At 46.5% G+C, this 137,565-nt stretch overlaps 5 protein-coding genes across 5 annotated transcripts; 3 read left to right on the forward strand and 2 right to left on the reverse strand.

Annotated features, from left to right (window-relative positions):
• Positions 1 to 7,915: 7,915 nt before the first annotated feature.
• On the forward strand, positions 7,916 to 16,634 carry FCAR (Fc alpha receptor; the record flags this gene model as incomplete). The annotated part of the gene is made up of 5 exons (XM_080703734.1): positions 7,916 to 7,949; positions 8,318 to 8,353; positions 12,175 to 12,459; positions 14,453 to 14,737; positions 16,420 to 16,634. 5 exons carry the CDS (start codon positions 7,916 to 7,918, stop codon positions 16,632 to 16,634), a joined length of 855 nt encoding a protein of 284 aa, XP_080559860.1.
• An 11,652-nt stretch (positions 16,635 to 28,286) lies between these two features.
• NCR1 (natural cytotoxicity triggering receptor 1) lies at positions 28,287 to 34,156 on the forward strand (the record flags this gene model as incomplete). The annotated part of the gene is made up of 6 exons (XM_080703735.1): positions 28,287 to 28,320; positions 28,630 to 28,914; positions 31,086 to 31,361; positions 31,631 to 31,684; positions 33,654 to 33,701; positions 33,840 to 34,156. 6 exons carry the CDS (start codon positions 28,287 to 28,289, stop codon positions 34,154 to 34,156), a joined length of 1,014 nt encoding a protein of 337 aa, XP_080559861.1.
• A 7,339-nt stretch (positions 34,157 to 41,495) lies between these two features.
• NLRP7 (NLR family pyrin domain containing 7) lies at positions 41,496 to 55,472 on the reverse strand (the record flags this gene model as incomplete). Its single annotated transcript, XM_080703736.1, has 9 exons — positions 41,496 to 41,631; positions 42,989 to 43,159; positions 45,451 to 45,618; positions 46,830 to 47,000; positions 47,291 to 47,461; positions 47,811 to 47,984; positions 50,730 to 50,897; positions 51,842 to 53,369; positions 55,442 to 55,472. 9 exons carry the CDS (start codon positions 55,470 to 55,472, stop codon positions 41,496 to 41,498), a joined length of 2,718 nt encoding a protein of 905 aa, XP_080559862.1.
• Positions 55,473 to 63,938: 8,466 nt separating this feature from the next.
• Positions 63,939 to 92,772, forward strand: NLRP2 (NLR family pyrin domain containing 2; the record flags this gene model as incomplete). Its single annotated transcript, XM_080703737.1, has 7 exons — positions 63,939 to 64,218; positions 73,215 to 74,904; positions 81,671 to 81,841; positions 82,147 to 82,317; positions 84,320 to 84,490; positions 89,976 to 90,146; positions 92,634 to 92,772. The coding sequence occupies 7 exons, from the start codon at positions 63,939 to 63,941 to the stop codon at positions 92,770 to 92,772; spliced, it is 2,793 nt and encodes a 930-aa protein (XP_080559863.1).
• Positions 92,773 to 94,433: 1,661 nt separating this feature from the next.
• Positions 94,434 to 116,789, reverse strand: GP6 (glycoprotein VI platelet; the record flags this gene model as incomplete). The annotated part of the gene is made up of 8 exons (XM_080703738.1): positions 94,434 to 94,669; positions 95,807 to 95,857; positions 100,152 to 100,202; positions 105,540 to 105,593; positions 111,008 to 111,292; positions 114,082 to 114,339; positions 114,438 to 114,476; positions 116,756 to 116,789. 8 exons carry the CDS (start codon positions 116,787 to 116,789, stop codon positions 94,434 to 94,436), a joined length of 1,008 nt encoding a protein of 335 aa, XP_080559864.1.
• Positions 116,790 to 137,565: the final 20,776 nt, after the last annotated feature.

Below are 137,565 nucleotides of genomic sequence, written 5' to 3' on the forward strand. Positions count from 1 at the left end.
AGGGACAGAGGCCAGGGTGTGTACGGAAAGGATTGCCCATCCTGAGTCTTTCTTTCCCGGGTTCTTCTTGGTCCAGAGGGTCTGGGCAGAAGGGGGTGAGTCTGTTCCCAAACCTGAGTCACCTTCTACCCTAAAAAAAGGTTTTCCTGTAACAGGGCATGGGCTGGCAGGGTGATGGTGGGAAGCCTTCAGGAGGGATCGCTCATGAATGGGAAAGAAGGGCCTGGAAACTGGCCATGATCCTGTCACCCTCTGCACTCTGCTGAGCCCAGCTCCAGGGCACTGAAGGACAGGGTGGCTCCCGGCTGGGTGGTCCAGGGAAGTGGTGTCAGCTGTGGAGTAAGGAAGGATGCAGAGCTGGGAACAGCAGCCCCTTCTGAGGCACGAGCTCTCCAGCGTTTCCACCATGGTGCAATCTGCAGGGCAGCTGCTGCGGGGCCAGCAAAGCGGTGGGAGAACCATACACCACAGACCCAGCAATCCCAGAATATTCTGATGCTGAATAAGTTGCTGAGTCTGTTTTTCAAGTTAGCTTTTATTTCACTTGTTTAAAAAACTTTTATTTTGCCTTTAATTTCTTCATTAACCCATGGTCGTTTAGGGGGTGTGTGTGTGTGTGTGTGTGTGTGTGTGTGTGTGTGTGTGTTACTAGGGATAGAATGTAGGGGCATTCTACCTCCAAGCTACACCCCCAGCCCTATTTAATTTTTCATTTTGTTTTTGTTTGGTCGGTTTTGCACAACTGGGGGTTGAACCCAGGGACATTCTACTTCTGAGCTACAACCACAGCCATATTTTATTTTTTATTTTGTTTTTGTTTGTTTGGTATTGCATAACTAGGGATTGAACCCAGGGGCATTCTACCTCTGAGCTACACCCCCAGCCCTATTTTATAGTCTTTATTTTGAAATAGGGTCTCAGCAAGTCGCAAAGGGCCTCACTAAGTAGCTGAGGCTGGCTGCAAACCTGTGATCCTCCTGTCTCAGCCTCCCCAACTCTGACATTGTAGGTGTGCAGCACCAGGCCCGACTAGCCCACACGTTTTCCTGAGCAAGGTGTGCCAAGTCTCTGTGGTGAGGGTGTCTTCCAGTCGCCCTGGAGGGCTGATCTGAAAAGGAGGCTTAAGCCGGGCGTGGTGGCGCACACTTGGTGGCGCACGCTTGTAATCCCTGCCCTTGGGAGGCAGAGACAGGAGGATCGCACAGGTTCGAAGCCAGCCGCACGCGCTGGCTTAGGAGACCCTGTTTCCAAATAAAAATGTAAAAACAGGTCTGGGAGTGTAGCCCGGAGGTAGAAGGGCTTCCAGGAACCCCAGTACCACCCAAAAAAATAAATAAAAAGAGGCTTAAGATGCCTTACCTTTTCTCCCTAAGACTGTGCTTCCTTTTCTCCCAGGAAATCAGGACAAGCCCGCCCTGTTGTTCCTCCAGGAAGGCATGTGTCTCTTCAATGTGGCTTTCATCTTGGGTCTGACACATTTCAGCTGTACAAGGAAGATGGGGCTCCTGTCCCTGAGCTCCAGGACAGAATATTCTGGAAGCACGTCCTCTTGAGCCCTGTCACCCCAGAACATGCGGGAACCTATAGATGTTCCAGTTCTTCTCTTCACCTCCCCACGGACGTCAAGCCTTCAGTGACCCTCTGCCCATCGTAATCTCGGGTCCGAGAAGCCATGTCACAGTGGCAATTCGTCCCAACCTTCTGGATGCCAGGGTTGTCTAGAAGGAGTGTGGACCAGGGTCCAGTTAGCTCTCTGGGAACAAGTCCAGGTGTTTTAGACAAAGGAGGATTCGATCCTGGGGCAGGCAGAGCAGTGGTCCCCAGAGACATGCTACCTCTCAGCTACACCCCCAGCCCTTTTCATTATTATTTTTTTAATTTTGAATCAGGGTCTCACTAAGTTGCTAAGGGCCTTGCTAAATTGCTGCGGCTGAGCTGGGCTTGGTTGCACACGCTTGTAATCCCAGCATTTGGGAGGCTGAGACTGAAGGATCATGGTTCGAGGACAGCCTCAGCTACTTAGTGAGGCCCTTTGCAACTCGGTGAGACTGGGTTTCAAAAAAAAGAACATAAAATAGGGCTGAGGGTGTAGCTCAGAGGTAGAATGCCCCTGAGTTCTATCCCCAGTACTGAAAAAAATAAATTGCTGAGGCTGGCCTCCCACCTGTGATCCTCCTTGTCCTCCTATCTCAGCCTCCCAAGTGCTATGATTGCAGGCGTGCGCCACCACAGCAGTCCCTGTGTTCATCTCAACCACCTTCTAACCCCTGGCCCTTGAGGGTGCTTACATAATATGGTCAGAGAAGTGAAGGTTGAATATAGAGTTCAGGATGTTCTCCAGTTGACCTCGAGATGGGGATGTCTGGGATGATGTAGGTGGGCGAAGCAGGTGAGGTCAGAGACTTAGAGAGACAAAGAGAAAGGGAGAAATGGGTCATGGGAGGAACTCTAGATGTTAAAGGAAATCCCATAGAGGAGCAAACAAGACAACCTAAAGGAGGAGAAAGGAGGGGGGAAGAAGGAAATTCTCTGAAACACACAATGTGCTTAAACTTATCGAAGTCAACCACTAAGCCAAACAAGGGAAAAGGGGATGGGGAGGGAATGGGGTGGGAATTGGGTAGGGGTTAAATCAGTGATGTGTGCATGTCTGTACACACAAGTTTTTTACCCCAATATGATGTATGAATATAATGCACCAATAAAAAATTTAAAAAAAAGAGACAGAAAAGGTAGAAGTAAAAAAAGAGAGACATGCAGATAGAAAGGGAGAGATGGAGAGGGAGGTACATCCCTGAAGCAGGGAAGCTCATTTCTCCGTGAAGAAGCAATGGACACGGTGACAAGCGACAGTCTTCTCTCATAAAACTCTTTCCTCCTTCCAGGTCTATACAAGATATACTCCCAGACCTATTTTTTGTATTTTATTTGGAAACAGGGTCTCACTAAGTTGCTGAGAGCCTCACTAAGTAGCTGAGGCTGGCCTCGAACCTGTGCGATCCTCCTGTCTCAGCCTCCCAAGTGCTGGGATTACAAGCGTGTGCCACCATGCCCGGCTGGATTATATTTTCTAAACCTTGTGGGGCTAATCAAGGGAGTCACCCCCTGTGCCTATATGTTGGTGAGTTGTTTTATTCTAGTAATTACAAAGTCTCTGGCCTAATTTATAGGTCTTTGATTCATTTTGTGTTGACTTTTGTGCAAGGGAGGGATGGGGATCTAATTTCATTCTTCTACATATAGATATCTAGTTTTCCCAATATCATTTGTTGAAAAGACTCTATTTTCTCCAAAGTATTTCTTGGTGTCTTCGTCAAGGATCAACTGACTGTGTAACTGTGGCTTTTTCTTTGTATCTTTTATTTGATTCTACTGATCTATGTGTTTTTATGCCAATACCATGCCGTTCTGTTGCTATAGTTCTGCAATGTAATTTGAAATCAGCTACTGTGATGCCACCAGCATGGTTCTTACTGCTCAGAATTGCTTTGGCTCTTCTGGGTCTTTCATTCTTCCATAGGAATTTTGGGGCTTTCTTTTTCTAGTTCTATAAAGAATGTTGTGAAGGATTGCGGGTTCGAGGCCAGCCTCAGTAACTTCGTGATCCTGTTTCCAAAAATATATATATTAAAAGGTCTGGGAGTGTAGCTCAGAAGTATAATACCCCTGAGTTCAATCCCCAGTACAAAAAACAATATATGAGCCGGGCGTTGTGGCGCACTCTTGTAATCCCCATGCTTGGGAGGCTGAGACAGGAGGATCGCGCAGGTTTGAAGCCAGCCTCAGCTACTTAGTGAGGCTCTCAGCAACTTAATGAGACCCTGTTTTCAAATAAAATATAAAATAGGTCTGGGAGTATAGCCCAGAGGTAGACAGCCCCTGGGTTCTACCCCAGTACCACCAAAAAATATAAATAAATAAATAAATAAATAAATAAACAAACAAACAAACAAACAATATATGTCACTGGTATTTTGATAAGGGTCACACTGGATCTGTAGATCACTTTTGATAATACAACCATTTTTGACAATATTAACTCTGCCTACCCAAGAATATGAGAAGTCTTTTCCTCTCCTCATGTCTTCTTCAACTTCTTTCTTCAGTGGTCTACAATTTTCATCGTACATGTCTTTTAGCTCCTTGGGTAGATTAGGACCTTGTTTTGTTGTTAAGATATTGTGATGAGGATTGCTTCCCTGCATGAGGGACCAAGCCTTCAGGACATGAGCCTCTGGGAGACATTCCAAATCGAAACCCAACACCCACCCTCGGGCTTGTCCTAAGTGATATCATAATAATGATCTGTCAGTCAGTGGGAAGCCGTCCATAAAGAGGGGCTGCCCTGATTTGCTCAATACTGGGCTCCCATCTTCCTCCAGGTAACCATGGACACCTGCATGTTATGGTCGGACCGTCGGTGGCCATTATCCTCCTCGCTTCCTTTCTTTAATCCTCGTTCATCGTTGGTCCTCTGCCAAAAAGAGTAAGTCTCTGCAAGAAAAACAGCGGTACCATCTTGGCAGTGTAGGGACCCAGGATGGACACATGCTGATATGTGCTCCTTGGCAGGGCTGGAAGATGGGTTCTTGAGCATGGGGGGAGAGCATCTGATGGTGCCTTTGGACAGATGAACAACCTCAGGCACCTGCTGCATACCTCCATGCATTTAGATCTACGTATAAAAGGAGGGTCCAGAAGTTCCCTCCTGAGTAGTGTTTTTGTTTTTATTTTTGTGTGTAGTACTAAGGATTGAGCCCAAGGGCATTCTACCTTCAAACTACACCTCCCCCCATCATTTTTATTCATCGTTATGAAACAAGATCTCACTAGGTTGCTGAGGTCTCACTGAGCGGATGAGGCTGGTCTTGAACCTGTGATCCTCCTGCCCCGGCCTCCCAAGTACTGGAATTACAGGTGTGTGCCACCACACTCTGCTAACTCATGGGTGTTTTTTGTTGTTGTTGTTGTTGTTGTTGTTGTTGTTGTTGTTGTTGTTGTTTTGGTGGTACTGGGGGTGGAACCCAGGGGCTTTCTGCCTCCGGGTTATACTCCCAGACCTATTTTATATTTTATTTGGAAACAGGGTCTCACTAAGTTGCTGAGAGCCTCACTAACTAGCTGAGGCTGGCTTCGAACCTGTGCGATCCTCCTGTCTCAGCCTCCCAAGTGCAGGGATTATAAGCGTGAGCCACCACGCCCGGCTAACTGATGGGTGTTTGATTGACCCTGTCTCCTACAGATGTGACAATAATGGACCTAGAGCCCCGGACAGATAGGATGGGGCACAGGGAGGTGAGTCCTCTTTGATAAAGTCTTATCCCTTCCTACCCTCCAGGATTTGTGCACACACCCTCACCCAACGTTTACCTCTTTCCAGGACACTAAAAGAGAAGAGCCATGGAAGGTGACATACACACAGCTGTATCACAGAGTCTTGACACTGAAAAAAAGCCACTTCCTCTTCCCAGAAGCAAGAACAACCCTCCACAGGCACCAGCGTGTACATGGAGCTTGTGGACGCCACAGCCAGGTCGAGCTGTCCCCATGAACCCACACGGAAGGGCCTTAAGAAGATGTTCCGGGGTGGCCACAGCTCTTCCTCAAACACAGAAAGACAAGCTCCAGAGGAACAACAGCTGGAACCCGAAGACTGACATCTTCATCTTTGGAGCCAGCCCACCTCGTCCCAGCATGACTTCTCATAACTGAAGACAGACAGAGACCTTTAGCATAGAGGGAAGTGGGGAGGGGAACAAGGAGAACTGATGAAGGAAGTATTTCAAATAATTCTATGTCCATATGTGAAGGTATCACCACCAATGTCACTAATGCGGATGGGGAGAAAGGAGGGGGCAGCGGGGTGGGATGCGCAGGGAAACCCACCGAGTGCTGTACGCGTCTGTTTCTACCACTCTGAACCTTGTTATAAAGTATAATAACAATGCACCAATAAAAGTATATTAAAAACAAAATAAAAATAAGCTATCCTTCTTTTGATGTCTTTTCATTTTACATTATATTGGGGTATAGAGTGTCAGAAGATGCGGCCCTTGTGCCCTCCTCCCCCGGCCCCTTCCCCTCCCTCCCCCCAAGATGGTCTTTATTTGAAGATGATGAATAGTTCCAGAGAAAATTCCTCTACATGCTGGCATCGTGACAACCCTCCATGTGAGTGTACCGAGTGCCGGATGGTGCCCAAGTGAACTCAGTCCATGAATCCCAGCGGGGACACATAGGTCCAGCACAGGAAAGCCATGCGGCTCTTGAATGATGGTCCGGCCAATGAAGAAAACCTCTCTATCTATGGTACCTACTTTTAATCTATCTCCAAACACTTCCATTTGGATGTGGGATCTGATTTGAAGTTCTTCTTCAGAGTTGAGTAAACCTCCTTTGTGCATATGTGCCATGTTTTCTTTCTTTCTTTCTTTTTTTTTTTTTTTTTTTTTGTGGTACTGGGGGTGGGACCCAGTGGCTTTTCTACTCCCGGACTATACTCCCAGACCTATTTTCTACTTTGTTTGGAAACAGGGTCTCACTAAGTAGCTGAGACTGGCTTTGAGCCTGTGCGATCCTCCTGTCTCAGCCTCCCAAGCGCTGGGATATCGCCCAGCTGCCATATTTTCTTAATCCACTTATCTATTTATGGATGCCTATGTTGATTCCAAGTCAGGCTCAGAAAATCAAGGGCTGCAAGTTTTTCTCTCATATGTGGAAACTTGAGAGAAAAAAGGAAAGAAAAGCAACCTCCTGAAAATCAGGAGAGAGACCCAGAGGAGTAGAGGATAGGGATGAGGACGTAGAGGAGGGAAAGGGGAGGACCGGGGAAGGAAACAGACCAAGGACTGTTACGTGCATATATAACGTGTCACTATGAATCTCCTTTTCGTGTACAATTACGATGCACTGATAAGTGTTTTAAAACATAGAATTTTAATATACTTTTATTGGTATGTTAATATATTTTTGTATATCGGTATGTAAATATTTTACATTAAACTTTTATTGGTTTAATATACTTTTATTGGTGCACTGTGATTATATATCATAATGAGTTTCAGAATGATGAAATCATACATGCACACAGCACTTGGTGAGTCTCTCTCTGGATCCCACCCCACTTCCTTTCCCTCCTCGTCCACGTTATTGAGGTTGGTGGCGATAAATTTGAACTGTTTCCTTCATTACAGATTTCTTTTCTGGTTTCTGTTTATTTTTTTCTTGTTGTTTATTTGGTTTTCTCTTTTACTTTTCTTTCTTTTTTTTTTTTTTTTCTGGTACCAGGGATTGAACCTAGGCACATTTTTTCTTTTTTGGTGGTACTGGAGGGGTGGAACCCAGAGGCTTTCTACCTCCAGGCTATACTCTCAGACCTTTTTTGTATTTTATTTGGAAACAGGGTCTCACTTAGTTGCTGGAAGCCTCACTGAGTAGCTGAGGCTGGCTTCCAACCTGTGCGATCCTCCTGTCTCAGCCTCTCAAGCGCAGGGATTACAAGCGTGCGCCACCACGCCCGGCTCCCTAGGGGCATTTTGAAACAGGGTCTCACTAAGTTGCAGAGGACCTCACTAAGTAGCTGAGGCTGGCTGTAAACCTGCAATCCTCCAGTCTCAGCCTCCCAGGTACTGGGATTACAAACATGCACCACCACACCCGGCTCTTCCTCATAGATTTCAACACACCACTTGACACTCATCTGAAACATGAACAAGAATCTAGATGGCCTCTGGAACTCCACCCAAGAGCAGCCAGAACTGAGTTCTTTAGGAAGAGGCAGTTCCTCTTTGCTGTGAAGCAACAGAGACAGAAATTCTGTGATGACAGAATCTGACCTCACGGTTCCGGTCTTGTGTCTCTCATCCGCTCACATACTCCATCAGGAGGCCAGCAGGGCCGCGGCTGGGCCAGGAGCATGGCCCCCCTAAAGGCCACCCTTCTCTGTCTCGGTGAGTTCTGAAACAAAAATGGGCTCGGGGGGAATGGGGCCTCCCACCATAGCCACGCTTCCTCCGAACTTGAAGCCTGGATGAATCTGATCTCCTTAGTGGAAAGATGGCCTTTGCCTGGATGGCTTTAACTGTGTCTAAGTCCAGATTCGTTCACGGGGCTCAGGTCCCTCTATCCAAACCATGGCATTACTGTCTGGGACCCGCAATGGGCTGAAACTGAGAATGGGCCTCAGGACTGCTTGCTGGGAAAGAAAGAGGATGCGTGTACACACTGTATGTGTATGTCCTCTGCGGCCATTACCATGCGATCTGTTCTAGAGGCTGCAAACTGGAAGGTTGGTTCTTCACCGGTCTCTCTTTTCCAGTGCTCTGCCTGGGACAGAGAATTCAGGCACAGCAAGGTAAGAGCCTCCTAAGTCTCGCCCAGCCCTGCTAGACCCTCCCGGCAGCGTTTGGATAGAAGGAGCTGGAAGAGTTCTGAAACCCAGAGAGATTCCAGTTTTATTCCCCCTACTAGTTGCTTCTTCTGGGTTTCACTTGCATAATGTCTGCCTTTCTTTCTTTCTTTTTGCTTTTTGTTTTTATTCTTTTGTGTGTGCGTATGGTACTGGGGCATTCTACCTCCAAGATACACCCTCAGCCCTATTTTTTATTCTTTATTTTGTTTTGTTTTGGTTTGGTTTTTATGGTGGTACTGGGGTTCCTGGAAGCCCTTCTACCTCCAGGCTATACTCCCAGACCTATTTTATACTTTTTTTTTTAAATTTGGAAACAGGGTCTCTTAAACCAGCGTGGCTGGCTTCGAACCTGTGCGATCCTCCTGTCTCCGCCTCCCAAGCGTTGGGATTACAAGCGTGTGCCACCACACTCGGTTTATTCTTTATTTTGAAACAGGGTCTCACTGAGTTGCAAAGGGTCTCGCTAAGTAGCTGCGGTTGTCCACGAATCATGATAATCTCAGCCTCCCAAATGCTGGGATTACAAGCGTGCACCACCACACTCAGCTCCTGTTTTTTATTGTTGTTTTTGGTGCTAGGGATTAAACCCAGGCCATTCTACCTCTGAGCTATGCCTCCAGTCCTATTTTTTTTTTTTTTGAAACAGGGTCTGTGTAGGTTGCTGAGGGTCTAGCTAAATTGCAGAGGCTGGCCTTGAACCTGTAATCCTCCTGTCTCAGCCTCCCAAGTACTGGGATTACAGGAATGAGCCACCAAACTCAGCTTTCCTTGCAAGATTTCTATCTCGCTTGGGCAACTCCGGACCCATGTAGAGTTAAAGTCAGCCTCGTCAGCAGTGTGTCCATCAATGTCTGGATGTTACTGGATGTTCACAGGTAACAGTAATGAGGAAGTCAGGCATTGTCTTTGCCCAATATCCTTCTCTATGTCGATTCCCTCTATTTTTACAACCTAATTATCCAGAGTCTGCTCACTCTACTTACTTAAAAGGAGGCTGCAAAAGCCAGGTGTGATGGCGTATGCTTGTAATCCCAGCATTAAGGATGCTGAGACAGAAGGATTGCAATTCACAGACAGCCTCAGCTTTTCTTTCTTTTTTTTTTTTTTTTTTTTTTTTGCGGGTCTGAGGATGGAACCCAGAGGCATTTGACCTCTGAGCTACATCCCCTGCCCTATTTTTTATTCTTTATTTTGAAGCAGGGTCTCACTGAGTTGTGAAGGCCCTCGCTAAGTAGCTGAGGCTGTCCGCGAACCACGATCCTCCGGTCTCAGCCTCCCAAATTACAAGTGTGCTGGGATTACAAGTGTGCGCCACCACGCCCAGCTTAGCCTCAGCTATTTAGTGAGGCCCTCTGCAGCTTAGTGAGACCCTGTTTCAAAATAAAGAATACAAAATAGGGCAGGGGGTGTAGCTCGGAGGTCAAATGCCCCTGGGTTCCATCCCCAGACCTACCAAAAAAAAAAAAAAAGGAGGCTGCCTGAGTCTAATCCTGTGGTCTACTTTCTATTTCTATACTCTGCTCCAGTGCTGAATCCTAAAGTAAGCACCAAATAGCCCTAAAGACTAATCAATCCTAAAGTAAGCACCAAGTAGTACTAAGGTAAGCACTAAGAAGTACTAAGGTACCACCCTACATTCTGTCGCCCCATCTGCTGCCTTGGCCTCCCCACTCCCCCACAGATGTGAACCTCATGTCCATCTATGTCTTCTCTCCTCCACATCCCTCTAAAGACTGTAACTTGGAGTGTTTCTGTGTTTCAGATACAACTGTGTTTATCTCCGTCCTGCAACTACTCTTAGTCAGGCCCACCAGCTTCTCCAGGACCACCCAGCACTGCCCACCCTGGCCGTGTCTATCCTCCCCTAGTGCAACTTCCACCTCCCTCTGGGGCTCCAATCCTCTCTCGTGCTGACCTTAATTTCTTTTTCTTTTTCTTTTTTGGCGGTACTGGGGTTCCTGGAAGCCCTTATACCTCCAGGCTACACTCCCAGACCTATTTTTACATTTTTATTTGGAAACAGGGTCTCCTAAGCCAGCCCGCGTGGCTGGCTTCGAACCTGCGCGATCCTCCTGTCTCTGCCTCCCAAGCGCGGGGATTACAAGCGTGCGCCACCACGCCCGGCTGACCTTAATTTCTTTCTTCTTCACTTGCTGCAGTTTATCAGCTCTGGGCCTTTCCCTGTGGCCCCTTCTGTCTGCAGCACTCCAACCCTGCTGCATGCCCAGAAACCACACACACCACGTCTTAGCCTCCATTCTGTTGCCAGTATCCAGTTCTACAGCGCTGTGCTACAACTTTAGGGAGTCGGGAGGCTGAGGCAGGAGGATTGCAGGTTCAAGGCAGCCTGGGCAACTTAGCCAGACCTGCCTCGAGTGTGTGTGTGTGTGTGTGTGTGTGTGTGTGTGTGTGTGTGTGTGCACGCACTTGTGATGGGAACGAAACCAAGAGGCATTCTATCTGAGCTACACTCCAAGCTCTATTTTATTTTTTATTTGGAAACAGGGTCTCACTGAATTACCTAGAGCCTTGCTAAGTTGCCAAGGCTGGCCTCAAACCTGCGATCCTTGTGTCAAAATAAAACATAAAAAGCCCAGTGGCAGAGTTCTTGCCTAGCATGCATGAGTCCCTAGATTCAATCCCTAGTAGGAGAAAGAAAGAAAGAAAAGGAAGGAAGGGAGGGAGGGAAGGAAGGAGGAAGGGAAGGAAGAAGAAAGGAAGGAAGGTAGGAAAGAGAAAGAAAGAAAGAAAGAAAGAAGGAAGGAAGGAAGGAAGGAAGGAAGGAAGGAAGGAAGAAAGAAAGAAAGAAAGGAGAGAGAGAGAAAATAATATTATAGGGTTTCTATATGGAGAGCTTAAAATGTTGTAAAGAAGCCAGTGTGGTGGTACACACCTGTAATCTTAGTACTTGGGAGGCTGAGACAGGAAGATCACAGATTCAAGGACAACCTTAAGAAGCAGTGAGGCCCTCATCTAGTGAGACCCTGTTTCAAAATAAAAATAAAATAGGACTGAGGGTGTCGCTCAGGAGATTGAACTCCTGGGTTCAATCTCCAGGACCACAAAAAAAATGTTGTAAATAGATTTTAATTATGGTTATACAACATAATGAATGTAATTAATGCCAATAAAATAATGGTCGATGAATTAAGGTTAAATATATTTAAAGCCGGGCATGGTGGCACATGCTTGGCTAAGACAGGAGGATCACAGGTTCTAGGACAGCCTCAGCAAGTAATATAACTCTTATCAACCTGTGAGACCCTATTTCAAAGTAAAAATTTTACAAACAGGGCTGGGGATATAGCTCGGCGGTAGAATGCCCCTGAGTTCATTCCCTAGTACCACAAAAAATTAAGTGGCAAGTTTTATTTATGCATAAAACACAAAAAATAAGGAAATAATTACAGTTCCTTCCCACTTGAATTCTCTTATTACACACACACACACACACACACACACACACACACACACACCAAAAAAAAAAGGAAAACTTGAAGCTGGGTGTGGTGGCGCAGGCTTATAATCCCAGCATTTGGGAGGCTGAGACAGGAGGACCCGGGTTCAAAGACAGCCTCAGCTACTTAGTGAGGCCCTTTGCAAGTCATTTAGACCCTGTTTCAAAATAAAGAATAAAAAGTAGTGCGGGGGGTGTAACTCGGAGGTAGACTGTTCCTGGGTTCCATCCCCAGTACCGCCAAAAAAAAAAAAAAAAAACTTGGTCGCACCATGGAGGCCCCCTGAATCCAGCTCTTTCCTTCCAGGGGACTTCCCCATTCCCATCATCTCTGCAGTTCCAGGCTCTGTGGTTCCCTGGAATGAGCCTGTGAAGATCCTGTGCCATGGAACAAACCAGTCCTTCCTGTACCATCTGCTGGTGCTGGAGAATGCCACACACAGGGTGGTAGAAGAGAAACTGGGGTTTCAGAAGGAGGCTGAATTTGTCATCAACCACATGAACACAAGCTCTGCTGGGTGTTATCGGTGCCAATATAGGAAAGAGTACAACTGGTCAGAGCTAAGTGGACCCCTGGAGCTGGTGGTGACCGGTAAGGAGATACTGGGGGCTCCAGCCCTTTGTTTGATTTATTTACTTATTTTTAAATAAATTTTTGTGGTACTGGGGATGGAATCCAGGGGCATTCTACCTTCGAGCTACATCCCCAGCCCTATTTTTAATTCTTTGAAACCAGCCCCACTGAGTTGCAGAGGGCCTCACTAAGTAGTCGAGGCTGGCTGCAAACTGCGATCCTCCTGTCTCAGCCTCCCGAATGCTGGGATTACGAGCGTGTGCCACCGTACACGGCCTCAAATAATTTTTATTGGTGCAATATAATAGTACATGGTAGTGAGGTTCCTAGTGATGTATTCATGTATGCACATAACATTAGTTGATGTTTTCTTCCCTGTGACTCCTTTTTCCTCCCCTCCTTCATCCCTGCCCATGATAGTGAGGTTTTTGGCGATACATTCATATAGGCACGTAATAGCCATGGTGTTTTACTCAACTATAATAAAGAACAAAAGTGAATCATTTGCATAAAAATGATGGAACTGGAGAGCATCATCCTATGTGAGATCCGCCAGTCTCAGAAAATCAATTTTTAAAAATTTAGCTGGGTATGGTGGTGCACATCTGTAATCCGAGTACTTGAAAGGTTGAGAACAGGAGGTTTGCAGATTTGAAACCAGCCTCAGTAATGGAACAAGACTCTCAGCAACTTAGCAAGACCCTGTTTCAAAATAAAGAATTAAAAAATAGGGCTGGGGTGCAGCTCGGAGGTAGAATGCCCCTGGGTTCCATCCCAGTAGTACAAAAAAATTAAAAAATAAAAATGGCTGGGAGTGTAGCTCAGAAGTAAAATGCCTCTAGTTTAATCCCCAGTACCAAAAAAATTAATTAATTTTAAAAAATTTTAAAGGCCTGGGGGTAGCCAGGTGTGGTGGCACATACCTGTAATCTCAGTACTTGGGAGGCTGAGATAGGAGGATCACAGGTTTCAGGACAGCATCAGCAACTTAGCAAAACTCTCAGCAACTTAATGAGACCCTGTTTCAAAAAACAACAACAAAAAATAATAAAACAGCTAGGGGTATAGCTTGGAAGTAGAACACCCCTGTTCAATCCTTAGTACCACAAAGGGGGACCAAGGGTATATCTCAATAGTAGAACACCTCTGGGTTCAGTCCCTGGTATGAAAAATAGAAAAATAAAAAATAGTAAAAATAATTGAGAGGTCTAAGAAAATTTAAAGTAACTTTCGTGGAACTTATCAAATTTTTAACTCATGCAAATTTTTTTGGTGTGGTACTGGGATTCCTGGAAGCCCTTCTACCTCCGGGCTACACTCTCAGACCTATTTTATACTTTTTTAAATTTGGTCTCTTAAACCAGCGCAGCAGGCCTCGAACCTGCGCGATCCTCCTGTCTCCGCCTCCCAAGCCTGGGGATTACAAGCGTGCGCCACCATGCCCGGCTCATGCAAATTTTAATAGAAGGGACATGGCAAAGGCCTTCTAGAATTCACACTGAAGTCGGGCGTGGTGGTGCACGCTTGTGATCCGGTACTTGGGAGGCTGAGACAGGAGGATCGCAGGTTCCATGGTATCCTTGACAATTAGGGAGACTCGAGACCCTGCTTCAAACTAAAAAATAGAATAGGGCTGGGGATGCGGTTTAGAGGTAGAACTGACCTGGGTTCAATCCCCAGTACCCCCCCCCACACACACACACACTCAAATTCACATTCAGATACATTTGATTTTAAGTAATTCACTGCACCATTGAAGCAGAAAACAGCTGGGTTTCTAAATGTTAGGAATACTGTCTGATTGCATTGTACCACATGCATTAGGTTTGACTTCTACCATATTGTGCAGCCTGACAAAAATAAAACAAATAGAAATCTGCTATAAAATAGCTGGCCATCTTGCGGAAATTTTATAAAATGAAGGACTGCTTTTTGTTTGATGAGTGTGTGAGTAAATAACTTTTAAAGAAGGGAAAAGCTCTTACCAACGGGCAACTGTCTTCTGTGTCAGGCTTGTACGACAAGCCCTTCCTCTCCTCAGACCAGCACCTCGTGGTACTGCCGGGAGACAAGGTTTCCTTCCAGTGCAATTCAATACACATCCCATTCGACAGATTTTCTCTGGTTAAGGAAGGAGAAGCTTCTCTGCCACAGCACCAATGGAGGCACCCGGGCAACTTCATCCTGGGTCCTGTGAACCACAGCTTTGCAGGGAGCTACAGGTGCTACGGCTGGCACAGCAACCGGCCCTATGTGTGGTCGGCCCCCAGTGACGCTCTGAAGCTCGTTGTCGCAGGTAGGTACATCCAACCCAGCAGCCCAGCATCCTCCAGGGCCATCCCCAGGCAGGAATGTGAGGAGGTGCCCTGAGAAAGAAAAGCAGGGTGGCAAAGACTCATGTACCCTAGCTGTGAAGATGAGGCACACCTGTCTCTTTTTCACAAGCTTAAGTGTAGCTGGAAATCCTTACACTAACCTTCAGTTCTAGAATCCACCGTGAGCAACGGGAAACCCATGGCTCATAGAAAGACTCTAAAGATGCCGGGCATGGTGGGGCATGCTTGTAATCCCAGCATTAGGGAGGCTGAGACAGGAGGGTCGCAATTCACGGACAGCCTCGGCTACTTAGTGAGGCCCTGTTTCAAAATAAAGAATAAAAAATAGGGCTGGATGCCGGGCGTGGTGGCCCACGCTTGTAATCCCAGCATTCGGAAGGCTGAGACCAGAGAATCGCTGTTTGCGGACAGCCTCAACTACTTAGGGAGGCCCTCTGCGACTTAGTGAGACCCTGTTTCAAAATAAATAATTTTTAAAAATAGGGCAGGGGGTGTGGCTTGGAGGTCAAATGTCCCTGGGTTCCATCCCCAATAAAAAAAAAAAAAAAAAAGGACTGGAGGTATAGCTCAAAGGTAGAATGCCCCTGGGTTCCATCCCCAATACTGCAAAAAAAAAAAAAAAATTTTTTTTTAATTTAAAAAAGAAAAGCCGGGCATGGTGGCGCACGCTTGTAATCCCCACGCTCGGGAGGCTGAGACAGGAGGATCGCACGGGTTCAAAGCCAGCCTCAGCTACTTAGTGAGGCTCTCAGCAACTTAGTGAGACCCTGTTTCCAAATAAAATATATATTTTTTAAAAAAAGGTCTGGGAGTATAGCCCAGAAGTAGAAAGCCTCTGGGTTCCACCCCCAGTACTACCAAAAAAAAAAAAAAGACTCTAAAGAACTGTATCATGAGCCTTGCTTTTATGTCATGTGCATACCTCCCTCTATTTGGAGGGAGAAGATGAGACTTGTGGCAGAAGAAAGCAATTGCTGCCCGTTGTACAAGGTGAAGTCCTTCATCTCTTCCATCGACCTCTCCAAGAAGCTAGCAGAGAAATGGCAAAAGAAAATGTGGGCGTTCTACCTCTGAGCTACATCCCCAGCTCTTTTGATTCCGAAACAGCGTCTAGCTATGTTGCCGGAGGAGTCTCACTAAGTTGACCCCTCAAACCCTCGATCCTCCTGTCTAAGCCTCCCAAGTATGGGGAGCACAGGTGTGAGCTACCACACCTAGCAAACTTTCTTAAATTTACCGAAAATTTTCCCCTACTTACTTATTTCCCAGGTACCAACAGGTATCTAACTTCTGTCATCTGTGAGAAGAACACACATCGTTGTGTGAAGTTAGGACGGTTTGGAGGAGAAAATTTAGAGTCCCGGACATAGAGAGGTGTCACAGAAACACGCGTAGGCAGTCAGTGAGACCAGCAAGTGAAGCGAGAAGGGAGAGAGAACACACCTCCCCGTGGCCACCTCTTCCTCACGGCTTGCACACCAGGGAGCTGGTGCTAGTGAGCCAGTGGGCTCCTGCGGAGGGGTCTCAGGGGGCCACATTTTGGCAAGCAGACAGGGATAGGGGCCTCTATTTCAGGGTTCTGGCGTTGGGATGGAATGGAACGCGACCAACAGTCATCCATCTCTTTCATTTATGTCTCTAGACTCCGGGCATGGGGATTACACCGTGGGGAACTCCATCCGGATGGGTGTGGCTGGACTGGTCCTCGTGGCCCTCCTGGCGGTACTAGCTGAAAATTGGCACAGCCGCAGGGCACCGCACGAGGAGGGCTGGCAGGACCTGGCTGGACCTAGCTGGAGCTCACACAAGTGCCACATGGAGGACACCTTCGGGCTAACCCCTAGGGGTGGCAGGTGAATACCCAGAGCTGCGGGGGATGTGTGGGACCTGCACAGAGACTCAGCAAGAAAGAGGCGCCGAGAGTTTGTGTCCTTCTCACAACAAGACAGAGCGCTTTCTTAGGCAGATGCACTACTATTTGCACTCTGTCTTTCTGAACATTAGCTGCAATTTCTTCTCTTCATCTGTCTTCTGGTTTCGTAGAGATTTAGTTTATTTACCGTGTGTGTGTGTGTGTGTGTGTGTGTGTGTGTGTGTGTGTGTGTGTTACTAGGGATTAAACCCAGGGGCATATTTATTTATTTATTTATTTATTTATTTATTTTTATTTTTGGTGGTACTGGGAGTGGAACCCAGGGGCTTTCTACCTCCGAGCTCTATCTCCAGTCCTATTTTTTATTCTTTATTTTGAAACAGGGTCTCACTAAATTGCAGAAGGTCTCACTAAGCAGCCGAGGCTGTCCGCGAACCGCAATCCACCTGTCTAAGCCTCCTAAGTACTGGGATTACAAGCATGCGCCACTACACCCAGTTTGTTTTTGGTTTTTGATTGAACCCAGGGGCTCTACCTCCAAGCCACACTCTCAGTCCTATTTTATTTTTATTTTGAAAAAAGTTCTTGCTAAGTTGCCGAGAGTCTTGCTGAGTAGCAGAGGCTGAGCTCAAACCTGAGATCCTCCTGTCGGAGCCTCCCAAGTACTGGGATTGTAGGCATAGCTACCATGTCCAGCTTGCTCTCTTAATTTCTCTTATTTTAATGTTCTTTAAATATGCCTCCACTAGCCGGGCGTGGTGGTGCACGCTTGTAATCCCAGCACTGGGAGGCTGAGACAGGAGGATCACACAGGTTCAAAGCCAGCGTCAGCTACTTAGTGAGGCTCTCAGCAACTTAGTGAGACCCTGTTTCCAAATAAAGTATAAAATAGGTCTGGGAGTATAGCCCGGAGGTAGAAAGCCCCTGGGTTCCACTCCCAGTACCACCAAAAATAAATAAAAATAAATAAATAAATGAATAAATAAATAAATAAATAAATATGCCTCCACTAAATATATGTAATTAATAAGCCGGCTGAAAACAGTCACCCCCACCCCCACACACACACACTTGGTCTTTAAGGTATCTCTTTTATCTATCTATCACTTCAATAAATAACTGCAAAAAATGGAAGTTATACTTTTTTATTTTTTGCGGGTCTGGGGATGGAACCCAGGGTCATTTGACCTCCGAACTACACCCCCTGCCCATTTTTTATTCTTTATTTTGAAACCGGGTCTCACTGAGTTGCAGAGGGCCTCCCTAAGTAGCTGAGGCTGTCCGCGAACCGCAATCCTCCAGGTCTCAGCCCCCCTGAATGCTGGTATTACAAGTGTGCGTCACCATGCCCGGCGGAAGTTATACTTTTCTGTGGGTGTTATTCACATTAAACAACCTTTTTCTGGGTGCAGAGTTTCATTTTGCAAGAGGAAAAGTCTGGGAGATCTGTTTTATAACAAGGTGAGCACACATAACACTACTCAACTGTGCACTTGACTGTAATGTCCTGTGTATTTCAAAGACCTACAGGAAAAATTCTGAACGTTTTCATGTCACAGGAGTGATAAATATTTGAGGAGATATATTTAACCTGACTTAAACATTCCACAGTAAATGTGTATCAAAATATCATCATACTGGCCGGGCGTGGTGGCACACGCTTGTCATCCCCGTGCTTGGGAGGCAGAGACAGGTGGATCACACAGGTTCGTAGTCAGCCGCGCTGGCTTAAGAGACCCTGTTTCCAAATAAATAAAAATATCATCATACTGTATCCAAAAAATATGAACAATTTTTATACATCAGTTTTGGTTTTTTGTTGTTGTTGTTCTATGGAGGTGGGGTGTACTGAGGATTGAAGCCCGGGGCATTCTACCTGTAAGCTACACTCTCAGCCCTTTTGGGGTTTTTTTTAATTTTAAAACAAGGTCTTGCTAAATTGTTAAAGGTCTCTCTAAGTTGCTGAGACTGACCTCAAACCTGCCATTCTGCTGTTTAAGCCTCCCAAGTACTGAAATTATAGGCATGCCGGGCGTGGTGGCGCACGCTTGTAATCCCCGCGCTTGGGAGGCAGAGACAGGAGGATCATGCAGGTTCGAAGCCAGCCGCGTGCGCTGGCTTAGGAGACCCTGTTTCCAAATAAAAATGTAAAAAAATAGGTCTGGGAGTGTAGCCCGGAGGTAGAAGGGCTTCCAGGAACCCCAGTACCACCAGAAAGAAAGGAAGGAAGGAAGGAAGGAAGGAAGGAAGGAAGGAAGGAAAGAAATTATAGGCATGCACCACCATGCCTGGCTTTTATGTATCCATTTTAAAATGAAATTAATTTAAATTTTAAAAGCGGTTAAGGTGGTAAATTTTATGTTTTCTTTATCACAACTGCTAAAAGTACTTTGTGGTTTATATAGAGAAAATAGACTAGCGGTTGCCCAAAGCCGAGAGTAGTTGTATAGACTGCCTGTGACAAAAACATTCTAAAATTAGATTGTGGTAATGGCTTCACCAACTCTGAATATGCAGCTTAAACCATTGCGTTATGAACTTTAAATGGGTATATTGTATATATGTATTTATATATACACACATACATATGTGTAGCTGAGAGTATAGCTCAGAGGTAGAATGTCCTTGGGCTCAATCTCCAGTACCACCCCCCATTATAGAACAAAAATCCAAAACTGATACATAAAAATTGTCTACATTTATGGGATACAGGATGATAATGTTTGATACATATTTACATTGAGCAATGTTTAAATCATGCTAAATATATCTCCTCATATATATATATACACAAATATATCCATATACATATATACAAATATATCCATATATAATATATATACATATATATGTGTATATGTATATGTGTGTATATATATACATATATATAATATATATTTGTGTCTATGTGTGGTAATATGGATTGAACCCAGAGGCATTCTACCTCTTAGCTATACCCCCAGCCCAATTTTTTTTTTTAATTTGGAAAAAGGGTCTTGCTAAGTTGCGCTATCTATTTTAAAGTATAGAGCCTGGTGTAGTGATCACACTTGGAGTCCCAGCTACTCAGGAGGCTGAGGCAGGAGGATTTAACATTCTAGGCTAGCCTGGGAAACAAGATAAAAAATAAATAAATAAAAGGAGCTGTGTATATAGCTCAGTGGTAGAGTGCTTCCTAGCATGTCTGAGACCCTGGTTCAATTCCCAGGACTGGGAAGTGGGGCTGTAATGAGTAAAGACAGAAGGAAGGAGATAGAAGTTAGAAAAATTACCAGTAAATATCACTGTAATAACTGCTACAGTCAAGAGTCCCCAATATAGGCTAAAATGAATGAATGAAAATTTAAGGAAGGTGAGCCAGGCGTGGTGGCACACACTTGTAATCCCAGCATTTGGGAGGCTGAGACCGGAGGATCACAGTTCGAAGACAGCCTCAGCTACTTAGTGAGGCCCTCTGCAACTCAGTGATACCCCTTTTTTTTTTTAAAATAAAGAATAAAAAATAAGGCTGAAGGGGTAGAATACCCCTTGTTCCATCCCCGGTACCTTAAAAAATTAAGGAAGAAAACAATATTTACATAGTTTCAAAGTATCTCCCTCAAATATGTATGAACTACAAGAAGAAAAATTAGTAACTTTTACAATGAAGAAACCTGGCATATACCTCCTTAACTACGAGATCAAGGTTATCAAGAGTGATAAGACAAACTGGCCCCTTGTCATCTCTGTCGCAATGCCCTGAGAAGACATACGACCTCTTCCAAACACCCACAGTCCAGTGTCATCATGAGAGCTACCAGACAGACCTACTTTGAGGGCATCTCTTTTTGTGTGTGGCACTGGGGATTGAATCCCAGGGCATTCTACCTCGAAGCTACACCCCAAGCCCTATTTTATTTTTATTTGGAAACAGGGACTCACTAGGTTGATGAGTCTCGCTACTTGTTGAGGCTGTCCTTGAACCTGTCATCCTCCTGTCTCAGCCACCCATGTACTAGAATGACAAGTGTGTGCCACCACGCCCAGAGAGGGCATTTTATAAATACCCATCCTGTTCTCTTCAAAAGCTTTCAGTTCGTGAAATACTGAAGAACTGCTACAGACTGGAGGAGATGAAAGAGAAATAAAATTAAATGTAATATGAGCCGGACATGATGGAACATGCCTATAATCCCATTACTTGGGAGGCTGAGATAGGGGGATCATAGGTTTGAGGATGGCCTCAGCAAGTAGTGAGACTCTCATCAGCTTAGCGAGATCCTATTTCAAAAAATAAACATAGTTGGGGGGGGTGGCGCACACTTGTAATCGCAGCATTTGGGAGGCTGAGACAGGAGGATGGCGGTTTGCGGCCAGCCTCAGCTACTTAGTGAGGCCCTTTGCAACTCGGTGAAATCCTGTTTCAAAATAAAGGATAAAAAAGAGGGCAAGGGGTGTGGCTAAAAGGTAGAATGCCCCCTGGGTTCCATCCCCAGCACCACAAAAAAGTAAATAAAATAAAATAAAATAAATATAAAATTGGGTTGAGAATTGGGCGTGGTGGCACATGCTTGTAATCCCAGTACTTGAGAGGTTGAGACAGGAGGATTGCTATTTGCGGAGAGCCTCAGCTATTTAGTAAGGCCCTCTGCAACTTCGTGAGACCTTGTTTCAAAATAAAGAATAATAATAAAAAAAAAAATAGGGCTGGAGGTGTAGTTCAGAGATAGAATGCCCCTGGTTTCAATCCCCAGTACCAAAAAAAAAAAAAAAAAAAATCAGGCTGGGGGTGTAGCTTGAAGTGCTGATGAGGTAGATTAGAAGTAAAATTTTAGGTAGAAACGAGACCCATTGGGAAGAAAAGAAAAAATATGATTTTAAAATCTGCAATCTTCAGATTTAGATTAGTAACAGAGCTTGGTTATTCTTAAAAAGCTAGGCCTATACCTTTAAATCATAATGGGCTGGCTCAGGAAATTCCTGAGGTGATTAAACCTGAGAGACTTTCAACTTTTGTCTGCCTTCAGGAAGATCCCCCCAAAAAAACTTTTATTAAACAGCCCTGCACCCAGGCTTCATGTCTCTGCTCCCTGGGATTCTTATCTAAAAGGAATTCCCATCTTTTGTGAACCAGAAAGCTTCAAAGAAGGAGCCCACCATCTCATGTGCTCTGACCACCCTCTTTCTAGTAAGCCCTATTAATAAAAAATAAAAAAAGTCTAGCCGGGCGTGGTGGCACACGCTTGTAATCCCAGCATTTGGGAGCCTGAGACAGGAGGATCGTAGTTCGAGGACAGCCTCAGCTACTTAGTGAGGCCCTTTGCAACTCAGTGAGACCCTGTTTCAAAATAAAGATTAAAAAACAGGGTTGGGAGTGTGACTCGAAGGTAGAGTGCCCCTGGGTTCCATCCCCAGTACCACAAAGAAAAAAAAAGTCTAGATTTGAGGTGCTCTTGGCCATTTTGGGGCCATAGGGCCACTTTGGGGGCCATAGGGCCATTTTGGGGCAGCTCATGGACACTCTGAGCAGCATTTTGCAGCTGTCTCTCTCCTTGCAGTCACTCTCATGCTCTGGGATTGGCCCACGTTTCCCTTGAACATGTATCTTTACTTGAATTAAAACCCTTGCCTTTATCTCTGACTGGCACGTATTGAAATTCTCTTCACCGCGAACCCACAGAAGTTATCCTGCTGTCCCATGACACTACCATAAATTAATAAATAAATACCCATCCTGTTTTCTTCAAAAATTTTCTGTTCATGAAAGAACTACCGCAGACTGGAGACTTAAAGAGAAATAAAATTAAATGTAATATGAGCCGGATGTGGTGGCGCACACTTGTAATCCCAGTACTTGGGAAGCTGAGACAGGAGGATCACAAGTTTGAGGCCAGCCTCAGCAACTTAGGGAGACTCTCAGCAACTTAGTGAGACCCTGATTCAAAACAAAACTAAGCCAGGTATGGTGGAGCACACCTGTAACCCCAGTGCTTGGGAGACTGAGACAGGAGAATCACAGGTTCAAAGCAAGCCTCGGCAACTTAGTGAGACCTTGTTTCAAAAATAAAATAGAGCTGGAGGCATATAGCTCAGAGGTACAATGACCCTGGGTTTAATCCCTAGCACCACACACACACACACACACACACACACACACACACACACACACATAAAAAAATGGGCTGGGGGTAAAAATGGGCTGGAGGTGTAGCTGGAAGGCAGAAAACCCCTGGGTTCAATCCTCAATACAAGAAGGTGGAGGAGGAGGAGGAGGAGGAGGAGGAGGAGGAGGAGGAGGAGGAGGAGGAGGCGGCTGCTGCGGCAATGAGGAGCTCAGAACTCCATTAGCCTACATGTTGGGGAAACCAGTAGCGGCACTGGAACGGAAAAGTGAACAGCGGCGTGTGTTCGTGGGGGATTTTTATACTCATCATCATTTCAAGTCTCACCTTTTAAGTGAAGGGTATGTGCTATTTGTACACTTAGAGAGAGTTTTCTTTTTTCTTTTTTTCTTTTTTTTTTTCAGTACTGGGAATGGAACCCACAAGCCTTCAACCTCTGAGCTACTGCACCCCCAGCCGATTTTTTATTTTTATTTTTATTTTTATTTTTTTTTTTGCGGTACTAGTGATTGAACCCAGGGGCATTCTACCGCCAAGCTACATCCCCAGCCCTATTTTTTATTCTTTATTTTGTTTTTGTTTTTGTTTTGGTGGTGGTACTGGGGTTCCTGGAAGCCCTTCTACCTCCGAGCTACACTCCCAGACCTATTTTATACTTTTTATTTGTAAACAGGGTCTCTTAAACCAGCGCGGCTGGCTTTGAACCTGCGGGATCCTCCTGTCTCCGCCTCCCAAGCGCGGGGATTACAAGCGTGCGCCACCACACCCGGCTTTATTCTTTATTTTGAAACAGGGTCTCACTGAGTTGCAAGGGGACTCACTAAGTAACTGAGGCTGTCCGTGAAACACGATCCTCCTGTCTCAGCCTCCCGAATGCTGGGATTACAAGCGTGCGCCACCACGCCCAGCTACACTTTGAGAGGATTGATCCTACAAAAGGTATGAGGGGTGTTCGGATGCCATGTTTGTCTTGCTGACCATGAGCAGGTGTCCACGGCGACCGCATGCATGTCCACCAGGACATGGTATGAGGGAGCAGTTAGTAACTAATTTCTCCTCAGGGACAAATAGGGAAATCACCCCATCCTAGGAACAAAAGCTAAACTTAAAACATTTTTTATTAAATTGAGAGCAGGAGTGCTGGCTACCGGATGGGCACCGGACAGCATGTTATCTCTAAAGGCCTACGGATGTGGTTTTAGCACCATCAGAGAAAACAGACCTGGTCTACAGCCCACATGATGCAGGCATTTTGAACTAAGACCTTTGCAGAGCTCCCATGGTGGAGAAAAAAAAAACATGGGAGGGGGGCAAAAGTCAGTCATTCCCAGGTGAGAAGCCCCGCCCTGAGGTTACAGTGGACTCTGTGTCTCTGGACCCTGTGTCTCTGAAGCCTACTGTTTTTTTTTTGGGGGGGGGGTAATGTAGATTAAACCTGGGGGCATTCTACATCCAAGCGACACCTGCAGCCCTTTTTATTTTTAAATTTTTAATTTTTTAATATTTTTTGTGGTACTGGGGATGGAACCCAAGGGCAATCTACATTCAAGCTACACTTCCAGTCCTGTTGTTTTGTTTTGTTTTGTTTCTTATTGTTTTTTTGTTTCTTGGTGGTACTGGGGTTCCTGGAAACCCTTCTACCTCTGGGCTACACTCCCAGATCTATTTTTATATGTTTTTTTATTTGGAAACAGGGTCTCTTAAGCCAGCGTGGCTGGCTTCGAACCTGCGTGATCCTCCTGTCTCCGCCTCTCAAACGCGGGGATTACAAGCGTGCGCCACCACGCCTGGCCCCAGTCTTATTTTTTATTCTTTATTTTGAAATAGGGTCTCACTGTGTTGCAGAGGGCCTCACTAAGTAGCTGAGGCTGTCTGAGAACCACGTGTTCTTCCCGCCTCAGCCTCCCAAATGCTGGGATTACAAGCGTGCACCACCACGCCCAGCTCCTTTTTATTTTTCTTTAATATACTTCTGTTGGTACATTGAAGTCTCACATCATAATGTATTTCAGAGTGGTAGGAACGTACATGCACACAGCATTTGATGAGGCCACACACACACCCCTGCTAAATTGCTGAGGCTGGCCTCAAACCTGCAATCCTCCTGTCCCAGCTCTGTTCTCATCTTTGAGAGCCTTTCAGGCTCTCAGACGTGCCCCACCTGGTCTTGCCTCTTCTGCCTCAGAGAGGGGTTCCTCTCTCCCACTGGGACTTCGTCATCACCATCCCCAGTGATTTGTCTGCCAGGGTACCCACCGACCTCTCAGCCTAGTCCATCTTCTCATGCCCACAGAGGCGCCCTCCGTAGCTGTTCCCATTTCAAACTAGCTCATTAGTCTGCCCAAAGAAAATAGCTCCAAATTGGCCAGCCGAGATGGCGTATGCCTGTAATTCCAGTACTTGGTGATGGGGAATGTGTTGGCAGTGGAAAATTGCTTTGGTATTCATTCTAAAATGTAAAAAATAGTCGGGGCCTGGGTGCTGCGCAGACAGACAGGGAAGGGAGGCAGCTGTTACTAAAAATGATTAGCAAGTACACAAAAGAGTTGTAGCCCAGGGCCTTCATATTCTAAACACGGTTACCTAATAAATAGCTTCTAGCAGATAAGCTAAAACTCCCCGAGGATGCAGGAGGATGGTACAGGCCTTCCTCAAAGAGGGAAGATACCATGGGACCCCTGACTTTCTGGTCAAGTAACACATCTTGGTCTTAACAAAGACTTGCACCGGAGAGGAAGGGCGGGCCCACACCTGCATCAGCACAGGAAGAAGGCTTTTGGTCCAGCAGGATGGGAGATGGTGACTCCTCGTAATCATATCAAAAGACTTGCACCAGAGATAATGGGCGGGGCCACACCTAATGGGTCAGGAGCAGATAGAAAGACTATTGGTTAAGCAAGATGGGAGATAATGAATCTATAAAAACTGTTATGTGTTCAAAAACTTCACTCAACTACGTGTCTCTCTCTCTCTCCTCTCTCTCTCTCTCTCTCTCTCTCTCTCTCTCTCTCTCTCTCTCTCTCTGATGTAATGCTTTAATAATTCTGTCCCTTCTTTCTGCCTTTGTAATAATAAAAATTGCTTAAGCTTACAGCAGTATAGTTCTCACTAATTTTTTCTAAACTAGCTAAGAACAAAAACCCGCGCTCGCCATCTCACACCGTTACATTTGGGAGGCTGAAACAGAAGGATCGCAGGTTCGAGTCCAACCTCAGGCACTTAGCAAGACCTTGTTTTTTGTTGTTGTTGTTGTTTTGTTTTGTGGTTTTGGGGATTGAACCCAGCAGCATTCTGTCTCTTAGCTACACCTCCAGCCCTATTTTTTATTCTTCATTTTGAAACAGGGTCTCACTAAGTTGCGGAGGGTCTCACTAAGTAGTTGAGGCTGGCCACAAGCCTGTGATCCTCCTGTCTCAACCTTCCAAGTTCTGGGATTACAAGCGTGCGTCACCAGGCCCAGCAAGACCCTGATTTTTTTTGTTTGTTCGTTTATTTTGTAGGACTGGGGGTGGAACCCAGGGGCATTTTACCTCCAAGCTACATCCCCAGCACTATTTTTTTTTTTTTTTTTTTTTTTTTAGGTCTGGGGATGAAACCCAGAGGCATTTGACCTCCAAGCCACACCCCTGCCCTATTTTTATTCTTTATTTTGAAACAGGGTCTCACTAAGTTGCAGAGGGCCTCACTAAGTAGCTGAGGCTGTCTGTGAACCGCGATCCTGCGGTTTCAGCCTCCCAAATGCTGGGATTACAAGCGTGGGCCACCACACCTGGCTTCCCAGCACTCTTTTTTTATTCTTTATTTTTGAAACAAGGTCTCGCTAAGTTTTGCAGGGGGCCTCACTAAGTAGCTGGCTGACCGTGAACCTGTGATTCTCCTGTCTCAGCCTCCCAAGTACTGGAATTACAAGGATGAATCACCACAACTGGCAAGACCCTGTTTTTTAAATAAAGAGCAGGGTGTGGTATGGCATGCTTGTAATCTCAGCACTTGGGAGGCTGAGACAGGAGGATCACAGGTTTGTGGACCACCTCGGCTACTTATTGAGGTCCTTTGCAACTCAGTGAGACATAAAGAATAAAAATAGGTGTTCAAAATAAAAGAATAAAAAATAGGGCTGGAGGTGTAACTCGAAGGTAGAATGCCCCTGAGTTCCATTCCCAGTACCACAAAAATAAATAAATAAAATTAAATTAAAAATATGGCTGCGAGTGTAACTCAGGGTTATAATATTCCTGGATTCAACCACCAGTACCCCAGAAAAATTGTTTAGACCTTCTGAAAACAGAGCAGAAACACTCAACCTTTTGAGTGAAAAAATATACTAAAATATTTAAGATTTTAAGATTTCATTTCTATTTTAGACTAGAGAAATATATTTATATAAGAAATGCATATTTATTTATTTATTTATTTATTTATTTATTTGGTGGTACTGGGGATGGAACCCAGGGGCCTTCTATTTCTGGCTACATTCCCAGACCTATTTTATATATTTTTTTAAATTTGGAAACAGGGTCTCTTAAGTCAGTGCTGCTGGCTTCGAACCTGTGCGATCCTCCTGCCTCAGCCTCCCAAGTGCAGGGATTACAAGCGTGCGCCACCATGCCCGGAACCACCATATTTTATTTAAAAAAGAGCATTTTTACTGCAACACGGTAAGTCTTAGAAGAACATCCTGTTAACATTCCATTCTCATGAAACCAATTTCCCTGAGCCAAGCTGCTGTCCATGGGGTGGCCAAGGCCCAAAGCCCTACTTTTATAGGATTTTCAGGTCTTTTGTTCTCCTTCACACTGTCCTATGCCTTCCCTGGGCATAATTCTCACATTACAGAAATTCAGAGGTTAGCCCAGAAATGAGTTTGGGGCTGGGCAGATGATGGTCAGAGGAGCTGGCTAGATAGTTATGGATTCACCGTCCTTTCCTCCAACCCAAGATCAGAGGTGGAGGGAGAACTGTGAGCCTTCTTGTAAAAAATATTCAACCACCAGGCATGGTGGTACACACTTGTAACCCCAGAATTTGGGAGGCTGAGACAGGAGGATCCAGGTTCGAAGACAGCCTCCGCTACTTACTGAAGCCCTTTGCAACTCAGTGAGGCCCTGTTTCAAAATAAGAAATAAAGCCGGGCATGGTGGCGCATGCTTGTAATCCCCGCGCTTGGGAGGCAGAGACAGGAGGATCATGCAGGTTTGAAGCCAGCCGCGCGCACTGGCTTAGGAGACCCTGTTTCCAAATAAAAATGTAAAAATAGGTCTGGGAGTGTAGCCTGGAGGTAGAAGGGCTTCCAGGAACCCCAGTACCACCAAAAATAATAATAATAATAATTAATAATAATAATAATAATAATAATAATAATAAATAAAAAAACAGGGCTGGGGTATAATAGCTCAGAAGTAGAATGCCCCTAGGCCCCATCCCCAGTACCACAAAAACAAAAATAATTTCAACCCACCACATCCTGTGCCTGTCCCTGGTCTGTTGGCTCAGTCCCCACCAAGCTGCTTAGAGCACGCCTGCAGGATGTGCGCTATGCGGTCAATATCCACTGCCCTGCTCTGCCTCGGTGAGTCCTTCGTGGCGGTATCGGGAGCTGGGGTGCCATGGGGCAATATGTCTCATTATCTCTGCTTTCCAGGGCTGTGTCTGAGCCAGACTATCCACACCCAGAAGCGTGAGTCCTTCCTTCAAAGCCCCAGCATTGTTCTTTTGAGTTCAAACTAAATGCCCAGCCATCTGAGTGCACCTGGGGAGCGAAGGGAGGGTGTCTGTCTTCCTAGGGAGAAGGGGGATGCAGGAGCCGGGGCCAGCAGCCGGGTGAAGAGTGGGTGGGGATGGGGCCCATCTGGAACCCCAGTCTCTGATTCCCTCCCAGAGACTTTCCCAAAGCCCATCATCTGGGCCAAGCCTCCTTTCATGGTTCAGAAGGGAAGCTCCGTGACCATCTGGTGCCAGGGAACTCAAAAAGCTGTTGAGTATCAGCTGTATTGTGGAGAGAGGCTCTCTGCCACAAAGAGACCGAAGCTACCTGGATGCAGAGGCAAAGTCGAGTTCCATGTGACAGCCATGACCTCACACACCGCGGGGATATACCGATGCTTCTATAAGATTGGGGAGCTCTGGTCAGAGCCCAGCGCACCCCTGGAACTGGTGATGACAGGTAACTATTCTCTAGCGGCAGGGTCATCTCCTTGGCTTGAATCCTGGGGCAGACCATCAACCATTAATGCTCCAAGCTCCTCCAAGCCCCATTCAGACACCGCCAGTCCAGGCAGGCGATTGGGTATTCAGTCCATCTCTGTATCCTAAGAGCAAATTTATCTCAGGTCAAATTCTCCAGGGGAAGCCGGGCGTGATGGCGTAGGCCTGTCATCCCAGTACCTGTGAGGCTGAGACGGGAGGATTGCAGGTTCTAAACCAGCCTTGGCAACCTAGTGAGGCCGTGTTACCATATAAGAAATAAAATCAGAGCCAGGTGTGGTGGTGCATGTTTGTAATCCCAGTACTCGCGATGCTGAGACAGGAGGATGGCGGGTTCCTGGGAAGCCTCAGCTACTTCGTGAGGCCCTCTGCAACTTAGTGAGACCTTGTTTAAAAACCAAAAAGTAAGCCGGGCGTGGTGGCGCACGCTTGTAATCCCCGCGCTTGGGAGGCAGAGACAGGAGGATCATGCAGGTTCGAAGCCAGCCGCGCGCTGGCTTAGGAGACCCTGTTTCCAAATAAAAATGTAAAAATAGGTCTGGGAGTGTAGCCCGGAGGTAGAAGGGCTTCCAGGAACCCCAGTACCACCAAAAGAAAAAACAAAAAAACAAAAAATAGGGCTGGAGGTATAGCTCAGAGGTAGAATGCCCCTGGGTTCAATCCCCAGTACAAGAAAGAAAGAAAGAAAGAAAGAAAGAAAGAAAGAAAGAAAGAAAGAAAGAAAGAAAGAAAGAGGGAGGAAGAATGAAAGAAAGAAAGAAAGAAAGAAAGAAAGAAAGAAAGAAAGAAAGAAAGAGAAGAGAGGGAAGGAAGGAAGGAAGGAAGGAAGGAAGGAAGGAAGGAAGGGAGGGAGGGAGGGAGGGGAAGGAAGCTGCTGGGGATACATCTTGAAGATAATGCTTCTGGGTTCAGTCCCCAGTAGCCCCCAAAAAAAATTCTCCAGGGAACAGTCTCTGTCATGAATAATTATGTTCAGGGGCATCACTAAAGGGTGTCCTCGAAAATACCTATAATGAGCATGTGTAGCGGCATAGGCCTATAATCTCAATACTTGGGAGGCTGAGACAGGAGGATCACTGGCTCAAGGCCAGCCTCAGCATCCTAGCAAGATCCTGTTTCAAAATAAGAAATAAAAAGGGCTGGAGGTATAACTCAAAGGTAGAATTTCCCTGGGTCAATTCCCTGTACAAACAAAACATCAAGTAAACAGAAGATGGGCTCATTCCCAGGCTTTTGATGGTGGAGCCGGGGTATCTGGATTTCTAACTGGCTCCCAGGTGACAGTGATGAGGAGGCTGGCCCTCAGGAGCAGACTCTGAAGCGCACTGGTGCACAATAGTTCCCAGAGAGAGTTTATGGAAGCTGGAACAGCAAGCATCATCCTTGGAGGAGAGAACAGCAACCGTGCTTCCGTGACCAGGACAAACCTAGGAAACAGAGAAAGAGGTGTCTGGTCTTAAGGGCAAGAAAAAGAGAGCTAGGGAAGGCAGAGGCAAGCTAACTTTGTCTTTTTTCGGGGGGGGGGGTGGTATTAGGGATTGAACCCAAGGGCATTCTACCTCCAAGCTACACCTCCAGCCTCTTTTCTTTCTTTTCTTTTTTTTTTTTTTTTTTTTTTGCAGTAGTGGGGATGGAACTCAGTGACATTCTACCTCTGAGCTACACCCCAAGCCCTATTCTATTTATTTATTTATTTATTTTGGTGGTACTGAGGTTCCTGGAAGCCCTTCTACCTCCGGGCTACACTCCCAGGCCTATTTTATACTTTTTTATTTTTGGAAACAGGGTCTCTTAAGCCAGCGCGGCTGGCTTCAAACCTGCGCCATCCTCCTGTCTCCGCCTCCCAAGTGCGGGGATTACAAGCGTGTGCCACCACACCCGGCTTTATTCTTTTATTTTAAAACAGGGTCTCACTGAGTTGCAAAGGACCTCCCTAAATAGTGAACCGCGATCCTCCCGTCTCACCAAATGCTGGGATTACAAGCGTGCACCACCACGGCAGCTCAGCCTATTATTTTTGGCTGGCCTAGAGCCTGTGATCCTCCTGTCTCACCCTTCCGAGTACCGGGATGACAGGCGCACGTATCCCTCTAACCAGGCTCTTTACCTATCAGCCACCTTCTCTCGCAGGAATGTATGACACCCCCACCCTCTCAGTTCATCCCGGGCCTGAGGTGGCCTTGAGGGAGAGCCTGACCTTCTATTGCCGTCTAGAGACTACCACCGGCAAGTTCTTTCTGCTCAAGGAAGACCGTCCCATCAGCCAGCATAAACTTGGGAACATCCAGGGGGAGTTCCCCCTGGGCCCCACAACTGCAGCCCACAAAGGAACATACAGATGTTTTGGCTCCTACAACAATCATATTTGGTCTTTCCCCAGCGAGCCCGTGACACTCGAGGTCACAGGTGAGGACGCTCGTTTTTTATGGGGAGGGGGTTGTATTGGGGATTGAACCCAGTGGTATTCTACCTCCAAGCAACACCTCCACCTCCTCCCCCAGTGTCTTACCCAGAGCCTTGGGAGAACCCCAGACAGTAATGGGGAAGATGGCATGCAATCACCGTTTCTTAGAAACCCAGCCCCATCCTTTCTGAATGACAACACCAGAGGGACAGAGGCAAGGACACAGAGGAGAGACACCAAGACCCAAATCGCTTTTGATTTTTGTTTCCAGGAGATGCTGGGAATACCAGCCATGTACCCACAGACCCCACCTCTTCTTCTACTGGTGAGTAACTAGCCCTTCTAAGCAAAGAGGAAGAATGAAAACTTCCCAGGGATGCTATAAATATGAAATTTGTTCAAAATACCTGTGGAGTGCCTGGCATCAACTAAAGCCACATTGGTCACCCAAATTACTTGGTCTTTGGGCCATTGATATTCCAGCAACAGGAGACAGACCATGAGTCACGAGGAGACAGATGAGTTCTGCCGGGCGTGGTGGTGCACACCTGTAATCCCAGTGCTTGGGAGGCTGAGACAGAATTGTGGGTTCAAGCCTCAGCAACTTAGCAGGATCCTCAGCAACTCAGTGAAACCCTGTTTAAAAAGGGGGAGGCTGAGCCGGGCGTGGTGGCGTACGCTTGTAATCCCCGTGCTTGGGAGGCGGAGACAGGAGGATTGCACAGGTTCAAAGCCAGCCGCACAAGAGACACTGTTTCAAAAATATAAAATGGGTCTGGGAGTGTAGCCCAGAGTAGAAGGGCTTCCAGGAACCCCAGTACCACCAAAAAAAAGGGGGGGAGGCTGGGGGTGTAACTCAGAGGTAGAATGCCTTTGGGCTCAACCCCCAGTACCACACACACATATACACAAAAACAATGTTCTGTGGCAATACTGGGGGCTGGGTGGGGCTAGGGCAGCTCCTTTAGGGTACAGAAGAAAATGGTATAAGTTTGCTGGGAGCCATCTGTGGTGGCACACACTTGTAATCCCAGTACTTGGGAGGCTGAGACAGGAGGATCTCAGGTTTACAGGCAGCCTCGGCAACTTGTGAGGCCCTCCACAACTTAGTGAGACCGTGTTTCAAAATAAAAAGGACTGGAGGTGTAGCTTGGAGGTAGAATGTCTCTGGGTTCAACCCCCCAGTACTGCAAAAAAAAATTTTTTTGCTGGGCGTGGTGGCAGACACCTATAATCCCAGGACTTGGGAAGCTTAGACCAGAGGATTGAAGGTTTTAGGTCAGCCTCAGCAATTTAGCAAGACTCTATTTTAAAATAACTAAATAAAGGAGGGCTGGGGGTGTAGCTCAGAAATAGAATGTCCCTGGTTTAAATCCCAGTCAGAGAGACAGAGAGACAGAGAGAGAGAGAGAGAGAGAGAGAGAGAGAGAGAGAGAGAGAGAGAATCCAGAGGCTGAGTTTAGTTCTAGGACTAACACGTGCATATCTTCATGCCAGAGAGATCCCCTCTGGGAGTCCCATTTTCCTCAGCACTGAGCTACAACCCCAGCCCTTTTTATTTTTTTCTTTGATACAGGGTATAAATTGCCAGGAAGAACTTGAAATTGCCATCCTCATGCCTCAGCCTCACAGATAGCTGGGATTACAGGTGCATGTACCACACGTGGCTGAAACCAATTAAATATTTTTTTAAACGTTACTGTGGGTATTGGAGAGTTCTACCTCCGGGCTACCCCATCCCACCCCTCCTTTTTTTTTTGAAACGGTCTCGCTAAATTGCCTAGGGTCAGCCAGGCGTGGTGGCGCACGCTTGTAATCCCAGCATTTGGGAGGCTGAGACCTGAGGATAGCGGTTCGCGGACAGCCTCAGCTACTTAGTGAGGCCCTCTACAACTCAGTGAGACCCGGTTTCAAAATAAAGAATAAAAAATAGGGCTGGGGCTGTAGCTCAGAGGTCAAATGCCCTGGGTTCCCTCCCAAGACCCGCAAAAAATAAATAAATAAATAAATAAATAAATAAATAAATAAAATAAAAAATAAATTGCCTAGGGTCTTGCTAACTTGCTGAGGCTAGCCTCCAACCTGCGATCCTCCTGTGTCAGCCTTCCAAGTCCTGGGATTACAGACCTGCATCTCCACCAGCAGATGAAGCCCCTGGGACTCAAAATTGGGTGGAAACCTTGGGAAGAAAGCTGTAAAAGTGATGGCACAGGCTTGGGGTAGAGGATGGAGGCTGAGATGGCTAGAAGGAGCCATCTTCCGCTCCTCACTCCTCTTTTCCTCATCGTGGGCAGATTCCCAGGACACCTGCCTCGGGATCACAGAGTCAGGATTCACCAGAGGTAACTGGGCAGCTGGGGGTGCAGGCGCTAAGGCAAGAGCGAGCGAGCGGGTGGTGACCTGCGGGGCGAGGGAATTGGGGCGGGCGGGGAGCCCCCAGCGCCGTCTGGCCAGCGGTCCCTCCCTTGTTCCGATCACAGAAGCTACGGGCAACCTCTTCCGGATTGGGATGGCGTGCCTGGTCCTGGTGGCTCTCCTGGGGCTCTTGGTGGAAGAACGGTTCTGCAGGAAGAGGGCTCACCTGGGGGCTAACAGAGCTGCCAGATGGGAATGCAAAAGGTTGCGAGTGCCAAGCCCCCTCGAAGCGGAACCCGGAGCCGCGGGTGGCTCTGCAGGCAGCTCCCGGTGCCCACACGCTGGACCCGCCGAGAAGGGAGCCGCGGGGACCCGGGGGCGGCCGCGCGGAGTGAGACCCAGCATCCCGGGGACGGATGAAGATGCTACCTTTCTTCTATAGACAAATCCTCCTGTTCTTTTTAAGTTTTTCGAGCCCACTTATTACAAATCATACATTTTTAAAAAAAAAATATATATATATATATATGCTTTTATTGGTGCATCATTATTCATAATGAGGTTCGGAGTGATAAAAGCACACGTGTAGCCAGCCGGGCGTGGTGACACACGCTTGTAATCCCAGCATTCGGGAGGCTGAGACCTGGAGGATCGCGGTTCGCGGACAGCCTCAGCTACTAGTGAGGCCCTTTGCAACTCAGTGAGACCCGGTTTCAAAATAAAGAATAAGAAAAAATAGGGCTGGGAGTGTAGCTCAGAGGTAGAATGCCCCTGGGTTCCATCCCCAGTACTGGACACACACACACACACACACACACACACACACACACAGTGTTTCCCTCCAGCTCCTTGGCTCCCTTCCCTTCCCCTGTTCCTGGTACTGAGATTGGCATTGCTAGCTTATCTATGTCTACAGCATTTTTTAACTGCTCCCTTCCTCAAGCCTCCTTGCCCCAGCCCACCCCTCTCCCCTCCGTCACTCCTCTGGAGTGTCTCCTTTGCACAAAGCCCTTGTTTTGCAATTTCTCTCTAGCTTCCACATATAAAACATACATATATACCCTCGGCTTTCTGAGACTAATCTCACTTAACATAATATTATCTAGTTCTATCCATTTTCCTGCAAATGATTTAATTTTGCTTTTCTTTATGGCCGAGGAACTATTTCCTTCCCTCTCTGGCCTTTGTCTCGTTTTTCTTCTTTCTCTCCTCTGCAGAACGCCATTTGAAATAACAACTTTGGGGTGGGGAGCATGCCTATAATCTCCCAATTTAGGACATAGAAACAGGAGTATCACAGGTTCAAGGCCAGCCTCAGCAACTTGATGAGACCCTCAATAACTTAGCAACACCCTGAGTCAAAAATTAAACAGGAGCTGGGCGTGGTGGCACAGGCTTGTAATCCCAGCGTTTGGGAGGCTAAGACTGGAGGATCTCGGTTCGTGGGCAGCCCCAGCTACTTAGTGAGGCCCTTTGCAACTCAGTGAGACCCTATTTCAAAATATAAAGAATAAAATATAGGGCTGGGGGTGTAGTTCGGAGGTAGAATGCCCCTGGGTTCCATCCCCAGTACCGCTTCCCAAAATTAAAAAGGGCTGGGGGCATAGCTTGGAGGTAGAGTGTGCCTGGGGTCTATCCCCAGTACCAAAATTAAATAAATAGTCTTTTGTCTTTGCAAATTGTATTGAGGAAGAGGGTACTGGGGATTGAACCTTAGGGCTTTCTGCCTCTGAGCCAAATCCCTGGCCCGTATATATATGTGGTACTAGGGATTCGATTCAGGGACATTCTACCTCTGAGCTACACCCCCAACCCTATTTTTTATTTATTTATTTGGAAACAAGGTCTTACTAGGTTCTTGAGCATCTCACTGCTTGCTGAGGCTGGCTTCGAACCTGTGCGATCCTCCCGTCTCAGCCTCCCAAGTACTAGGATTATAAGCATGTGCCACCACACCTGGCTCTCATTTTTATTTTTTATTTTAAAACAGAGCCTCACTCAGTTGCTAAGGCTGGCTGACTGCAAACCTGGAATCCTCTTTTCTCAGCCTCCTAAGTACTGAGATTATAGGTATGTGCCACCATACCCCACTTTCTGTGCAAATTTCTAAGAACTACAGTCACCATAATGTTATTTATTTATTTATTTATTTATTTATTTATTTATTTATTTTGGTGGTACTAGGGTGGAACTCACAGGCTTTCTACCTCCGGGCTATACTCCCAGACCTATTTTATACTTTATTTGGAAACAGGGTCTCGCTAAGTTGCTGAGAGCCTCACTAAGTAGCTGAGGCTGGCTTCAAACCTGTGCGATCCTCCTGTCTCAGCCTCCCAAGCGCGGGGATTATAAGCGTGCGCCACCACGCCCGGCTCATAATATATGTTAGATCCTCAGGATTCATTCATCTTACGCCCTAGGACTAACATCTCTCCACTCCCCCATCCCAGCAACCACCATCCTACACTCTGTATCTATGAATCCAACATTTTTTTTTTTTTGCAGTACTAGAGATGGAACCCAGGTGCATTCTACCTCCGAGCTACACCTCCAGCCCTGTTTTTTATTCTTTATTTTGAAACAGGGTCTCACTGAGTTACAAAGGGCCTCAATAAGTAGTAGCTGAGACTGTCCAGGAACTGTGATCCTCCTGTCTCAGCCTCCCAAATTCTGGGATTACAAGGGTGCACCACCACGCCTGGCTCGAATCCAACTTTTTAAAGATTCCTCAGGTGAGATAAGTATTTGTCTTCCTGGTATTTCATTTAGCATAGTATTTCCAGGTCCAACTAAGTTACTGCAAGTGACAGGAATACCCCCTTTTTTATTTATTTTTATTTTGTGTGTGGGGGGGGGTCTGGGGATGGAACCCAGAGGCATTTGACCTCCGAGCTATACCCCCTGCCCAACTTTTTATTCTTTATTTTGAGACCTCACTGAGTTGCAGAGGGCCTCACTAAGTAGCTGAGGCTGTCTGCAAACCACGATCCTCTGGTCTCAGCCTCCCAAATGCTGGGATTGATTGCAAGCGTGCACCACCACACCCGGCCATTTTTTTTATTTATCCATCAATAAACTCAGGCTGCTTCCATGCTTTGGTTATTATGAATTTTAATGCATTGAATATGGGAATGAAATGATCACTCCATTGAAGCAACAAATCCACCAGGGTCGGGCATGGTGGCACACACCTGTAATTCCAGAACTTGGGAAACTGAGACAGGAGAATTCCAGGTTTGAGATCACCTTGAGCCTCTTAGCAAGACCCTGTGCAACTTAGATTTTATCCAAAATTTAAAAATTTTACTATCAAAATCTTTACAGTGGTGCATGCTTATAATCCCAGTACTTTGGAGGCTGAGACAGCAGGATCGGGCAGGTTTGAAGTCAGCCTCATCTATTTAGTGAGGCTCTCAACAACTTAGTGGGACCCTGTTTCCAAATAAAATATAAAATAGATCTGGGGGCATAGCCTCAAAGTAGAAGGCCTCTGAGTTCCATCCACAGTACTGGAAAAAAAATCTTTACAGAAGCCAGACATAAGGGCACATGCCTGCAACCTTAGTACTTAGGAGCCCGAGACAGGTTTTACAGATTTGAGAAGAGCCTTTGCAAATAGTGAGATTCTCATAACCTAGCAAGACCCTGTTTCAAAATAAAAATTAAAAATAAAGCTAGGAGCTGGGCGTGGTGGCACATGTTTCTAATCCTAGCATTTGGGAGGCTGAGACCAGAGGATCGTGGTTCGTGGACAGCCTCAGCTACTTAGTGAAGCCCTTTGCAACTCAGTGAGACCTGGTTTCAAAATAAAGAATAAAAAATAGGGCAGGGGGGCCAGGAGTGGTGGCGCACGCTTGTAATAGCCGTGCTTGGGAGGTGGAGACAAGAGGATCACGCAGGTTCAAGCCAGCGGCGCTGACTAAGGAGACCCTGTTTCCAAATTAAAAAGTATAAAAATAGGTCTGGGAGTGTAGCCCGGAGGTAGAAGGGTTTCCAGGAACCCCAGTACCACCAAAAAAAATAAAATTATATATATATATATATATATATATATATATATATATATATATATAATCGGGCAAGGGGTGTAACTTGGAGGTAGAATGCGCCTGGGTTCCATCCCCAGACCTGGAAAAAAAAAAAATAGAGCTAGATGTGGTGGCACACGTTTGTAATCCCAGCATTTGGAGGCTGATAGAGGAGGATCACAGGTGTGCTGTCAGCCTCAGCTACTTAGTGAGGCCCTCTGCAACTTATTTAGACTGTGTCAAAATAAAGGATAAAAATAGGGCAAAAAAAAAATCTCAGAAGTAGGAGGTAGTAACAATAGAACAAACCCAGCTTTCTGTTAACAGCTATGTTCCTGGGGCAAGATATCTCTCCTCTACTTCCACCTTTCCAGAAAGAACAGTATCTCCTTTTTTCTTTTTTGTAGTGGGGAATGAACCCAGCTCATTCTATCTCCAAACTATACCTTAGCTTTTTATTTTTTTGAAACAAGGTTCCAAAAGATTGCTGAGTCTCCCTAAATTGCTGAGGTTGGCCTCAAACCTGCAATCTTTCTGTCTCAGCCTCCCCAAGTACTTGAATTATAAGCATGTGCCACTAAACCAGTCATTTATAGCATAATGAGAAATATCATCCTGAGGTGGTATCAATGATCTATTATTGTAATTATCAAGACTCTGTTTTTTTTTTTTTTTTTTTTTTTGTGGTTCTACCTCTGGGCTACACTCCCAGACCTATTTTATATATTTTTTTGAAACAGGGTCTCTTAAGCTAGCGCGGCTGGCTTCGAACCAGCGCCTTCCTCCTGTCTCCACCTCCCAAGCGCAGGGATTACAAGTGTGTACCGCCACACCCGGCAAGACCCTGTTTCTAAATAAGAAATAAAATCAGGCTGGGGGTATAGCTCAAAAGTAGAATGCCTGAGTTCAATCCCCACTACCACACACACAAAAATAAATAAATTAAATAAATAAATAAATAAATAAATAAAAATAAATTAACCTAAAAGGGCTGGGATATAGCTCAGAGGTAAAATGCTCCTGGGTTCAATCCCCAGTTGTCAAAACAAAACTCAGGAGCCAGAACACAAAGACGCTTGGTGGAAGAATGTCCCCCTCTGTACTCAGACATCACCCACACTGACCCCTCATCGCACTCCCCAACCCACTGGAAACTGGGTTTTTCCCACAATTATTTCCCCCAACGCCATTTCTGTGATAAACACTCATGAGTTTCCTGGAACCTGCGGTTATATTTGACACTCTGACCACTTCCTCTTTAAAACACAGGCCCGGCTGGCTTTCTGACCTACTTCACTAGAGGTTTTCTCAGAGATGAGCACCACCAGGCCTCCGGCTTCACCAACGCAGGTCCTCTCTGGGCTCCTGGGGTCTCCCCTCCATGGAGGGGAGCCTGGGTTGATCTCCAACTCTTCTTAGATGGACACCCAGATCTGATCCTCTGAGCCCCATTTCTTTCTTCCAGAACGTCAGTTTATTTTATCAGTCTCTTTTCAGCCGGGCTTTGCCACCTTCCTGTCACCAAAACAGTTCTCTAACTTGGACAAATCCCAGTCCTACCCGTGGTCCCTCCCTCTCCCTTCTCCTCCACATCTGCACGCTACTCACATCACTGCTGGACTGGCCTCATGAGCTACTGCAAGCCGGGTACCACCACCACCCCGCCCCACCTGCATGTGGTTGGTAGACAAACATTTTTATTATTTCTCCTGATAAGTGTTATATCTACTAGGCTCTGGAAATTCCAATCTGGGTACAGGTCTTATGTCAACATTTTATGTTTTTGGCACTGCGGATTAAACCTGGGGGTATTCTGCCTCTGAGCTACACCCCCCCCCGCCCCGCCCTACTTTATTTTCTGGAAACAGGGTCTCACTAGGTTGATGGATCTCATTACTTGCTGAGACTGTCCTCAAACCTGTGAGCCTCCTGTCTCAGCCTTCTAAGTACTAAGGTTGCAAACATATGCCACCACACCTGGATTTTTGTGTGTGTATGTGGTCCTGGGGATAGAACTCAGGGGCCTTCCGCCTCTAGGTTATACCCCCAGACCTATTTTATTTGGAAACAGTGTCTCCCTAAGTTGCTGAGGCAGGCTTTGAACTTGTGATCTTCCCGTGTTAGCTTCCCAAGTACTGGGATTACAAGGATTATTGTGATTCTTCTAACCCCTAGGCAATAGACATAGACACAGATAAGTCGTGTGTGCGTGCGTGTGTGTGTGTGTGTGTGTGTGTGTGTGTGTTACTAGAAATTGAAGCCTGTGTATTCTACCTCTGAGCTACATCCCCAGCCCTTTTTTAAAAAATTTTTTGAAACAGGGTCTCACGAAATTGCTGAGGATGATGGCCTCAGACCTGTGATCCTCCTCTCAGCCCCCCAAGTTCGGTAATTAGAGGTGAGCACCACCACGCCCAACTCAATGTTGACATTCCTAAAGTAGTCACATCACCTGCCTCTTAAATTTAGTGGGAAAATAAGTGAGGATATCACTTTGTTAGTGCCTGGGAACAAATGTAGGGACTTTGAACTTTCAAATTCTGAAATGACTTTGATGTGTTCCCTATGAATTACCAGAATAGGTGTGGAACAGGGAAAGGCTGAATTTTCCACAAGTGATGAGGGATGGAGGGAAAGAGACAGTCGCAGAGACACAGGGAGAGACACATCTCTGAAGGGTTAAAGCAAGCAATACCATGGTCAAATTCATGCTTCCTAAGTAACAGGACAGACCAAGTTTGGCAAAACATAGCCCATGAGCCATATGGGTCCAGTTGCCCGCTTTTGTAAATAAAGTTTTATCAGCACACAGCCATGTCTGTGTATTTATCATGGCTACTTTCATGTTAGGAGGGCAGGGTGGTAGTGAGGCAGTGATGTGTGGTCTGCCATGCTTAAGAAGTAACAATCTGGCTGGACACAGTGGTCTATGCCTGTCATCCCAGTATTTGGGAGAATCACAGGTTCAAGGCCAGCCTCAGCAACTCAATGAGACCCTGTTTCAAAAAAATAAAAAGATGCTGGGCGTGGTGGCGCACGCTTGTAATCCTTGCGCTTGGGAGGTGGAGACAGGAAGATCACACAGGTTCGAAGCCAGCCATGCTGGCTTAAGAGACCCTGTTTCCAAATAAAAATACAAAAATAGGTCTGTGAGTGTAGCCTGGAGGTAGAAGGGTTTCCAGGAACCCCAGTACCACCAAATAAATAAGTAAATAAATAAGTAAATAAATAAATAAATAAGAAATAACGCTCTATGTTCAACCCACAGTACTACTACTAATACTAATACTACTAATAATAATATACTAATACTAATAATAATAAATTATCTGATTGTTTATGGAAAATTTTTGCCAAACCCTATGTAGAATGCCATTTAAATTGGTAATAAAAATACACTGATCATATAGAACTTATGATGAACTATAAATCAAAAGAAGGAATACCTGGCAAGGGAAAAAAGATAATATAGGGAATTGACATCCTCATGTACAGACTTCCTAGTGATCTTTTTTCCTAGGCTAAGGACACCGAGCATCAAGTTTAAGCTCTTGACAGTATTAATAAGTAGGACTCCAAGCAGAGAACTTTTATTATCCTTGTGAGGACACTGTGATCAGAAGTGGGGATGTGACTTGCATAAAATTTACTACAAAGTGGTGCTCAGTCCTATACTGTTAGCTCCCAGCCTAGTGATGACCATGGGACCCTTTGACCTTTGTCATGAGCTATCTTAGATTGGAAAGAATGCTCTCAGGGTGCTGAGAAGAAATCAAAGTAGGAAGGCGCATTGGCCCTGATGACATTTTCAATGGTCAGGCTGGGATTGCTTTCCTTCACCTTTTTCAGTAGATTCTGGAGTTTACCATGACAGTCATCTATCTTCAACCTGAAGGACCAGAGGAGATATCAATGTTAAAGCAACATTTTTTTTTTTTTTTTGCAGTACTGGGGATGGAATCCAGGGGCATTCTACTTCCAAGCTACACCCTCAGCTCTATTTTTTATTCTTTATTTTTGAAACTGGGTCTCACTGAATTGCAAAAGGCCTCACTTAGTAGTACCTGAGGGTGGCCACGAACCACGATCCTCCTGTCTCAGCCTTCCAAATGCTGGGATTACAAGCGTGAGCCCCCATGCCCAGCTCTAGCAACACTTAATTTTGTCGTTCCAAGAAACATCGTGAACCACCCAAAGTGTCCCCAAAATTTTTTATCAGAGCCGGGCGTGGTGGCGCACGCTTGTAATCCCAGCATTCGGGAGGCTGAGATCTGGAGGATCGCGGTTCGCGGACAGCCTCAGCTACTTAGTGAGGCCTCTGCAACTCAGTGAGACCCGGTTTCAAAATAAAGAATAAAAAATAGGGCAGGGGCTGTAGCTCGGAGGTCAAATGCCCCTGGGTTCCATCCCCAGACCCGCCAAAAAAAAAAAAAAAAAATTTATCAGGATGGCCATAGTAGAAAGTACTTTTGGATCCAGAAAACAGAGATCCATAGGAGGGTCTCAGAAAAAACAAAAACAACATATAAGACCTGACAGAACACTCTCAGGGACTCCCCACCGTCTCAGCTGTTCCTGTGGCCATGACACATCATCCAAGGAGATGCTAATCCTGCGGCCATGATGCATCATCTGAGGAGATGCTAAGCCTGGTGTCTCTGTTCATGGTGCACCTGTTCAGCCCACATCGGACAATTCTTGTGCACCCAGAATGAGGACCACAGCTACTTACAGCTGAAGACACGGAGCCAGGAACCACAACACCCAGCTCCTGGCATACTCATGGTCCCCTTACAACATTAAACCTAGATATGTATATTGCTAAAAAAAAATTAAGAGTTAGAGTTCTCTGGTTAAAAGTAAAAAGACACTAAAGGTAGATTACTTAAGCTGTTGGAGTGATAAAGATATTCACATGCCAGACATGGTGGCGCATGCTTATAATCCCAGCATTTGGGAGGCTGAGACAGGAGGATTGTGGTTCGCAGCCAACCTCAGAGAGTGAGAGCCGGGCGTAGTGGCACACGCTGAGAGCGGAGGATGGCAGTTCGCGGACAGCCTCAGCTAGTACTTAGTGAGGCCCTCTGCAATTCAGTGAGACCCGGTTTCAAAATAAAGAATAAAAAAATAGGACAGGGGGTGTAGCTTGGAGGTCAAATGCCCCTGGGTTCTATCCCCAGACCAGCAAAAATAAATAAATAAATAAATAAAATGAAAATTTATCACATGAAAAAGAAAGGCCATACCTGAGCATCTTCAGAGGCCCACTCCTCTCTTTTAAAGCCTCCAAAAGTACAGTCACTCCAGTCAGTCCCAAGGCATTCTGGCCCAGGTCCAAAGTTTCCAGCTTCTTGTTGCTGGTGAGCGCAGACGCCAGCTCCTGACAGTACAGCGGCGTGATGGCGCATCCCCAGAGCCTGTTGAGAAAGAACACAGAGACCCACTCACTCACCATGCAGGTCCTGACTAGAACCCACAGGGCTGCCGTGCACGCCACTCCCATCCTCTGGAAGCCCAGATGATGGAGAACCGTTATCAGGATGTACCGGGGAAGGTGGAGGAGGACATGTTGAAACAAAGTAATCAGAGGGCTTACTCCTGGGGGTCAGGGAAGTCCTTCTTGGGAAAGAGACCTGAGAAACCTAAAGGATAGTTGATGGGGAGCCGCTATGATACATGGGCGAAGGAGAAGGGCAGTAAACTGAAAAAAGCACAAGAGCTTTGGTCCCAGGCTCGGGTGCGGCTCAGTGGTAGAACCCCTTGTCTTTCATGTTGTCAAGCCCTACAGGAAAAAAAAAAAAAACATAAAGCCGGGTGTGGCTGGGCAGTGGTGGTGCACGCTTGTAATCCCAGCATGCGGGAGGCTGAGATCGGAGGATTACGGTTCACGGTCAGCCTCAGCTACTTAGTGAGTCCCTCTGCAAATCAGTGAGACCCGGTTTCAAAATAAAGAATAAAAAATAGGGCAGGGGCTGTAACTCGGAAGTCGAATGCCCCTGGGTTCCATCCCCAGACCCTCCCCCCCCCAAAAAAAAAGCCAGGTGTGGTGGCACATGCCTAGAATCCCAGTACTGGGGAGGCTGAGACAGGGATCACAGGTTTGAAGGCAGCCTCAGCAATTAAGCAAGACCCTCAGCAACTATCTTGTCAGACTCTGTTTCAAAATAAAAGATAAGAAAGGGTGCGGCAGGCACACGCCTGTAATCCAGTACTTGGGAGTCTGAGACAGGAGGTTTGCAGGTTCAAGGGCAACCTTAGCAAGTAGTGAGACTCTGATTCAACCTAGCAAGACCCTGTTTCAAAATAAAAATTAAAAGCCAGGTGTGAGCCGGGCGTGGTGGCACACACTTGTAATCCCCGCGCTTGGGAGGCTGAGACAGGAGGATTGTGCAGGTTCAAAGCCAGCCTCTGCTGGCTAAAATATAAAACAGATCTGGGAGTGTAGCCTGGAGGTAGAAGGCCCCTGGGTTCCATCCCCAGTACCACCAAAACAAACAAACAAACAAACAAAAGCCGGGTGTGGTGGCATAGGCTGTGGTTCCAGTAACTTGGGAGGCTGAGAAAGGAGGATCGCACAGGTTTGAAATCAGCCTCCACTACATAGTGAGGCTCTCAGCAACTTTGTGGGACCCTGTTTCCAAACAAAATATAAAAATAGGTCTGGGAGTGTAGCCCAGAGGTAGAAAGCCCCTGGGTTCCATCCCTAGTACCACAAAAAATTAAAATTAAATAATGAAAATTTAAAAACAGGACTGGGTATATAGCTTGGAGGTAGAATGCCCCCTGAGTTAAATGCCTAGTATAATAAATAAATAAATAAATAAATAAATAAGGCTTGAAGTGTAGCTCCAAGGCAGAATGCCCCCAAATTCAATCCTCAATACCAAAAACAAAACAAAATAATCAAACACAAGCCGGGCGTGGTGGCGCACGCTTGTAATCCCCGCGCTTGGGAGGCGGAGACAGGAGGATCGCGCAGGTTCGAAGCCAGCCGCGCTGGCGTAAGAGACCCTGTTTCAAAAATATAAAATAGGTCTGGGAGTGTAGCCCGGAGGTAGAAGGGCTTCCAGGAACCCCAGTACCACCAAAAAAAAAAAAATCAAACAAACAAAAACACAAAAACAAAACCTCCACTCGAGTCTGGCCACCGAGAATTCCAGGTACAGCCCAAACAAAAAAAGAGAAGCACCCTACATCCTATTGTCTGTTCTCATTTCTGCAGCAAAGATAAGGAAGTAATTACACATCCCAGAGCCTCTTTCTGAAAGAGTTCTAGTTGCAAAGAAGAGTGTACTCATGAGATGCTTTGAGGACAGACTTGGAAGGGGGACAAGGCGTGGCAGTGGTCCACAGAAGGAAATACCATCTAGTGTGCAGATGCGCAGAGGTGGCACCTCCTTGGGCAGTATCTCATCTATATTCCCCTGGTACCAAACTGGGGCAATCCCTCTGCTTCCCCATCACCACATCCCAGCAGAAGCAGCTTGTTCCTGAAATCCTCATCACTGGAAGTCTTTCTCGCCCATCTCCAACTCCCCCAGCCCCTCTGAGCAACTCCACAAGCGCCCCACTGCTTCTATTCAATCTCTGGGGGGGAAGGGGTTAACCCGAATGTTAGATGCTGAGCGATACTGTCCCAAGCTGAGATGTTCTGGAATACAGCAAGGACAGATTTTCAACCATGTTCAAAATGAGCACAAACACCTACCCTAGATGCTGTAGGTTCAAATATGGAGCCCTTAAGGCATCGCAGAGCGACCATAGTCCGAGAGCTATGGGATTCAGACTGAGGTCCAAGTTGACAAGCTCGCAGTCTCCATGGAGTAGTTTTGAGAGACTTTTGCAGCCATGTTCTGTGATGTTGCAATACCGCAACCTACAGACAGTCAAACAAAAAGGTCATCTGTTAGCCGCTGAAACTTGTGTCCTGTGAAGTAGTAGCTGATACTTCCGACATCACACCGAACTACATATTTACACATGGGCTCTCATCTAAGAATGTGCAAATGGAGTTACCAGTACATTCTCTTTACCCTGCCAAAGTGGTAGGAGAATTAAACTGGTTGCTGGGTACCACACTTTTGCTATGGAGGAACAAGCCCTATCTCCTAGGGCACAGGTTTTCCTCCAGCAGCAGCTTATCTTACATGTCAAGAGCTTCAACTCTGAGTTCAGACAGACATAGAAAGGAACTCAAGGCCTCTTTTATTGTCTGCACTATCAGATCATTGAGGTTTTACCCTCAGTTTTTTGTTTTTTGTTTTTTGTTTTTTGTTTTTCGTTTTGGTGGTACTGGGGATGGAACCCAGGGGCCTTCTACCTCCAGGCTACACTCCCAGACCTATTTTACATTTTATTTGGAAACAGGGTTTCTTAAGCCAGCAGAGGCTGGCTTCAAACCTGCGCCATTCTCCTGTCTCAGCCTCCCAAGCGCAGGGATTACAAGCGTGCACTACCACTCCCTGCTATCCTCTGTCTTTTTTAAGTATGGACAAGTCTTAGATTCAATTGGTCCAGCAGAATTGTGCTACATCCAAAAAGCTAAACACAGCCTGGCACAGTTGTGCATGTCTATAATCCCAGTAATTGCAAGACTAAAACAGGAGGATTGCAGATTCAAGGCCAGCCTCAGAACTTAGCAGAGAACCTCAACAACTTAGAGAGATCCTGTTTCACAACAGCAAAATAAAATAGAGCTATGGATGTAGCTCAGAGGCAGAAGGTCCCTAGATTTAAGCCCCAGTACCAAAAATAAAATAAATTATATCAACCCTACCATGTAATTCAATATCTGTGTACTGAAAGAAAGTGGTGCATCAGGTAAATTTTGAGAACACAAAACATAGAATCTGAGAGCCAATTGCCTATCCAAAATCCCCACAGTGGGCAGTCTCTGAAGAGCAGGCCAAAATTAAATTAACATCCTTCCTTGTTTCTACTTGTTTCTTCCCTAATTCTTACCAGGCTTTCTACAGTTACATTTGATTGGAATTATTAAGTGTTCTCACATTCATCTGTCCTACTTGAGACACACACACACACACACACACACACACACACACACACACACACCCTACAGGGACTTACACCAGGGTCTGGAGTTTACACTCAGGGTAACCCAAGCCTTCACACAGGATTTTCACCCCACCATCCCCGAGGTCATTCTTGGCCAAGCACAGGTGCGTCAGCCTCTGGTTGACTATCAGAACAGAAGTGAGCTCCTTGCAGCAGGCTTCCGTTAGGTGACAGTTCGCCAACCTGCAGAAAAATCACAACAATGTCACCAATCACATCAGCACCCAACCTTCTCAGCCATCTCTAGATGGTAGAGTCCTAAAGCCCTTCTTGAGAATCCTGCCTGCTCTCTACATAATGCTGTGGTCACACGAAGGATCAGGGAAGAGAACAAGATGCACAAAACTGTCTGCCTGGGACCAGAGATGAGAAGCAGGTATCTGTATCCATGGGAGGTTCTGTGTGGGTCACCTCTCCCTCTCTGCGGCCCCAGACCTCAGACAATTGCCCACAGGAGAAGCAGAGGGACTTACGACAGCTTCTGCAGGAAGCACTTTGGGTGTCTCAAAGTCTCACACAGGAGCTCGACGCCCTCGTCCATCAGCTCGTTGTCGGAGAGGTCCAGGGACAGCAGGGAGTGGCTGGCTCGGAGGGCAAAGAAGAAGTCAGCCCACTGCTCAGTGGTGGCAAAACAATGCCCCAGCCTGTGGGAGAAATAGAGATGAGTCATTCTGGGAAGATGGAAGGACCACATCAGCTCATTCTGCTTCACTATTTCAAAGGCTGTGTCTTCATTTCTCTCACTCCTTCAATGCACATCCAACCCTGACCTCAACGATTCTGGTCTCCAGCCTCATGACCAAGAGAATAAAAACTTTTGTGGTAGTGGGGATTGAACCCAGGCTCATTCTACCTCCAAGATACACCCCTGACCCTGTTTATTTTGTTGTTGTTGTTTTGAAACCTCAGAGGAGAGGTAGGTCCACTTGACCTCAGAGGACGGAGGTGACCATGGGATATGCCTCAGAGGACAGCAACGGCCAGCAGACCCACCTCAGATACTGCAGGGCACATTTCGCATGCTTGAGAATCTCGCCCAGTAGCATGAACAGCAGCGTCATGTCCTCCTGGATGTAGCCCACCAGGGTGAGGTGGGTCAGGGTGCTCTTCCCAACCAGAGCCAGACAGAAATCGTAGTAAGCGGTCACAGGGGAGACCTTGCTAATCCTAGGAGAAAGCAGAAAGGACTTCATCTTGAAGGTTTGGTCCTTAGCTGTGTAGAGGAGGGTATAAACAAAACTGTAAAATTGCATAGATATGTTTTTAGTTCTTTTTTAATTTTTAAATTTTTATTTATTTATTTATTTTGTGGTACTGGGGATGGAACCCAGGGGCATTCGACCTCTGACCTACACCCCAGCCCTGTTTTATTCTTTATTTTAAAACAGGGTCTCACTGAGTTGCAAAGAGCCACAAACCGCGATCCTCCAGTCTCAGCCTCCCAAATACTGGGATTAGAAAGTGTGTACTACCACACTTGACTGTTTTTAGTTCTCATTTCTTTGGCTATCTCAACCTTTTGCTAATGGGAAGTAACAAAATCATGTTTCATTTCATAGGAGTGCTTGTTGGGGGAAATAAAATCACTGACCATATGCCATCTCTGAAAAAAAGCATGAACACGCCTTGCAAGGAGGACCAGAAGTGAGATTTCTCATTTATCTACATGGATGAGAGAAAACCATGGAGAATCGGCGCATGCAGATCTTAACTTGGTTCATGACGAGGAACTAAACTAAACTAAACTTCGCTAAAAGTGGCTTCAGTCTATTTTCTCGGTCAGCTTGAGTCTTTTCACGGTTTAGTTCATGCAAGTAAAGGACACTCAGTTCCAGAAATAACATGCAAGTCTTTATTAACTGAACCAAGAGAGCTGGGCACAGTGGCACATGCCTGGAATCCCAGAGGTAAGAAGCTGAGACAAGATGATCGCAGGTTTGATTGAGGCCAGCCTCTGCAACTTAGAGAGACCTTCAGCCACTCAGCGAGACCTTGTTTCAAATTTTAAAAAATAAAAGGGCCGGGGTGTAGCTCAGAGGTACAATGCCCCAGGCTCGATCCCTAATACCAATAGATAAATAAACAAAGTAAGTATTTGGCTGCTCAGATCCCAGGTATCCAAGTTTCGTGTCTTTGTTACTCTTCCCATATTCCTTTAGATCCTGCGGCCAGAATCTTCCCAGCTGTTGAAGAGATCCAAGATATTCCAGCCGGGCGTCGTGGCGCACGCTTGTAATCCCAGCATTCGGGAGGCTGAGACCGGAGGATCACAATTCGCGGACAGCCTCAGCTACTTAGTGAGGCCCTCTGCAATTTAGTGAAACCCTGTTTCAAAAAAAAAAAAAAAAAAAAAAAACTAGGGCAAAGGGTGTAGTTCGGAAGAAGAATGTCCCTTGGCTTAATCCCATGAAGTTCCTAGATTTTATTTTATTTATTTATTTATTTATTTTTATTTTTGGTGGTACTGGGGTTCCTGGAATCCCTTCTATATCCGGGCTACACTCCCAGACCTATTTTTTTTAGTTTTGGAAACAGGGTCTCTTAAACCAGAGCGGCTGGCTTCGAACCTGCTCGATCCTCCTGTCTTCGCCTCCCAAGCCCGGGGATCTCAAGCACGCGCCATCAAGCCCGGCAAATTCCTAGATTTTAAAACTAGTAAGAGACTCTGTTTCCAAATAAAAATATAAAAATAGGTCTGGGAGTGTAGCCCAGAGGTAGGTTTTTCCAGGAACCCCAGTATCACCAAAAAAAAAAAAAAAAAAAAAAAAAAGTTTTCCACCTGAGACAGGAGGATCACAGGTTTGAGGACAGTCTCAGCAAGTAGTGAGACTCGCAAGACCCTGTTTCAAAATAAAAAGCTCCTGGGTTCCATCCCCAATAGCGCGCGCACACACACACACACACACACACACACACACAAAGTCCCCAGCTACCCATAAGCTCACTGTGAACTGCCATCTATCCGAAGAAAAAGACTCAAAGCCATGGTTACTCCTCGTGAGGGACCCAAACAAGAATGTCCTTTTCCTTTTCTTTGAAACAACGTCTAAATCGCTGAAGCTAGCTTGAACCTGTGATCCTTCTGTCTCAGCCTGTCAAGTACTGGGACTATAGGTGCGTGTCATCACATCTGGCAAGAACGTCCTTTAAATAATGCCTGGCACCCATCTATCCCAGACGGGCAGAGAGCATTTGGCAGGCTCCAGTCAGCCTGGGTCAGTATTTGCTCCAAAGTATCCCAGCCGCTTGAGGCAAAACTCAAACTTCCTGTGCTGCTTTTGTATATAGAAGAGACCACAGAGCCAGTACAAAGCACCTACAAAATTCTCAGCTCAAAGTCAGCCAGCACCGGTGATCCTAGTACTTGGGAGGCTAAGACAGGAGGAACATAGGTTCTAGGCTAGCCTCAGCAACTTAGTGAGACCCCATTTCAAAAGAAAAAATAAAAAGGGCTGGTGGTGTAACTTGGAGGTTGAATTGCCCTTGCATTCAATCCGCAGCACAAAAAAAGAGAGGAGAGGAGAGGAAAGGAGAGGAGAGAAAAAAGGAGAAATGTTAGTCAAAGGATACAAAATTTCAGACAGAAAGTTCTAGTGACCTGTTGCACCCCAGGGTGACCAGTTATATTTCTTCCTTCACACCCAGCCCTCCCCCTGACACACACCTACATTTCTATGTATTGGGTTTCAAATACACCCCATGGAGGATGTTTACACACATGCGAACTCATGGCCAAATTTTTTGAAAATAATAAAATTTTCCCATAGGAAAGCTGAGGACAAAAACCATTTTTTCTCTTCCTTTCTCCAGCACATGGCTAGAGTCTGGTCAGGCATCCAAATATTACTCCCATGTCAAAAATGCAAAGCCTGGCTGTGCCCAGGGCCGTCCCTCAACACCTGTTTTACTTACACGACTTTCTGCAGACGGCAGGATGCACGGGTTATATAGTAGCAGAGAATCCTCACTGAGGGGTTGCTCAGGAAGCTTTTGCTGATGTCAAGAGAGGTCAGGTTCTCAGAGCAGACCACAGGGCAGAGATCCACCCAGCGGCAGAGAGAGTCACTGTTGGGCTGAAACCTGCCAGAAAGCAACAGATTAGGGTACCCACTGATGAAATTCCAGACCAGCCTCAGCAACTCAGCAAGAGTATTTCAAAATAAAAACGCTGGAAGTATAGCTCAAAGGTAGAAGCCCCTGGTTTCAATCCCCAGTAATTAACATACATACACACACATACACACACACACACACACACACACACACACACACACGCACTGTAGCTGGGGCGTGGTGGCATATACCTGTAATCCCAGCACTTAGAAGGCTGAGATGAGAGGATCTCGGATCTGAGACCAGTCTTACCAATGTAGTGAGATGCTGGTTCAAAATAAAAAGAGCTGGGAGTATAGCTTGGAGGTAGAATGCCCATGCGGTCAATCTCCAGTACCAAAATAAATTTAAAAAAAAATACAGTCACTGAAATCTCTAGTTTTTATCATGTTCAAAAATACAATTCAAAATGGACTGAGGGCTGGGCATGGTCGTGCACCCTTTTAATCCCAGTACTTGGGAGAGTGAGACAGGAGGATCACAGGTTCTAGGACAGCCTCAGCAACTTAGGCCTTCTGCAACTTAGTGAGACCTTGTTTCAAAAATGAATAATAAAAATTGGGGCTGGGGGTATAGCTCAAAGGTAAAATGCCTGAGCTCAATCCCAGGTACTGCAAAAAAGAAAAAAATAAGCTGAGGACCAGGTGTGGTGGCACATGCCTATTCAAACCAGTACTTGGAAGGCTGAGACAGGAGGATCACAGGTTTGAGGACAGTCTCGGCAAGTAGTGAGACTCTCAACCTAACAAGAGTTAGGTTGAGCCTCCAAAGCTTGTCTCCCATCTTGAAGGTAAGCAGGAGGGCAGCCCATCAAGGGGGAACACTGACCTGAGCCTCTTCCTATGAAGCACAGGACGGGGCAGAAGACAGGAGAACTAGCAAGAAGCAACAGAGGGAAACACAAAGCTTACTTGCCGCCCTGAAGGTAAGCACTCAGGGGAGCCTCCCTGTCTTTCTCTGGGAAAAAGCTCTTGTCCACCTGCAGCGAGAGGCTCCGGAGTTTCCTGCAGTGCCTAAGACAGAACACAGCGTGCAGGAGGTCCTCGCTGCTCTTCACGTGCAGGGACACATCCTCAAAGGGGACCATCGCGTCCTTCACCAGCTCCTCCTCCCCGGATTCATAAAGACAGTACAAAACCTCCCTCAGATCCATCTTCAACAGGAAGGGCTGGGTCTCCTCGGCCCCGCATTTCAGCAACTCCTTCTGGACCTCCAGCGATGTTTGGCAGCCGAAAGTGGCCTCCAGCTCCTGGGCCCTCTTCTTGTTCAAGAGGCCGAACAGGAAGTGGCCGGCCTGGGTCAGGCTGGGGTTCCTGGCTCTGGCTTCCCTGGAGAACAGCGTGCACACGTCTCCGATGTCCTCGCTGTCCCACCTCAAACTGTCCCGCTTTCCCTGCTCCTGGAGCTTCAGGATGTAAAACATGGCGGCCAGGAACTGCTGGACGCTGAGATGCACGAAGGAGAAGCAGCCCTCGCAGTATTCGTCCCTCTGGAGGATGTGTCTGTCCAGGAAGGGATGGAGATGGGACTCCGTCACCCCGAGTCTCCCCAGGTCTCCATTGTCAAACCAAGACAGCTGCTGCGTCCACAGGCCCTGGGCGGCCAGGAGACACAGGGCCTCCAGCGGGGCCCGCAGGTCCCTTTGGGCACAGCCGCCGGCAGCCGGTGTGAACTGGCCACAGAGGAACTGCAGGAACAGCGAGGTGGGGGACTGGCAGGCCAGCCGGGGGTCCTGCCCCCTCTGCATCTGGAGCTCCAGGCAGGCGCAGACCAGCTGGCACACGGCTGGAGCTGAGCCCATGCGGAACAGGGCCGCGCTGCAACGCATGGCATCGAAAGCTCGGCGTGCCTGGTCCTCGTCTTTAAAGTATCTCTGGAAGTACTCCTTTCTGTCCTGCTCCGAGAAGCCCTCCATCTCCACAAAGCGCGGCTGGTAAACGAGGAGCACGAAGTCCTGTAAGGCCCTGGGCTGCGTCGTGACCAGAAGTGTGGCATTGGGCACCATCTTCTTCTTCAGTAAACTGCTCAGGAGGATGGGCACCGGCTTCTGCGCTTTCCAGTCTCCGCAGATGTCACAAATGAGCATCCCCAAGGGGACGCGCAGCTCATCAAAGCCATCCACCACAAACAGGACTCTCTCTGCTCGGGCCACGGCCGCCAGGATGTCCTCCTGCAACTCGGGACAGTCCTTAGAGATCAGCTCTGCAAAGGTGCAGGGGGGCATGCAGGCGAGCTCCCTGCAGTTGAGGTAGAAAGCATACTGGAACTGGCCCAGGTTAGACTCTGCCCAATCCAGCAAACACCGTTTGGCCAGTGTGGTTTTCCCAACACCTGCAGAACCATATAACACCACTGTATCTGGCACTGGCCTGTTTGCATTCAAGAATGGTATCAAATTCTGGCTTCTCCGGGTGACTTCGTGGAAATGGTCATGGTCTCCTGGCCAAAATTTGCTTTTCCAGAGATCAGAGAGTTTCTCTACTAAGTCTCCTCTCTCCTTATCATCTGTAATGATATTCAACAGGAAAAAGTTGAGATGATCATCCGCATCCCAGGAACATTTCATAAATGTGATCGAATCAAGAAAATCCAGAAAGAGGCGATTTACCTTGCACGCCCTCAAACACCCAACTATGACACAGGACAGAATTCACCCACCTGTCTTTTCTGTCACTAAGTGTTCCTCAGTGTCTCTTGGCACTGGATTGTCCATTTTCAGCACCAGTGCACCCTCTGTAAAATATACATTCATTGACATAGCTTGACCCACAGGGTTATTTGTACCTCCTACATCAGGCATTAGCATAGGTGAAAGGTTTTCAGATACTGGTTCGATTTTTATTTTGGTAAATATCTACCACTTTTGAGCTGATGATGTAACTTAGTGGAAGAGTGTTTGCCTAGCAAGCATGAGGCTCTGGATTTGATCCCCAGCACCATAAAAGAAATAATAATAATAAAAGTAATAGTGGTAATAGCAGCAGCAGCAGCAGCAGCAGCAACAGGGCAAGGTGGTATCCACCTGTAATCCCAGTACTTGGGAGGCTCAAACAGGAAGATTGCGGATCTGAGGCCAGCACTTATCCAGACCCCGTTTCAAAATAAAAAATAGGGCTGAGGATGTGGCTCCAAGGTAGAATGCCCCTGGGTTCAACCCCAGTGCCACAAAAGAAAAAAAAATTAAGAATATGTCTAGGTGGGCATGGTGGTACACACTTGTAATCCCAGTATTTGGGAGGCTGAGACAAGAGGATCGTGGTTTGCGGCCAGCCTCAGCTACTTAGTGAGGCCCTCCACAACTTAGTGAGATGCTGTTTCAAAATAAAGAATAAACGCCGGGCGTGGTGGCGCAGGCTTGTAATCCCCGCACTTGGGAGGCAGAGACAGGAGGATCGCACTGGTTCAGAGCCAGCCTTGCTGGCTTAAGAGACCCTGTTTCCACATAAAAAAGTTAAAAATAGGTCTGGGAGTGTAGCCCGTGGGAGTGTATCCCGGAGGTAGAAGGGCTTCCAGGAACCCAGTACCACCAAAAATAAAATAAAATAAGATAAAAAATTAAAAAAATAAAACAGGATCTCACTAAGTTGCTGAGGCTAACCTGGAACCTGTGATTCTCCTATCTCAGAGATCCTCTGGTCTCAGCCTCACGAATGCTGGATTTTTACAAGTGTGCGCCACCACGCCCATCTGTTTCTTAGTTTTGACAGATGTAAGATGTTAACTACAGGGGATGCAAGGGGAAGGCTACATGGGAACTCTGTGCTATCTTCACAACTTTCCTATGAATCCAAAATTATTTCAGAAATTAAAGTTTTAAGATGGTGGACATACCCCAGAAGAGGAGATAAGAGCTAAACTGAGATCATGAATATTTTTGCAATACCATCATAAACCTTAACTAACAACAAAGGTGAACTCAGGGCGGAAGAGTCTGGGATGGACAGAGGTGAGAGAACTGGAACCAGGTATCCACCAAGAAGCAAGTCCTTACACCTACTATGTAGGCAATCCAGCTCACACCCATGCAGAGGGTCTGCCTGCAGAGGCTGTATGTTGCTCTAACACCCCTGGGTTTATCTTTTTTTTTTTTTGGAATGGGGATTTAACTCAAGAACATCCTGCTACATGCCAGCCCTTTTTATTTTTTATTTTGAAACAGTGTCACCCTAAATTGATGAGACTGGCCTTAAACCTGTGAACCTCCTGTTTCAGCCTCCCAAGTACTGAGATTACAGACATGCTCACTCCTGATTTTTTTGTTGTTGTTTTTGGTTTTGGTTTTGGTTTTACTGGGGATGGAAACCAGGGGCTTTCTACTCTTCTACCTCTGGGATACACTCCCAGACCTATTTTATATTTTATTTGGAAACAGGGTCTCTTAAACCAGCTGAGGCTGGCTTCGAACCTGCATGATCATCCTGTCTCAGCCTCCCAAGCATGGGGATTACAAGCGTGCGCCACCAAACCGGGCTCCTGATGTTTCTGAAGCCGAAGAAGACCGGTACACTCACCTGGGATCTGAGCCAGTTCTGTGGAACTCATCTCTTCTCAGATGTTCAGGTCACAATCCTTAGCCAATTGTTGGAAAATCTGCTGACTGGAATATCTACCAGTTTCTTGCCCTTGGCCTCTTTCGCCTCACGCCAGGAGGGCCTCCGTGGTGTCCCCAGGCTCAGGAAGGATCCTTAACAGAGATATGAAACCCCTGAATGCTTCATTGCTCAGGAAGAAACTTCAGATAAAACTCTGGCTGCAAAAACTGCTGGTGAGACCAGTGTGATGGTGCATATCTGAAATCCCAACACTTAGGAGGCTGAGATAGGAAGATAGCAGGTTTGAGAATGGCCTCAGCAACCTAATGAGAATCTCATCCACTTAACAAAACTCTATTTCAAAATAAAAAGGGCGAAGGCAGGCATGGTGGCACATACTTGTAATTCCAGTACTTGAGAGGTTGAGACAGAGGGATCACAGGTTCACAGTCAGCCTCAGCAACTTAGTAAGGCCCTCTACAACTTAGTGAGACCCTATTTCCAAATAAAAAATAAAATAGGGCTGGGGATGTAGCTCCGAGATAGAAATCTCTGTAACCCCATGAGCATCAGACACTCTCCCTCAGCCTCCCTGACTGTGGCAACTGAATCCTTTAGAATCAAGGTCTTGAGTCGGGTGTGTGGTGGCGCAAGGTTGTAATCCCAGTCCTTGGGAGGCTGAAACAGGAGGATCTGGATTCGTGGCCAGCCTCATCTACTTAGTGAGGCCCTCTGCAACTTAATGAGACCCTGTTAAAAAAATAAAGAATAAAAAAATAGGGCTGGGGGTGTAGCTCAGACGTAGGGTAGCATATGCCTGTAATCCCAGAACACAGGGGCCTGAGCCAGGAGAATCACAAGTTTAAGACCAGTCTCAGCAACTGAATGAGTCCCCATTTTCACACACACACACACAAAAAAAAGTTGGGTGTGGTGGCCAAAGTTGTAATTCCAGCTCTTGGGAGGCTGAGATAAAAGGATCACAGGTTCAAAGCCAGCCTCAACAACTTAGTGAAGCCCTCCACAATTTAGTGAAAACAAAATAGGGCTGGGGTGTCGCTTGGAGGTAGACTGCCCCTGGGTTCAACCCCCAGTATCACAAAAAATAATAATAAATAAAATGGCTGAGGTGTATGAAACTCAAAGGTGCCCTTGGGTAGTATCAAAAAAAAAGAAAAAGAAAAAAGAAACAGCAGGAATGTACCACGTTCAGAGTAGAGCGAGCTTCTCTAAGTGACAGAAATGTTCCAAGCTTGGTCCTGGTGACATTTACCCCACTGCATAAATCTACTAAAAACGACTGTTCAGTTTGAATGGGTGAATCTTATAAGCTATAGCTGGTGAAACTCAAAGATAGATGAAATACTAGGCCAGTTGCTATAGCACACACATGTAATGCCAGTACATGGAAGACAGAGGTGAGAGCCCCAGCAACTTAGTGAGACCTCATTTCTAAATAAGAAATAAAAAAGGCTGGAGGTATAGCTCAGAGGTAGAATGCCTCTGGGTTCAATCTCCAGAAATGAAGTAGGACAGAAAGAAAGTTAAATTAGGTAAAAAGGAGATAACCCAGAAAGGAAAACTAGTTTTAAAATCTCAAAACTTCAGAATCTTTGTCACTCTAAAGGGCTTTCTTTTTTTTGTACTGGTGATTGAGCCCAGGGGCATTTTACCTCGGAACTATTCCCCTAGCCCTATTTTTTATCTTGAAACAGGGCCTCACTAAGTAGCTGAGGCTGGCCACGAACCTGCAATTCTTACTGGGGATGGGGATTATTACAAGCGTGTGCCACCATACCCAGTGTCCTGTTTACTCCTTAAGCAAAGATCCTCAGTAGGCCCACACCCTTAATCATAATGGCCCCTGTCCCCACCGGTGATTCCAGAGATCCATAAGGAAGGTGTAAAGGTCAAACACCACCCTTTGTCCTCAGGAACCAGAACATTCTGAGAAATCCAAACCTCCACCCTCTCCTGTGGGCCCCAGCCCACTCCCTCATGGGGGTTCCCTATAAAATAGGAGCTGTAAAGACCCCAAAGCACTCTCTCCCTCTTGAGATGGCCCACATTCTCCTTTGAACATGTATCCCCCACTATCCTAAATAAGCCTGTCTTCAGCGCATGCTGAAATTCTTTTCTGCCAGGGAAAGCAAGGACCCCACTGTTCTCAGTTCCTGAGGTAAGGAATCAACCTGTCTACCCCTGACATTTCTACAAGAAAGAAAGAAAAGAAGAGAAAAGAAAAGAAAGAAAACCAGGTGCTGTGGTGCACACCTATGATCCCAGTAATTAGGAGGCTGAGACAGTAAGATCGCAGGTTAGAAACCAGCCTCAGCAGTTCACGGAGGGTCTCAACAATTTAGCAAGACCTTGTTTCCAAATAAAAAGTAAAGTAGGGCTGGGGATGTGACTCAGAAGTAGAATGCCCCTGGGGTCAATTCCCAGCACCACATTCAAAAAGAAATGGAAAAAAAAGTGGGCGTGGTGGCTCACACTTATAATCTCAGTACTAGGGAGGCTGAAACGGGAGGATCCTGGGTTCACCAAAAGCCTCAGCAACTCAGTGAGACCCTGTTTCCAAATAAAAATAGGGCTAGGGGTGTAGCTCAGAGGTAGAATGCCCCTGGGTTCAATTCCTATTATTGCAAAAAATAAATAGGAAGAAAAACAGAATCACTGGTGGCAGCTCTCCTCTCCAAATCTGTATGTATAAGGGGAGAGGTCTACCCAAGACCCTCAAAGATCCTTCTAGAAGGCTCACAGCAATGCTCAAGGCTTGGAAAGTTCTCCTGTAGAACACCCCCACACACAGTAACTGCTACTCACCCAAAAGACGGAGAGGTCAGCTAAGAACCCAAGAGAGGTCAGCAGAGGACCCACAAGCACCTGTCTGGCACAGAGACCTGCTTCTAGCCCACAGACACCCCCAGCTGAGGACTTGGCTTTATGAAGGCTATGCTTCGGGGACCCACCTCTGCAGAGTCCTTGGGTGGGGCTGGGGGGGCAGGTCTTCCTCTCCACAGCTAGGTTGAAAGGGCAAGCTGGAATCAACAATAGGCGTCCCTCAGTCATTGACCCCAGATGCATCTGGCCACACCTGTGCCCCACCCTCAGCCATTCTAATTTAATTCTACTTTAATTGTTCCACCTGAGATTTGGAAATCAGTACCTTTAGCAGTGCGCCCCCAACCCAGACTCTCAGGAGCAACCCCCTCCCCAGACCCTCTGTGTCAGATCAGAGACTGTGTTGTGATAGGAAATAAACATTTGAGGTCTGGTCCAGTATCCCTGGTTCTCAGTTCCAAAACCCTTTATAACATCCCAATGCCTGCAACTATAGGATTCTCTTTTGTTAAATATTTGGCCTTTTACCCTTCCCATTCCCGAAATAGCTCCAGGGTACAGATAGGTTAAGGAAGTCCCTCTCAGTGGGCCTTGCCTATAATCCCAGCTACTCAGGAGGCAGAGGCTAGAGAATTCTGAATTGGAGACCAGCTGGGCAATTTAGCCAGATCCTATCTTTAAAAAATAAAAAGAAAAGAAAGGGCTTCAAGAGCTGGGGATATAGCTCAACACTCTCTCTCTCTCTCTCTCTCCCCCCCACCCCCCGTGTGTGTGTGTGTGTGTGTGTGTGTGTGTGTGTGTGTGTGACTAAGGATTGAACTCAGAGGCATTTCTAACTCTGAGCTACACCTTAGCCCTACTTTATTTATTTGTGGCACTGGGATGGAACCCAGGGGCCTTCTACTTCCAGGCTACTCCCTTAGTCCTATATTTTTCTTTAATTTTGAAACAGGGTCTTACAAAGTTCCTGAGAGCCTCAATAAGTTGCTGAGACTGACTTTGAACCTGATACTCTCGTCTCAGCCCCGAAGTCCTGAGATGACAGCTCTGAACCATTGCCCAGCTTTGACTACAATGTGGAAGGCCTTGGATTTGCTCCCAGGCACAAAATGGGTGTGGGGAGGCCTCTTTTGTTATTCATACATAAAATGCTTTTTTCTCTCCCCCTGAGTCTGGGGATGGAACCCGAGAACATTCTATATCTCTAAATTACACTCCCAGTTCTTTTTATTTACTTACTTGGTACTGGGGGATGAAACCTAGGGGCATTCTACCTTCAAGCAGCGCCCCCAGCCATTTCTTTTAAACAGGGTCTCCTTGAATTGCTGGGGGTCTCTAAATTGCTGAGGCTGACCTGACACCTGAGATCTTCCTGTCTCAGCCTTCCAAGTGACAGGGTTACCAGCTTGCACCACCATGCCCAGCATAGCTGGAATTTTAACATATCTGGTACTTGCAGAATTTGGCCCCCCGCCCAGCATGGTGGGCATGCTTGTAATCCAGTACTTGGCCTCAGCTACTTACCAGCCTCAGCTACTTAATGAGGCCCTCCTCAATTTAGTGAGACCCTGTTTCAAAATAAAGAATTTTTTTTTTAATCGGATTAGCAGGGTGTGGTGGCTGCACTCTTGTAATCCCAGCATTCCTAAGGCTGGGACCGAAGGCTGGGACCGTAGGATCGCGCCTCGCGGACAGCCTCAGCTACTTAATGAGGCCTTCCGCAACTTAGTGAGACCCTGTTTCAAAAATAAAGAATAAGAATTAGGGCAGAGAAGGTAGCTCGGAGGTCGAATGCCCCTGGGTTCCATCCCTAGACTCGAAAAAAAAAAAAAAAAATCGGACTGGAGGGTGTAGCTCGGAGGTAGAATGCACCTGGGTTCAATCCAAAGGTGGGGGGGGGGGGAATCTGGTCCCCCAACCACAGCTGAAGGGTCTAAGCAGCTTTCACGCACTTGGCTGCAATTACAATCATCTGGGACTCTATGAAGATCCCCCCCCCTTCTAACACGCGCGCGCGCACACACACACACACACACACACACACACACACACACATCCCATCTGAGAAGCAGCTATCTGACCCCTGCAGCAGACTCTCTGGGCATTGGCCCTTTGAAATGTCTCAGATAAATGGGTTTAAGCTGCCCTCAAGGTTAGAGCCACTGGCTAGGGAAGAGTGTGAACTCGGGCTGCAAAAGGGTCTCCGCCTATCAGCAATCGGGGTGGATCCCGGAAGTTCTCTGCAATGGGATTGGTTCCCCGGAGCCAATCGCAGAGCTCGGGCAGAAAGCTCACCCTTTTATCAGCCCCCCGGCACCTGCTGCTCTCCAAGGCTGTAGAGGGCGTGGCTTCCGGGCAGGTGAGTTAGTGCTGCGCTTGCTTATCTCCCCTCTCTTAGGTCTCCAAGATAAGATTCAAACTCCCTTTCTTGGAAAGCTGGAATGTCAACTTTTGAAGGACTCCTGGGTTTTCCGCCCACACGCGGCTTGGTGAAAGGGTGCAGCTGTCTGGGAGGAGGGCCCTGCCCAGAATTCTTGTAAGACTTGCCCAGCTTTTCCTCTCTTGAGGGAACTTCGAGTCTTCCTCTCTAAAACCAGTGGTTCCATGGCTCCCGGGAGGTGGCCAGGGCTTGCCTTTAGGACAGCTGACTTATAGGAAAAGGCTAGCATTTGAGTGTTTTTCTGTTCCCTCGGTGGATTTAATATGTATATAGAGGGGCGGGAAAGGGTGTAGCTCAGTGGAAGAACGCATACTTTGCATGCATGAGGCTCTAGGTTCCATCCCAGCACCAAAAAGAAAAAAAGAAAGACCCTACTAAAAATTCCAAGGGAAAAATGACATGGACGAGCTGTGTGTGGAGTTTGGGGCGATACTGTGGTTTTGTGTGCATGTAAGTCTCCTCTTGAAAGGGCAACTGCCTTTTAAGAGGCAGTTCTACCTTCAAACCACCCTCTCCAGCCTCTCTGTGTGTAACTGTGGACCAAACCCAGGTGCATTCTATCTCCGAGCTATACCCTCAGTCCTATTTTGTTTTATTTTTGTGGTACTGGAGGTGGAACCCAGGGGCTTTTCTACCTCCGGGCTATACTCCCAGACCTGTTTTATACTTTACTTGAAAACAGGGTCTCACTAAATTGCTGAGAGCCTAAGTAGCTGAGGCTGGCTTCGAACCTGTGCGATCCTCCTGTCTCAGCCTCCCAAGTGCTGGGATTGCAAGTGTGTGCCACCACGCCCAGCTAATCCTATTTTATTTTGAAAAAGACTCTAAATTGCTGAAGGCCTCACTAAGTTGCTGGGGCTGCCTTTGAATTTAAAACCCTTCTGTCTCCAGCCTCCAAATACTGGAATTATAGGTGCCCAGCTGGGACATTGCCTTTTATTCATTCAGCTGACAGAGCCTCTCAGAACTATGCTAGTTCTGTTTCTGGATTAAACACTTTTCATTTTGTTTATATTGAGGATTGAACCCAAGGACATTCTGCCTCCGACCTACACCCCCAGTCCGATTTTCTTTTGTGTGTGTGTGTGTGTGAGTCTAGGGATGAAACCCAGGGCATTCAACCTCCGAGCTACACCCTCTGCCCTAATTCTTATTCTTTATTTTTGAAACAGGGTCTCACTAAGTTGTGGAAGGCCTCATTAAGTAGCTGAGGCTGTCCGCGAGGCGCGATCCTACGGTTGAAACAAGGTCTCGCTAAATTGCCGAGGCTGGTTTCAAACTTGGAATCCTCCTGGCTCAGCCTCGGACTAGGGTTACAAGGTGTGCACCACCACACCCAGGTTTGTTCCTTAAATCACTAGCACTTACTGTGTCGATCATTATCACAGGCCAAGCACAGGTGCATCCCTTACAGACCTGAGCGCTGAGACCAGCTTCTATCAATCGTTCGTTCATAAATCTACTAAACCTGCTATTTCACGTGGTGTAGGCCACCTCAACTCACTAACTTGCCTTATATTTCCCACCTGGGCAGTGGCTGGAACTGAGTGTTCCCAAATAGCAGATGTGTCTCTGCCAGGACCGCCCCCCAAGAGGGCAGCCCAGCAAGCCACCAAGGCCGTCCCTCCTCTCCTATGGGGTCAGTAGTTAGCAATGGGGAAGGAGTGGGGGAGGGGGAGTTTCCAGAATCACCGACTGGGAGGTCTCCTCAGCCTAATATGCTCACATCACCCACATTCCTCACAAGAACCTGCCAGAGCTGGGCTCAGTGGCGCACACTTGTAATCTCAGCATTTGGGAGGCTGAGACAGGAGGATTGTGGTACTCAGACAGCTTCAGGTACTTAGGGAGGACCTTTGCAACTCAGTGAGACCCTGTTTCCAAATAAAGAATAAAAAATAGGGCTGAGAGTGTAGCTCAGAGGTAGAATGTCCCTGGGTTCCATCCCCAGTTCTGAAAAAACAAAAAACTCTGCCTCCTGGCAATCCACATAGCTCTCCAGTCTTTGCCTTGTACATTTAGCTTTGCTTTACTACACTGTTATAGCAGGAAGACTGTGTGGGTGTTAAGGCAACCTTTATCTGTTTAATATGGTACAGGAGTTGCACCCAGGGCCTTACCACACATGCTAAGGACTTGATTTACCGCTGAGCTGAATCCCAAGCACTGCAGTTCCCCCAAATCTGAGCGGCCCTTCCTGGAGGAAAGGCCTACTGCTCGCTGGTTATTCTGCAATTAGATAAACCGTATGACCTATCAGATGTGAGGAGTTGGGGGTTAATTTTCTGCCTGTATGGCTGCCCTGTGCAATCACCATGCTTGTTTTAAAAATCTCTTGCGGTTGCCGGGCGTGGTGGCGCACGCTTGTAATCCCAGCTCTTGGGAGGCTGAGACAGGAGGATCGCGCAGGTTCGAGCCAGCTTCAGCTACTTAGTGAAGCTCTCAGCAACTTAGTGAGACCCTGTTTCCGAATAAAATATATGGGTCTGGGAGTATAGCTCAGAGGTAGAAAGCCTCTGGGTTCCACCCCCAATACCACCAAAAAAAAAAAAAATTTTTTTTTGCAGCTATGTTTTAATCTGTTAATTTGCAAAATTAGGCTCTTAGGTTTCATATGTTTCTCTTGTTTTGCTGTTGTTGGTTTGGAGGGAATTGTTTTGTTTTTTGTTTAGTACTGGGGATTGGACCCAGCAGAGTTCTACCTCAGAGCTGCACTCCCAACTTGAAACAAGGTCTGGGTTGCTGAGGCTGCCTCAAACCTGCAATCCTCCTGTCTCAGCCTTCCAAGAACTGGGATTATAGGTGTGTACCACCACACCTGGCCCTCTTGATGAATTTAATCTCTACTGGATAGTTTATTCTCCAAAGAACATACAAATAGTCCTGAATGAAGCAAGGAGTGGCTGGTGTTTGGGATAAGAAGGCTGTCTCCCTGTCTTTGGGGTGGGGGGGTACTGGGCATTCTACTTCCGAGCTACACCCCCAACCCTATTTTTTATTCTTTACTTTGAAACAGGGTCTCACTAAGTTGCAAAGGGCCACACTAGGTAGCTGAGGCTGTCCACGAATCGCGATCCTCCTGTCTCAGCTACCCAAATGCTGGGATTACAAGGGTGGCCACCATGCCTGGCTTCGTTTTCTTTATTTTTTTCCTCCTAGAGCTGGGAGTTCCGATCTCACATGCAGGTCAGGATGGCATCTCCTCCTCAGCTGAATTTTAACCTGCAGAAACTCCTCGAACAACTCAACCGTGAGGAGTTGAGCCGTTTCAAGTCCTTGCTGAAAGCCTCCGCCTCGCAAAATGAGCTAATGCAGGTCCCCCAGGAGAGGATACAAGAGGCCAGTGCAAAGCAACTGGCGGAAATTCTCACCAACTGCTGCCCCAAGTCCTGGGTGGAGGCTTCGACCTTCCACATTTTTAAGAAGTTGAACCGGACAGATCTTTGTGAGAGAGCAAAGAAGGAAATCAAAAGTAAGCAGAAACTGGTTCACACTGTGTCCTAGGAGGAATTGTCTCTAGGGTTTTAGAAAATAAGATTTTTTTTTCTGTAATATGCACAGGATAGGGAGTAATTGGGATACTTTTATCCCAATTACTGAAAAGAGAGACTTCAGATGAAGAGAAACCTCAGGGGGAGCCAAGGAAGAGATAAAAGGGTAGAGGAGGAGGAAGACTTAGATTCATTAACAGAAATACTACATAGACTATGTGTATACATGTGAATATATATCAATATATATCAATCAGTATACTCTGTATTAGGAGAGAAAGAGCATGTGCATGTGTGTCACTATCCACATGATTTACACTGAAATGTGAGACCATACCAATAAAAGCACACGAAAAAATAAAAGCTGGCTGTGATGGTGCGTGCTTGTACTTGGGAGACTGAGACAGGAGGATCACAGGTTCAAAACCAGCCTCAGCAACTTAGCGAGGCTATTGGCAACCTAGTGAGACTGTTTCCAAGTAAAATAGAGCTGGAGATATAACTTGGAGGTAGAATGCCTCTGGATTCAATCCACCTGTAATCCCAGTACTGGGGAGGCTGAGACAGGATGTTCGCAGGTTTAAGATCAGCCTTGGCAATTAGGCACTGCTTGAAAATAAGGATTGGGGTATAGCTTGAAGATAGAAGGCCCTTGGGCTCAATCCCCATCACCCACCAAAATTATATGTATATATATTTATATATTCATACTCATATAAGATACATATAAGTATATATGAGTATATATAGTACATATACCTATATATTAATATACTTACGTATATGATATATATACTTAGTATAAATAGTATATGTGTATTTATACTCTTTCAAAAAGTTGCATCTCAGCTGAGTATGGTGGCCCACGCTTCTATCCCGGCATTTGGGAGGCTGAGACCAGAGGATCGTGGTTCATAGACAGCCTCAGCTACTTAGGCCCTCCACAACTTAGAGCCTGTTTCAAAATAATAAAAAACAGGGCAGGGGGTATAGCTTGGAGATCGAATGCCCCTGGGTTCTATCCCCAGACCCGTAAAAAAAAAAAAAAAATTTGCATCGGTGCTGAAAATGTACCAACTTTTGTCATTTTCTAAACAATGCAGTATAACTACTTACATAACCGTATTGAGTATTATTAGAATCTAGAGATCTTTCAAAGTACAGGAGGATGTGTATTGGTTCTATGCAAATACTAGGCCTCTTAATTTTTGGTACTGGGGATTGAACCCAGGGAGATTCTACACCTTTAACCATCTTTATTTTTATATTTATTTATTTATTTATTTTGGGTGGTACGGAGGATAGAACCCAGGGGCCTTCTACCCCTGGGCTACACTCCCAGACCTATTTTATATTTTATTTGGAAACAGGGTCTCTTAAACCAGCTGAGGCTGGCTTCGAACCTGCGCGATCCTCCTGTCTCAGCCTCCCAAGCGCAAGGATTACAAGCGTTTGCCACCACGCCTGGCTCTTTTATGTTCTCAAACAGAGTCTCATTAAGTTGCTGAGGCTGGCCTCAAATTGGCAGTCCTGTCTCAGCCTCCTGGGATTACAGGCGTGCGCCGCTGTGCCCGCACTAGATCATTTTATTTATGTAAGACACTGAGCAGCACAGAATTTGGTACCTCATGGGTCAGGAAGAGATTCCCCACGGACACTGAGGGACAACTGTATACACCGGCCTTTACACTGCTTTACATACTGTTTCTTTAATAGCTTCTGTGTTCATAAATTGATATGATTATAGTCCAGGTAGACTGAGTTAAATAAAAATTATGAAATTTAGTTTCACCTTTTTACCATTAATGTGCTTATTTTTGTGTATGGTGCCAGGGTTGCAACCCAGGGCCTTGCACATGGTAGGCAAGCACTTTCACTGAGCTGTACTCCCAGCCCCACCTTTTCACCTTTATAGAAGAATTTTAAATTGTACAGGTGTTTGCTTTTGGGTTAACAGTCTGTTTGCCTAAGACACAGATTTTAGTTCTTATTTTGTGGTACTAAGGATCAAGTCCAGTGGCCTCTACCACGGAACTATATCTCCAGCCCTTTTTATTCATGTGTGTGTTGCAGAGGGCCTCGCTAAGTTGCTGAGGCTGGTCACAAGCCTGCAATCCTCCTATCTCAGCCTCCCAAGTACTGGGGGTCACAAGCTCGTGCCACCATTCCCAGGCCTTTTTGTTTTTTAGTTTGAAACAGTCTGGCTAAGTTGCTGAGGCTGGCTTCAAACCTGCGATCCTCCCGTCTTTCCCTCCCAAGTACTGGGGTCACAGGAGTGTACCACCACACCCAGATTTCTACTGTTTTTTTTTCCCTTTAATATATTGTCAGTTTTATTCCAGCTCAGAACTGTTCCCTGTCTATAGTGGACAGGTAAAGGACTTGACCTCTAACTAGCCCCTGGAGATTACAAATTTGAATATAGCAAGAGGGATTCCAGAGCATGGCAGAGGGTTACCAGGGTCTGGGCTTTGGAAGACACACATTTCCTTTGTCTTCTCCTGTTTCTTTTTCAGAAGCAAAATTGAAATCGGCTGAGCAAGAAAAGCCTTCAGTAGTAGGTAAGTTGCCTTCTTTGCAATTTTCATCCCTCATGTGAGATTTTGGAACTCAGGATTTTTTATTTATTTATTTTTTTTTTTTTTTTTAGGTACTGGAGATGGAACCCAGGGGCATTCTACCTCTGAGCTACACCCTCAACCCTATATTTTATTCTTTATTTTGAAACAGGGCCTCACTAAGTTGCTGAGGCTGTCTGCAAACCGCAATCCTCCTGTCTCAGTCTCCCAAATGCTGGGATTACAATCATGCACCACCACGCCCAGCTTCAGGGATTTCTTTTAACAAGACCTTGTGCTGAGTGCTAGGATTGCAGCAAAATGATTTATCCCGTCAGCTAAGAGGGAATTTGTCCTGAATATGGGTACTGGTGAGACACAGAAAGTTCAGGTGAGAAAATCTCACTGGAAATCGGTCAAACCTACGAACCTCCTGTGTCAGCCTCCTAAGTACTGGAATTACAGATGTGTGCCACCACCTGCAGTTACCAATATTCTTTTAGGGACGTTCTACCTCTAAGATAACTCCCCAGCCCTTTTATTTTAACAGCCTAAGTTAATGATGGTCTCACTAAATTGCCAAGGCTGGCCTTGAATCTGTGAGCCTCTTGTCTCAGTCTCCCAAGTACTAGGATTACAGACATATACTCCTGGTTTGCCAGTATACTTCATAATGTGACTTTGGCTCAAGAGTAAACTGGAGGATGGTTTGGAAAATTCCTCCACAGCCAATATGCCCAATCCCCATACCCTGGCTGCTTCTATGGGTGCAGGAATAAGCCAATAATATTTTATGATGCCACTTGATAGACTATTAGAGCTGAAATTTTACAGTGCACTAAGAAATTGCACCTGCCACACAGTAAGTTGTCATGTAAATATTCCACGTGAGCCAGAAATCACATTTTTTTAAATATTTAGCCAGGAGCCAGGTGTGGTGGTGCACACTTGTAATCCCAGTACTTGGGAGGCTGAGACGGGAGGATTGCACAGGTTTGAAGCCAGCCTCAGCTACTTAGTGAGGCTCTCAGCAACTTAGACCCTGTTTCCAAATAAAATAAAAATAGGTCTGGGAGTGTAGCCTGGAGGTAGAAAGCTTCTGGGTTCCATCCCCAGTACCACACACACACACACACAAAAAAAAAAAAAATTAGCCTGGCATGGTGGCAAATGCTTGTAATCCCAGCATTTGGAAGGCTGAGACAGGAGGATTGTGATTCAAAGACAACCTCAGCTACTACTTAGGCCCTTTGTAACTCAGTGAGAACCTGTTTCAAGATAAAGAATAAAAAAATTGGGTTGGGGGTGGAGCTCAAAGGTAGAATGCCCCTAGGTTCCATCTCTGGTAACACACACACACACAAAATATATATATGGCCAAGAGTGGTGGCACATGCTTATAATCCCAGCATTTGGGAGGCTGACACAGGAAGATCACAGTTCACGGCCACCCTCAGCTACTTAGTGAAGCCCTTTGCAACTCAGTGAGACCCTGTTTCAAAATAAAGGATAAAAAATAGTGCTGGAGTGTAGCTCAGAGGTAGAATGCCCATAGGTTCCATTCCCAGTACAAAATACATATCCCACTATGGTGGCGCACACCTGTGTAATCCCAGTTCTTGGGAAACTAAGATAGAATCACAAGCTTGAATCCAACCTCAGCAACTTAGCAAGACCCTATTTCAAAATACAAAATACAAAGAGCTGGGAGTGTAGCCCAGAGTTAAGACAGCCTTGAATTCAGTCCCTAGTACCCAAAATTGCTCGTGTGAGTGAGTGTCCTAAGTTGCATAAGGACACTCTACTATGTTGGCACAATGACAAATCACCTAATGAGACATTTCTTGTTAGACGATGTTGTATCCTGAATCATGTGGAATTTTTTTGCCCAGTCAGGAATACAAATGGAGGTCATGGCATGATTTACTCCTGTTCTTTCTTTCTTTTTTTTTTTTTTTTTTTTGAACTGGGGATCAAACCCGTGGGCATTTTAACACTGAGTCCCACCAGCCCTGTTTTATTTTTTTTTGTCTTGTAACGGAATCTAAGTTGCTAAAGGCCTCGCTCAACTGAGACTGTCCTTCCTGGAACCTGCAATCCTCCTGTCTCAGCCTCCCAAGAACTGAAAAGACGAGTGTGCATCACCACGCCCCACTCTTTTATGTCCAGTATCTCCTTAATATCTCCTTTCCATAACCTAGGCTTAGCTATTGGGGTTGGTGGTCGAACTCACACCATTTTGCAATCCCACTACCTCTGAAAAGTTTACCATTGTCATGAGTATGTAATATTCCTCTTTTTCTTCAGAGTTAAAATGGACTTTAGAAACCAGATGCTTCCTTATGGAAAGAATACCACAGTCACTGAGAGAAGACAAACCAGGTTGGTCTTAGGACATTCTCTATGGACGGGCACTAAACAAAGCCAGCTTTTCCTCCTGCCCTCTCAGACCTCAGTGTCTGCTACTTCTCAACCACCACCTGTCTCTGGAAGGTACCTTCATTCCCTCCAAGAGCAGATGGAAACAGGGTGTGGTGGCACATGCCTGTAATCCCAGTACTTGAGAGGCTGAGACAAGAGGATCACAGGTTTGAGGCTGGCTTCAGCAACTTAAGATTCTAGTAAAAAATAAAAAATAAAAAAGCCGGGCGTGGTGGCACACGCTTGTAATCCCAGCATTTGGGAGGCTGAGACCGGAGGCTTGCGGTTCGGGGACAGCCTCAGCTACTTAGTGAAGCCCTCTGCAACTCAGTGAGACCCAGTTACAAAAAAAGAATAAAAAATACTTGTAATCCCTGCGCTTGGGAGGCTGAGACAGGAGGATCGCATAGGTTCGAAGCCAGCCTCAGCCACTTAGGCTTTCAGCAACTTAGTGAGACCCTGTTTCCAAATAAAAATATAAAATAGGTCTGGGGGTATGGCCCGGAGGTAGAAAGCCCCTGGGTTCCACCCCCAGTGCCACCAAAAAAAAATAATAAAAAAAATAAAAAATAGGGCAGGGGGTGGAGCTCAGAGGTCGAATCCCCCTGGGTTCCATCCCCAGACCCGCAAAAAAAACAAAAGGCTGGGCATTGCAGTGCAGTCATGTACTCTCAGTGCTTAAGAGATTGAGACCAACACGGGCGTGGTGGTGCACACTTGTAATCCCAGCATTCAGGAGGCTGAGACTGGAGGATTGCAGTTCACAGAGAGCCTCAGCTACTTAGTGAGGCCCTCTGCAACTTAGACCCTGTTTCAAAATAAAGAATAAAAATTCAGGCATGGTAGCGCATACTTGCAATCCCAGTACTTGGGAGGCTGAGACAGGAGGATCGCACAGGTTTGAAGGCAGTCTCAGCTACTTAGTGAGGCTCTCAGCAACTTAGACCCTGTTTCAAAATAAAATATAAAATAGGTTGGGGGCATAGCCCGGAGGTAGAGGCCCCTGGGTTCCATCCCCAAGAACACAAAAGAGAATAAAAAATAGGGCAAGGGGTGTAGCTCAGAGGTAGAATGCCCCTGGGTTCCATCCCCAGACCTAAAAAAAAAAAAAAAAAAAAAAAGATTGAGTGTTGCTGACTAATCTCAGTCGGGTCGTTATTGTCCACTCCCGGTCAAATCCTCAGAAAGATGGGGCAAAAGGCAGGTGGAGTTCTGCAGAATCTTATCTGCAGCGATTCTTTCCCTTTAGGGACTAAATTTTCTTTAGGTCCCTAAATGACGACGCTTTGGAAAGAACCTGAGGTGGACAAAGGCTTCTTGAGCCAATGACACTTTATTACAAAAACCCCAAGAAATTTATACCCTTTACCAGTAAAGAAAAAAGGGGGGGGGGTGTCTTTCAGCTGGCTGTTGGCCCTCGAAGAATTAACTCCTGTTCCTCTCCAAGGTCTTGTAGATAAGCAGTTCCAGGTGGCAGCCTCCCAGAATAGTCAAGGCTTGGGAGCTTCTCGGGGAATCTTCTTTAACTTTTCCTGGAACTTTTTCATCTTTTTGGGCTCAGTTCATATAGCAAGTGTGGGGAAATGTGGTGATTCAGGTGGATGTGATGGAGTTTCTTCAGGTGTTGGTACCTTATCTTCTAAGTCTGAAAGCTTAAGCATACTCACAACACAGTTTGGCAGACAAAATACCACAAACAACACCACAAGGTTCTTAGTTCTAATTGTCAGATGTATTTCCTTAACTGCTAAGCACTCTTCTTTAGACAACAAGTCTATTAAAAGCCTACTCATCTTTAATAATCCACTTCCCTGTCACAAACTCTCTGCAACCTGCTTCTAACTTTCTAATTCCTTCCTTTCCCAGTTGGGACTTTCTTATGATAAGCTCTTCTTCATGCAAAAATGCTTTTCTTATTCTTACGGTATTTCCTTTCCTTCATACATATATATTTAGAACGTCTGTCCTTTATTTAGTCATATTCATTTCTAACTATGCGGTCAGTCAACAGTCTTTTTCTTTGGGTCTATTGTATTTGGGCAGCTAAGTTGTTTATCAACTAAATTGCTCTAAGGTCACACACAAGGTTTTTCTCTGTCTCTAGGCAGGATTTCAAGGGTAAACGATTACTTTGAACTGAGCTACTTTGTCGGAGTTAATGGATAGTGATGAAGGTCGGAGGCCATTTGTGATTGCTGCGGCTGGGGTGCTTATCACAGTACCTGAATTCTGGCCAGTTTCTCATTATTGTTGAGCAGAGCCAAGGACGTTTAGACAAATTATTAGAGAGTTTATTTCCACAGACTCAGTTTCTTTTTATAGTCCTGATTTCACATCACTGGAGCAATTCGTGTAGAAAGTTAAAAGGAATAATAGTGAAGGGTATCTAAAAGTGGGGGGTACTTTGGCCAGAGACGATACCTCCTTCTCGGGGCTTTTTTGCCGATTAACTATGTGGAGTGGGGTCTCAACACATAGATGCCGAGGCAGCAGGATGTCTTGGCAATTGAGACCAGAAGATCATGGGATTGAGACCAGACTTGGCAACTTAAAAGCAAGACCCTCAGCAACTTAGCAAGATCCTGTTTCAAAAACAAAAAGAAATGGGAATATAGCTTTGAGGTAGAATGCTCCTGGATTTAATCCCCAGGGCCAAAAAATAAATAAAACTTGAAGCAAACCCTGGGGAAAATCCGAATTCAGTTTCTAAAATCTGAGGAGTAACCAGGGGCATGGTTGCACACAGCCTCAGCAAGTAGTGAGACTTTGATCAACCTAGTGAGACTGTCAAAAATAAAAAATAGGGCTGAGGATGTAGCTCAGTCCTCAGTATGTTTTGTAGTTTCTTTCTTAGCCTTTGCCCTTTTTGATGCTCTGATAGCTTGAATACTATCAGCTCACAGATGAGAAAATGGAGACCTGTTGTGGGGATGTGACTTGTGATTCTGCAGTTATGTGAAGATTAGTGTGTCTCTAAAATATTTCTTGTGTGTGTGTGTTACTAGGAATAAAACCCAAGGGCATTCTATCTCTGGGGTACACACCAACAACCTATTTTTTATTTTGAAATAGGGTCTCACTAAGTAGTGGAGGGCATCACTGAGTAGCTGAGGCTGGCTGCAAACCTGCAACCCTCCTGTCTCTGCCTCCCAAGTACTGGGATTACAAGTGTGAGCCACCACACCTGGCTTCTGGCTGCATTTTTGTGTGTGTGTGGTACTGGGCTGGGGGAAACCCAGGGGCTTTCTACTTCCAGGATATACTCCCAGACCTATTTTATACTTTATTTGGAAACAGGGTCTCACTAAGTTGCTGAGAGCCTCACTCAGTAGCTGAGGCTGGCTTCAAACATGTGGGATCCTCCTGTCTCAGCCTCCCAAGCATGAGATTACAAGCGTGCGCCGCCACACCTGGCTTCTGGCTGTATTTTTAAATAGCCATATTGATGGATAATTTTTTTTTTTTTTTTTTTTGGTGGTACTGGGGATGAAACCAAGGGGCCTTCTACCTCCAGGCTACACTCCCAGACCTATTTTATATTTTTTTTAATTTGGAAACAGGGTCTCTTACGCCAGCTGAGGCTGGCTTCAAACCTGCTCAATCCTCCTGTCTCAGCCTCCCAAGTGCAGCGATTACAAGCGTGCACCACCACACCCGGACTGATGGATAATTTTTTTAACATAAAATCCTGTTCACTGCAGGTGCACTACGTCGAGATGTTTAGGAAATTGACAGAGTTTTGCAGCTATCACTACTAGTCAAATTCACATTTGTTTTTGTTATACTAGGGATTGAATCCAGGGGCATTCCATCCCCAAGCTATACTTCCAGCACATTTTAGGGGTTTTTTTTGTTTTGTTTTTGAAATAGTATCATTAAATTGCAGAGGCTGGCCTGCAACTTTTAATCCTTCTGTCTCAGCCTCCCAAGTACTGGGATTAAAAGTGAGTACCACCATGGCCAGTTGAGATCGCTCCTAAACCTCTTTAACCCCTAAGTGTTCCTTTCCTACTTACACAAGGTCATTTTCTTTTCCCTGGTCAATAACCATCCATGTCCTGTCTATTTCTTGCTTGATATCGCTGATCATACAGAAAATAAATATAGACACGCAATTAAGAGGAAGATTGAGCAGATCTGGAAGAACAACTTCTGGCCTGAGGACAGCGATAAGGTGCACGTTGTTCTGCAGAGATACCAGACGCTCATCCCGTTCTGCAACCCCGAAAGCAACAGAGAGTCCTTTAAGCGCTCAGTGGTGTTGTATGGCCCCCCAGGCTTCGGGAAAACCACGCTGGCCAGGAAGCTGATCCTGGACTGGACCCAGTTCAACCTGATCCAGTTCCAGTGTGTTTTCTACCTCAACTGCAGGGAGCTCGCCTGCATGCCCCCCTGCACCTTTGCAGAGCTGATCACCAAGGACTGTCCCGAGTTGCAGGAGGAAATCCTAGTGGCCGTGGCCCGAACAGACCGAGTCCTGTTTGTTGTGGATGGCTTTGATGAGCTGCGCGTCCCCTTGGGGATGTTTATCTGTGACATCTGTGGAGACTGGAAAGCGCAGAAGCCAGTGCCCATCCTCCTGAGCAGTTTACTGAAGAAGAAGATGGTGCCCAACTCCAACATTCTGGTCACCACACGGCGCCGGGCCCTGCGAGACCTCCTGCTCCTCGTGGACCAGCCGTGCTTTGTGGAGATGGAGGGCTTCTCGGAGCAGGACAGGAAGGAGTACTTCCAGAGATACTTTAAAGACGAGGACCATGCACGCCGAGCTTTCGATGCCATGCGTTGCAGCGCGGCCCTGTTCCGCATGGGCTCAGCTCCAGCCGTGTGCCAGCTGGTCTGCGCCTGCCTGGAGCTCCAGATGCAGAGGGGGCAGGACCCCCGGCTGGCCTGCCAGTCCCCCACCTCGCTGTTCCTGCAGTTCCTCTGTGGCCAGTTCACACCGGCTGCCGGCGGCTGTGCCCAAAGGGACCTGCGGGCCCCGCTGGAGGCCCTGTGTCTCCTGGCCGCCCAGGGCCTGTGGACGCAGCAGCTGTCTTGGTTTGACAACGGAGACCTGGGGAGACTCGGGGTGACGGAGTCCCATCTCCATCCCTTCCTGGACAAACACATCCTCCAGAGGGACGAATACTGCGAGGGCTGCTTCTCCTTCGTGCATCTCAGCATCCAGCAGTTCCTGGCCGCCATGTTTTACATCCTGAAGCTCCAGGAGCAGGGAAAGCGGGACAGTTTGAGGTGGGACAGCGAGGACATCGGAGACGTGCGCACGCTGTTCTCCAGGGAAGCCAGAGCCAGGAACCCCAGCCTGACCCAGGCCGGCCACTTCCTGTTCGGCCTCTTGAACAAGAAGAGGGCCCAGGAGCTGGAGGCCACTTTCAGCTGCCAAACATCGCTGGAGGTCCAGAAGGAGTTGCTGAAATGCGGGGCCGAGGAGACCCAGCCCTTCCTGTTGAAGATGGATCTGAGGGAGGTTTTGTACTGTCTTTACGAATCCGGGGAGGAGGAGCTGGTGAAGGACGCGATGGTCCCCTTTGAGGATGTGTCCCTGCACGTGAAGAGCAGCGAGGACCTCCTGTACGCTGTGTTCTGTCTTGGGCACTGCAGGAACCTGCAGAGGCTCTCCCTGCAGGTGGACAAGGCCGTTTTCCTGGATGATGCTCCACTGGACTCTTATGTTCCAGGCAGCAGGTTAGCACTCTGTTCAGTTTTCTTTTGTACCAAAGATTGAACCCAGGGGCATTCTATTTCCTTTTTTTTTTTTTTTTTTTTTTTTGTGGGTCTGGGGATGGAACCCAGGGGCATTCGACCTCCAAGCTACACCCCCTGCCCTATTTTTTTTATTCTTTATTTTGAAACCGGGTCTCACTAAGTAGCTGAGGCTGTCTATGAACCGTGATCCTCCGGTCTCAGCCTCCCAAATGCTGGGATTACAAGCGTGCACCACCATGCCTGGCTATTCTATTTCCAAATTACATCTTCAGCCTTTTTTTTTTTTTTTTTTTTTTGGTGTGTGTGTGTGTCTGTGTGGTCTGTGTGTGTGTGGTTGGTACTGGGGTTGGAACCCAGGGGCTTTTCTACCTCCGGGGTATACTCCCAGACCTATTTTATATTTTATTTGGAAACAGGGTCTCACCTAGTTACTGAGAGCCTCACTAAGCAGCTGAGGCTGGCTTTGAACCCGTGTGATCCTCCTGTCTCAGCCTCCCAAGCATGGGGATTACAAGCGTACACCACCATGCCCAGCTTCCCTTTTTATTTTTTAGTTTGAAATGGGTCTCACTAAGTTGCAGAGGCTAGCCTCGATCCTACGATCCCCCTTGTGTCTGCCTCCCAACTACTGTGATTACAGGTGTGCACCATCACGCCCAGCTCAGACATAGTTTGTGATCAGTAAATAGCATGGTAAATTAGCTTCAGAAATGTCCAATTTCTTTTATATGGATGCAACATCAGATGCTCAAATGTCTCTAATTGATACAGCTCTTACTCTCGCAAGGGAAGTACTTAGAATTTTAACTTATAGTTAACTCTCTCTCTATTGGGTTGTTGTGTAGAAATATAAAATTCACAGCCAGACATGGTAGTGTACGCTTGTAATACCACTCCTTGGGAGGCTGAAAGGGGAGGATCACAGGTGCGCAGCCAGCCTAGGCTACTCTTTTTTCTTTTTGTACTGGGCGTGGAACCCAGGGGCATTCAAATGTTGATTTTTCTCTTTAGACATGTTCAGTCCATAATTATTCTCTTCCTTGTAGGTCCGAGGATTATCAAAACCTGCTTTCTTTATGGACAGACCTCTGTTCCGTGTTCGACTCAAATAAGAATCTAGTCTTCCTGGACATTAGTCAAAGCTTCCTAACCACCTCATCGGTGACGATTCTTTGTGAAAAAATAGCTTCTGCTACCTGCAAGTTCCAGAAAGTGGTGTAAGTAGAAGCAAATTAAAATCCCTAGGGATACAACTAAGGTTCTTACTTTTTTTTTTTTTTTTGCGGGTCTGGGGATGGAACCCAGAGGCATTTGACTTCCAAGCTACACCCCCTGCCCTGTTTTTTTATTCTTTATTTTGAAACAGGGTCTCACTAAGTTGCAGAGGGCCTCACCAAGTAGCTGAGGCTGTCCGCGAACCATGATCCTCCAGTCTCAGCCTCCAGAATGCTGGGATTACAAGCGTGTGCCACCACGCCCAACTTCTTACATTTTTAATGTTGGAGGAATATCCAAATTCCTATTCCAGAGCTGGGCACGGTGGTACACACCTATAATCCCCAATACTGGGACAGGAGGATAAGGAGGTTCAAGGCCAGCCTCAGTAATTTAGCAAGACTCTGTTTCAAATTTTTAAAAAGAGCCGGGCATGCTTTTGGGAGGCTGATCACAGTTCACGGACAGTCTCAGCTACTTAGTTAAGGCCCTTTGCAACCCCGTGAGACCCTGTTTCAAAAAGAATAAATAGGGCAGGGGGTGTAGCCCCGAGGTAGAATGCCCCTGGGTTCCATCCCAGACCTGCCAAAAAAATAAAAAAATAATAAATAATAAATAAAGTAAAAATAAAAAAGGTTGAGCTTAGCCAAATTTGATGGTACGTGCTTGTAATCCACATACTTGAGAGACTGAGATGGGAGAATCATGGTGGGCCTTGGCAACTTCGGCCCTCTGCAGCTTAGTAAGACCCTGTTTCAAAATAAGAAAATCAGAAGCCGGGCGTGGTGGCTCACGCTTGTAATCCCCGCGCTTGGGAGGCTGAGACAGGAGGATCGCACAGGTTCGAAGCCAGCCTCAGCTACTTAGGCTCTCAGCAACTTAGTGAGACCCTGTTTCCAAATAAAATATAAAATAGGTCTGGGAGTATAGCCCGGTGGTAGAAAGCCTCTGGATTACACCGCCAGTACCACCAAAAAAAAAAAAGAAAATCAGATTGGGGTATAAGTTGAAGGTAGAATGCCTCTGAGTTCCATCCCCAGTAGAATCTAAGGCAGTCATCTAAGGCAATTCATATACAAATGAGGAATATGACTTTGGATATAGACAAAAACTACATAAAAGATGATCAAGGTGATCCTGGGGGTAGTTCTGATCCTTACTATGACAACCTTAGGGTTCCACATAGAACCGGTTTCTTAACCACTGTGGACATTTGGGGATGGATTTCTTCAGTGGGGAAGGGGTTGTCTGGTGCCTAGGCAATTTATAGGATGTGGAACAACCTCCCTGGCTTCTAGCAGCACCCTCTTTCCCTAGTTGCAACAACCAAAAATGACTCCTGATGTTGTCAAATGTCCCCAGGGCTGCAAAATCATGCCAAGCTGGAAACCATTGATGGAGAGAGATGGAGAGTCTGATAACTGGGCACAGTGGTGCATGCCTGTAATCCAGTACTTGGGAGGCTGAGATAGAAAGATCTCAGGTTGGACCAGAATCGGGGCCTCCCATGAGGCAAGGCTGCTGCTGGAGCCAGCGAGGTCTGGGTCAGTCCACTGGGTGGCCAGGCCACTACTGGGGCCGTCAAGAGTGGGATCGGTACTTGCAACGCGGCATGCACAGAGAAATATCGCATAAAATAAAAATCATATGCTTCCCCTAAGCAGCAAAAACTAGGAGGAAAGGGGCAACAGGAAGAGGTCAAGCTATAGAAAGGGCCCTATAGTGAAGCAACTAAGGTGACCAATCAGAGGGTATGGAATAGGGGAGGATGGAGCCTCTTTAAAACACAGAAGGTACATAAACATATGTATCAAAGTTAATCACCAAACAAGCATGGGATGGAGGGAGGGGGAGGGAATGGGATGGGGACTGGATGAGGGCTAATTGGATGATGTGTGCTTGTATATCCTCTCAAGTCTTGTATTCCAATGTGATGTATGATTACAATGCACCAATAAAAAATAAAATTTTAAAAAATTTAAAAAAAACTCAGGTTGGAGGCCAGACTAAGCAACATAAGACCCTCTGCAACCTAGGAAGACCCTGTTTCAAAATGAAAGAAGGGGCTATAGGTCTAGCTCAGAGGTAGAATGCCTTTGGGTTCAGTCCCCAGTATATTCTCCAGGTATGCATGCACGCACCCATACAAACGTACACACACACTTTATATACCTTAAAAATGACTTCTATTTGTCTATGATACCTCAAAGACAGTATGTTTTTATAGTACTAGAGACTAAACTCAGAGCCTTGCATATGATAGACAAGCATACTATTAGTAATTTACACTCCAGCCCTTTTTGCTTTGAGACATGGTCTTGCTAAATTGCCCAAGCTAGTCTTGAACTTGAGATCCTCCTACCTCAGGTACCCAAGTAACTAGGACTAAAAATAAAAAAAATTTTTTGAGGAGGTACTGGGGGTTAAACTTTTTTTGTGTGTGGTACTGGGGTTCCTGGAAACCCTTCTACCTCTGGGCTACACTCCCAGACCTATTTTTACATTTTTATTTGGAAATAGGGTCTCTCTTAAGTCAGCAAGGCTGGCTTCAAACCTGCATGATCCTCCTGTCTCCACCTCCCAAGCACGTACCAGCTCTTTTTATTTTAAAACAGTCTTGGTAAGTTGCTCTGAAGGTCTCACTGACTTGCTGAGGCTGCCCTCAGACCTGTCATCCTCCTGTCTCAGCCTCCCCAGTACTAGAATTATAGGCATGGGCCGTGGCACACAGCTTTTATCGTATCGGGGATCAACCCCAGGGCTGCTCTACGAGTGAGCTACATCCCCAGCCCTTTTTATTTTAAATTTCGACAGCATCTCTCTATGTTGTCTAGGCTGGCCTCAAACTTAAGCTCCTTGGCCTGAAGTCTCTGGAATTAGACATAAGCCACTGTGCCAGTTTAGGGAAAGTTTTGGGGTTTTTTGTTTGTTTGTTTTTAGGTCTAAGAATTGAACCCAGGGGAATTCTATCTCTGAGTTACACCCCCAACCCTATTTTACTTTATTTGGAAATTAAGTCTCACTAAGTTGCTAAGGGCCTCGCTAAGTTGCTGAGGCTGGCTTCAAACCTGCAATCCTCCTGTCTCAGCCTCCCAAATACTAGAATTACAGGTGTGTACCACCACACCCAGCTTACGAAATTTTAGTGTAAGAAAAGGTTCTAAAATGTGAATGTAATTAAGGCCTTTGTTTCTGGTTTTGTACTGTAGAAATATGGAAACTCAGGAGCTTTTCCTTGTTTTCTGTTCTTCAGCTTCAAAAGTATTCGCCCGGCTTCTGCTTATCAGAACTTGTGCTTAACATTGAAAGGATATGAGACTCTCACACACCTGACCCTTCAAGTCTCTGACCACAGTTCTGTGTTTCCTTCATTGCACGAGATCTTGAGACACCCAAAATGCAACCTGCAGTATCTCAGGTAGGTCTCTCCATGACTGTAATCCTTCATTGTGCAACGCTACATGACCATATACTAGAAATCTGTGTGAATTAGGAAGGAAAAGCCCTTTTGTAATCCCAGTACTTAGGAGGCTAAGACAGGAGGACTGCAGATATGAGGCCAGCCTCAGCAACTAAAAACAAGACCCTTTTTAAAATTGAAAAATAAGGCTAAGGGTATATATAGCTCAGAGGCAGATCACCCCTGGATTCAATCCCCAATTCAAAAAAAGATTCCTTAATCTAATTGGAAATGATACCAACTCGGAGTTCATGGGCCAGAATAGAACATGGGCTGGAGTTCAGTGTCCACCTCCCTTGAGCGCTGAACCACCATACACAATAGCCCCAAGTCCAGCTGGGCATGGTGGCACACACTTGTACTTTTTTTTTTTTTTTGTACTGAGTGTGGAACCTGGGGGCTTTTCTACTCCCAAACCTATTTTATACTTTATTTGGAAACAGGGTCTCACTAATTTGCTGAGAGCCTCACTAAGTAGCTGAGGCTGGCTTCAAACCTGTGAGATCCTCCTGTCCCAGCCTCCCAAGCACTGGGATTACAAGCGTGCGCCACCACGCCCGGCTTGGTTGCACACACTTGTAATCCCAGTACTTGGGAGGCTGAGACAGGAGGATTGCAGGTTCGCCGCCAGCCACAGCCCTTCACAACTTAGTGAGACCCTGTTTCAAAATAAAGAATAAAAAAATTGGGTATGAGGAGGTAGAATGCTCCTGGGTTCCATCCCCAGCACCACTAAAAAAGAGAAAGAATAAAAAAATTGGGCTAGGGGTGTAGCTCAGAGGTAGAATGCCACTGTGTTCAATCCCTAGCACCACCAAAAAAAAAAAAAAAAAAAAAAAAAGCCCAGAGTCCAAAGAGGCACCCCAAATCTGGACAGCATCTTCTCTGAGGCCATTTGTTTATGGTTCATGTGCCTCCCGGTTGTTTCAGAATACCAGCTGAGGGCCTCACCTGTCCAGGTAAGGACCTTTCAGAAGCATCAGTAGGCCCCTTCCTGGCAAGGCTCTGGCATGAGGGCTCTGCCCTTGGCAACTATCTGTGCGATTGCCCCAGTGATGCTGGTGTCCGGTCCAGGGGGCCATCCATCCCCACTGACCACACTCAAGTAGCAACACCAGGCAGGGATGGTGGTCTCTGGCCTCATGTTGTGACCCTTCCTCTCCTGGCGCGATCTCAGTCTATTGAGCTAGGTCTTAGCTGCAGAATGAGGCACTGAATGTCTTGTGGGGCTGTGGGATGGAGGGGAACCGAGTCCCAGCACACATGCCAAGTATCTCTGGCCTCCTTTTCTCCTGTGAGGACCAACCAGATTTGGGTCACAATGAATAGATACGCAAATTGGAAGGATGAGACTTCACTTTATTTCTTGGAAGCACTTGGCATTTTGTACCTCTTTACTTATTTATTACCTCTTTATGTGGTTCCTCTGATACAATAGGCTCCAAGAAAGTTTTTTTTTTCTTTTTCTTTTTTTTTTTTGTGTGTGTGGTACTGGAGATGGAACCCAGGAGTCTTCTACCTCTGGGATACACACTCCTAGACCTATCTTATATTTTTTTTTAAATTTGGAAACAGGGTCTCTTAAGCCAGCAGAGGCTGGCTTCGAACCTGCGCGATCCTCCTGTGTGTGATGTTCCAATGAGGTTCCTTTTGCCCACAAAAAGCATCTCCAGGAATAGAATTTGAGCACCATGTTTCATGATGTGCCCAACAGGTGGATTTCTGAACAAGTAACCTAACCTTGTGATCCCCAGACACCAGCAGCCACCACATCACCTGGAACTTAAGATGCAAATTCTTGAGTCCTACCCCAAATCTTGTGAATCAAATTCTTGGAATGTGGCCCAGGAATTTGTTTTCATACATCTTCTGGGTGAACACAGGCCATCTTTAAACATAGACAGCTGGACTCTACATCCAGTGTGGAGTCAGAGTGGGATTTGCATGACTACCTGAATCCCAGGTGGTGCTGATGCTGCAACCATGGTAACCACCACTCTGAATAATCCAACCAGAGACAACTCTAGTATTGGGATTCTCCGGAATGACTCGTCTCCATTTCCCCCGCAGGTTGGGACCTGGTTCTGCCACCACTGAGCAGTGGGCTGACTTCTTCTTTGACGTCCAAGCCAACCAGTCCCTGCTGTGCCTGGACCTCTCAGACAATGAGCTGATGGATGAGGGCGTCAAGCTGCTGTGTGAGACTTTAAGACACCCAAAGTGCTTCCTGCAGAAGCTGTTGTAAGTTCCTCTGTTCCTCCTGTGGGTTCTTGTCTGAGGTCTGGGGCCACAGAGAGGAGAAACAGTGAATGGACCTGCCACGCAGCCCACACAGAACCTCCCACGGGCATAGACACCTGCTTCCCATCTCTGGTCCCAGGCAGTTTTGTCCGTCTCATTCTCTTCCCTGATCCTTCGTGTGACCACAGCATTCCATGGAGAGTAGGCAGGATTCTCAAGAAGGGCTTTAGGACTCTACCATCTAGAGATGGCTGAGAAGGTTGGGCATAGACGTGATTAGCAACATTGTTATGATTTTTCTGCAGGTTGGCGAACTGTCACCTAACGGGAGCCTGCTGCAAGGAACTCACTTCTGTTCTGATAGTCAACCAGAGGCTGACGCACCTGTGCTTGGCCAAGAATGACCTCGGGGATGGCGGGGTGAAAATCCTGTGTGAAGGCTTGGGTTACCCTGAGTGTAAACTCCAGGCCCTGGTGTAAGTCCCTGCAGGATGTGTGTGTGTGTGTGTGTGTGTGTGTGTGTGTGTGTGTACGTACAGTGTGTGTATATATAAATACACATAATATGGGGGAAATGGAGTTAAGTAGGACAGATATAAGTACACTTAATTCCTCAAAATACACCAAATGTGGCTCTAATGGTTACAACTGGTAAGACCAAGGCAAGAGTAACAGAAATATGAAAACTGATATTGGCTTGATGGGGGTATAGCACATGTGTTTAATGTGTGCAAGGCCCTGGCTTTAATCCCAAGACTGCAAAAAAAAAAACTGTCTCATCTATACTCTATAGGAATTTAAGAGATGTAGCTAGCTTCATGTCTAATTTATTTTTAGCCTATTTTCTTGAAACTTTTTTTTTGAGACTTGTTTTGAGTACTAGGGATTAAAGCCAGAGGCCTTCTACCTATAAACTACACCTACAGTCCTATTTTATTTTTTATTTTGAAACAGGGTCTTAAGTAGCTGAGGCCAGCTCTGAACCTACAGTTCTTTCTCAGCCTCCCAAGTACTGGCATTAGAGGCATGCACCACCACACCCGGCTGTATTCTTAAAACTATATAACATAAACTACACCCAAGTTAGCCGGGCGTGGTGGCACACGCTTGTAATCCCAGCATTCGGGAGGCTGAGACCTGGAGGATCGCGGTTCGCAGACAGTTTCAGCTACTTAGCGAGGCCCTCTGCAACTCAGTGAGACCCGGTTTCAAAACAAAGAAAAAATAGGGCAGGGGGTGTAGCTCAGAGGTCGAATGCCCCTGGGTTCCATCCCCAGACCCGAAAAAAAAAAAAATTGAGGGCATAGGATGAATTCTTAGAAATGAGGCCGCATAAATAGTTTGTTTGTAGATTCTACTTAGTGTTAACACCTCTGATATTTTCACTTTAAAATCAACTCCAACATTGCCGGGCATGGTGGCGCAAGCTTGTAATCCCCGCGCTTGGGAGGCAGAGACAGGAGGATCGCGCAGGTTTGAAGCCAGCCACGCGCGCTGGCTTAGGAGACCCTGTTTCCAAATAAAAATGTAAAAATAGGTCTGGGAGTGTAGCCCGTAGGTAGAAGGGCTTCCAGGAACCCCAGTACCACCAAAAAAAAAAAAAAAAAAAAAAAAAAAAAAATCAACTCCAACATTTACAAAATGTCTGCTTTGGGCTGGGGTTGTAGTGGTAGAGTACATGCTTAGCCTTCACGAGGCATTGGGTTCCATCCCCAGCACTACAGAAATAAAAAACTGCTTACCTTTCCTATAATCCAGTTTTAATCTAGGATGTAGCTGGGCATGGTGGCTCCTGCCTATAATCCCAGTATTTGGGAGGCTGAGACAGGAGGATTGCAGGTTCATGGCCAGCCTAGTGACTTAGTGAGTTCCTGTTTCAAAATAAAAAGGGTTACGGGTATATCTCCAGTGTAGACCACTATAAAAAGAAAAGTATGTTTTGCCGGGCATGGTGGCGCACGCCTGTAATCCCTGCCCTTGGGAGATGGAGACAGGAAGATCGCGCAGGTTCGAAGTCAGCCGCGCTGGCTTAAGAGAGACTGTTTCCAAATAAAATATAAAATAGGTCTGTCAGTATAGCCCAGAGGCAGAAAGGTTCCATCCCCAGTACCACCCAAAAAAAAAAAAAAATTTATCTCTCCATTATCTCATCTCCTGTGACTCGTACCTTCGTCTGCTAAGGATCTTTGACTACATGGAAACAGTCCCAGCAATCCAAGTCACCCTCCACATCTCAAGACCCTCAGCCACACCTGCAAAATCCCTTTGGCTGTGTAAGGTGCCACATTACAATGCCAAGAATGGGACCTCTGTGGAGCCATTCTGTCTCCTCCCTCTGGCTTCCCTCCTCTGTCTCCATTGTTTGAGCTTGATTCAAACCCACGGCTGCGGTTGAAGATGCCCGTGTTGGCGCCTCGCGTCAGCGAGGACTAACCCGTCAGCTCGTTTCTTTTCCTCCCCCTGTACGCTGGTCCGCAGGCTCTGGCTCTGCAGCATAACCGCCACCGGCTGCAGCTGCCTCTCCAAGATCCTCCGGTCGGAATCGAGCCTCACGCACCTGGATCTGGGGCTGAACCACATCGGAATCAGGGGCGTGAGGTCTCTGTGCGAGGCTCTCGAGGAACCACTGTGTAACTTGAAGCATCTGGGGTGAGTGGGGCCTTACATCTGCCTCCGAAACAAACCAGCTCTAGGGAGTGGAACAGGCCACCCCATGGTCATTCTGAGGATTCGGGAGGAAAAAAGTGAGCTGAATAGCTGGGCCTGGTGGTACACGCCTCTAATCCCAGTACTTGTGAGGCTGAGACGGGAGGATCACAGGTTCAAAGCCAGCCTCAGCAACTTAGACCCTGTTTCCAAATTTTAAAAAGGGGGGATGGGGATGTGGCTCAGAAGTAGAATTCCCTTGGGTTCAATCCCCAGTACCAAAAAAAAAGGTTAAGTATGTTAAGTCACCAGGGTATTCCTAGGTATGGTATTATATGCCTATAATCCCAGTACTTGGGAAGCTGAGATAGAATCACAGATTTGAGGCCAGCCTCAGCAGCTTACCAAGACCCTGTTTCAAAATAAAAGGGGAAGCCAGGCATGGTGGCACACACTTACAATCCCAGCCCATAAGAGGCTGAGACAGGAGGATCACGGGTTCAAGAATAGCCTCGGCAAGTAGTGAGACTCTCATCAGCCTAGTGAGACCCTGTTTCAAAATAAAATTAAAATGGGTCTGAGCTGAGCGTGGTGGTGCACGCTTTTAATCCCAGCATTCGGGAGGCTGAGACTGAAGGATCACGGTTCATGGACAGCCTCAGCTACTTAGTGAAGTCCTTTGCAACTCAGTGAGACCCTGTTTCAAAATAAAGAATAAAAAATAGGGCTGGGGGGTGTCGCTCAGAGGTAGAATGCCCCTGGGTTCCATCCCCAGTACCATAAAAAATAAAATGGGTCTGGAGGGGTAGCTTGGAAGTAGAATGCCCCTGGGCTCAATCCCTAGTAACAGCCGGGCGGTGGCTCATGCTTGTAATCCCAGTACTTGGGAGCCTGAGACAGGAGGATCACAGGTTCAAAGCCAGCCTCAGCTACTGAGTGAGGCTCTCACCAACTTAGCGAGACCCTGTTTCCAAATAAAATATAAAATAGGTTGGGGGTGTAGCCGGGAGGTAGAAGGCCCCTGGGTTGCATCCCCAGTACCACAAAAAAATCCCTAGTAACACACACACACACACACACACACACACACACACACACACACGGGCTAGGGGCAAAATGTAGCTTGGTTGTAGAATGTCCCTCCATTCAATTCCCAATTCCCAGTACCACAAGAATAAACTTGCTGTCATCTATTTTTCAAGTTTATGGCACATGGTCCTTGACTGTAGTCACCATGCTGTCTAAAAGGTCTCATTCCTGTTCCTCTCATCTAGCTGGAATCCTGGATCCTTTGACCAAAATCTCCGGTTCCTTCACTACCCCTGGCCTCTCGTAACCACCTTGAACTCTGTTTCTATGAGCTTGTTTCCCATCCTGCATGTCTCTGGAATTATATAGTATTTGGTTTTCTGTGCCTGGCTTATTCACATAACAACCTCCAGGTTCACACATGTTGTTGCAAAGGATGGAATTTTTCTTTTTTTTCTTTTCTTTTTTTTTTTTTTGTGTGTGTGTGTTACTGGGGATGGGACCCAGGGGCATTCTACCTCCGAGCTACACCCCTGGCCCTATTTTTGTTCTTTATTTTGAAACAGGGTCTCACTGAGTTGCAGAGGGCCTCACTAAGTAGCTGAGGCTGGCTGAGAACCCAGATCCTCCTGTCTCAGCCTCCCGAATGCTGGGATTACAAGCGTGCGCCACCACGCCCGGCTGATTTCTTTCCTTGCTAAGGCTGAACACTTTTCCATTGTATGCAGACACCATGTGGTCCATACCTCTGTTGATGGGCACTCAGGCCACCTCCTTTGGCCTCTTGTTTATAGTTCTGTAACCGGGCATCTGTAATTTTAAGAATCTGAGTGATCCGCTCCTCAGAACTGGGAGCCTCTGGTCGCTGAGGCTCGCGGCACCTAACTACTCTCGGGCCAGCAGCGGTGTCAACAGCGTGAGAGCGCGTGCTGACTCACAGGCACTCCAGGTGGAGGGCGGGACGGCTGCCCTTATCCAGGCACCTGTAACTTCCTGGCAGCAGCATCTTGGTCAGACGTCCTAGGACATGGGATTAGGTGTCCCCATCGCAAAAGGTGGCTGTGATCATGAAAACCGTGCTGCTCAGATAGTGCCAGGGTGTATGCAAAGTGTTTGATACCATGTTTAGCCTGTTCTCCATCCTGGAGTGAGCTTAAATCCCTGACCTAGACAGCCTTAGTCCGTGTGTGTGTGTGTGTGTGTGTGTGTGTGTGTGTGTGTGTGTGTAGTGTGAGCATGGGCATGCTTGCCCCTTGAACATTTGTGCAATCCTTGATCTTTTTTTTTTTTTTTGGTACTATTGTTTGAACGTAGAGGCATTCTACTCCCAAGCTATGCCCTCAACCTGATTTTATTTATTTGGAAACAGGATATCACTATGTTTCTGAGAGCCTTGCTACAGTGCTGGAGCTAACTTTGAACCTATGATCCCTCCTGCCTCAGTTCCCCAAGTATTAAGATTGCAAGCATGCACTACCATGCCCGGCTCCCTTGTTGGTATTCTGCCCATCTGACAGCTCCAAGTGGAAGAAAGCTTCCTCCTCTCCACCGTGTTCATCCAGCCCACACCTCCCTAAAATTCTGATGGGAAAAATCGAGATGCTTGTCCAAAACATAATTGACCTTTTCCTCATCTTAAAGTATAATGGGAGCTTCATCTTCAAAGAGTATTTATTTAGAGCAAGCTCCTTTGTGGGTCACTCTGGTTTGTTTTGTTGGGTTTTTTCTTTTTTTTTGGGGGGGGGGGGGACTTGGGAATTTTTTGTTTGCTTTTTGATACTGGGAATGGAACTCGGGAACATTCTACCTCCGAGCTCTACCTCCAGCCCTATTTTATTTTTTATTTTGAAACAAGCTCTAAGTTCCTGAGGACCTTGCTTAGTTACCTAAGCTGGCCTCAAACCTGCAATCCTCTTGTCTCAGCATCCCAAAAATGGGGATTATAGGTATATGCCACCACGCCTGGCTGTGGATAACTCTATTTTTTTTTTTCCTTTCAAGTCCAATCCACTTTGAAATCCTGTTGCCCTCTTCCAGGTCTCTATCCTCCCCAAGTTGGTAACAGACAGGTAATTGTGCAGCCTACAAACAGGTTTGTATTCCGCAAGCATCAGAATACTTTTTTTAACCAGTGATTAAAACCAGGCAACCTCCAAGCTATACCCCCAGGCCTTTTTTTTCTTCCCTCCAATATTGAGGATTGAATTTAGGGGCAAGCTATACCCCTATTTTATTTTATTTTTATTTATTTTTTGTATGTGTGTGGGTCTGGGGATGGAACTCACACACATACAAAGGTCAGGGGCATTCGACCTCCGAGCTGCACCCCCTGCCCTATTTTTTATTCTTTATTTTGAAACCGGGTCTCACTGAGTTGCAGAGGGCCTCACTAAGTAGCTGAGGCTGTCCGCGAACCGCGATCCTCCAGGTCTCAGCCTCCCGAATGCTGGGATCACAGGTGTGCGCCACCACGCCCGGCTCTACCCCTATTTTATTTTTGAAGCAGGGTCTCACTAGTTTGCGTCTCCCTACTTGCTGAAGCTGTCCTCGAACCTGTGATCCTCCCATCTGTACCTCCCAAGTACTGGGATTACGGATTACAGGTGTGTGCCACCACAATTAGCCTTATTCCGATTATTTTAGAGAGTGTATGTGTGTGTGTGTGTGTCTAGAGAATGAACCCAGGGGCATTCGAACTCCAAGCTCCACCCCCAGCTGGACTTCATTTTTATTTAGAAACAGGGTGCCACTGGGTTGCTGAGTCTCTCTACTTGCTACGGATGTCTTCAAACCTGCAAGTCTCCTGTCTCAGCCTCCCAAGTACTAGGATAACAAGCGCGCACAGCCACACCAGATCCTATTTCATTTTTATTTTGAAGTAAGATCTCCCTAAATTGCCCTGAGGCTGGCCTCAAACCTGTGGTCCTCCTGTCTTAGCCTCCCACGTACTAGGATCACAGGTGTGCACCACCACACCCGGCAGTAAAAGGATCTGAGATATATTTCACGTGAGCCCTCTGCTCAGAACCCTCAATGGTTGCACAGCTCAATCCAAGCAAGACCCTAAGTTTGCAGTGGCCTGGGGGCCTCTTCTCCTGCCCCTGTACTGATGTCCTGGCCCCTTCAGCCCTCACTGGCCTGCTCAGGCTGACTCTCTGGATATGCTTTGCATGACAGTCACATGTACCCTCAGGCTCTTGCACAAGCAGCCCCTCTGCCCGGAGCTCCTGCCCGGTCCTCTCTGGTTGTCCTAGCCCCTCAGATCGTCTTCCACCCTTGAGCTGAAATCCCAGCCTCTGCCTTGCAACCCTCTTGTGGACAGCATACCCCATAGTAATTTTTTTTTTCAGTACTGGGGCTAGAACCCAGGGGCATTCTACCTCCGAGCTATACCCCCAGCCCCCTATTTTTTGTTCTTTATTTTGAAACAGGGTCTCACTGAGTTGCAAAGGGCTTCATTAAGTAGCTGAGGCTGTCCAAAAACTGCGATCCTCTTATCTCAGCCTCCCAAATGCTGGGATTACAAGCATGTGCCACCACGCTCGGGTTTACCCTATAGTAATTTGTTCTATTTTCCATTGTTAGATGAGCTCTGAGAATATAGGTTTTTTTTGTTTTGTTTTGTTTTGTTTTCCGGTACTGGGGATGGAACCCAGAGGCATTTTACCTCCAACTGACACTCCCAGCCCTATTATTTAATCTTTTTTTATTTTTTTTCTCATGTGTGTGGTACTGGGGGTGGAACCCGGGGCTTTTCTACCTCCAGGCTTATACTCCCAGACCTACTTTTTTTCTTTATTTAGAAACAGGGTCTCACTAAGTTGCTGAGAGCCTCACTAAGTAGCTGAGGCTGGCTTTGAACCTGTGCAATCCTCCTGTCTCAGCCTCCCGAATGCTGGAATTACAAGCGTGCGCCACCACGCCTGGCAAGAACAGAGACGTTTGAGGCCCATGGTTGGATTCCCAACTCCCGAGAGTGCATCTGGCATGTACAGTGGTTGAGTTAATGAGTTGATTTTTTTTCTTTTTGGAACTGAGGATGGGACCCAGGGGCATTGTACTACAGAGCCGCACCCTCAGCCCTTTATATTTTAAGATACTTTTGTTAAGTTGCTGAGGCTGGCCTCATACCTGCAATCCTCCTGTCTCAGCCTCACAAGTACTGGGATTACAGGTATGGGTCACTGTTCCTAGCTAGTATTTTATAATTCTTATTAATATAAAGGGAAATACATAAAAGTCATTCTAAAAACAAGTGTTTGACATACTTGGAATTGAACCCAGGGGCATTCAACCTCCAGGCTACAACCTCCAGCCCTTTTTGTTTATTTTGAAACAGGGTCTCACTAAATTGCTGAGGCTGAGCCCTGCCATCCTCCTGTCTCAGCCTCCCAAGTACTGGGATTACAAACATGCACCATACCCAGCTAATGAGTTAATGTCTGTATTTCTCCCAAAGGCTGTGGGGATGCACCATCACCCCGCTCAGCTGTGGAGATCTCGCCTCAGCCCTTGGCAAGAACCAGAGCCTCATGGCTCTGGACCTGGGCCAGAATTCCTTGGGATTCGATGGCGTGAAGATGGTGTGTGAAGCCTTGAAACTTCCAACTAGCCCCCTACAGACGCTCAGGTGGGTCTTCTATGGGGAGGGGAGACAGGAATTGTAGGTCTGTCACTAGCAGATCAGAAAGGGGTCTGGGTATGTCAACACCTGCCTCCAAGCCAAATCCTTCAGGATGAGCCTGCCGTCTACCGAAGCCAGAAAGCCGTCATCCATTTACACATCGTCCGTGGGCATTCTACCTCTGAGCTACACCTTCAGCCCTATTCTTAGTTTTAATTTTATTTTTTTTAATTTTATTTATTTATTCATTTATTTATTTATTTATTTATTGGTGGTACTGGAGTTCCTCGAAACCCTTCTACCTCCGGGCTACACTCCCAGACCTATTTTATACCTTTTTTTTATTTTTGGAAACAGGGTCTCTTAAGCCAGCATGGCTGGCTTCGAACCTGCGCAATCCTCCTGTCTCCGCCTCCCAAACGCGGGGATTACAAGCGTGCATCACCACGCCCGGCTTAGTTTTTATTTTGAAACAAGATCTCATTAGGTTGCAGAGGACCTCACTAAGTAGGTAAGGCTGACTGCGAACCTGTGATCCTCCTGTCTCAGCCTCCCAAGTACTGGGATTACAAGCGTGTACCACCATGCCCAGCTAGGTTCTGGAAATTTTCACATGTGGCATAGACTATAGATAGCTTCAAATAATTACACCGAAGCAGCACAGGTTATATATTAACATGAATCTCCAACCTAAGATACCTTCTGAGTCAAAAGGGACATGTGGATGCTAGTCTTGTTTTCTCCCTACTCTGCCCTTTTCTTGGGAGTTTCCCCCTTCTTTAACCAGTGGCAGTGGGTTTTAATATCCAAAATGACAGCCCCAGAGCTGTTTCTTTGGACCAGTCAGATATTCTCTTCCTGGGCCCTTTAGTTTCAAGATGAGTAATTTGGCCGGGCGTGGTGGCGCACACCTGGAATCCCAGTACTTGGGAGGTTGAAACTGGGGTATCACAGGTCAAAGTCAGGCTTAGCAATTTAGTGAGGCCTTCAGTAACTTAGATCACCTAAAATAAAAAGTAAAAAAGAGCCAGGAGTGGTGGTGCACACTTGGAATACCCCTACTTGGGAGGCTGAGACAGGAGGATCACGGGTTTGAGAACAGCCTCAACAATTTAGTGAGGCCCTTCACAAGTTAGACCCTTTTTCCAAATAAAAAAGGCTGGGGTGTAGCTTGGAGGCAAAATGCCCCTGAGTTCCATCCCCAGTACTGAAAAAAACAATGAAGGCACTAACCAGACATGATGTCGCACGCTTGTAACCCCAGTAACTTGGGAGGCTGATCGAGGTTTGTGGACAACCTCAGCTACTTAGTGAGGCCTTCTGCAACTTAATGAGACCTTATTTCAAAATAATAAAAAATAGGGTTGGGGGTCTAGCTTGGAGGTATAATACTCCTGGGTTTGAACCCCAGTACTGCAAAAAAAAAAAGGTACTTATTTTTCTATTTATGTTGCACTAATGATTTCCTTTCCCCTTCAGCTCCCATTTTTGTTCCTATTTCTACATACATATGACTAAATATGATTTACCACAAAGTAGATCCTAGAAATGAGGCTGATGGCATCACAAATCAGATAAATGGGATGGTAGGTACCTAGTATCCTGTAGCCAAGGCGGTGTGGACAAAGATGCTCTGGCTGACTGGTTCAAGGTATGCATATCAACCAGGCATGGTTACACATGCTTGTAATCCTAGTACTTGGCTGAGAAAGGAAGATTGTGGGTTCAAGGCCAACCTCAACAACTTAGTGAAACCCTGTTTCAACATATCAAAAAAGCAGGGCATGGTGGCACCGGCTTGTAATCCCAATACTTGGTAGACTGAGTCAGGAGGATCACAGGTTCAAGGACAGCCTCAGCAAGTAGTGAGACTCATCAACCTAGCAAGACCTTGTTTCAAAATGAAAATATAAAATAGGTCTGGGAAAGTAGCTCAGAAGTAAAATGCCTCTGGGCTCAATCTCCAGTACCACACACAAAAAAAAATATTTAAAAAATTAACATAGTACTGGGGGTATAGCTCAGAGGTAGAATGTTTCTGGGTTCAATCCCCAGTACACCAAAAAAAGGAGGAAGGGTTTTTCAAGTCTGAATCCCTAAAAGATTAAGACCTTCAGATACTTGGGAATTTGAAATGAGTCTCTCTAGTTTTTTGTTTTGTTTTGTTTGCGGAACTGGGAATGGAACCCAGGGTCATTCTACCTCCTAGTGACACCCAGACCTATTTATTCTTATTTTTGTGTGTGTATGTGGTACTGGGGATAGAACTCGGGGGCATTCTATTTCCAAATTACACCCCCAGCCTGATTTTTTTTATTCTTTATATTGAAAAAGGGTCTTGTTGAGTTGCAAAGTAGCTGAGGCTGTCCACGAACAGCGATCCTCCCGTCTCAGCTTCCCAAATGCTGGGATTACAAGTGTGAGCCATCAAGCCCAGCAAAATGAATCTCTTTACAGCAACAATCATTCTTTTCTCTCCCCCATGTATTCTAGATTGAAAATAGATGAGTCTGATGCTAACATCCAGAAGCTGCTGCAAGAAATCAAAGAAAGCAACCCTCAGTTGACCATTGACAGCGACCACCATAACCTGAGGAAAAGGAGACCGTCTTTGCATGACTTCATTTTCTGAATTCCCAGAATCACTTGTCTTCCAAGTCTGTCTTTCAGGGTTTTGGCAGCCTGGCTGTGAGCCTTCTAGGTGGTCTAACCTGGCTCCTTGGAGGGATGTCATAACCTTCACTTGGCCCTAGTAATCACAGAACACACACGTACTTTACCCCTAGTATGTAGGAAACATCTGGATCACGGGTGTATTAGCATAAATAAAAGTGATAGCATTGATAAAGCTGTATTTATTAATGGGTTCTGGCAAAGGTTAAAGAGGCTGGACGTAGTGGCGCATGCCTCTTACCCCAGGGACTTGGGAAGCTGAGGCAGGAGGATTGCAAGTTTGAGACCAGCCTAGGCAGCTTAGTGAGACTGTCCCAAAATTTTAAAAATGAAAAGAGCTGGGTGATAGAGCACCCCTGGGCTCAATCCCTAGTACTGCCAAATTAAAAAAAATACCTTATTTCAGAACTTAGACCAGGAAAAAGAATGTCAGGGGTTTGATTGCATTGATTTCTGTTGCCAAAAGGAAGGTCTGTGGTGTTTCTTGACCTACATGGATAACTGCTTGCCAAGTGTTCCTCAGAGCATTTCTCAAGCTGGGCGTAGTGGTATACAAGTGTAATCCCAGCCGGGCATGGTGGTGCACGCTCATAATCTCAGTGCTTGGGAGGCTGAGACAGGAGGATCGCACAAGTTCAAAGCCAGCCTCAGCTACTTAGTGAGGCTCTCAGCAACTTAGTAAGACCCTGTTTCTAAATAAAGTATAAAATAGGTCTGGGAGTATAGCCGAGAGGTAGAAAAGTCCCTTGGTTCCACCCCCAGTACCACCAAAACAAAAAAAAAAAAAGTGTAATCCCAGCATTCAGGAGGCTGAGAAAGGATTGAGGTTCACAGACAGCCTTGGCTACTTAGTAAATCCCTTAGCAACTCAGACCCTGTTCAAAATAAAGAATAAAAAAATCAGGCTGGGGTGTAGCTCGGATGTAGAATGCCCCTGGGTTCCATCCCCATTACCACAAAAACAAACATTTCTCCAATGTTTTATTTGGGGCTGGGGGTGATACTAAGGGTGGAGCCCAGGGCAGTCTACCTCTGAGTTATACTCTCAGGCTCATTTTATTTTATTTTACTTTGAAGTGGAGTCTGAGTTGAAGAGGCTGGCCACAAACCTGCAATCCTCCTATCTTAGCCTCCCAAGTACTGGGATAACAAGTGTGTGCCACCAAGCCCAGCTCCAAATTTTGTTTTGGTACTAGTGATTAAGCCCAGGGACATTCTACCTCTGAGCTTCACCTCCAGCCCTCCTTATTTTTTATTTATTTATTTGGTGGTACTGGGGTTCCTGGAAGCCCTTCTACCTCCAGGCTACACTCCCAGACCTATTTTATATTTTTATTTGGAAACAGGGTCTCTTAAGCCAGCTGAGACTGGCTTCGAACCTGCGTGATCCTCCTGTCTCTGCCTCCCAAGTGCGGGGATTACAAGCATGCGCCACCACGGCCCAGCCCTTATTTATTTTTAAATAAGGTCTTGCTAAATTTCAGAGGCTGATCTCAAGCCTGCAATCCTCCTGTCTTAGCCTCACAAGCACTGGGATTACAGGCATGGACCACCACACCCCACTTTCCAACCACATCCACACTCCCATGGTTTCTCTTGAGTATTATCATACCCAGGGCTCTAATAGTAGCACCCATGGTTATGGACATCTGGTCGACCCACATTCTGGCAGCCGTGGGGCTTCATAGCATGTGGGAGGGGTGGGAGGGGCCTCTGTGCTGGCTGGACCCTGCGCAGCATGGGCTTCTTCCTGCTGTGCCAATCTTCTGCCACAATCCCTGCCAGGAATATTAAAATCACAGCACCAAGGCATATCCGAACCAGATTACCCCTGTTGTAGTACTGGTGGGCAAGACCTGGAAGAAAAGAGATGGGGCTGGTTGGTGGTAAAAGCCCATCCCTAAGCAGAACACGGTGGTTGGTGCCTGCCTTATAATCTCAGAACTTGAGAGGCTGAAATGGGAGGATGGAAGATTTGTGACCAGCCTCAGCAACCTAGCAAGGCCCTCAGCAGTTTAGACCTGGTTTGCTTGGAGATAGAATGTCCCTAGGTTCAATCCCCAGTACAAAAGCAAAACAAATCCGTAAGCCACATCTGAATTTCTCATGACTCCACCTGATGGAGAGCCTGGTATTCTCCTCTGGCTAGGATACCCATGTCCTTCCTGGAGTAGCCCTCCTCCTGCCCAGGATCCCGCCCAGGATCAGGGCTGAGTAAGCCCCATTCCCTACACAGCTTTTCTCCCAATTACTCCAACTCAACGCTCTTCCTGGGACAGTTACCACCTGGTTATCCAGATAATCCCAGAAGAGGACAGTCATCAGTGGGTGCCCGAGAGGTAGATATTTTCTTTCTCTAATCTTTTAGAAACTTAACTTTTCCCCCTGGTTCCCCCCCCCCATGGTGACAGTGGTACTGGAATTTGAACCCAGAGGCATTCTACCTTCAAGCTGCATCCCTGGTCCTCTTTTTGTTGTGTGGTGCTGGGGGTGGAACCCAAGGGCTTTTCTATCTCCGGGCTATACTCCCAAACCTATTTTATACTTATTTAGAAACAGGGTCTCACTAAGTTGCTGAGAGCCTCACTAAGTAGCTGAGGCTGGCTTCGAACCTGTGTGATCCTCCTGTCCCAGCCTCCCAAGCGCTGGGATTACAAGCGTGGGCCACCACGCCCAGCCTTGTTTTTGTTCTGAAACAGAATCTCACTAGAGTGCGAGTCTTGCTAAGTTGCTGAGGCTCCTCGAACCTGTGATCCTCCTGTCTCTGCCTCCGAGTACTGGGATTACAGGTGTGCACCATCACACCCAGATTTCCCACCTGATCTTACTGCTTGATTCTGAACTCCAAGTGCTGATGTCCCGCCCTCTCCCCTCAAAGTCCTACACAACTGGAACCCATGATGATAGAGCTGTAGCTTCCATAGAGGAAAGGAGACTGTTGTGGGTAGAAGGATGGGGTGAGGAGGGATGTGGGTCTGGAGAAGAAAACTTACCAGCTGGAGCGCCCGACCCCTTTGGAGAGACGGTGATATTCCTAGACACCGCTGGGAATCGAGAAGTCTCAGCGTGAATGAACAGAACCATCTCCATACTGAAGATTAACCTAAGAGTCGGGCTGCCCAGATGTGACCACCCGAGTCCAGCACCTCTGGAAAGTGACTTGATACCTATAAGCCAATTTTCCCATCTGTCCAATTAAATTAATGATATCACTTATATCCTGGGTTGATTGAAAATTAATACAGATCAGCCGGGCGTGGTGGCTCACACTTGTAATCCCTGCATTTGGGAGGCTGAGACTGGAGGATCCGGATTCGCGGACAGCCTCAGCTACTTAGGCCCTCTGCAACTCAGACCCTGTTCCAAAATAAAGAACAAAAAAATAGGGCTGGGGGTCTAGCCTGGAGGTAGAATGCCCCTGGGTTCCATCCTCAGTACCACAAAAAAAAAAAAAAGTAATACAGATCAGGCATCCCTGATATGAAATTCTGAAATCTGAAATGCCACAAAATTTGAATTTCTCATGTATAGTACTGGGGATTGAACTCAGGGGCATTCTATTTCTGAGCTACACTCCCAGTCCTATTTAAAAAAAAAATAAAATACAGGCCGGGAGTGGTGGCGCACGCTTGTAATCCCTGCACTTGGGAGGCTGAGACAGGAGGATCCCACGGGTTCGAAGCCAGCCTCAGCTACTTAGTGAGGCTTTCAGAAACTTAGACCCTGTTTCCAACTAAAATATAAAAAAGGTCTGTGAGTGTAGCCCAGAGGTAGAAAGCCTCTGAGCTCCACCCCCAGTACCACAAAAAAAAAAAAAAAATACTGGTCTCATTAGATTGAGTCTCACTGCTTGCTGAGGCTGTCCTTGAGTTTGCGATCCTCCTGTCTCAGCCTCCCACATACTGGGAATACAAGCATGCACCACCATGCCTGGCTAAAGTTTTTTGAACACTGACGATGTCACGAGTGGAAAATCCCACCCCTGATCTCATGGGACAGGTCACAGTTGAAAAGCAATTGCACTAAGAAATTGAATAGCCAGGCATGGTGGTGCACGCTTGTAATCCCCGCGCTTGGGAGGCGGAGACAGGAGGATCGCACTGGTTCAAAGCAGCCTCGCTGGTTTAAGAGACCCTATTTCCAAATAAAAAAATATAAAATAGGTGGGAGTGTAGCCCGGAGGTAGAAGGGCTTCCAGGAACCCCAGTACCAACAAGAAAAAGAAAAGGAAATTGAATAAAACTAGCTGGGCATGGTGGCACACACTTGTAATCCCAGTACTTGGGAGGCTGAGATAAGAGGATCACAGCCTCAGTGACTTGGTGAACTTGTTTCAAAATAGGGCTAGGAGTGCAGCTCAGGGGTAGAATGCCCCCGGGCTCAATCCCCAGTGCCACAAAAGTAAACTATCGTTAGGCTATGTGTATAAGGTATAGATGAAACAAAGAATTTAGCGTTTATATTTGGGGCCCATCCACTAGCTGTCTCATTATGAGCAGGATGCCATGGCATTTGCCTGTAATCCCAGTACTTAAGGAGGCTAAGTCAAGAGGATCTCGAGTTCAAAACCAACCTTAGCAACTTAGACCCTAGTTCAAAATAAAAAGGACTGAGGTTGTAGCTCAAAGGTAGACTGCCCCTGGGTCCAATCCATAGTACAAAAAAAAAAAAAACACTTTCATTACGTATATGTAAATATCCCAAAGTCATTAATTGAACATATGAGAATATATCAATATGAATCTCACTCTCATGTAAGGAGACAAAAAGGGAGGTATGAAGAAGGAAACAGACCAAATGCGTATGTGTATAACTGTATCGCTGTGGATCTCACTGACATGTGCACTTGCAGTACACCAATAAAAAAATCAAATACTGCCGGGCGTGGTGGCGCACGCTTGTAATCCCAGCATTTGGGAGGCTGAGACCTGGAGGATCGCAGTTCGCAGACAGCCTCAGCTACTTAGTGAGGCCCTCTGCAACTCAGTGAGACCCGGTTTCAAAATAAAGAATAAAAAATAGGGCAGGGGGTGTAGCTTGGAGGTCAAATGCCCCTGGGTTCCATCCCCAGACCCGCAAAAAAAAAAAAAAAAATCAAATACTATAAGGATATTAAAAAGGAATTAAAAAGACAAATATTCCAAACTTCAAGCTGCTTCTGGTCCCAAGTTGTTCAGATAAGGGACATTCAACTGTAAAAATAGTATAAAACACAGGTTCGGTGTAATAATAAGCACCCCATATATGCTTTTTTGTTTGGTTGGTTTTTTGGTGGTACTGGGGTTCCTGGAAGCCCTTCTACCTCCGGGCTACACTCCCAGACCTATTTTATATTTTTATTTGGAAACAGGGTCTCTTAAACCAGCCAGGCTGGCTTCAAATCAGCGCAATCCTCCTGTCTCCGCCTCCCAAGCAAGGGGATTATAAGCGTGTGCCACCACGCCCAGCCCCATATATGCTCTTTTTAACTCTATTTTACTTTATTTTGTTTTAGTTTTGGTTTTGGTTGTTGTTTAGTACTAGAGATGGAACCCAGGGGCATTCTACCTCTGAGCAACACTCCCAGCCCTTTTTTAATTTTTTTTTTTTTTTTTTTTTTTTTTTTTTTTTTTTGCAGGTCTGGGGATGGAACCCAGGGGCATTTGACCTCTGAGCTACACCTCCTGCCCTATTTTTTATTCTTTATTTTGAAACCGGGTCTCACTGAGTTGCAGAGGGCCTCACTAAGTAGCTGAGGCTGTCCGCGAACCACAGTCCTCCAGGTCTCAGCCTCCCGAATGCTGGGATTACAAGCGTGCGCCACCACGCCTGGCTCTTTTTTTTTTAATCTATTTATTTTTTTTTTAATTTATTTTGCGGGTCTGGGGATGGATCCCAGGGGCATTTGACCTCCAAACTACACCTCCTGCCCTATTTTTTATTCTTTTTTTTTTTTTTTTTTTTTTTTTGCAGTTCTGGGGATGGAACCCAGAGGCATTTGACCTCCGAGCTACATCCCCTGCCCAATTTTTTATTCTTTATTTTGAAACAGAGTCCCACTGAGTTGCGGAGGGCCTCACTAAGTAGCTGAGGCTGTCGGCGAACTGTGATCCTCCAGTCTCAGCCTCCCGAATGCTGGGATTACAAGCGTGCACCACCACGCCCAGCTTATTCTTTATTTTGGAACAGGGTCTCACTAAGTAGCTGAGGCTTTACTGCATTCTTTACATTTATAGGGTTTTTTCTCCAGTATGGATTCTCTGATGTTTTCTGAGATTTGAGTTGTGAGCAAAATATTTACTGCATTCTTTACATTTGTAGGATTTCTCTACAGTGTGGATTTTTTGATGCGCTACCAGAGTTGAGTTGTGAGCAAAAGCTTTACTGCCTGCTTTATATTTGCAGGGTTTCTCTCCTATGTGTGTTCTCTCATGGCTAATTACATTTGAGGTCTAGGAAAAAGATTAAAAATTAAATAAAATAAAGGAGACCAAGGAGTAATGACGCTGTGGGGGGGAGAGGGATATGGAGGATTGAACCCAGTAGCATTCCACCTCCAAGCTACACTCCCAGCCCTATTTTATTATTATTATTATTTTTTTTTTGTGTGTGTGTGTGTGTGTGTGTGATACTGGGGGTGAAACTCAGGGGGTTTTCTACCTCCTGGCTATACTCCTAAGACCTATTTTATATTTTATTTGGAAACAGGGTCTTACTAAGTTGCTGAGAGCCTCACTAAGTAGCTGAGGCTGGCTTCGAACCTGTGTGATCCTCCTGTCTCAGCCTCCCAAATGCTGGGATTACAAGCATGCGCCATCATGCCTGGCTTTTTATTATTTTATTTTGAAACAGGGTCTCACTAGGTTGATGAGAGTCTTACTACTTACTGAGGCTGTGTCTCAGCCTCCCGGGCACTGGGATTACAGGCATATGCCACCACACCTGGCGACAATTTTAATATACTGTGAAAATGCGTTAAGCCAGGCACAGTGGTAAACCACCTGTAATCACAATAACTTGGGAGCTGAGAATCACAGCTTCCAGGACCCATGGGCTGTATGTGACTGAACCACAGACTCTACCTGAGAACAGTGGGGCGATACCACATACTCCAGTTAGAGCCAACCAGGGAGAGTAGGCCCTTGTCCTCAGACGGCATGTAAAAAGGACCCCAGGATCCACCATCTTTGAAGTGGCCACACTCCCCACAGTGCCCCTCTGCACCAGCGCTACAGTCCACTCCCATCCCCTTCCTCGGGGCTTTCTTGGTTGAAGCCATTAAAGCCCGTGGGATTAGGTAATGGAAGAGTCACATCCTCACACCCTTTTCTGCCCAGCCTGAAGTGCCTGGTTACTCACCGGTTGTAGAGACTTTGTTCGTGGGTGAGACGATCCGTCTTCTGGAGGATTCTGGAAAATTTAAAAAGGAGGATTATTAAGTGAAATAATGTCAGTCCTCCGAGGGCTCCCCACTCCAGCCCCTGCTGAGCCTCTGAGTGCCCTGGGACCGCTCTCTCTGATGCACGCTGCACAGTCACTAAGAGGCAGTCAGAGGCCCCGAGACTCCGCGTCCATCTTTGGCCTTTAGGGATCCAGCCACCAGTTGATGGATATTTGTCTCATTCCCACTGTGGCTCCATTACAGGCATTCACACATAGGTTATTTTGTCAACATAAGTTTCAGTTGTCTTGCTATAAGCCCAGGAGGGAGCCAGGCATGGTGGCGCACACTTGTAATCCCAGTGCTTGGGAGGCTGAGACAGGAGGATCACACAGGTTCGAAGCCAGCCTCAGCTACTTAGTGAGGCTCTCAGCAACTTAGTGAGACCCTGTTTCCAAATAAAGTATAAAATAGGTCTGGGAGTATAGTTCAGAGGTAGAAAAGCTCCTGGGTTCCACCCCGACTACCACGAACAACAAAAAAAGCGAGGGAAATCGCTGGGTCATTTGACTAGGTTTAGCTTTCTGAGGGATTGACAGGCTATACTTCAAAGCAGATGAGCCATTTTACATCCCCAGCTATAAAGAAGATTCGAATTTCTCCAAACCCTCACAAACACTTCTTCGTGTGGTTGGTTTTTGTTTTGTTCTGTTTTTGTGGTACTGGGGGTTGAACCCAGGGGCCTTTTCCCTCCGAGCCACACCTCCAATTCTTTTTATTGTTTAGTTTGAAATAAAGTCTAACTAAGTTGTTTGAGGCTGGCCTTGAACCTGAGATCCTCCTGTCTGAGACTCCCAAATACTGGGATTATAGGCAAGTGCCATTTTACCCAGCTAACTTTCCTAGTTTCTATGTTATTTTTGTTGGTTGTTTTGGTTTGATTTGGTTTGGGGTTTTTTTGTTTTGTTTTGTTTTTTCGGTACCGGGGGTTGAACCAGAGGCAATTTACCTCTAAGCTCTACCACCAGCCCTATTTTCTATTCTTTATTTTGAAACAGGGTCTCACTGAGTTGCAAAGAGCCTCACTAAATAGCTGAGGCTGTCCTTACACTGCAACACTCCTGTCTCAGCCTCCCAAATGCTGGGATTACAAGCGTGCACCACCACGCCAGGCTTCAGCCCTTTTTTTTTTATTCTTTATTTTGAAGCAGGATCTGAGTTGCAGAGGGCCTCACTAAATAGCTGAGGCTGGCCACGAACCTGCACTCCTCCTGTCTCAGCCTTCCAAGTACTGGGATTACAAGCGTGGGCCACCACACCTACCTTATGTTGTTCTTTCAATCACCTAAAATGGAAGCTGGGAATGGTGGCACACGCTTGTAAGCCCAGCATTTGGGAGGCTGAGACAGAAGGATCACGGTTCACAGACAGCCTCAGCTACTTAGTGAGGCCCTCTGCAACTCAGTGAGACCTTGTTTCAGAATAAAAAAAAAAAAAAAAATAGGGCTGGGAGTGCAGCTCAGAGGTAGAATGCCCCAGGGTTCCATCCCCAGTACTGCCAAAAAAAAAAAAAAAAATCACCTAAAATGGAACCATTGGAGGGAGCTGGGTAAAGGACACACAGGACTATTCTGTACTATCACTGCAAAATTCCTGGGACCCATAATTATTTCAAAGTAGATAATTCAGCCGGGCATAGTGGCACACGCTTGTAATCCCAGCATTCGGGAGGTAAGACCAGAGGATCGCGGTTTGCGGACAGCCTCAGCTACTTAGTGAGGCCCTCCACAACTCAGTGAGACTCTGTTTCAAAATAAAGAATTAGCCGGGCGTGGTAGCACACGCTTGTAATCCCCGCACTTGGGAGGCAGAGACAGGAGGATCGCGCAGGTTTGAAGCCAGCCGCGCACACTGGCTTAGGAGACCCTGTTTCCAAATATAAAATGTAAAAATAGGTCTGAGAGTGTAGCCCAGAGGTAGAAGGGCTTCCAGGAACCCCGGTACCACAAAAAAAAAAAAAAGAATAAAAACTTGGGCAGGGGGTGTAGCTCAGAGGTCAAATGCCCCTGGGTTCCATCCCCAGACCCGCAAAAAAAAAAAAAAAAAAAAAAAAAAAAAAAAAAAAAGATAATTCAAAACACACCGAGTGTGCCACTGCTCTCTGTCCCTGCCTGGACTGCACAAGCAGCCCTCACACCACCTCTCCCCCAGCTCAGATGTCAGGTCCTCACCAACCTCAGCTCTTTCCAACACGCTGCCTGTTGCTTGCCATTCAGGTCCACCCCTGAGACCCAGAAAACATTACAGATGCCCAGGCTGGCCCACTGTTTCTTAAAGTTTCTACACTGCACTCTATTACACCCCATTCAGCAGAGATGCTTTTGAACACAGGATATTGTTCACGAAATGTAACTCAGTGGTTGTCAGAGTGGCGTCTAGGGCCGGCTCCATCAGTATCACCTGGGAACTTGTTATAAAAGAAAATTGCTGGCTTACACCTGACCCACTGACTCAAACTCTTAGGAGCTCAGAAATCTGTGCTTTAAAAAGCAACCCCCAGCTGGGTGTGGTGGCACACACTTGTAATATCCCCGTGCTTGGGAGGTGGAGACAGGAGGATCGCACAGGTTCGAAGCCAGCTGCGACCCTGTTCCCAAAATATAAAATAGGTCTGGGAGTGTAGCCCAGAGGTAGAAGGGTTTCCAGAAACCCCAGTACCACCAAAAATAAATAAATAAAAGCAACACCCCCCACCCCGGCACGCTTGGGAAGCTGAGACAGGAGGATCACACAGGTTCGAAGCCAGCCTCAGGTACTTAGTGAGGCTCTCAGCGACTTAGTGAGACCCTGTTTCCAAATAAACTATAAAAAGTAGATCTGGGAATATAGCCTGGAGGTAGAAAGCCTCTGGGTCCCACACCCAGCACCACCAAAAAAATAAATAAATAAAAAGCAACCCCCCAAGGGCCGGGAGTGGTGGTGCACACTTGGAATCCCAGCTTTTGGAAGGCTGAGACAGGAGGATCACAGTTCGCGGACAGCTTTACTACTTAGTGAGGCCCTTCGCAATTCAATGAGACCCTGTTTCAAAATAAAGAATAAAAATAGGTTTGAGGGTGTTGCTTAGGGGTAGAATACCCCTGGGTTCCATCCCTAGTACCGCAAAAAAATAAAAATAAAAAAGCAACGCCCCAACCAGGCATGGTGGCACAAGCTGGTAATCCCTGTATTTGGGAGTCTGAGACAGGAAGATCTGAGTTCACAGCCAGCCTCAGCTACTTATGAGGCCCTCTGCAACTTAGTGAGATCCTGTTTCAAAATAAAGCATAAAAACTTAATCCCTGTATTTGGGAGTCTGAGACAGGAAGATCTGAGTTCACAGCCAGCCTCAGCTACTTATGAGGCCCTCTGCAACTTAGTGAGATCCTGTTTCAAAATAAAGCATAAAAACTAGAGCTGGGGATGTAGCTTAGAGGTAGAATGACCAAGGGTTCAGGTTCAACTGCACACACACACACACACACACACACACACACACACACACACAGTGCCTCAAAAAAAAAAAGGAAGGAAGGAAGGAAGGAAGGAAGGAAGGAAGGAAGGAAGGAACCATGGCATTGGGGAAAGGGTGTCACATGTTTGTAATCCCAGTACTTGGGAAGCTGAGACAGGAGGATCGCAGGTTCACAACCGGCCTTGTGAGACCCTCTTGCAACTTAGTGAGACCCTGTTTCAAAATAAAGAATAAAATAGGGGTGGCGGTATAGCTTGAATGTAGAATGCTTCTGGGTTCAATCCCTAGTACCACAAAAATAAAATAAATAAATTTGGGTTGGGAGAGTAGTTTGGGGGTAAAGTGCCCCTGGGTTCAATCCCCAGGACCAAACGACCAGGACTCCACAGTTTAACAATCTGTTCAGAGTATCCTTCTGCAGGTTAGACATTATACACCATCTGACTAGGATCAGAGGAGGTAAGGCTGCATGTCAATAGCTATTAGGATACCCAACCCCTTTACCGGTACAAGTAAGATTTTCTTTCTTTCTTTTTTTTTTTTTTTTTGGTGGTACTGGGATTCCTGGAAACCCTTCTACCTCCGGGCTACACTCTCAGACCCATTTTTTTATACCTTTTATTTGGAAACAAGGTCTCCCAAGCCAGCAAGGCTGGCTTCAACCCTGAGGAATCCTCCTGTCTCCACCTCCCAAGTGCAGGAATTACAAGCGTGCGCCACCACACCTGGCTAGAAGTAAGATTTTTAAAACACAGCAAATCTTAGCCGGGCATGGTGGTGCACGCTTGTAATTCCAGCATCAGGGAGGTTGAGACCGAAGTATCACAGTTCGCGAACAGCCTCAGCTACTTAGTGAGACCCAGTTTCAAATTAAAGAATAAAAAAAAAAATAGGGCAGGGGGTATAGCTCGGAGGTCAAATGCTCCTGGGTTCCACCCCCAGACCCACAAAAAAAAAAAAAAATCTGTGGAAGAGACTAGTGAAATTAAGTCAGGGAATCCAGGTTGAGCCAGGCACTGGTGGGTACATGCCTGTAATCCCAGTACTTGAGAGGCTGAGATAGAAAGATCACAGGTTCAAGGCCAGCCTCAGCAATTTAGTGAAATTTTCAACCACTTACTGAAACCCTGTTTCAAGATTTAAAAGTGGCTGGTTGAGCCAGGCGTGGTGGCACACGCTTGTAAAGAGGACCCCAGGATCCACCATCTTTGAAGTGGCCACACTCCCCACAGTGCCCCTCTGCACCAGCGCTACAGTCCACTCCCATCCCCTTCCTCGGGGCTTTCTTGGTTGAAGCCATTAAAGCCCGTGGGATTAGGTAATGGAAGAGTCACATCCTCACACCCTTTTCTGCCCAGCCTGAAGTGCCTGGTTACTCACCGGTTGTAGAGACTTTGTTTGTGGGTGAGACGATCCATCTCCTGGAGGATTCTGGAAAATTTAAACAGGAGGATTATTAAATGAAATAATGTCAGTCCTCCCTGCGCTTGGGAGGCTGAGACAGGAGGATCGCACAGGTTCGAAGCCAGCCTCAGCTACTAAGTGAGGCTCTCAGCAACTTAGTGAGACCCTGTTTCCAAATAAAATAGAAAATAGGTCTGGTAGCATAGCCCGGAGGTAGAAAGCCCCTGGGTTCTGCCCCCAGTACCACCAAAAAAAAAAAAAAAAAGTGGCTGGGGTGTGCCTCAGAGGTAGAATGCCCCAAAATAAGGAAGAAAGAAAAGGATGGGAGAAGGGAAGAAGGAATGGACAAAGGAAGAGAGGAAGGAAGGAATCTAGGCAGAAAGGAAGATGAGAAGAATGAAATCCATGAGCCTCATTCCCCAGACACCAGATTTCCTCCTAAGCTCACCTGTTACAGGGGAAGGTGCCTTTGTGGGTAACTGGCTGGGGGTCATGAAGGCTCCTGAAAAATCAGAAGAGAAGAGAAGTCTGTGCTCTGGTAGCTGTGGGTCCTGAGCAAATAACAAATTATTTTTTGGGCCTCTGTTTTTCCATACAGGACACAAGTACAGAGAAACATACGTCGCTGACTGCTGAGCTGTTGCACATCTTGGCGTGTCCCCAATGCTCCGTGTTGCCCACCCTGCGTTTGGAGCCTTACTTCTGGCCATTCTTGTGGACTCCTGTCACCCTTTCTCTGTCCCTGAGAGAAAGCCTAGTTCTTGTCCTCTGGGAAGCAGATATAGAGAAAGGAACCATGGCATGGGGACAGGGGAGAGAATTACGGGGGGTGGGGGAAAAGGGAGATGTCTACAAGACACACAGTCACTTCCCCCTTCCACTTACTCTCACTTTACCCTAAAATCCAGATGGAGCCCAGCTTCCCAGACAGCCCCTCCCCCTTCCACTTACTCTCACTTTACCCTAAAATCCAGATGGAGCCCAGCTTCCCAGACAGCCCCTTCTGGGTTCTGATAGCTCTTCTTTTTTTTTTTTTTTTTTTTTTTTTGGTGGTACTAGGGGTGGAAGGAACCCAGGGGCTTTTCTACTTCTGGGCTATACTCCCAGACCTATTTTATATTTTATTTGGAAACAGGGTCTCACTAAGTTGCTGAGAGCCTCACTAAGTAGCTGAGGCTGGCTTCGAACCTGTGTGATCCTCCTGTTTCAGCCTCCCAAGCATGGGGATTACAAGCGTACACCACCACGCCCGGCAGCTCCTTGAGTGTGTGTGTGTGTGTGTGTGTGTGTGTGTGTGTGTGTGTGTGTGTGAAAAGAAATTATACACAGAGAGAAAGTTTCCTTCGGTCTCCAGAGAACACCCCCATAGGCAGCATGGGAACTTTTAAAATATACTCAATGAAAGAAACAATAAGTAAGTAAGAACCTCCAAAGGCAATTCTACAGAGACAGAAAGGTTTGTGGCTGCCTGAGGGAAGAGGAGGAAATAAGAGTGACCACAACTTGGAACAAGGGGTAATTTTTATTTTTATTGTTTTGTTATTGTTTGTTTTTGTTTTGTATTGTATTTTGTACTGGGGATTGAACACACAGGAATTCTAACCCTGAGCAACAACCCAGCCATTTTGACTTTTTATTTTGAAACAGGATCTCAGTAAGTTGCCGAGGGCCTCATTAAGTTGCTCAGGCTGACCTTGAACCTTCAGTCCTCCTATCTCAGCGGCCCAAGCACTAGGATTACAGGCAGTGTCACCACACCCAGCCTCAAGGGGTCTTTTAAGAGTGATGGGAATGTTCTAGAGCTGGATCTTAGAACCGGTTGCACAACCCTACATTAATGAAAAATCATAAATATATACCCTCGAGCCTGGCGTGGTGGCGCACGCTTGTAATCCCAGCATTTGGGAGGCTGAGACTGGAGGACTGCGGTTCGCGGACAGCCTCAGCTACTTAGGCCCTCTGCAACTCAGTGAGACCCTGTTTCAAAATAAAGAATAAAAAATTGGTCAAATGCCCCTGGGTCCCATCCCCAGACCCGCAAAAAAATAAATAAATAAATAAAAAATATATACCCTCAAATGGGTACATTTCATGGTATATAAATTATACCTTGATAAAGCTGTTAAAAACAAGAGTAGGCCAGGTGTGGTGACACACGCTTGTAATCCCAGCATTTGGAAGGCTGAGACAAGAGGATCATGGTTTAAGGTCAGCCTCAGCTTTTTAGTGAGGCCCTTTGCAACTTAGTGAAATCCTGTTTCAAAATTTAAAAAAAAAAAAATGATAGGGATGAGCTCGGAGGTAAAAATGACCCTGGGTTCTATCCCCAGTGTATCAGTATTGGAATGGCCTAGGAAGATTTGGGAAAGCTCTGATTATTAATATATTTCAAAAGAAAATAATTGGTATATTTTAAAATAGTTGTGTCAAAATGGCAGCAGACATGGGTAAAGAAAGGACTTGATTTCTGCCTAAAACAGGCAGCTATTCCAATGTAAATTAACCTAGCTCAAGGTATTTAACCAGTCGATAGAGGAGAACTAGGCCTGTCTCTATCTAAAGACAGATCTTAAGAGATGAGAACTAGGTCTTTATCTAAAGACAGATCTACAGGATGATCTAGGGAGGATGGAGCAGAGTTTGACCTTGCCCTTCATGAAAGAAGACACCTTGCCACACCTTGCTGCAGGAGGTACCTTTCACGCAAACAAGATGGAGATCATGGGTATAAAAGGCTGAGTCCACGTGTAAGCCCTTTGGTGTATTCATTTCGAGTCAACCCCCCCCCATGCCATTTTGGCATGGGGCTGTATTTCTATTTTCTGTATTTCTATATTTCTAATAAACTTCTTTAAATCTTCAGCAACTGTCCAAGCTATGCATATTTATTCTTAGTTTAGGATAAGAACCCGCGGTAATTTTCTGGTTTTGGTCATTTCGGGGTTTGTTATGGGTTGGGGGAAAGTGTGTCCGGGACCCTCGCAGGGGTCCCCGGGGAATGGTTTCCACAAACCATATTCTCCCAATCCGTAACACCCAGGACCACAAAAAAGAGAGGAGAGAGAGAGAGAGAGAGAGAGAGAGAGAGAGAGAGAGAGAGGTAGGCAGAGAGGAGGACAAGGAGGGATCCATGAGCCACACTCCCCAGACATCAGAATTCTCCTGAACTCACCTGTTACAGAGGAAGGTCCCTCTGGGGGTGGCTGACTCGAGGTCACAGAGGTTCCTGGGAAATCAGAAAAAGAAAGAAATCCGTGCTCTGGTAGCTGTGGGTCCTGAACAAGCGACAAAGCATTTCTGTGACTCCATTTCTCCACACAGGAGATGAGTCTGAGAAGCATACGGGGCTGACTGCTGAGGCTATTGCACTGCTTTTCAATAGCACCTGATGCTCCCTGTTGGCCACCCTGCCTTGGGAGCCTTACTTCTGCCCCTCCTTCTGGATTCCTGTGACTTGCTTTATCCCTGGGATAAAGTCTGGCTTTTATTTCCTAGGAGGCAGATGTGGAGATAGGAACCGCGGCATGAATTTGTAGAAAGGGGGAAGAACCACAAGGTGTGGAGAAAGGAGGAGGTCATAAAAGACACAGAGTCCCTTTCCATCTGCCCACGGCCCAGCCACATTAGCGTTGCTGCTCCTCCAGCCACCAGGGGGCGCTTGGCTACACCATCCCCTGCCCCAGCTGCCACCCCTCCCGCTCTGCCAAATGGAGCTTGGCTTTCTCCAGAAACCTTCCCAGATGGTCCCGTCCAGGTTCTCATAGCTCTGTGTACTTTACTCCATGGTGCTTACCTAAGTCTGTTTATACCTGTGTTAAGGACTAAGTTGCTGGGGTTGGCCTCAAACCTTCAACCCTCCTGTCTCGGCCTCTCAAGAACTGGGATTACATACATGCACCACCATGCCCAGCTCATATTGAGACATGCTAAATAAATTGGATGGCTTAAAATACTGATGAAAGTACATAATCTCTAAAACAATGATGAGCACAAAACATCAGCACTGGTTCTTAAAAAGTGCATTTGCTAAACCGGGCGTGGTGGTGCACACTTGTAATCCCAGTACTTGGGAGGCTGAGACAGGTTTAAAGCCAGCCTCAGCAATTTAGTGAGGGTCCCAGCAACCTAGTGAGATCCTGTTTCCAAATAAGATAAAATTGGAGGCGTAACTTGGAGGTAGAATGCACCTGGGTTCAATCCCCAGCATTAAAAAGAAGAAGAAAGAAAGCACATCCACTGATGTAAAGAATTTAGCAGCAAGCCTTTTCATAAAGATATCTTGTGCTAGCTGGGTGAGGGGGTACACACCTGTAGTCCCAGTACTTGGGAACCTGAGATAGGAGGCTCACAGGTTAGCAGCCAACCTCAGTAACTTAGCAAAACCGTCAGCAACTTAGTGGGACCCTGTTACAAAAGAAAAAAGAAAAAGGGCTGGGGATGTAGCTCAAAGGTAGAATATACCTGGGTTCAATCCCTAGCACTACACACACAAACGCATAAACTTGTACTGAGATTATCAAAGATAAGACATGTATGATTGCCTATAAAGAGAGTCATTTCACAATTTATTCACAATTTACTTCCTGCCATAGTGGTTTTTGGTTTGTATTTTTTTAAATTTCTGTAAATTTTTGTTATTGCTTGCTTATTGAATGCTTAAAATCCAGACCAGACATAAGGAATTACTCATGGAATTAAGAACTATGGTTCTAGCCCAGCATGATGCTACATGCCTGTAATTCCAGTACATGGGAGGCTGAGACAGGAGGATCACAGGTTCAAGGCCAGCTTCAGCAATCTAGGGAGACCCTGTTTCAAAACAAAAACATAAAAAGGTGAGGATATAGCTCAGAGGTAGAATGTCCCTGAGTTGAACCAAGCATGGTGGTGCACACTTGTAATCCTAGTACTTTAGAGGCTGAGACAGAAGAATCACAGGTTCACAGCCAGCCTCGGCTAATTTTTTTTTTTTTTTTTTTTTTGCAGTACTGGGGATAGAACCCAGGGGCACTCTACCTCAAACCTACACCCCTAACCCTATTTTTTATTCCTTATTTTGAAACAGGGTCTCACTGAGTTGCAAAGGGCCTCACTAAGTAGCTGAGACTGGCTGAGAACCACGATCCTCCTGTCTCAGCCTCCCAAATGCGCTACCACACTCAGCTTCAGCCTCAGCTATTTAGTGATGCCTTCTGCAACTTAGACCTTGTTTCAAAATAAGGAATAAAAAATAGGACTGGGGATGTAGCTTAGAGGCAGAATTCCCCTGGGCTCAATCCCAGTACCACAAAAAAAAAAGAAAAAAAATGTCCCTGGGTTAAATCCTGAGTACCACACCCCAAAAAACAAAAAGTGATTATATATATATGGTCTCCAAACTCCAAACATGTCTGAGTCCAAATTCCCTTAGGCCCGTGGCTATGTTACCTCATGTGGCATATAGGGCTTTGCAGGTGTTAACAAGTTAAGAATCTCAAGTCAGTGAGGTGGCCCAGGATCATCCCAGCACAATTATAAGGTGCCTTACAAGCGAAGAAGGAGGCAGACAAATCAGAGACTGGAAGACCCTGCCATGCTGGCCTCGAAGACAGAGGAAGCCTCAGACCTCAGGTGCATCTAGAAGCTGGAGCAAGCAGGGAAGGGAGCCTGAAGCCTCCAGAAGGAATACCAATAGCCCTGTCAACACCCTAGTTTTATCTCAGTGGGACCCATTTCAGACTCTCACCTTCAGAACAATAAGTAAAGAAGTCTGTATCATTGTAAGCCAGGGAGTGTGTGATTTTTGTCATAGCATCCATAGGAAACCCATACATCCTCCAAAGCTGGTTTGAGCCCCAGGCTCCCCCTGCCTTCTACCCCCTCCCACCTGTGGGTCTGTGAAACCTGAGGAAGATGGTGGGCTCTGCACCCCCTTACCTGCAACAGTGAGCACCAGGGGGTTGCTGGGGGCCGACCACAAGTACGGGGTTGTACTGGAAAAGCTGTAGCATCTATAAGTCCCGCTGTGAGCAGAGGTCACCGTGATCAGGGGGAAATCGGCCTGGTACCACTTCTCCTGTCTCTTGTCAGGCCCAGTGCCCCCCTCCTTATACAAAGCAAATTGGTCGAAGCCATACTGGGTCTTACACTGCAGGGTCACGTCCCCTCCCGGGGAGACCTCTGGGCTCGGAAGCGCTGTGAGCGAGGGCTTGTCGTAAACCCCTGGGAGGAAAGAAAAGTCTGGTGTTGGAGACGGAGGCCAGCATCCCAGCCATGGGGGCCAGAGGATCCATGGCTTCCTGAAGAGCTCGGGAACTTTCTGACTGTCTCCCTCCTGGAGACCCCGCTCCCCTTGCCCCAGCTCACAGAGAGGTAGGGTCACTGAGTGGTTAAGGGGATGTGGCTGTGGTCACATCATAGTGCTTGGGCTTGAATCCTGCCACTAAAAGGCTCTGTGTCCCCAGAGCCTCTCCACATCTGTGCCTCAGTGTCCTGTGCTGTGGAATGGGGATGGCCAAATGAGACAATGCGTACTGAGCATCCACCAGAGTGCCTGACCAGGAAGCACTCAAAGCTGGGCGTGGGGGCGCACGTCCGTAGTCCCAGTACTTGGGAGGCTGAGACAGGAGAATTACAGGTTTGATGACAGCCCCAACAATGTAGGGAGACCCTAAACAATTTCAGCAAGATCTATTTCCATCTAGGGATGGTACCCAGGGGCATTCTACCTCCAAGCTACACCTCCTGTCCTTTTTTTTTATTATTCTTCATTTTGAAACCAGGTCTCACTGAGTTGCAGAGGGCCTCACTAAGTAGCTGAGGCTGTCCACGACCCGCGATCCTGTGGTCTCAGCCTCCCGAATGCTGGGATTACAGGTGTGCGCCGCCACGCCCGGCTTCCAAAAAAATTTTTTTAAATCACTCAGACTATGACAGTAGCAACAAAATAGCTTCTGTTTGTCCTGTGTTAAAAGTTTGTATGACAGTATTCTATATCTATATTGTAAGCCTGCTTTAAAATGCCAGTTCCCGAGGAGCCAGTCCAAATTCAAGGCACATCAAATTCACTGAATCCTCAAAAAGTCCTATGAGCTCATCACTACTAAAATTCCTGTTCTGTAGATTAAACTAGTTGCGCGTAGCAGCACACACCTGTAATCTCAGTACCTGAGGGCCTGGCACAGGAGGATCTCAGCTCTGAGGCCAGCTTTAGCAACTCAATGAGAGCCTCAGCAAGCTAATGAGATCCTGTTTCAAAATAAATAATGAGCCGGGCGCGGTGGCGCACGCTTATAATCCCCGCGCTTGGGAGGCGGAGACAGGAGGATCGCGCGGGTTCGAAGCCAGTCGCGCGCGCTGGTTTAGGAGACCCTGTTTCCAAATAAAAAAATGTAAAAATAGGTCTGGGAGTGTAGCCCGGAGGTAGAAGGGCTTCCAGGAACCCCAGTACCACCAATAAATAAATAAATAAATAAATAAATAAATAAATAAATAAAGAAAGTGGATAAAGGCTCAGAAGTAGAATGCCCAGAGGTTCAACCCCCAGTACCAAAAATATGGATCAGGTAGGTAGTAGGTAGGTAGGTAGGTAAGTAGGTAGGTAGGTAGATGAAACTAAGACCCACGATGTTAAATACTTGCCCAACTATAGGTAACAACTTTGTACTACATCCTTGAAATTTTCTCAGAGTGTATCTTAAATTTTCTCATTGTTAATATTCCTATTTTACAGACGAAATTAAGACCAAGACATTAAATAACTTGTCCAACTATAGGTAAAAAGTCTATATTATATCCTTGAAATTCGCTACGAGTGTATGTTAAGTTTTCTCACTATTAATATTCCTATTTTAGGCCAGGCATGGTGGCACACACTTGTAATCCCTGCACTTGGGAGGCGGAGACAGGAGGATTGCGCTGGTTTGAAAGCCAACCTCTCTGGCTTAAGAGACCCTGTTTCATATATATATATATATATATATATATATATATATATATATATAATAGGTCTGGGAGTGTAGCCTGGAAGTAGAAGGGTTTCCAGGAACCCCAGTACCACATATATATGTGTGTGTGTGTGTGTGTGTGTGTGTGTGTGTGTGTGTATGTGTATATGTGTATATATATATATATATATATATATATATATATATATATGTATGTATATATATTCCTATTTTGCCAGGTTTGGTGGCACATGCCTGTATTCCCAGTACTTGGAAGGCTAAGACAGGAAGATTCCAGGTTTGAAGCCAGCCAGCCTCAGCAACTTAGCAAGACACTGTTTCAAAATAAAATAGGACTGGGGGTATAGCTCAGAGGTAGAGTGCCCTGGTTCAATCTCTAATACCAGGGCGGAGGGGATCACACACACACACACACACACACACACACACACACACACCACTAACATGTGATTTGTGTTGATCAGTGGGTGTTCAGGAAGCACCAGCCCTGACTTCGCGCTCAAGGCTGTCTCACCCTGATCCCAGATCTATGGGGTTTTGGGATCCACATCCCCTATTTTCACCCTTTCTGAGCTCAGAACTGAAAACTGTTGAGAGCATTGTTAGTGGTTTGAGGTCACCTCAGTCCAGCTTGGGAGGGGCACAAGCTGCCCACCCAAGTGGGAACTGTTTGCACGCAGACAGGTTTCCAAGGACCAAATGAGACTGATAACCTGACCCATAAGCAAAAACCCTGACGGTTTTCTTGACCCTTTTCTTCCCTGATTCATCTGTCACTACTTTGGTGTTATTCCCTGACTCGCACCATGAGTGCTTTGCTATTTCTTTGCTATTTCTTATAACCCTCAATAAAATCAGGATGCTAGTGGAAGGACGGCAGCAGTAGAGACATCTCTCTCCTCCCCGGCCGCCCCAGCTGACTCCGTTGTCATTCATGTGAGAGACTACTCATCAATCAATGAACATCAACGCCATCTGCTACAGAGGACCACACAGCCCCTGGGCTAGGAGGCCAGCCACACTCGCCCCTTTTCCTCCCGTTACCAGTGGCAACCAGCTCCAGCTGGTCACTGGGTGGGGACCAGATGCTCCCATTCTGATAGGAGCAGCGGTAGCGTCCTGCGTGGTCTGTTTTCATGGCTGGGATGAAGAGAAAGTCTTGATCCTCATACTTCCTGGGCTTCAGTTTCTCCAGGCGGTACAAGTTCACGCCCGGAGGGCCCTGGCACCGGATAGTCACAGACCTCTCCAGGGGCACCAGGGAGCTGGGCAGAGCCCGGAGGGAGGGCTTGGGGAGCCGGCCTGTGAGGGAAGCAGAGATCAGCTGCCAAGCACACACACCGTCTCCGGGGTCCCCTTGCCTTCCTGCCTCCCACAGGCTGACTCCCGGGAGGACTTACCACTCCACACTGCAATCACCCGCAGCCCTAGACACAGCCCTGGGGAGAGAAGAGAACCAGGCACTTGGAACTCCTTCCAGAGGCCACCTCTGCGGTGCTGAGCACTGTGGCTGGATGTCTGTACCTATCTGCTTTCTTCTCATGATTATTTTACTTTTTCTAAAGATGTCCAAGCACATGATTTAAGTGAAAAAAACCAAGTCACAAAAATCTACACATTAAATGATGCCCTTTATTTATGAAGTGTGGAGAACAAGCAAAGTCACAAAAAGAAAGAGCAGGTTAGTAGTCACTAGGCACTGGCAGAGGAGGACATGGGTGCTACCGCTTAAGGGATATGGGTTTTCTTTGGGGGTAAAAACGTCTTGGAATCAGACACACATTAGTGGTAAATTTCATGCTGTGTGTATTTGACTTTTTTCCTTTCTTGTTTGTTTTTGTTGTTGTTGTTCTTGTTCTTGCTTGTTTTGTTTTGGGGGGTTATTTGTTCAGTACTGGAGGTTGAACCCAGAGGCAATCTACCTCCAAGCTACATTCCCCAGCCCTATTTTATTCTTATTTAATTGATACTGAGGATCAAACCCAGTGCCATCCTACCTCCAAGTTATAACCCCAGCCTGATTTTATTTCTTATTTGGAAACAGAGTCTCACTCAGTTTCTGAGAGCCTCACTAAGTTGTTGAGGCTGGCTTGGTAAGTATGTGCCACAATTCCCAACTTTTAATTAATTAATTAACTTATTTATTTCTTTATTTACTTCTTGTGGTACTGGGGATTGAACCCAGGAACATTCTACCTCTGAGCTACAGCCCCAGACCTATGTTATTTTTTATTCCAAAACAAGGTCTCAGTTGCAGAGGGTCTCACAAAGTTGCTGAGGCCGTCCTCAAACCTGTGATCTTCCTGTCTTCCTGTCTCAGCCTCCCAAGTATTGGGATTACAAGTGTGCAACATTACACCCAGCTTAATTTAAAAAAAAAAAAAAAAAAAAAACAGATGCTCTCAGCCAGGTATGGTGGCGCACAATGTAATCCTAGTACTTGGGAGACCGAGACAGGAGGATCTGAGGTTCACAGCCAGCCTCAGCACCTTAATAAGACTCATCAATCTAGCAAGACCAAGTTTCAAAAACAAAAAATAAAATAGGGCTGGGGGTGTCTCTCAGAAGTAGAATGCCCCTGGGTTCAATCCCCAGTACAAGAGAAAAAAATTAATTTAAAAAAATTTTTTTGCAGTAATGGGGATTGAACCCAGGAGCATTCTACCTTCAAGCTACACTCCAGCACTTTTTTTTTTATCTGAGTACTGGAGTTGGAACACAGGGGCATTCTACCTCTGAGAGACACCCTCAGCCCTATTTTTTTTTTTATTCTTTTTATTTTGAAACAGGGTTTCATTGAGTTGCAAAGGGCCTCACCAAGTAGCTGAGGCTGTCCACAAACCACAATCCTCCTGTCTCAGCCTCCCAAATGCTGGGATTACAATCATGTGTCACCATGCCTGGCTTATTCTTTATTTTGAAACAAGATCTAAGTTGCTGAGAGTCCCACTAAGTAGCTGAGGCTGGCTTCAAACCTGTGTGATCCTCCTGTCTCAGCCTCTCAAGTACTGGGATTACAAGCTTGCACTGCCATGGCTGACTTAAAATTAAATTTTTTAATTAAGAAAATAAAATAAGTAATCAGGATTCGCTAAGTTTCTGAGGGTCTCATAAGTAGCTGAAGCTGGCTTCAAACCCGCAATCCCCGTCTCAGCCTCTCAAGTAAAGGGATTACAGGTGTGCACCACCAGTCCCAGCATGCCGAATATATATTTACCATGATAAAAACATTTTTACAGACAAATAGTGTTTCTTCTCTCCCCCCACCCCCGGCTGACTTCCTTCTTGCCCCTCCCACGGGACATTTGTTTGACACCTGTAAGCTTTTTCTGCTGACAGTTTTATGTTTGTGTCACTTTTTACTCTGTGTCTACACTGCTGTTTGTTCCTTAATTTAAGGCACTGTAACACTGCAGAATGCCCCTGGGTCTAATCCCCAGGATGACAAAAGAGAAAAAAAAAGAAAGGATATGGCAGAAGAACACTGGTAGCTGCACCACGACTCCTGTGTGCACGCCCTGTCCCATCCATGAATTAAACCGAAAAGGCTCACATGAAATACGCCACTGCCCTGGGTCCCCTTCCCCCACTCAACAAAGAAGGCTCTGGTAAGTCCCTCTGGCCCGGAAATTCATCACTGATGTATAAATATATTTTAAATTCTTTGCCTGGTGCTCAGTGCCTGTCCTCGACAATCCCAGGTCAACCACAGACTCACCGAGACAGAAGAGAGCCGCCGGGGACGGAGACATGGTGCCTGGGCCCATCCAGCACCCTCGGCCACGAGGGGAAGTCGTGGGAGCCCCGGGGCCGAGGCCCAGGATGCCACAGGGATGGAGGCCGCTCCCCTCCCTTCCTCCACCATCCCTGGCTTTTCCTAATTGAGCCTCATCACACCACAGCTGTCTCCTCGGAAGAATGACTTGCACACAGGCCCCCAGGAATGTCACTTATCTTTCCTTCCAGCCTGGTGCTGGGCACGGTCTGTGTCCAGTATTCCCAAGAACTCCCTGGCAGTCACTAGGGAAATGCAACGCTAAACCACAGTGAGCTCTTGTATGTGAATGTGTGTGTGTGTGTGTGTGTGTGTGTGTGTGTGTGTGTGTGTGTGTGATTCTAGGGGTTGAACCCAAGGGTATTCTACCTCCAAGCTACACCCCAGCCTGGTTATTTATTTATTTATTTATTTATTTATTTATTTATTTATTTTCTTTCTGTGGTGCGAGGGATGGAACCCAGGGGCCTTCTTCCTCCGGGATACACTCCCAGACCTATTTGATATTTTATTTGGAAAGTCTCTCACTAAGTTGCTGAGAGCCTCACTAAATAGCTGAACTTGTGCAATCCTCCTGTCTCAGCTTCCCAAGTACTGGGATTACAAGACTGCACCACCACACCCAGCTTCACAGTGAGCTTTCTTCACACCTGATAACATAAAACAAGTTTTTGTTTTGTTTTGTTTTGTTTTGTGGGTCTGGAGGTGGAACCCAGGGGCATTCGATCTAGCTACACCCCCTGCCCTATTTTTTTTTTTATTCTTTATTTTGAAACCAGGTCTCACTGAGTTGCAGAGGGCCTCACTAAGTAGCTGAGGTTGTCCACGAACCGCGATCCTCCAGGTCTCAGCCTCCCGAATGCTGGGATTACAAGTGTGCGCCACCACATCCGGCTAGAAACAAGTTTTTAAAACAGAAAATAATAGCCAGGCATGGTGGCATACACTTATAATCCCAGTACCTGGGAGGCTGAGACAGGAGAATCTCAGGTTCAAGGCCAGCCTCAGCAATTTAGTGAGACCCTGTTTTCAAATTAAAAAAAAAAAAAATCAGGCTGGGGGTGTAGCTTGAAGGTAGAATGCCCCTGAGTTCAATCCCCAGTACCATAAAAAATATATAAAAAATAATAATAAAATGAGTTAAGATGGAAAATAACAAAGGTTGGTGAAATGAGGAAATTGAAGCCTTTGTGCATATATATATAGGTGGGAATGTGGCATGGTCCAGCCACTGCAATGAACAGTTTGGTGGTTTCTCAAAAGTTAAATATGAGCCGGGCATGGTGGCTTGTGTCTGTAATCCCCAGTACTTGGAAGGCTGAGATGGGAGGGTCTCAGGTTCTAGACCTGCCTCAGGAATTTATGTAGACTTTCAGCAACCTAGTGAGACCCTGTTTCAAAACAGTAGAAAGGATCAGATGGAGCTCAGAGGTAGAATGCCCGGAGTTTCTGTCCCCAGAACCACCAAAAAAAAAAAAAAAAAAGTTAAATAAGAGCCAAGAATGGTGATGCACATCTGTAATCCCAGTACTTGGGAGGCTGAGATGGGAGGATCGCAGGTTTGAGACCAGACTCAGAAACTTATCAAGACCCTGAGCAATTTAGTGAGTCCCTGTTTCAAAATAAAATAAAAATGGTTAGGGAATAGAATGTCCCTAGGTTTATTCCCCAGTACAAAAAAAAAAAAAAAAGAGTTAAACATGGGATTACTGTATGGCCCAGCAATTCCACTTCCAAGTACACATCTAAAAGAATTGAAAGAGCAGGGCGTGGTGGCGCACGCTTGTAATCCCCGCGCTTGGGAGGCTGAGACAGGAGGATCGCACGGGTTTGAAGCCAGCCTCAGCTACTTAGTGAGGCTCTCAGCTATTTAGTGAGACCCTGTTTCCAAATAAAGTATAAAATAGGTCTGGGAGTATAGCCCAGAGGTAGAAAGCCTCTGGGTTCCACCCCCAGTACCACCAAATAAATAAATAAATAAATAAATAAATAAATAAATAAGAATTGAAAGGATCCAGGCGTGATGGTACATGCTTGTAATCCCAGCATTTGGGAGGCTGAGACAGGAGGATCACAGTTCACGGACAGCCTCAGCTACTTAGTGAGGCCCTCTGCAACTCAGTGAGACCCTTTTTCAAAAATAAAAAAAGACTCAAAAATAGGGATGGGGTGTAGCTTAGAGGTAAAATGCCCCTGGGTTCCATCCCCAGTACCACAGAAAATAAAAATTAAAAAAATAAAAAAATTGAAAGCAGGATCTCAAAGATATATTTGTACAACCAGGGTCATGGCAGTACTGTTCATAAGAAAAAAAAAAGAGGGAAACAACCTAAATATTCATGAACGTTCATGGATACACAAAGTAAAGTTTGTATTGTTCCTTGGTATTTTTTCAAAAGAAAGTTAATTTTTTTATTTTTTTTTATTTTTTGGTGGTACTGGGAGTGGAACCCAGGGGCTTTCTACCTCCGAGCTATACTCCCAGACCTATTTTCTATTTAATTTGGAAACAGGGTCTCACTAAGTTGCTGAGAGCCTCACTAAGCAGCTGAGGCTGGCTTCGAATCCGTGCGATCCTCCTGTCTCAGCCTCCCAAGCGCGGGGATTACAAGCGTGCGCCTCCACGCCCGGCTTCCAAAAGAAAGTCAGCACACCGCAATGACACATGCATATCCATGTTTATAACTGTACAAATAGCCAAGCTATGGAACAAGCCTCAGTGCCTAACAGAAGAAAATGTGCTTTATGCACACAATGGAGAGGTGTTTTGTTTTGTTTTGTTTTGTTTTTTCTGATATTAGGTACACATCATCGAATGATTTCTTTTTTTTTTTTGAGGATTAAATTTTTATTAAATTCAACAGCATTCCTTTAAAATATAAATCTATATCTGGATTATTTAAAACATGACTATTTTATACAAAACTGGTTTGTTTGAGGACATAGCATAGTAACCAAAGAAAGCACCTTCCAATAGGAAGAGCAAGTAGAGTATTCTCCTCTGTTGATGGAGAAGGGACTCTCAGAGTGTGAAGCTATGGAGAGAATGCTACAGAAGTCACTCAGAGAAACCCAGAACTCTCAGTTCTCATGGCCGTGACTAACATGAACAACAAGGTGATGTACCTGGGATTGAACCCAAGGGCCTTCTACCTCTGATCTACATCCCCAACCTTTTTGGTTTTTTATTTTGAAACGGGATCTTGCTAAGTACCTGAGGCTGGCCTCGAGCCTGCAATCCTCCTGTCTCAGCCTTCCAAGTACGGGAACCACAGGCCAGAGCCACCACGCCTGGCTCGTGTTTGCTTTTGTGTGGGAGCTTCCATAGCGCTTCAAGGACGAGAAGGAGGTGCTGAGATGGAATGTGGTCCAGTGGATAATCCTTACCGGCCGGGGATTTGGGGAACTTGGCTGTGGAGTGGCCGGGCCTGGGGTCCTGTCAGGTAGAAGTAACACTTGGGAGAAACAGCAGCTTGTCAAGTTCACCACCATGGAGCTCGTTGGCTCCGGGAAGCTAAGCAGGGTCCAGTTCAAGGTCTGATGAAGGAAGCGTCGGCATTTCACATGGCTGGAAAGAGATCTGTGCGGCTGAAACTGGCCGAGAGTAAAGCCGGGAGCTGAAGGGAACGGAGGGCTCAGATCAGGGTGGCCCGACCCTCCGGCTCTGTTGGCCTTTGGGACTCCCGCATATCTGTTGACCGGCAGAAGGCTCCTTGGAGCAAAAACTGTTAAGCTGCATCTCCAATTCTCACCACTAGATGTCACTAGTACGGTATGCCCTTTCTGGTTGTGAAAAACAAAACCCCAAAGCATCTCAGAGGTTGCCAAATCCCCCCCCCCAACTCTTCCCCACCCCGGGTAGGGGCATGTGCAAAACCTCGACCCAGATGAGAGCCATTGTGCTGGGTCATGTAAGACCTTAGTTGCTGAGGCTGGCCATGAACCTGCGATCCTCCTGTCTCAGCCTCCAAAGTACTGGGATTACAGGAGTGCATCACCATGCCCAGCTTTTCATTTCTCTAATTCCTAATGATGCTGAGCAGCTCATCATATGCTCATTTGAGCTTAAATCCACCCCCTCATTGTAAGCTACTAGTGTCCTCTGGCTTAGAAGATAATTTATCAGCTTGACCCTTTCCCATGAAAGGAGGGGAGGAGAGAGTGAATATTGCCTTGCAATTTGGCTGCTATAAAGAAAAAAAATGCTTTCTCATTTACTCTCAGCAGGACTGGGGTTAGAGCAGAATGTCAGTAGGAACTTCCTCTTTGCCCAGCCTGACTCCCCCCTTCCTCTCTCTCCATATATATGGCAGCCCACTCCTGTAATCCATCACTTGAGAGTCTGAGACAGGAGAATCATCGCTTCCAAGCTGGCCTCTGAAACTTAGCAAGATCCTCTGCAACTTACCAAGACCCTGTTTCAAAATAAAATAGGCTGGGGCTGTAGCTCAGAGATAGAATGCCCCTGAGTTCGATCTCTGGTACCAAAACAAAGCAAAGAATAACAAATGTTGGGAAGCCTGAGGAGAGAGGGAATCCTTATACACCGCTGGCAGGCTTGTGGATCAGTGCAGCCATTACAGAGAACCACATGGTGGTTTAAAGAAATTAATAATAGCCGGGCGTGGTGGCGCACGCTTGTAATCCCAGCATTCGGGAGGCTGAGACCTGGAGGATCGCGGTTCGCGGACAGCCTCAGCTACTTAGTGAGGCCCTCTGTAACTCAGTGAGACCCGGTTTCAAAATAAAGAATAAAAAATAGGGCAGGGGGTGTAGCTCGGAGGTCAAATGCCCCTGGGTTCCATCCCCAGACCCGCAAAAAAAAAAAAATTAATAATAGAACTACAGTCTGACCCAGCAATCCCTCTTCTGGGTACACACCCAAACAGAATGAGACCGCCACCTCATAATGGTACTCAGTTCCCGTCAGTGTCTAGTGCCCTGGAGACCTAAGGGTCAAGCCGATTCACGGGACACAGGGGATGCAGGTTTCATGCGCACCGCATGTTTTATTGAAAGAGCAATCAGACTTTTATAGAGAAAGCTTCTATGGGGTCCATTGACAAATTAAGTATTTTAGACATTACAAGGTTGTCTTAAAGCAACCATAGATGTGTGTGAGTAAAGCCAAAGGACGAGTCTCAAAGCAACTTTTTGTTTTACAGTTAGAAGCAAAGAACTCCTGTGACTGCTCATCACTTCTCAAGCAGTTTATCATGCCTATAAGTTTCCTGAGAGATGTCTCTGCGGGGAAGGACCTTCAGAGAGAGGGCCGGGGCTGCTTCCCGACCTTGAAGGCAACTGGGCAAGACTCCTAGCTCACTGATTAGAGGAAGTGTGCTTGCCTCCCAGCCTGGCATTCCAAGCCGCTTCTCAGGAGCCAGAGTTGCTTCGTTAACCCTTCAAGCAGGAGCCTGCATCTCAGTTCTCTCACAAGTTCCCATGTTTATTACAGCATTATCCACAATGCCGTAGGAGAAATGACGCTCATTTCCTCTCTGCTTCTATCTGACGCCTACGGGCTCTCCCCAAACACACCTGAGTGGTCTGTTTGCTCGGTGAACAGAACATCCTTGTAAATACCCTGGCCGGTGACACCCTCCTCTTTCCACACGTGGCTGGCATCCCACAGTTCTGGGTAAGTCCCTTGGAATAGAAACCACGCTCCACCAATCTACACAATCTCCAGTGTGGGTCCAGTGGGGGGAGAGTCAACTTCTGGAAACACTTGGCGGGTCCAAAACTTCAAAACTTCAAGGAACCAGTGGGCAGTTGGAAACCGCAAGGTGGCGAGAGCTTGAGGGCCAGGGACACAGAGTTAGTGCCCTTGAGAAGCAGGGGAGGAGAAGCCGACTGGCCTTGAGTAGAGGGGCTGGCGTTGCGTCACAGAGTGCTGTGGGATACACATTAGAGACTGGCCTTGGACAGGGTGGCTACCTGCTGCTCCCAAGATGCTCCAGGTACAGCCTGAGCAAGAAAGAAAAAGAGGAGACACCAGAAGGCGACACCAGGAGGGAGGGACTGGGAGAGAGGAAGAAAGGCCAATCACAAGGACACTAATGGGGGAGTCAGGAGGACATCATAAGCCCCTAGGCTTGTAACTAGCTTGGGCCATTCACCTGGGACCCCTCCTCCCGTGTAGGGGAGCTAGCTATTCTGTCTCTCGAGTCCCTATTTTTCTTTGGCTTCAAATAAACTTCTATTTTCTTTTCTTTTTTTTTTTTTTTTTTTTTTTTTTTTGGTGGTACTGGGGTTCCTGGAAACCCTTCTACCTCCGGGCTACACTCCCAGACACCTATTTTTTATATTTTTTTTAAATTTGGAAACAGGGTCTCTTAAACCAGTGAGGCTGGCTTCGAACCTGCACGATCCTCCTGTCTCTGCCCCCCAAGCGCGGGGATTACAAGCGCGCGCCACCACGCCCGGCACAACTTCTATATTCTTGCCCTCCTCTTGTCCGTGCCTTTATTTGTCAACTTCGTGGGGCAAAGGACCCAGTAAGAGAAGGATTTGGGCTACACCAGGACTCTGCTGCCGAGCCTCAGGATTTCTCAACAGTTGAAAAGTGTCCCTCTACCTGAGTCCTGGAGGGCCCCAGGCTGATGACTGATGCAGAGAGGCCTAGGAGGGTTCTTCATGGAGCCCCCTTTCTGCAGGAGCCCCTGAACACTGCCGTCCACACAGCCAGCCCCGCTCTCTCTTGGGACTAGGCAAGACTGGCATATACACAGGACTGTGTAGACTCATCCAGGAAGGCAGCAGACTCCGTGAGAGTCTCTTGGTCCAGCTGGGCATAGATCACCTCCTGCGCATCATCCATTGCAGGGACCTACCGTCCAGGAGACACAAAATATAAAGAGAGTCCCTGGGTGGGGGCCAAGAAGGCAAGGAGGGAGTGGGGAGGACTCACCTGCGTGTCCATCCTTCCGTCATCCTCGGGCTGGATGTGTTCATCTGTAAGAAAAGGTGAAAGGGAGCCGGGCGTGGTGGCGCACGCTTGTAATCCCAGCATTCGGGAGGCTGAGACCGGAGGATCGAGGTTCGCGGACAGCCTCAGCTACTTAGCGAGGCCCTCTGCAACTCAGTGAGACCCGGTTTTAAAATAAAGAATAAAAAATAGGGCAGGGGGTGTAGCTCGGAGGTCGAATGCCCCTGGGTTCCATCCCCAGACCCGAAAGAAAAGAAAAAAGAAAAGAAAAAAAGAAAAGAAAAGAAAAGGTGACAGGGAGACCTTCAAACTATTTAGGGCTGACCAACCGCCACCCAGGGAGGAGCAGCCACATTGAGCCCCAAGCCTCCTGGCCCTCCCACTGCCTGCTTCCCCCTGCCCCCTGCAGGCTGCCCGGCCCCTCCCTTCCCTTACATATATTTTCTTTCTGGATGTCCACAGCAGAGCTGGAGCTGAGGGAAAAGAGGAAAGTATGTCAAGATAAGTCTAAGAAATTATACAGAAATAGGTGTGTGTGTGTGTGTGTGTGTGTGTGTGTGTGTGTGTGTGTGTATCCCAGGAACATTCTACCTCTGAGCTATACCCCCAGCCCTTCTGTAAAAATTTTTAGCCAGGCGTGGTGGCGCATGCTTGTAATCCCAGCATTTGGGAGGCTGAGACAGGAGGATGGCACAGGTTCGAAGCCAGCCTCAGCTACTTAGTGAGACCCTGTTTCCAAGTAAAGTATAAAATAGGTCTGGGAATATAGCCTGGAGGTAGAAAGCCTCTGGGTTCCACCCCCAGTACCACCAAAAAAAAAAAAAAAAACCAAGTACTGAGATTACAAGCATTCACCACCATGCCTGGCTCAGAAATTAAATTTTTAAGTGTTTTTTTTAAATAGGGGAATCAAAATTTTCCTACCTCTTATACTTCACTTGGCTGTTGTTCCCACCATCAGTGGACCCTACAAAGAGACAGACATCATTCTTGGGAGAACCCCGCTTGAACCCCTCCTTCCACTCCTCCGTCCGTAATTAGCCCTACACCCCCAGAACATACCAAGTTTGGCATGATGATGATGACGACGACGAAGACGTAGGCAGAGGAAGAGGAAGAGGAAGAGGAAGAGGAGAAGGAAGACAGCGGCAACTGAGACCCCAGTTATAATGAAACTAGGTGGACCTAGGAATTAGAAAACAGTAAAGATTCATTATTAACCCCTGCAAAGCTGGGCGTGGTGGCGCACGCTTTTAATCCCCGCGCTTGGGAGGCGGAGACAAGAGGATCGCGCAGGTTCGAAGCCAGCCTCAGCTACTTAGTGAGGCTCTCAGCAACTTAGTGAGACCCTGTTTCCAAATAAAATATAAAATGGGTCTGGGAGTATAGCCTGGAGGTAGAAAGCCTCTGGGTTCCACCCCCAGTACCACCAAAAAAACAAAACAAAACAAAACAAAAAATAACCCCTGCGGGATTCCTTCACTCATTCAATAAAATATTTGTTGAGTGCCAACCTTATATGAAGCGAGTTATCCAGTGTTTGGGAAATGGTAGTGAACCTGCCCAATAAAAGAATATAAAAACTGCTGGGCATGGTGGTGCACACTTGTAGTCCCCGCGCTTGGGAGGTAAAGACAGGAGGATCGCGCAGGTTTGAAGCCAGCCTCACTGGCTTAAGAGACCCTGTTTCCACATAAAAATACAAAAAATGGGCCTGGGAGTGTAGCCCGGATGTAGAAAGGCTTCCAGGAACCCCAGTACCACCACCAAAAAAAAAAAAAAAAAAGAATATAAAAACTAAGCCGGGCGTGGTGGCGCATACTTGTAATCCCCGCACTTGGGAGTCTGAGACAGGAGGATCGCACAGGTTCAAAGCCAGCCTCAGCTACTTAGTGAGGCTCTCGGCAATTTAGTGAGACCCTGTTTCCAAATAAAATATAAAAATAGGTCTGGGAGGATAGCCTGGAGGTAGAAAGACTCTGGGTTCCACCGCCTATAATCCCAGTACTTGGGAGGCTGAGACAGGAGGCCAGCCTCAGCAACCTAGTGAGACCCTGTTTCAAAGTAAAAATAAAAATAGGGCTGGGAATATAGCTTGGAGGTAGACTGTCCTTGGGTTCAATCCCCAGCAGCACAAAATAAAAAAAGAAAAAGAAAAAGAATTAAAGTCAAAACACTCCAGTGCTTGCAGGCATGGCCATTCTCACAGCAGACCAGCTCACAAGAACCAAAAGATGGAGCCAGCCTCAGAGCCCATCAACAGATGAATGAATAACGGCCCTTAAAATACAACAAAATCATGTCATTTGCAGGCAAAGGGAAGGAACTGGGGGGTATTATGCTATGCTGAGATCAGCCAGTCTCAGAGAACCAAAGGTTGTATATTTTCTCTCATATGCTGAAGTTAAAGAGAAAACTAGAAAACAAAATGGACGTGTGTGTGTGTGTGTGTGTGTGTGTGTGTGTGTGTGTGTGTGTGTGTAAACCCAGGGTCATTCGACCTCTGAGCTCCACCCCCAGCCCTATTTTTTTATTTTTATTTTTTTCCTTTGTGCTACTGGGATGGAACCCAGGGACTTTCCACCTCCAGGCTACACTCCCAGACCTATTTTATATTTTATTTGGAAACGGGGTCTCATTAAGTTGCTGAGAGCCTCACTAAGGAGCTGAGGCTGGCTTTGAACCTGCCCGATCCTCCTGTCTCGGCCTCCCAAGTACTGGGATTACAAGATTGCACCACTACACCTGGCTCAAAAGGGACGTTAGCTAATTGAAGAGACCAGTAGAAAGGTAGAAGGGGAGCTGGACATGGTGGCTCACTACTATAATCCCAGTACTTGGAAGCTGAGACAGAAGGATTGCAGGTTTGAGGACAACCTCAGCAAGTAGTCTTGAGTTCAGACTCATCAACCTAGCAAGACGCTATTTCAAAAATAAAAAATAAGCCGGGCATGGTGGCACACACTGAGACAGGAGGATCACACAAGTTTGAAGCCAGCCTCAGCTACTAAGTGAGGCTCTCAGAAACTTAGTAAGACCCTGTTTCTAAATAAAGTATAAAATAGGTCTGGGAGTATAGCCTAGAGGAGAAAGAAAAGCCCCTGGGTTCCACCCCTAGTACCACAAAAAATAAAATAAAATAAAAAATAAGCCAGGTGTGGTGGTGCATACTAGTAATCCCAGTACTTGGGAGGCTGAGACAGGAGGATCACAGGTTTGCCACCCACTTCACCTACTTAGCGCTCCCCCCCATATTAGTGAGACCCTATTTCAAAAATAAAGAATAAAATAGGGCTAGGGTTGTTTATCAGAGATAGAATGCTCCTGGATTCAATCCCTGGTGCCACCAAAAAAAAAAAAAAATGGTGAAACACACTTGTAATCCCAGTACTTGAGGAACTGAGACAGGAGGAATTGAAGGTTTTAAACATTGTGTTTCAAAATAAAAACTTATTATGTTTCAAAATAAAAAATAAAAGTCAGGCTGGGGTATAGCTTGGAGATAGAAACTCCCCTGAGTTCAATACTGAATACCACAAAAAATTAAAAATCAGTAAAACAGGGCCAGGCATGGCAATGCACACTTATAATCCCAGTACTTAAGAGGCTGAGACAGAAGGATTACAAGGTCAAAGCCAGCCTCAGCTATTTAGTGAGATCCTATTTTTCTTTTTTTTTTTTTGGGGGGGGGTATCTGGGTATGAAACCCAGGGGCATTCCACCTCTGAGCCACACCCCCATTTTTTTTATTCTTTATTTTGAAACAGGGTCTCACTGAGTTGCAGAGGGCCTCACTAAGTAGCTGAGGTTGCCAGAGAACCGTGATCCTCCAGTCTCAGCCTCCCAAATGTTGGGATTACAAGCATGCGCCACCATACCCAGCTTAGAGACCCTGTTTTCAAATAAAGAGTAAAAAATAGGGTTGCAGGTGTAACTTGGAGGTAGAATGTCCTGGGTTCAACCCCTAGTTCCAAAGAAAGAATAAAAAATAGGACTGGGGGTGTAGGTCGGAGGTAGCATAACCATAGGTTCAATCCCCAGTACAGAAGAAAGAAAAAGAGAGAAGAGGAGAGGGGAGGGGGAGAGGAAAGGAGAGAAAAGAGAAGAAAGGTGAGCCGGGCGTGGTGGCGCAAGCTTGTAATCCCAGGATTTGGGAGGCTGAGACAGGAGGATCTGGGTTCGCGGCCAGCCTCAGCTACTTAGTGAGGCCCTCCGCAACTTAGTGAGACCCTGTTTCAAAATAAAGAATAAAAAAATCGGGCTGGGGGTGTAGCTCGGAGGTAGAATGCCCCTGGGTTCAATTCCCAGCATCACCAAAAGAAAGAAAAGAAAGGTGGAAGGGGATGGGGAGGCGGGTGGCAAAGGGAAAAGGACAGAGTGACTAAGGTTCAAGTCATGCTGAGCCGCTATGGAGGGTCCACCACTGATCTCACAGTTGTATGTGGGGAGGGGTGGGCGTCGGGGTGAGACCTGAAGGGAAACACACCAACATCTGTGCTCACGTTTGTTTGTATGGCTTTGATGTGTAATTACAATGCCCAGATAGAGGTGTTTTGTTTTTTTTTTAAATATCTGGGGGACAGAGTGGGGTGGAGATGGCCACCGGGAACGCTTCCCTGAGCACAGAGAAAAGGTACAGATATCAGCTGTGCACTGACCTGTGACCGAGAGCTCCAGGGGGTTGCTGGGCAGCGTCCAGAGATAGCGTCTAAAAGAGCCATAGCATACGTAGATGCCGCTATGGGCCGGGGCCACAAAGGAGATGAAGAATGTGTCATGGTCCTGATGGGAACAGTCCTGGGGGACGGAAGCGTCTCCATCTCTGCACAGGATAAAGGTTTCAAAGGAATAATGTGTGCGACAGAAGAAAGTCACATTTCCTCCTGAGGCTACCTGAGGACCGGGACGCGCTGTCAGGAAAGGTTTGTATTTGTAGCTACCTGGAAGGGAATGGAGACTGTGGTTAAAACCATTATTAAAATAAACCCACCAAAGGGGTTATTTTTAAATAATCCCACCTGTGCTTGGAAGGCTGAGGAAGGAGGATCGCAGGTTTGAGGTCAGCCTAGGCAACTTAGCAGGACCCTCAGCAACCTAGTAAGACCCTGTTTCAAAATTTAAGAATGGGGTGCTGTCAGGCGTGGTGGCACATGCTTGTAATCCCTGCGCTTGGGAGGCTGAGACAGGAGGATCGTACAGGTTCAAAGCCAGCCTCAGCTACTTAGTGAAGCTCTCAGCAACTTAGTGAGACCCTGTTTCCAGATAAGGTATAAAAATAGGTTTGAGAGTATAGCCCGGAGGTAGAAAGCTTCTGGGTTCCACTCCTAATACCACCAAAAAAAGGGGGTAGCCGAGGATGTAGCTCAGAGGTAGAATGCCCCTGGGTTCAATCCCCAGTACCAAAAAAGTAAGAAGAAAGGAGGAGGAAAAGGAGGAGGAAGAGGAGTGTCCCCCATCTTGTGCTCTTCAATGAGAGAAGGGAGGCTGAATCCAAGAAGAAATTCCCTCCTTGCTAATTTACAGGGATCACAAGAACAAACACACATTATTATGCTTTTAGGGCCAGGACCAGAGTGTGACTACACATTCATGAAAAAGGCTGGTGTCTGTCCCCATGAGATGCAGCCCCTGGGGGCTTCAGCTGCCTCCCTGAAAGGAGCCGAGACCACAGTCAGTACAGTCAGAGGGAAGGTGGGACCCGGAGGACTCAAGGCTGGGTGCGTGCTGGGCCATGTGTGGTTCCTTGAGGGGACACTGTCCTCGACTGTCCTCACCCGTCACCACCAGCTCCAGTGGATCACTGCGTCCCGTCCAGGCTCGTAGGATCCAGTATTCACAGTAGTAAGTCCCTGCGTGGTCCTGTGCCGTATTCATCAGGGAGAATTCCACCTCCTCGGTTTCCCAGGGGTGTCTCTTGCTCCACACCATCCTGGATTCGGTATGATATAAACACAGTCTCGTCGTCCCTGAAGGGATCCTGCAGAGGATGGTCACCGAGCTGCCCTGCGGAACTATGGCTCCTGGCACTGCCCGGATGGAAGGTGGGGAAGATGATCCTGGAGGAAAAGGAGCAAAAGCCCTTGTCATCTGGTGTCAGGAAAGCCCCATCCTCATTCCTGAGCACTCTGGAATGGCTCCTTAGGGGAGAGTCGGAGTCTTCCAGTGGCCTGTGTCATGAGAGGTGTCCCAAGCCCTCTGTATCTACACTCCTTTTGTGTATGTGTGTGGTACTGGGAACTGAGCCCAAGGAACTGGGCCAAGCTACACCCCTAACCCTATTTCATATTTTTAATTTTAATTTTTTTGTGTGTGGTACTGGGAATGGAACCCAGGGACATTCTACCTCTGAGCTAGCTACACCCTCAGCCCTATTTTTTTTATTCTTTATTTTGAAAACAGGGTCTCACTGAGTTGCAAAGGGCCTAAGTAGCTGAGGCTGTCCTCGAACTGCGGTCCTCCTGTCTCAGCCTCCCGCATGCTGGTATTACAAGCATGTACCACCATGCCTGGCTTTATTTTTTATTTTAAAAACAAGTTCTCGGGAAGTTGCTGAGGGCCTTGCTAAATTGCTGATCCTTGAACGCTGATCCTTCTATCCCAGCCTCCCAAGTTCTGGGATAACAAGCATGCACCCCCACAGCTGTGTGTGTCTACGTTTTCGATGCCCACGTCAGCTGTGTTTTCTGTCAATGTTACGAATGTCCAGGGGAGATTCCACACACACCACCGCCCCCAGTGACAGCCTAGATGGTGAAGATGAAAGGGGAACCACCCAGAGTGTGGAGGGAAGAGCAGCCCGGGTTCTGTGTGGGGGTCACTTCACGACTCCTCAAGCCCCTCCCGCAGCCACCCCGCCAAACTTGGAGCTGCCCAAGACCGAATAGGGACAGATGACTCACCACTCTGCGCCCAAGTCCTGTGGCCCAGGAAAAACACTGAAATAGACAAAGACCTGGTGAGCCATGCCTTCTGCCCTGTGACCCAGGGCCCCAGACCCAGGCCAAGTGCAGAGACAGGGGCTCTGGGGGAGCCACTTGGAGCCACCTGGCCAGGTTGTCACAGAAGAGCCCAGGTTATGAATCTCATTCTTTACCCCTAGATCCCCCAAATAACGTCCCCAGCAGCGCTCACAGAGTCCAAGCAGTGAAGGGATCCCGCGGGCCATGGCAGTGCCGGGCCCAGATCTCCCCAGCAGTGCAGCTGGCCGCTCTCACAACCTTCTCCGGAGACACACCCATGGACCAAGGCGCTGGGGACCCAGAGGCCTTGTCAGGGGATGATGACATCGACCACGGCTGTTAGACGGGAAGGAGCCTCCCCTTGCACAACCTCTGCTCTGTTCTTTAGCCCTCTGCCACTTCTCTGGGGTGAGACAGGAGTGCAGCTGTGCTGTTTCCTACTCTGAGCTCACAGCCACGAAGGCTTGGGCAGCATGTGATGCTGTCTGCTAATCTCTGCATCTCTCTCAGAGGAGAGTGGTAGGAAGCATTAAGGGGGAGAAGGAGAAATGCAGCCAGCAAGAATGTATCCCCTGTGTGGGATCTGCTGAATCAGAGAGGCTGTTATGGGTGGGACCGAAGGCAGAAATCAAAGCAGAAGATGTGGACCAGGAGAAGGACCAGCCCTGTCGATGCTCCCTCAGTGAAACTTCCCTGATCTACCCCTCTGGCCTGCTGCATACAGGTCATGGTACTCTATTGTATATTGAAATCAGCAAAGAATATAACTCTTAAATAGTCTCGCAAAAACAAAAGCAACACAGCCAGGCGTGGTGGCGCACGCTTATAATTCCAGTACTTGGAAGGCTGATACAGGAGGATCCAGGTTCGCGACCATGCTCAGCTATTTATTAAGGCCCTCCGCAGCTTGGTGAGACCCTGTTTCAAAATAAAGAATAAAATCAGGCTGGAGATGTAGCTCAGAGGCAATATGCCCCGGGTTCAATCTTCAGTACCGCAAAATAAATAAATAAATAAATAAACAAACAAATAAATAAAATAAACCACAATGATAAAGGGGCAAGAGGAAGACAGGTGAAGGGCATTGTGGGTGGGTTCTCTAGCTCATTAAGACAAGTACATGAAACAAAACCGCTTTCTGTGTGTCAGTCATAACGTGTTTAGAAAAGAAAAACATCTCCTGAATGTCTGCATCCCCAAGATTTTACCCTGACCAAAATTCTCTGCATAGGCCACCATTTCAGTTCTCTTGGCCCGGGAATGTGAATTCCCTAGGGGTGATCAGGAACCTTCATTTAACCCGGAAATGTTTGAATGTGCCACCACACTCCACTCCAGGTTTTCATTCCTAAAGATACAGGTTCAACTCGAGGACAGGGACACCTTCAGCCACGTTCTCATCCAGAGGTCTGTGACGTCACCCTACAATCAAACCATGGAAAGGAGAACTTAACTCCAACAGCTATGATCATCTTCAAAGAAAGACCACTGAAGTTGAGTGTGGTGGCAAATCCCAAAACTTGAAAGGCTGAGACAAGAGGATTGCAAGTTAGAGGCCAGCCTCAGCAACTTATCAAGATCCTGCTTCAAAATAAAAAATAGGAGGCCAGCATGGTGGCGCACGCTTATAATCCCAGCATTCGGGAGGCTGAGACAGGAGGATCGCAGTTCGAGGACAGCCTAAGCTACCTCCAGGCTATACTCTCAGACCCATTTTATATTTTATTTGGAAACAGGGTCTCAGTAAGTTGCTGAGAGCCTCACTAAGTAGCTGAGGCTGGCTTTGAACCTGTGCGATCCTCCTGTATCAGCCTCCCAAGCACAGGGATTACAAGCCTGCGCCACCACTCCCAGCTCCAGTTACAATTTTTTAAATTACAATTGACATAGTTTTGACTCCTGCTTCTGCCTTCAAAGTGATCATGCCTTTCTGTTTGTCCTTTCAACAATACAATGAAAAGAGGGGGAGAAAATCTACAAAATAATGCCTCAAGCCGGGATGTAGCTTAGCATGAAACACTTGCCTCGATACTGCAATGCCCTGGGGTCAAGCCCCAGTACCAAAAAAAAAAAAAGACACCCTCTCTAAAAATAGGCTAAGAACAAAACAATGTTTGGAGCGACAGGTTTCGGGCCAGACTGGATTGTGATACACACACACCCATAAAAGGAAGAAACAAACAAGATTGGCCATTGCTCAAGATCTGTGCTTACAAGGACTTCCTGGACAGCTGCCCAGAGAGACCCATCCACGCGCGACGGAAGGACTGTGACGGTCTGGATGCCGCCAACCTTGCTGCTGGCTAAAGTCCCTCGCATGAACAACTCTGGATCCAACATTATTATTATTAATAATATTGGGGTCGGCCGGGGAGGGGCCAGGCAATTTCCCTGTCCTCCCTCAGCCAGCAACTTTCTTTTATTGACGATTTTTTTTTAAGTACTGGGGATGGAACCCAGGGACGTTCTGCCTCTGATCTACACCCCCAGCCCTATTTTTTTATCCTCTGTTTTGAAACAGGGTCTCACTGAGTTGAAAGGGCCTCACTGAGTAGCTGAAGCTATCTGCAAACCACAATCCTCCTATCTCAGCCTCTCAAATGTTGGGATTACAAGCGAGTGCCACCAGGCCTGGCTCTTCAATTGAAGATTTTTAAAAAGCATAAGGCAGCCGGGCGTGGTGGCGCACGCTTGTAATCCCCGCGCTTGGGAGGCAGAGACAGGAGGATCGCGTAGGTTCGAAGCCAGCCCCGCGCTGGCTTAGGAGACCCTGTTTCCAAATAAAAATGTAAAAATAGGTCTGGGAGTGTAGCCCGGAGGTAGAAGGGCTTCCAGGAACCCCAGTACCACAAAAAATAAATAAATAAATAAATAATAAAAAATTTTAAAAAGCATAAGGCAAAGAGGTCACAAGTGTAAGTTTAGGTTTGCTGTCCAAGTTTAGAGAGTAGCAATCATGAGCCAGGTTTAGGGAGGAGCGAGGTAAACGTTTCCAGGAGAAGAGGAGGCCATCAAAGTCCACCTTCTGGTTCCATTCATCCAAGGAAGTCTGTCTGCTTGCAGACAATCTCCACTCAGCATGTACTATGTACATATCTAAGCTGGTCCAAAATGGTGACCTCATCACATGGGCTAAGATGGCTCTCAACAAAGGACTCTGCTAAAGACAGGGCACTGGCCTCACGAGGCTCTCAGCGGGAATCCAAAGAGAACTCTCAGCTGGTCCCAGAGCCCTTGAGGCCAGCACCGCCAAGGCGGGCGCTGTCCCTGCCGCTGGTGCTGAAAAGAGCAGGTGCCGGGGCACACCTGGCCCCAAGCGGAACCCAGCACGCACAAACCTGCAGATGGAAAAAAAGGTGTGCTCCTGCGTGCACAGGAGGATTCAGGGTCCTTTCAACACAACGATTGCAGCAAAAGATGATGCATCCAACGCATCACTCTGGGGGCAAGGAGAGCTACTGTGTGGCCACCGGTCCTACTCTGAGCTACCTGCCTTATCCTCAGGTTCCATCGCTCCTTCCCCTGTGAGGAGCTTGTCATCGCACACTGAAAAAAATCACATGGGTCACACCGGGTGTCTTAGGACCTTAACACAACATCAGTCTGCAGTGGAGTCTTCCCATTTACATCATCTATTTCGCCATCTTTGGTATGTTGTGTCTTTATTTTCATTTGTTTCTAGAAATTTCTTGATTTCACCTCTTACATCTTCTATGACCCACTCTTCATTCAGAAGTGTGGTGTTCAGCCTCCACATGTTTATGTTGTTTCTCTGGGTCTTCTTATAGTTGATTTCTAGTTTCATTCCATTATGGTCTGAAATGACACAGGGAAGTATGTAACATTTTTTAAATTTTCTAGTGCTCCCAAATTTTTTAAATTTTTGTGTCCCAGGATATAATCTATTTTGGAGAAGGTTCCATGAGCAGCTAAGAAAACTGTAAACTCCTCTGTAGTTGGGTGAAATACTCTATATGTGTCCAACAGGTCCATTTGATTAATGATGTTCTTTAGTTCTGAGGCATCTTTACTGACCTTTTGTCTGGAAGATCGGTCTAGTGTTGTGAGAGGTATGTTGAAGTCTCCCAGTATTATTGTGTTGGGATTTATGTGTGACTTCATGTCACAAAGTGTTTGATTTATGAAAGTAGCTGCCCCTATGTTTGGGGCATAGATGTTGATTAGTGTTATTTCCTCTTGCTGGATTATTCCTTTTACCAGTAAAATGTGACCTTCTTTGTCTCTTCTAATAAGTTTGGGTTTGAAGTCTAACTTGTCTGATATCATAGTTGCTACTCCTGCTTGTCTTTGAGTACCATTAGCATGGATTACCTTGCTCCAGCCCTTTACCTTGAGTTTGTTCCTATCTTTACTTGTAAGGTGTGTTTCTTGTAAGCAGCAGATGGATGGATTCTGTCTTTTAATCCATTTTGCCACTTTATGTCTTTTTATTGGGGAGTTGAGGCCGTTTACATTCAGTGTGATTATAGAGAGATAATTTTTAATTCCCAACATGTTAAGATCTTATTTCTGTTTGAGATACTGTTTATTCTTCTTTGCTTAGTTGTCTGCTGGATGGGATTATTTCGCCATCTTTGGAACACCCGATGGATGCAGCATGCTTTATTTATGGTGAGTTTGCCTTTCTCCATTCTTAGTTCCTTTTCTTATAGTGGAATATCGCTAAAAATTAGATATCTCAATCTCTCATTTCTCTCTCTCTCTCTCTCTCTCTCTCTCTCTCTCTCTCTCTCTCTCACCCTCCCTCCCTCTTTTCCTCCCTCCCTCTCTGTTGCGGTATTAGGGATTGGACCCAGAGGCATTCTATTTGCAAGCTACACTTTCAGCCCTATTTGTGTGTGTGTGTGTGTGTGTGTGTGTGTGTGTGTGTGTGTTACTGGGGATGGAGTCCAGGGACTTCTACCTCTGGGCTACACTCCCAGACCTATTTTATATTTTATTTGGAAACAGGGTCTCACTAAGGTGCTGAGAGCCTCACTAAGTAGTGAGGCTGGCCGCAAACCTGCACGATCCTCCTGTCTCTGTTGTATACAGGTTTTGCAAGAAATGAGAGACTCGAGAGTCCAGGGAAATGTGCCAATTGAAGCCTTTATTAACTGGAGGGGTGAGAGTTTATAAGGGAGAAAATCGCAAGTGGGTGATCCATCTATTATGCTAAAATAAGCAAGCAGGTTTACAGAAGCAGAAATTTGTGGTTTGCTTATCTGGTATGCAAGGTCTTTCTGTTTTGGTCAGGTTCTGGATGATGCCTGGGCTCAACCCAAGTTCAGACCTTTGGGAGGGATCCTTTGTTTACCACAAATCACAGGAATTTCAAGTGGGAAGATAGGCCATCTTGATGTTAAAAGTATGGGCCTAGCTGAGTGTGGTGACCCACACTTGTAATCCCAGTTCTTGGGAGGCTGAGACAGGAGGATCACACAGGTTCAAAGCCAGCCTTGTCTACTTAGTGAGACTCTCAGCAACTTAGTGAGACTTTATTTCCAAATAAAATATAAAATAGGTCTGGGAGTATAGCCCGGAGGTAGAAAAACCTCTGGGTTCCACCCCCAGTACCACCAAAAATAAAAAATAAAAAAAAAAATTATGGGCCTAAACTATTAAACTATTGCCTAAGAAGGGACAGGCCAGATCGACTTTTTTTTTTTGTGTGTGTGTGGGGGGGGGGTCTGGGAATGGAACCTAGAGGCACTCTACCTCCAAGCTACACCCCCTGCCCTATTTTTTATTCTTTATTTTGAAACAGGGTCTCACTAAGTTGCAGAGGGCCTCGCTAAGTAGCTGAGGCTGTCCATGAACCACAATCCTCCAGTCTCAGCCTCCCAAATGCTGGGATTACAAGTGTGTGCCACCACACCCGGCTGGGCTATTCTGATTAAAAGTGTGGCCTATTAAGGGCTTTTGTCTAAGAAAGAGCAGCCTTTGCAGGGTGAAGAGAATGAAGTTTCTAAATTTTAAAACTATACTTTTAATCCTTTCTTTCCAGTTTGCCTCCTTTTTACTTCTGCCATTACCTCTCAGCTTCCCAAGCACTGGGATTACAAGCGTGCACCACCATGCCCAGCTGTGGAAGTTAACTCTCTCTGTTTTGGTCTCTATTTTCCGTCTAATAGCTTAAAAGTCATGTGGCTTAGCCTACTTCTCCAAAAACAAAACTCCTGAATGCAGGGCTGAATATAGAAGTATTTATTGAGACAGTGCTGCCTAGGGTTCCCCTATTTTGTTTCCTTCCATATCCCCACCTTAGAATCAGAGAGTCCTGCTGGGCGTGGTGGCGCACGCTTGTAATCCCCGCGTTTGGGAGGTGGAGACAGGAAGATGGCACAGGTTCAAAGCTAGTCGCACTGACTTAAGAGACCCTGTTTCCAAATAAAAAGTATAAAATAAAATAGGTCTGGGGGTGTAGCCCGGAAATAGAAGGGTTTCCAGGAACCCCAGTACCACCAAAAAAAAGAGAGAGACCCTGTTTCCAATTTTTTTTTAAAAAAAGTATAAAATAGGTCTAGGAGTATAGCCCAGAGGTAGAAGGGCTTCCAGAAACCCCAGTATAAAAAAAAAAAGTCCTGCCAAACATGGTTGCACACACCTGTAACCCCAGTACTTGGGAGACTGAGACAGGAGAATGAATCTCAGGTTCAAGGCTAGCCTCAACAACTTAGCAAGACCCTCAACTATTTTATTTTATTTTATTTTATTTTATTTTATTGGTACTGGAGATGGAACACAGGCACATTCTACCTTCAAGCTACATTCCTCAGCCCTATTTTTTATTCTTTATTTTGAAACAGGGTCTCACTGAATTGCAAAGGGCCTCACTAAGTAGCTGAGGCTGTCCGTGAACCACA

The sequence above is a fragment of the Muscardinus avellanarius genome, assembly GCF_963383645.1.
Source record: "Muscardinus avellanarius genome assembly, chromosome: 10".
NCBI lineage: Eukaryota > Metazoa > Chordata > Mammalia > Rodentia > Gliridae > Muscardinus > Muscardinus avellanarius.